Below are 144,179 nucleotides of genomic sequence, written 5' to 3'. Positions count from 1 at the left end.
AAGTAGGGGTCCAATCTATGCACGTCAGCTCCCATTACAGTCAGTGAGAATTCATGGGGCTTGATAGTTTGGTGGAATCTGATCTAGGCTTGTTCCCTAAGTTGCTAGTCTCAAAAGGTTTGCTCAGACTGGTCTTATATGGCTCAAGAAATGGGGATTCTACCATTTCCCTTGTGGGGGGACACTGTCTTTCAGTCTGTCCTTCAGCAAACACGTTTGCTTCCCACTGTTACTTATAATTATACATCCCTGGACCGTGTTCAAAAATTATTATTTTCAGTCTGATGTTTACACCCTTCAAAAAATTGTGGGAAGTGTTTGTAGACAAAGATACATAATGTATTACTTTTCTATTTAAAAAAAGGGGGGGGTGTCTTTCAGAGTTCATTTTAAAAGTCTCCGTGGCCACAACTTCATAGGCATGAAATGAGTAAGTGATGGAGGGGAAAAAGCAAGATTTATACTGAGAAAGTGTAGCAAGCTCCCCGTTTGATATAGTGGAGAGGAAGAGAAGCTCCCACCCACCCACTCTCCCTCTTCTGGAAACTGTAGCCCAGAGCTCCTCTTTTTTAAAAAAAAAAAAAAAAAAAAAACAGATGCCTAGCCTCCTGTCCTCTCTGCTTCCTCCACCCAGACCACTTCTCCGGATACTCTTCCTTTGTGATTGAGAAACATGTGTACCATTTTATGGCAGGTCAGTATTTGACTCTCCAGCCAGCCTAAACTGCTTCACTTCAGGGTACCACATTCAAAATCCAAACTATCCAGTCTGACCAGCTCAGGCAGCCTGAAGGCACCTTCCATGCCTCTCATTCTTTCTGTTCAAGTCTGGTGGCAAAATCTAAGTGAACAAAACAAAAGTCAGGACAAAGCAAACTTCCGCACCCTCCTTCTGGGTTCACAGGTTCTCTACAATCAGTTGGTGTCAGTTTCCCAAAAACTTCTCTCACTCCAGATTTCCTCATTCAGTCATCTGGATGTCTCCCAGGAACCTTACTAAAGATACCAATCACAGCTCCTTACTCCTTTTTACTGTCCTCTTATTAAGAGGTTTCAGAGTAGCAGCCGCATTAGTTTGTATCCGCAAAAAGAAAAGGAATACTTGTGGCACCTTGTCTCTAAGGTGCCACAAATACTCCTTTTCTTATTAAGAGAGAGAGTAGCTATTTTTTAATATCCTTTCCCAGCCCTCAATACAGGGGTAGCCTTCATGTCCCAGTAGTTTCCTGGACTACAATTCCCAGCATTCTCTGGTGCTGTACTGAAAGTAGGAACTCAGTAAAGCTGAACCATCCTGGAAGGGTCAGTACACCCTGTTACTGGACCATTAAATTTACAGCGGTGACAGAGCACAGATACTAAAGCAGTTCAAGTATTGCCAAACAATGTTTGTAAATGTTTGCTTAAATACTGAACCACTATCATGTCCATGTAGTCCTTATTGTTTGCTGTTCATAAACATTCAGGTGAACAGCTTTTGGTTCATGTGAATGTTTGAGGAATAGCTCTTCTCTGTACAAATATCCATATTTGCATATAAACAAGGATGTTCATGCTCGAACAAGGGTATCTGTAATTCATTATTCCATTTAAAAAGTCAGTCATCCAACCAGAAGGCAAATATGTAGCCAGGTGAACAGTCACACACCACAAATAGTCAGACTGACCATATTGTACACATAGGCTGGAAACTTCCAAACTATACAGTGAGTAGTAATTTATAGATTTGTAGAAACCAGTTGCAGTCTGTGAATACTTCACAAACAGAAAAAGGGTTAAATTGCCAATGCATAATTTTTATTGGGTCAACTTCTGTTACAACAATCTGTAACACACACCTGCCTGCTAACCTTTAACAGCCCACTTCAAGCCCTTTTGCATAACAATCTAACCCTTATTGCCCATTCCATCTCAAGTGACCTCCATCAAGGTGTCACCCCTTATGGGTAACTATCTGTCCCAACTTGTAGTTAGCTCAGACACACTGCTTCCTTCCCCAGTCCTGAAGAAGAGCTCTGTTTAGCTCAAAAGATTATATCTTCCCCCAACAGAAGTTTGCCCAATCACAGGCACTGGCTTTCATTTTTGAAGGTGGGTGCTTTTGAAGAAGTGTATGTGTTTGCGGGGAGGGGAGAAAAGACTCTGCCAGTTTTGGGAGAGGCTATTTTCAGCATATTTATACACTTCATATTCTAGTTATTGAGTATGTGTTTATCATTGGTATAATTACTATTTTAGTAACGATTACATTGTTATGAACTACCTAATTACTGTGATGTTGCACTCCATATGATTTATGAAAATATGCTTACGAATGTGAATATGATGTAACTGGAATATGTTTTATGCAAAAGGTCTCTTGTAAGGTATCATTACAAAGCTTATAATCTACTGAGTGTGTTCATCCTATTTGTATGCATGTATCATTCTTGTATCTGAAGCTAGAAATATGAAGTATAACTCTGAGGTCCTATTGTAATTATGCAAAGTGTGGGCCACTAATGGTGGTTTAGAATTTTGAGGGTCCCATTCACTAGGACAATTGGTTGTAAATGGCTCTGTTTACTTGCAAACCTTCCTATGTACATGTGGGCCAGCCCAGGAAGAATGGAGGCTGGGGTCTCCCAGGACATGTGATCATTTCACCTGATACTGGAATCCATCCTAAATCTGGTACTTTTCCATTTAGAAGGAGGGGTGGGAACCCAGAGAGACAAAAGATTCCCACCTTGAGCCAAAGCTGTAAAAAGGGGTGGAGCAGGACAGAGGGGGAGGCCAGTCATGAGAACACTCCTGCTTTCCATCTGAGATGTCTGCTGGAACTAACCAGGTCTGTACCAGGGGAAAGAATTGGGCCCAGACTAGGAAGAGGTCTAGTCTGTGAAAGAAGCTTATTGGAACATCTCAGAGGGTGAGATTTTTCCTGTAATCAGTTTCTTAATGTTAGAAACACACTTAGACTTGCGTGTTTTTGCTTTATTTTGCTTGGTGACTTACTTTGTTCCATCTGTTATTACTTGAAACCACTTAAATCCTACTTTTTATACTTAATAAAATCCCTTTTGTTTATTAGTAAACCCAGAGTAAGTGATTAATACCTGGGGGAGCAAACAGCTGTGCATATCTCTCTATCAATGTTATAGAGGGTGGACAATTTATGAGTTTACCCTGTATAAGCTTTATACAGAGTAAAACTGATTTATTTGGGGTTTGGATCCCAATGGAAGCTGGGTGCTGGAGGCAGGAAACCTGCTGAGCTGTTTTCGGTTAAAGTCTGCGGCTTTGGGGGCGTGGACCAGACCTGGGTCTGAGCTGCAGCAGGCTAGCGTGTCTGGCTCAACAAGGCAAGGTTCTGGAGTCCCAAACTGGTAGGGAAAATGGGCTCAGAGGTAATTCCAGCACATCAGGTGATGGTCACAGAGACCCCCTAGGGACTGAACCCATCACAATTACATTATCATGAATTACAGTATATTAAAATAATTGCAATCACGTATGAGCTGTCTTCACTAACCTCTGAGTTTAAAGACATTACATCTTACGGTAGCTTTTTTGAGAGTTTTATCCAGAATCTTCTTTAAATCTAGTTCCCTGGTATGGTCTGGATGCACATTAAGGATAGCTACATTATTCAGTTCTATCTGTCCCATTGATGACTGGAGATATTTTTTAAGTCTTCTGAAGCTGGAGAATGAGTGTTCCACATGGATGATGCAGGCATAATGAGAGGGATTCTTATAAATTTGCAGTACTCTGGAACCATAGTGCTTCCAGGGTACTGCAAATGACTACAACATCTTTCTTGAAGGGTAACCGCTAAATTAGACCGCATTATTTTGTATGTATAGTTGGGATTATATTTTGCCACGTCCATTACTTTTAAATTTAACATTGAATTTCATCGGCCATTTTGTTGCCAACTCACCCAGTTTTGTGAGGTCCCTTTAAAACTCTTTGCGGTCAGCTTTGGACTTAACTAGCTTCAGTAATTTTGTATCGTCTGCAAATTTTGCATTGTCTGCAAATTTTGCCACCTCACTGTTTACCCCTTTTTCCAGGTCATTTATGAATATGTTGAATAGGACTGGTCCCAGTACAGACCACTGGGGGACATCACTGTTTACCTCTCTCCATTCTGAAAATGGACCGTTTAGTCCAACCCTTTCTTTCCTATCTTTTAACTGGAGTGCCTGGCAATGCTTTCAGGATCATCTAATGATCTTTAAATTAATTTAATGACAAGCCTTGTTATCCTGACTCTGTTTATAAATAAACTTCCTGCCCCAAGGGCAGAAGCTGGGAGCAGCACAGAATTTATCACATTCTACACTCCGAGCTCCTTCTGGGGAGGGCATGCACTGTGAGGACACCTCCGGTATGAAACTCGGGGGGTGAGACAAGAACCACTATGGCTCATGGGTGCAGAGCACCCACAGAGTCAGCCAGGTGTAGCGAGTTATATGGGCCTATGGTGCCAGGGCTTCAGCAATATTCAGGGCCCGGGGTCCCAGCTCCACCAATGCTTAGGTCTGGGTCTCTTCCCCCGGCCCCACCTGCCGCCGCTGCGCGCCTCCCCCCCTGCCCCAGAGTGTCCCTGCCTCAAGCGGGCGGCTGCCCTCTGCAGCTCCATGCTGTGCTACGCTCTGCTGGTTCCCGGCATCAACTTCTGCCACAGGGTCCTAGTGCCCCCTAGCCACTAGTGCCAGGGCAGGCTGATCCTGCCCTTGGGTTTCTGCCTCTGACCCTTCCCTTTTCCAGCAGGACCCTCCACCAGCACAGGTGCCCCCCAGCCCAACCCCCCACCACAGTGAGGCTACAGTGAGGGGCAGCAGCAGGAAGAGGAGGCGCACATGTGATGGCAGCCCCCCCCGCCTCGTGCACCCACCACAGGGGAAGCAAGGGGGCTTCCTGGACCAGAGAGGGGCCCTAGAAGTGACAGTTGTGCAAGGTGAGTGTGCTGCCGGTGGGGGGGAGAGGAGGGCCCCTCCCCTGGAGCTCACTGCTGCCCATGGGGAGAGGCCTGGGGGGAGTCCTGTTCTCTGGCCCCAACCCTGGGGCAGCCTGCCTTCACCCAAAACTCCTCATCCCTGGACCACCCCAGAGCCCGCATTCCCAGCCAGAGCCCTCACCCCTCTGCACCCTGACCCTCAGCCCCAGCCCTAAGCCTGCTCCTGAACCATTCATCCCTGCCCCTCCACACCCCAAACCCCTCATCCCCAGTCCACGCCCTCATCCCCCTGCACCTTAACCCTCTGCCCCAGCCCTGAGCCCCCTCCTGCATCATGAACCCCTCATAGTCAGCCACAGCCCTCACTCCTGAACCTCAATCCTCTGAGCCCCTCCCACACCCCAAACCCCTCATCACCAGTCCCACCCCAGAGCCTTCACATTTTGACATTATTTTAAAAATATATATCTGCTTACAAGGCGCGTGGGGGTGGGATTTGGACGTGTTCTGGGCACCACCAAAAATTATACAATCCTGCCGCCCCTGGAGTCAGTGCCCTTGGGTCCAATAAAAGATAAGGTAATATTTATCTTGTTTCTCTCATCCTGGGACCAACATGGCTACAAATGAATAATTTGACCATCTCTAATTGCTATGTTTGTCAATATCTTTCACCTTCTGAACCATTATTTTAACTTCCTTTCTTTAAATATAGGTAAATTATTAGATTACTGGGGTAATACATAAAGATGTCCTGATTCATTTTCTCAAAGTAAAAAAATGCCCTCAGACAAGATGGCTTGGCATTGCAAAACATAACAGCAGGTCTTTGGGAAAGGTCAAATAAAAATATCAGCAGACTAATTGACCTACACAGGATCTCCTATCTTCTAGATCTTCCCTTGTAAGCTCTTTGAGGCAGGGACTGTCTTTTTGTTCTCTGTTTGTACAGCACCTAGCACAACAAAGTCCTCGTTCAAAACAGGGTCTTCTAGGTGCTATAATAAAACAATTAATAATAATAATCCTTAGTGAAGGAGCTTAGAGAAGGGAGATATTCCTCTCTTTATTTTAGGAAGATAGGAGTTGTGACACCATGTCCAACATTTGCTGTAAAGAAACCATTACCTTTCAGATGCTCTGAGGAAGGCAAAAGCATAGAGAATGTACCTATTCAGATGTGCAGTTCTATGGCGGAAGGTACTTCTTCCCAGCCAACTCCTGAATGCTAAACACTTTATGGCCTGAAATATTAGGTATTATTTCTAGGGTTGTGTATAAATTGCAGTTAACTCACACGATTAACTCAAAAAAATTAATCACAATTAAAAAAATTTATCACACGGTTAAACAATAGAATACCAATTAAAATTTATTAAATATTTGGATGTTTTTCTACATTTTCAAATATATTGTTTTCTATTACAACACCACATACAAACTGTACAGTGCTCACTTTATATTATTTTTTATTACAAATATTTGCACTATAAAAATGATAAACAAAAGAAACAGTATTTTCCAATTCCCCTCATACAAGTACTGTAGTGTACAAGTACTCTCTTTATCGTGAAAGTGTAGCTTACAAATTTAGATTTTTTGTTTTTGTTACGTAACTGCACTCAAAAACAAAACAATGTAAAACAAGACCACTTAGGCCTACTTCTTGTTCAGCCAATCGCTAAGACAAACAAGTTTGTTTACATTTATGGGAGATACTGCTGCCTGCTTCTTATCTACAATGTCACCGAAAGTGAGAACAGGTGTTCGCATGGCGCTCTTATAGCCCGCGTTGCAAGGTATTTATGTTCCAGATATGCTAAACAATCGTATGCCCCTTCATGCTTTGGCCACCATTCCAGAGGACGTGCTTCCATGCTGATGATGCTCGTTAAAAAAACAATGCGTTAATTAAATTTGTGACGTAACTCCTTGAGAGGAGAATTGTATGTCTCCTGTTCTGTTTTACCCGCATTCTGCCATATGTTTCATGTTATAGCAGTCTCAGAGGATGATCCATCATATGGTGGTTTTAAGAACACTTTCAAAGCAGATACAATAGCTACAGCTCTTGACCCAAGGTTTAAGAATCTGAAATGCCATCCAAAACCTGAGAGGGTTGAGCTGTGGAGAATGCTTTCAGAAGTCTTAAAAGAGCAACGCTCAGATGCAGAAACTACAGAACCCGAACTACCAGAAAAGAAAATCAACCTTCTGCTGGTGGCATCTGACTCAGATAATGAAAATGAACATGCGTCGGTCCACTCTACTTTGGATCGTTATCAAGCAGAACCAGTCGTCAGCATGGACACGTCCTCTGGAATGATGATTGAAACATGAAGGGACATATGAATCTTTAGCACATCTGGCATGTAAATATCTTGCAACGCTGGCTACAACAGTGCCTTGCGAACGCCTCTTCTCACTTTCAGGTGACATTGTAAACAAGAAGCGGGCAGCATTATCTCCTGCAAATTGTAACCAAACTTGTTTGTCTGAGCAGTTGGCTGAACAAGAAGTAAGACTGAGTGGACTTGTAGGCTCTAAAGTTTTACATTTTATTTTTGAATGCAGTTATTTTTGTACATAATTCTACATTTGTAAGTTCAACTTTTGTGATAAAGAGATTGCACTGCAGTACTTATATTAGATGAACTGAAAAATACTATTTTTTTTTACAGTGCAAATATTTGTAATAAAAATAAAGTGAGTGCAGTACAATTTATATTGAGTTCAATTACAACACAAAATACATTTGAAAATGTAGAAAACATCCAAAAATATTTATTTAAATGGTATTCTATTATTTAACAGCGCGATTAATCATGATTAATTTTTTAATTGTGTAATTAATAGCGATTAATGTTTTAATCACTTCACAGCCCTAATTATTTCCCTTGTATCTTTCTTTTTTCATGGCTATAAATATTATATGTTGATAGGTGAAAGGGGGAAGAAATGGCACTCAGGGCATAGCCCATTGTAATGCCCACACACACACAACATATCGCTGAAAGAATGGCGCTATGCTTGTGCCTCCCCCAAGCTCTATTGTAGATTGTTGAGGGGCATGTCTGTGTGTGGTGGACCATGTCAGGAAGGGGTGTGACTAGTATGATCCTGCACTCCAGCTGTTTTCTACTTCCTGTGGCCCACAGGGCGGGGGGGGGGGGCATGGGAAGTTGAGTGTAAACTGCAGCAACTCTGGAGCTGCTCTGACTTATACCAGGGGTTGAGCAGGACCCAGAAATGGGTGATTGAAATGTGGCTTAAAGCCACCTTTCCTTCCATCACCTAACCCACCTGTTCCTGTGCTGAACAAAGACAAATGGGCCCTTTGTCTCAACTTCTGGCCCCAACAACTCCAGAGATTGCCGATATATTTAATCAAGTACTGTGTTTTGGTTTGTTTGTTTTAAATGTATTGCCTTTCACTCTCGTTCTTTTACTGTGGGAAGGAGTTAAGAAAGAAGTGCCTGACACTGTTTTTCACTCTCTTTCATAATCTTGGCTATTTTAGTCAAGTCTCTTACCAAGTTAAATAATCCCAATCTTCGTAGTCTCTCATTGTAAATACTGCCATTCTCAAACTATATTTGTTTCCCTTCATTGCACCCTTTCAGTATTTCAATTAGCTTAATTCTCTGTTTTAAGACAATGTAATATTCTGTTCTTGATTAGATTATTACATACACTTTTTTGTTTTGTGTTCAACCAATGGATTAACAAGATATGTCTAGATATGTTGTCCTTGCCCTCAGGGACACACAAATGCTGTAACTGTGACCAGATCTAAGGGGGGGGGGGAGGGGAGAGACTAAAAGGTCCTTCTTCCCTCATTACCCTTATGCAGGACTACTCACAGACCAGCCTCAATCTGGCTCTTACCTTGTAAACTCCTTTATGAAAGGAGCAATCTGTTTTTAATATTCATCTTTAAATGCCATGCACAGCTGTGGTGCTGCAGCAATAAATAATAATAATGAAAACAATTATTGCAGGTCTGGATGGCTCAGGGGACTGATCATGTGACAAGGAACATTTCACTTCTGGGTCATCGGTTTGAATCCAGCCCCGCTTGATACAGACTGAAAATTATTACCATTTGATTGTTTAGGGACCTGTGTGGGAAATGAGTATGTTTCTCAATGCAGTATTTAATGGATGGGGGGTGTCAACAATATTAAGCATCCGCACCAAATTTGGCACTCATTAACACAGCTGTTGACACTCACCACTGAAAGGCTAAAGTGTGAATGGTGTGGAAACGCTACACTAGAAAATTAGATCGGCCCAGTTACATTGCTCAGGGGTGTGAAAAATCCACACCCTGAGTATCAGAGTTAAGGCAGCCTAAGTCCCCCCCCCCACACAAGTAGACAGCAGTAGGTCAGCAGAAGAATTCTTCCGTTAGCCTAGTTACCACCTCTCGGGGAGGTGGATTTACTACAGTGTTGGGAGAGCCCCTTGAGTTGCTGTAGTAAGTGTCTACACTGAAGTTCTACAGCATTGCAACTGCAGCTGTGCCACTGTAGCATTTTAAGTGTAGACATAGCCTCCTCCTCTCCCTTGTGTGTGCATGGCGGGGCTTGAGGGGGTAGGGAAGGATCATCCAGTGTAAGTTAAACACACACTGGTGAAACAATGAAAGGGAGCTGTCTGTGCTGTACCTGTCTTGTGGGTAAACAGAATCTTTCATTCCCTGGGCATTTCAATCAGGCATCTTTTCATAAGAACGACAACAAGTCAGGGAGAGGTGGAAGTGTTTTTCAGGGCAAGATTCTGCTACTGTTACTCACACTGAAAATGGTTCCATTGATTTCAATGGGGCTATTCACAGAGTAAAGAACTACTCAGTATGAGTGAGGGTGGCAGAATCTGCCCATTCATTTACAGATAGTAGGGCAGAAACTTCTGAACAGTACAGGCTGCAGCTTCTGGTCCACATGGACGTGACAGAGGCAGAGAGGCTGCTCTGAAGAAGAGAATTTGACCATAAAATTCACTAGAATTCAGCCATAGAAACTGACTTGGCCAATCAGAATGAGTGGGATTAGAGTGACTGCCAGAACTCTAAAACAAGGAGCCAAACTGAGGGTGACGTCAAACCAGAACAACAGGCTGTCAGAACACTTTTTTTCCAACACATTCAATTATATTTCTAGTCTTTTATTGTTTTAAGAAGTCTGGCGATGCTGCGGTGTTTTGATAACACCATTCTCTAATGTTCAGTTCACAATATATTATGCAGATAACAATAGGCTAGCTTGACTTGGTCTACACACCTGTACGGACGAAGGGATGAAGGAAGAACGCCTTCACTCCCGCTTACATCAGGGTCTGAGCTACCCAGACTTTGGTCCAGGTACATAGTGGAAGTGGTGTACACAATGCTCGCCTACTCAAGAGTGGAGAATTATTTCCATCTCCCACCACACCATCTAGCACAGCTGAGCTAGTATACGGGGTTGTAATTTGCTGCTGGTATAAGCCAGCAGTCCCACGCACATACACCCTCCCCCAGGGCAAGGGAGAAGCAGGGACAGAACTGTGCCTCATTGAGGTGTCTCTAGGGAATAATGTCCCACCAGGCCATTCCTGGTGTGGTACGGCTCATTCAATATCCCTTCCTCAAGGCAGAGTGAGGGCACAACCAATCCCCATATGAATTAGCTACAGCTAATACTGTTTTATGAGAGCTTCAATCTTTATGCAATCCCCCTCACAAACAATTGCACACAGTCCCCTTCCAGGTTTCCCTTCTCCAGCTGTCTGGCTCTCGCCACATGACTCTTGCAACAGCTGAAGCTATTGGCATGCAGGGCCCTTCCCCAGGGCCTTTAGGTATGTCTGTACTGCATCTGAGAGCAAGCCTCCCAGCTTGGGTCCACCGACTTGAGCTAGCTGTGCTCGCAGTAGTGCTCAAAAAATAGCTGTGTAGCCATCGGGGCTGAGTCCATGAATCCTGGGGGTGAGGAGAGCTGCAACATCAAAGCAATGTCTGCATTGCTACTTTTAGTTCACTAGCACGAGCCGCACGAGCCCCACGACCCTGAGTCTGTGGATGCATGCTGGGAGGCTCTCTCACAGATGTAGTCTAGGCATACGCTTATTGGGCAGACAGGGAGACCACACTCTAGATTCTTCCGAAGTTTTCCACTGGACAACAGTGCCACCCAGAGGATTCAGGGGGCCTGGGGCAAAGCAATTTCGGAGGCCCCTTCCGTAAAAAAAGGTTAGTTTTGCCGCCCCAAGCAGCGAAGAAAAAAAGAAGAAAAACCCAAATCGTGCTGCCGAAGAAAGAAGAGGACAGGAGGACCCGCCGCCAAATTGCCGCAGAAGACTGAAGCGGAGCGATTGAGCTGCCTCCGAAGTGCCACCGACGAGGAAGAGAGGGACTGAAAGACCTGACGCCGAAATTGCCCCCACCCTGTCTGCGGGGCCTGGAGCAAATTGCCCCACTTTTCCCCACCCACTCCCTGGGCGGCCCTGCTGGACAAACCTTCTAGAAGCCTTGCCCTCTTCCAAACCTCTTCTGTTATGGGAAAGTGAGGTATTCATATCCAGTATTGTCAACCCCAAATGTTCAAAAATCATGAGGTTGGATTAAAAATAAGGATTTTTTATTTTAATATTGGGTTCTTTTTGCCCTTTGGTTTCTGAGTCTTTCAGGTGCACTCAGGTCACATTTTCAAGCATTCCTCCACAATCGTAAGAGCTAGAAAGTGTTTGTTTGTTTCCCCCACCTAAATGAAAGCTGAGATTCTCACCTATCCATACACCAGGAGCCAGAGCTTCAGAAAGAACACCAAATATTGTAAGACTTGAGATAAAATCTTCAGGATTAGCAACACTCTGAATCCCTTGTGACTGCCCCTCTTCATATTTCTTGCTGTGAACTATATCTGCACTGGTACCTATTGGAACTACAACCCCCCAAATGCCTGGGTTCTGGGCTGAAATAATACCAGGATAGCGCTGCATCTGGGGTCTACCCTTAAAAGTCCATCACATCCCATTGCAGGTTTTTAATACATCACTTGTAATTCTGTGGAGCTGGACAAGAGTTACAAAGGAAACAATGAAAAATAATAAACAGAAATGGCAAAGTCAGCAACCGCTAGATCCCAGTATAAGTGCTGTATTGAGACATAAGGAAGCTAAGAAGAGGAATCTTGATGCATCATAGACAATATTGTAGCATTAAGTTGTAGAACATAGAAAGCCTTTAAGATGAGACTCAGAATGAAGAAAGAAATGAAAAGTGAAAGGGGAAGGGACATATTTGCAAAGAGAAGGAGCCAGAGGAGAAAGCTTGATGTTAGAAACAGCATGGGATGAACAAATTGTGCTAAAATTGAGAATTTTTGAATAAAGGAACCAGGCGGGTGGCTAGGGAATGAAGAAGAAGGAAAAGTACTTTGAGCAGTAGGAATAAAAATAAGGTGAGAATAGTAGGAAAGCAAGAGGGAACCTTTGGAGACAGAACAGCTGGGAGACATAAGTAATAGATCAAAGTGAAAAATCAGTCATGCTGCATGGTTTTGAACAGATTGAAGGGGGCAACTAGAAAAATGGTGTGGGGGGGGGAAGGTAGGGGTATAGACAATGTTGTAAGAGTTGAGACACAAAACAAGAAGTGCATGAAAGATGGCACTGATAGAACTGAAGGTGGTAATTTTGGTGGGAAATTATCAAATCATGCAGATATCTTTTGAGCATTTGAGAGACCAGGGTTAAGAAAAAAGAACATAATTAGTTTTAAAGAGACTATGTACTCTTGGTGGTGGCAACTGAAATTATAAGAATATAATAAATAGTGAGAAAGGAGAGGAGAGAAGATGAATAGTGAGAATTGGAGGGGAAGGAAAGGATTGCTGTTTTCCTAATTATTACTTTAAAGTAGTTGGCTTTCATAAACAAAGGAGATAAGGAAGGTACAAATAGAATTATTGATGAGTAGTGACCAGACAAGAAAGGAGAAACACAGCTGGGTGTCATCAGCATACAACTATTGCAGGTCAGAAGCAAAAGTGTTGCCAAAAGCGCAAGTATAAAAATAAAATAGAGCCAAGAACAAAACCCTGAGGAACATCCACTGAGAGGAAAAGGATCATCCTCTCAAGACGCCTTGAAGGATCAGCTAGAGAAGCCGGATAAAAATTGAAAAAAATATGAAAAAGCATAGGTGCCAAGGTGAGGAAGGAAAAGGAAATGATCCAAAGATAAATCATGAAGAAAGAAGACAAGGGAGAAACTTTTGGATTTGCTCATTTTAAAAAGTTTAGTTTTTACTTTTGTTTTTTGGGGGTTTTTTGTTTTGTTTTGTTTTGTGAGACCTATCATGGTAAAATGACACAAGATAAAAATGGTTTGGAAAGGTTCAAGAGCAAAATGCACATATGCACTATGAGTCAGTTTTTAATTACATGATCACATACTATCTTTTCTACCTGGTCCCTGCCTCGTTTATTACATTCTTGGGGCTACTGTAAGTTATGTTTGAGACCCCTCTGTGTTCCTAATGGCTCCCAGAATCTGACAGATACGGGGGGGTGGGGGTGTATAACAAGGTGCAGAACAGACCAATGGCAATCAGGGGCAAAGTTACAGAGAAGAAAAATAAACACTATCCCTTGCTAGAACAGTATCCGTGTACAGGAGGTTCCATGAGTTCTAGGAGGTAGAAGCAGACAAATAGCTCAGCTGCAGTGGGACTGGATCAAGGGAAGATTTAAAGAATAGAGAAAATGAAAGTGCTGAGTTAATGGGGACAGCAAGAGTTTTATATGGGAAGAATGAGGGAAGGACAGGGTTCGTGATGAAGGCCACAGATGACTGTAATACAAAGACTTCTGTCTGTCCTGGTTTGTAGGATGGAACGAAAGTTTAAGAAGCAACTTTAAACTGTCTCTATAAAAACAGTTGATTCCATTTCCCGTGATGATGGAGAGTGTGGAGTCAATTAAGGAATGCACAGAAGGAAAGGAATTAGTGCTGGGAAGAAGAATAGGTGAGGTCCAGGTGAGACTGAAAGTGTAAGAGAGAAAAGGCAAACTGATTAGATATCCTAGGAAGAGTTACAATAATGTTAGTTATGCACTTTGTACATTAGCACAGCATTACCTGAACAATTCCTGCAGAACTGAGAAAATACCAGGTTTTAGAATAACTGACCTACATAATAAGGCATTGTACACATATCCAGGGTTCTGATGGCAACATGCTTGCATAAATTCCTCCTGCTGTTTTAAGTGAATAAACTATACTTGGCTTTCTGTCCTGAACTGTTGTGTAGTGTTGCTGGACACTGTTAAGGAACCACCAGGTTTCACTTGAGAAGTGGTTGCACTTCAGTGGTGAGTGAATTCATGTACTGGAGCACTTGCTGGCTTTCCATGAAACCTTATTTCAGCCTCTTTGTATGTGTTGATACATTTGTAATTACAAGCTATTTTTTCCACAGGACCCCCTTCATTGTTTTGTGCACAGAATGACCAATGCTTACTGAGTGGGCAGCTATTCTATATTTCTTTGTATCCTCACCATTCAGTTTTATCTACCGACACTAGCCAAACCCTGCACTCAGTACAGAGTTATTAGCTTCCTCATGGGCTTTTCTATGGTGCTCTTGGCATAGCTCAGTTCTTTGCAAACATGAAGTTTATCTGCATAACACTCTAGTAAAGTGGCATTATTATCCCCATTTTATACTGAGATTTTAATTGAGGCACAAAGATCAAAGCCAAAATTGTAAACAATGTCAACTAATTTTGAGCGTTGTTTGAGAAGCCCTGGGCCTCTGATTTTTCAGAGTACTTTACATTTTACAGCACTTTATACATTCAGAGCAGGGCTCCTGTTGGCCCCCTGCCTCACTCGTTATACACCTTCCAACTTCTACAACAAAGGAGGAAGGAGTCCTGAAGACAACAGCCTATTTCACTGCCCCTCTTATTCCCTCCCCACTCCTGCATCTGTCTCCTGCCCCAGTCCTTCCCCCAAGTTCTTGTTCCAGTCCTCAGTTGCTGCTCTTTCTTCTACCCCCTCTGCTCCTTTCTCCAGTCCTGTTCCTAGCCTCTTTCCCCTAGACTCCTACACCTTCGTCCTACTGCTCTGCATTTCTTCCTCCTTTCCCTCCCCTACTCTATTCCTCACTCCTGTGCTCTCACTCCTCCACACTGCCTAGATGCCAGCAGGAGGAGCCCTGACAGCACAGAAGAGACAGAATCTCCCTGCTTTCATTTGGCCCTGGCACTGCACGGTCTCCTGGCCATTAGGAGGAGCAAGTGCAGGGAAAGTCCAGTTTCCCCTGCAGCCCTTGGCTGGAGCATGCTCAGTCACTTTGTGGGGATGGCACAGAGGCAGTCTGATTACAGGTCGGAGCTGGTGACATGTGAGGGATCGGAGCATGCCCAGTGTAGGTGGAACCTCGAGAATTTATCTGCCAAATCCTAACCAGCCTCTGAGCATATGCCAACTACGTTTTTTCAAAGGTTTAAAAATTCACCCAAATGTAGGTGAATTTTTTATGGGGACAGTAAAAGGCACATCACTGACTACAGGGAAATACCCTTGCCATCTTTCTAATCCTTGAGCCAAAGCATGCAGGCCTTATAGCTTCTCAACTAAATGTTGTAAGAATTTGTTTTTAACCAGGGGAGAACTTTCATTTTTCCCTAACTTAGTTCTCTGTCTGGAACATTTAACTGATGCTTCCCAAAAAAATTCAACCTGAGGCAGACCATCGGCGTGGAAAAATTCATCCCAAATGGTTAAAATTCAGTGAAATTATAAGTAACTAAAGACAGTGTATTCTAAAGAGATGCATTGGGCAATGTTAACTGTAGGCAACCCTATCAGCTTTGTCTATAATGATGCAATTTGTTGTACAACTCAAACAACTGAAAGATGGCAACCCTATATTTCTCGTGGAAGGATGAGGCGTTAACTTGTAGGCAGTTTTGCTAATTATATTTTATTCTCACAAAGCAGTTTTTGCAACAAAAAATTACAGAGACGTGCCTGTATATTCAAAAAGAGAGAGAATGTTCCACAAAAAGGGGAAAGGAATCACTCCAAAATAAGCATATGATCACTACCAATCATCTCTTCTCCACATATGTTTTACTCGCAGAAAAAGTGGTAAAGTTCAAAGCTCTCTTGTGGGTTTTGGATGTGTGTGTTTTTTTGTTTGTTTGTATGTTTTTTTAAACTTGCATAAGCTGCATTTCCTCAGCAGATCATCCTGGCTCTTACGGACCTTGGCAGCATTATAGGGGTCACATTTTCACATGGATGAACTGCTCTTGAATGATTTTTCCGAAGTATGAAGTAAGGACATTCTTCCCTTCAAAGCAGCCATGCATGTCCTTTTTGCCCCTCCAGCTGTTTTTTAAAATTCATTAGACACTTTATATGTTGTGTTCATCACCAAGGGATAGTGTAAGAAGAACTCCCCCATTAATATTAATTTTCCTTGCAATGAAGTATTTCACTCATGGTTTTTTTTGCTTGTTTGTTTGTTTGGAAGGATTCCCCTTTAAAATCCAAGTGCAAGAGGTATAGGATTTTCTTCACAGCAATAGTTCTAATTTTTGGATGTCTGGGATGAAGGGGAGAGTGACAGTTCTGATTTATCTTCTGTTAACCCTTTAGAGATCCATAGTGTTGCCCTTGTCAGAGTTGCCATGAGAGTACCCGTTTAGCACACAGCAACGTCTCATGCCCTGGAAATCGCAGAAGAGACATTAGCAAGGGTCACTAAGCAGGAGGCACTCCTGCCACCATTTCTTACAAATCCAAGTGGTTGTTGTAAACTACGCATCTCCTAGTATAATTGTGTGGTAGGGTGAACCCACAATGGCTTGTTAAGGCCATGATTCAGCAGAGCTTTAATTTTAAGCACATGCTTTGTTGAAGAGGGTTGAGATTAAAGTTAAGCACATGGTGAAGTGCTGTGCTGAGATGACGCTTGAGTGTTGCCTGATCATTTTATGTGATTAAAATATGGATGCTTTGCTAGGGCCTGCTGCAGAGACTGTGATCCTTGAAAGTGCTCTCTTATTTCCCCCTTTAGATTTGTATTTTCAGCAAGTTCACTGAAGGGGATTAACTACCACATTGCAATGAATTTTGTTTCTTTGTTTTCTAGACTGGCTAATAGGATTATGTTTACTATATCCTGAAATTCAGATTCAAATACAGGAGCAGTCAACCCTTTGTCATGGCCAGTGTACAGGCCGGGTTTTTTGTGTAGGTCTGTAGAATGTATTAACTTGTAATCAATTCAGTCATTCTCTGCAATGATAAATATACCTATAAGGATCCAAAAGTCTAAGTCTTATTAAGATAGATGAGACAGAGTACTCTATGAGAGAGACTTGCATGCAATGACAATAATACATTAACACAATATTTCTATCATATACTCAGTATTCTAATGGTCTATTCTACTGCAGGGAATGAAGTGGAGAAAAACTAGTTTTATCAGCTCTATTCAACTTTTAATCCTGTGTGTGTGCACATACATACATGGACTAAGATTTACCATTTACAAATAGGATGCAACTATAGTTAATTTAAGAGATTTTTTTTTTTTACTTGCTAAACAGGCTTCACATTCAAAAGTTTTTTTTCTCTAAGTGTATTTTCACTCAGGCTAATTATTAACTAATGAGTCTGCCAAGCACAACAGCCAACAGTTACATTTTTATAGTTAAAGTTACATAGATATGGCACACCTATAAATGTGTATATATGAATATGTGTTATATATACCCACACCAAACAGCATAAAAACATTGTCAATATCTCTCTTACATCCCACAAAGTGTTAAAATAAAATTAAGATTGCAAAGTCAAGGACACAAGTGTTAGGAAGTGTCATAATCAAGGTATCCCATAAAAATTTAAATTCGTTCCCTTTTGCAGCTGCATTATGATACAGTCTTTAATTATATATGATCTCATACTATTTCACTCCCGCCCCCTCCAAACACACACACAGAATAAGCCCTGCCTCGGTCAGTGAATGGGTAGATTTTCCAATATTTCATCTTATCCTCCACATTCAATGTGTGGGCCTAGGTTTTATTTAACATCCACCATCCAAACCCAGCACTGAATACAAAACTGATTTCCACCTTGGCATTTCCATAATGCTCTCAGAGTATTTGAGTGCTTCACAAACAGCAATCAGTCTTCATACCACCAATCTGAGATTAGGTGGTGGTATCCCCATTTTACAGCTGGGGAAATGGAGGCACAGAGATTTAAGGCCCAAAGTTGTCGAAGGGTTCACTGATTTTGGGTGCCAAATTTGAGATGCCCAGGACCTGATTTTTTTTTTTTTTTTTAATACTTAGAATTTCTATAGAAGCACATATGAACTCTGTGGCATAGGCAGGGATAGAATGCAATTCTCCAGGGTGCCATTCTGCTCCTTTGAATACGAGAACAATCTTTGTGCTCTTGGAATGAATTAGGATTCTGTAGTGAAGAAGGCGGTTATCTGCTGGACCCCTGTCTAATTTGTGGAAGCAGTTGGAAGGTAGGTGGTGAACACAAGATAGGGAACTGCTGGAAGACAGTCTATCTTGTGCACTGAATGAGGCAGAGGTCCTGTGGGGAAAAAAATGGCATGTGATCATGTCAAAGGCTGTATCGTAATGCATATGCACAAGGGGGCTGAATTAAGGTTGCATGGGCAACCTGAATAGTGACATTCCCTAACTTTCCAATGCTTGACTTTGTATCCTTAGTGTTCTTGTAAAGTAATTTCCTATTTTCTTATATAAAACTGAAAAAAACCCTACCACGTGGAACCATATTGACTCCCACATGGTTCATCAGCAGGTTTGGGCTACTTAGAGCCACAGCAGATCTCTACCACTTGAGTAATGGAGTAACTGATAGTGGTAGGAGGCTGTTATCCTCTGTGTGGACCAGCCACTAAAGAGGCGTTAGGGGGCTTATTCCTTCACCCACTCACTTCCCTGGTCCTTCTCGCATGAACAGAGAGCAACAATACCCGAAGTCCAAAGGTGCAAACAATTCGATGTTTATTGGGGTGAACTTCCAGCAAGCATGATTCCAGTTTCCTTCCTTAGTATCCTCCTTCCCAGCTCTGACACCACAGAGCCTCACACCTGTGTCCCTGTTCCCATTCCTGCCCTTAGCCAAACATGATTCCAACTTCTTTACTCCCATTCCCTGTTCCCATTTCCCCCTTTAGCAAAACATGATTCCAATTTTCTTACCCCCATTCCCTGTTCCCATCTCACACACCCACATGCCCACCCGCACCCACACCCAGTCACTTCCTCATTGACTACAGATTATATAGTAAAACTTGAGTTCTGCTTAGCTATACCTTAACCAATCATTTTCCTGAAATTTAACTAACCAATCCTAACATATTGTAACATGATTATGTAACCAATTATATCCCACCACCTCAATTAGTTTACACCCAGCAAAATTAATTATACAGCAGACAGGAACAATCACAGAACCAGACAGATTATACAGACAAACAACAGCAAAGTGGGAACTATAATGACAAAACAATGCAGAAGTGAGGATTTCACATCCCAGCTATTGATAAGTGACTTTTTGCCAGACAGGATGCTATCAAACTAAGTTTCCTTTTACATTTTCTAGGCACTTCCCTTTCTCTGGAGGTGATAGGAATACAATCCTGTCCTGATAGTGCCTAACAACCCAATAGCACCTTATTTCAATGTGACTAGTTTGGAATGTGAGGAGGTGACCGGTCGCTTCCCAGCTTATGGCTGCCTCTGCTGCTTAGCCAAAGGCCTTAGCCTAAGAACAGGGCCTCAGACTGTCACAGTAAGAGAAGGCCCTTACACCAGCAGACAGTGATTTTGATTCTTTCTTTTATACCTCTATCACTAGCCAAGTGATAAGAATACACCTAAATTCTTAGAGTATAGGCCTTTACAGACAGGCCTGAATATCTATATCCTAACAAGAGGGTTGAGACATACGCTTTGCTAGTGTGTGTCACAGCTAGTTGGCAGTTATATAGACTGACCTGGACCACTTGGTAGGTGGACTCATATGAAAAATATGGTGTCATAGGCTAGGCCTGCCCTGTAGTGTCCCCTGCTGAGTCAGTGTGATGCTGTAAGTACACTCTACTTCAGTTTTCCTTCTCAAGAAGCCAATAATTCCACCTCAGTCACTCTTGATGCTTGATTCAATAATACCCTCCTTAAGGCTTGTTTATTACAAGACCCCTACAAAAGGGCCAGAACAAAAAGTCCCAATAAGAAAAGACCAAGAGTGACAGCAGACACTATGTACAGACCTATTAAACAGGGTGGACCAGCTGTTCCAAATATTTTGTTACTATCAAGCCCGTCAGCTCAACACTGTAGTGGATTGGAGGTGCTCTAATCCAGCCAAAAACGCTGGGTCTTTACTGAAGAAGAAAATTGCAGCAATATAAACAATGGGTAAACTACCATGGATTTAAAACAAAAAACAAACAAAAAAAAACACACACAGCAGACACTTCTGAAATTTACACATTCTTCAACCTATGGATTTGGGATAAGACTAGAGAGAAAATTCATTCTCTTCTCTCAGTGACACCCAGTGCAAATAATCCAGATCTTAACCCAAATCACAAGCCAGAGAGTTTCAAAGATTGGGGAGGGCTGTGGAATACACACAGTGGGCCAGCTACTCAGTAAAGAGACTTTTCTAACTTAGTTTTGATCTCTAAATAACTTTAACTGGCCCATTCTCCCCTGATACCAGTACTTTCAAGTCAGGAATTATGTTTCTCAACTTTTTAGAATGCCTGTTTTATACTAAAAGCTAATTTTAATAGAACCTATGCCATCTGGTAAGCTAGGAAACAAAACAAAAAAACAAATTTATAATCAAGCTTTGCAGACAGCTTTCCGAACAAAAAAAAGTGTCCACATATTTCATGCTCAGAAAGGGATGTGGATAGACAAATTACCCCAAGAGAACGGGGTTTGATCTGGAGAAGAGGACCAGCAACCTTAGTCTGTAGTACAATAAAATTAAAATTTCTTTCAGATACTGTTTCAATGATACCTCACACCAGTCAGGTTTAAAAATAGAGAGAGATTACATGGGGATTCATGTTGGAGAAACTGTGGTGAAAGAGGAGATTTTATGTGCGTATGTTTGGTAGACCTGTCCAGTCATTAGAGACTATTGGGAAATCCGTAACCAAATATCACAAATTGTTGGATATTTATTACCAAACGCTCCTTTGGTAATCCTCCTGGGGCTTCCTAGTGGCAGTGGTCACACAAAAAGAAAATAAAGAATGAATCCGCTAGTAGCAGCTCAGCAATTGGTAGCCTCTCATTGGAAAAAAGAAAGAGCCCAACCACTGAGGAATAGTTCCCCAAAAACATTGTGGTTATGGAAAATACATACACCCAGCACAATAGATAGAGGACAGATGTAACAAAATATCTGAGTTTCTCTTGTATTCATTCAGTGCCCAGACGAAGTACATTCACCTCCCCTCTTCCCCCCTCCCCCAAAAAACCCAACACACCTGTCCAGTTTTCTGGAATATTAACATTTGATAGGCATACCTGGTCTTTTATGTGTTGTCATAAATATAAAGGGAAGGGTAAACCCCTTTGAAATCCCTCCTGGCCAGGGGAAAGCTCCTCTCACCTGTAAAGGGTTAAGAAGCTAAAGGTAACCTCGCTGGCACCTGACCAAAATGACCAATGAGGAGACAAGATACTTTCAAAAGCTGGGAGGAGGAGAGAAACAAAGGGTCTGTGTGTCTGTCTATATGCTGGTTTCTGCCGGGGATAGACCAGGAATGGAGTCTTAGAACTTTTAGTAAGTAATCTAGCTAGGTATGTGTTAAATTATGATTTCTTTAAATGGCTGAGAAAAGAATTGTGCTGAATAGAATAACTATTTCTGTCTGTGTATTTTTTTTTGTAACTTAAGGTTTTGCCTAGAGGGGTTCTCTATGTTTTTGAATCTAATTACCCTGTAAGATATCTACCATCCTGATTTTACAGGGGGGATTTCTTTATTTCTGTTTACTTCTATTTTTATTAAAAGTCTTCTTGTAAGAAACTGAATGCTTTTTCATTGTTCTCAGATCCAAGGGTTTGGGTCTGTGGTCACCTATGCAAATTGGTGAGGCTTTTTATCCAACATTTCCGAGGAAAGGGGGGGTGCAAGTGTTGGGAGGATTGTTCATTGTTCTTAAGATCTAAGGGTCTGGGTCTGTAGTCACCTAGGCAAATTGGTGAGGCTTTTTACCAAACCTTGTCCAGGAAGTGGGGTGCAAGGTTTTGGGAAGTATTTTGGGGGGAAGGACGCGTCCAAACAGCTCTTCCCCAGTAACCAGTATTAGTTTGGTGGTGGTAGCGGCCAATCCAAGGACAAAGGGTGGAATATTTTGTACCTTGGGGAAGTTTTGACCTAAGCTGGTAAAGATAAGCTTAGGAGGTTTTTCATGCAGGTCCCCACATCTGTACCCTAGAGTTCAGAGTGGGGGAGGAACCTTGACATGTGTATACAGAGATTTCACACAATTTAATAAAATCACTAGAAATGACACAGGTGTTGTAATGATGCTCACTCCGTAATATGGTAACACCCTGTTAAATAGAAAGATCTGATGATGAGATTCCTATATAACTGCTCTTAAAACAAAACTAACTGTTGTAATTATTGTTTTGTTTCCGATATTTGCAGGGCAAGGATTTGTAAAATTGTTAGTTTCCTAAATAAATAGCTTAAAACCAACACAAACAAAACAAATCAAGAAGTCCCAGCTAAACAAAAGGTACTTCTGGCTTTCAGGTTCCTCTGATGCCTGCCTGCTAAGCTCTATTCTTAGTCGTCTCAGCATTCTCACTCTTTAAGTCTCTCCTCATGGCAGGAGCCTCAGCTCTCTTCTGGAGCTGGATAATTCCAGAAATTATTATCCCTCTCCCTACCAAGAACCCTGAGCTCTCTTGCTGGAGCTGGCTAGTAATTTACCTCCCTCAAGGAATTTGGGGGAGATGATTGGGAGATGTCCAGGTAATCTCCACGCCGGATTTTAGCATTGAGAGGAAAGAAAACGAAGTAAGAAAGGATACAGCCATGGATAGGAGGAAGGGCAGTGTAGATACCAGTCTAATAGGTTATACTGGCTGTAGAATGACCGTGCCTAATAGGGTACAGAATGTGAGTGAGGCCAAACAGCAAAAATTAAGATGTTTGTACACCAATGCGAGGAACCTAGGTAACAAAATGGAGGAACTAGAGCTACTGGTGCAGGAAGTAAAACTAGATATTATAGGGATAACAGAAACATGGTGGAATAGTAGTCATGACTGGACTACAGGTATTGAGGGGTATGTGCTGTTTAGGAAAGACTGAAATAAAGGTAAAGGTGGTGGAGTAGCATTGTATATCAATGATGAGGTAGAATGTAAAGAAATAAGAAGCAATGAAATGGATATGGCTGTGTCCGTCTGGGCAAAAATTACATTGGGGAAGAAAACTATTAGCGCCTCCCCTGGGATAGTGCTTGGGGTGTGTTATAGACCGCTGAGATCTAATTTGGATATGGATAGAGCCCTTTTTACTGTTTTTAATAAAGTAAATGCTAATGGAAAATGTGTGATCATGGGAGACTTTAACTTCCCAGATATAGACTGGAGGACGAGTGCTAGTAATAATAATAGGGCTCAGATTTTCCTAGATGCGATAGCTGATGGATTCCTTCACCAAGTAGTTGCTGAACCGACAAGAGGGGATGCCATTTTAGATTTGGTTTTGGTAAATAGTGAGGACATCATAGAAGAAATGGTTATAGGGGATAGTCTTGGCTCAAGTGATCATGAGCTAATTCAGTTCAAACTGAATGGAAGGATTAACAAAAATAAATCTGCAACTAGGGTTTTTGATTTCAAAAGGGCTGACTTTCAAAAATTAAGGAAATTAGTTAGGGAAGTGGATTGGATTGAAGAATTTATAGATCTAAAGGTAGAGGAGGCCTGGGATTATTTTAAATCAAGGCTGCAGAAGCTATCAGAAGCCTGCATCCCAAGAAAGGGGAAAAAATTCATAGGCAGGAGTTGTAGACCAAGCTGGATGAGCAAGCATCTCAGAAAGGTGATTAAGAAAAAGCAGAAAGCATACAGGGAGTGGAAGAAGGGAGGGATTAGCAAGGAAAGCTACCTTATTGAGGTCAGAACATGTAGGGATAACAGGATAAAAGTCAAGTAGAGTTGGACCTTGAAAAGGGAATTAAAACCAATAGTAAAAGGTTCTATAGTCATATAAATAAGAAGAAAACAAAGAAAGAAGAAGTGGGACCGCTAAACACTGAGGATGGAGTGGAGGTCAAGGATAATCTAGGCATGGCCCAATATCTAAACAAATACTTTGCCTCAGTCTTTAATAAGACTAAAGAGGATCTTAGGGATAATGGTAGCATGACAAATGGGAATGAGGATATGGAGGTAGACATTACCATATTTGAGGTAGAAGCGAAACTCAAACAGCTTAATGGGACCAAATCGGGGGGCCCAGATAATCTCCATCCAAGAATATTAAAGGAATTGGCACATGAAATTGCAAGCCCATTAGCAAGAATTTTTAATGACTCTGTAAACTCAGGGGTTGTACCATATGATTGGAGAATTGCTAACATAGTTTCTATTTTTAAGAAAGGGAAAAAACGTGATCCAGGTAATTATAGGCCTGTTAGTTTGACATCCGTAGTATGCAAGGTCTTGGAAAAAAATTTGAAGGAGAAGGTAGTTAAGGACATTGAAGTCAATGGTAAATGGGACAAAATACAACATGGTTTTACAAAAGGTAGATCGTGCCAAACCAACCTGATCTCCTTCTTTGAGAAAGTAACAGATTTTTTAGACAAAGGAAACGCAGTGGATCTAATTTACCTAGATTTTAGTAAGGCGTTTGATACCATGCCACATGGGGAATTATTAGTTAAATTGGATAAGATGGGGATCAGTAGGAAAATTGAAAGGTGGATAAGGAACTGGTTAAAGGGGAGACTACAAGGGGTCCTACTGAAAGGTGAACTGTCAGGCTGGAGGGAGGTTACCAGTGGAGTTCCTCAAGGATTGGTTTTGGGACCAATCTTATTTAATCTTTTTATTACTGACCTTGGCACAAAAAGTGGGAGTGTGCTAATAAAGTTTGCGGATGATACAAAGCTGGGAGGTATTGCCAATTTAGAGAAGAACAGGGATATCCTACAGGAGGATCTGGATGACCTTGTAAACTGGAGTAATAGTAATAGGATGAAATTTAATAGTGAGAAGTGTAAGGTCATGCATTTAGGGATTAATAACAAGAATTTTAGTTATAAGCTAGGGACGCATCAATTAGAAGTAACGGAGGAGGAAAAGGACCTCGGAGTATTGGTTGATCATAGGATGACTATGAGCTGCCAATGTGATGTGGCCATGAAAAAAGCTAATGCAGTCTTGGGATGCATCAGGAGAGGTATTTCCGGTAGGGATAAGGAGGTTTTAATACCGTTATACAAGGCACTGGTGAGACCTCACCTGGAATACCGTGTGCAGTTCTGGTCTCCCATGTTTAAGAAGGATGAATTCAAACTGGAAAAGGTACAGAGAAGGGCTACTAGGATGATCCGAGGAATGGGAAACTTGTCTTATGAAAGGAGACTCAAGGAGCTTGGCTTGTTTAGCCTAACTAAAAGAAGGTTGAGGGGGAGATATGATTGCTCTCTATAAATATATCAGAGGGATTATTTAAGCTCAGTACCAATGTGGACACAAGAACAAATGGATATAAACTGGCCGCCAGGAAATTTAGAATAGAAATTAGATAAAGGTTTCTAACCATCAGAGGAGTGAAGTTTTGGAATAGCCTTCCAAGGGAAGCAGTGGGGGCAAAAGATCTATCTGGCTTTAAGATTAAACTCGATAAGTTTATGGAGGAGATGGTATGATGGGATAAGATAGTTTTGATAATTAAATATTCATGGTAAATAGGCCCAATGGCCTGTGATGGGATATTAGATGGGGTGGGATCCGAGTTACCCAGGAAAGAATTTTCTGTAGTATCTGGCTGATGAATCTTGCCCATATGCTCAGGGTTTAGCTGATCGCCATATTTGGGGTCGGGAAGGAATTTTCCTCCAGGGCAGATTGGAAGAGGCCCTGGAGGTTTTTCGCCTTCCTCTGTAGCATGGGGCACGGGTCACTTGCTGGAGGATTCTCTGCTCCTTGAAGTCTTTAAACTACGGTTTGAGGACTTCAATAGCACAGATATAGGTGTGAGGTTTTTTGCAGGAGTGGTGGGTGAAATTCTGTGGCCTGCGTTGTGCAGGAGGTCAGACTAGATGATCATAATGGTCCCTTCTGACTTAAATATCTATGAATCTATGAAACTGGCCCCACTTAATCCTCAAGTTCAGAGGGTTTGGAAACCTTCTCCTGCTGGGTTTAGATCCCAGCTAACTCAAGGCCCTGCAGGGGCCCTCTTACTCCTTTCAGCATCTGCAAACAGCTGACCTGTTGTGAAGTCAAAGGCAGCATTTGTGCATTTATTATAGGAATTTATTAATCTATTTTCTGACAGCAGAGAAATATAGAGACTGAGGAATCCTGGGTCCAATTTCCAGGTTACTTAGGGGAGTGTACTGTAGTGATCATTCCTTATTGGCTGGGTAAGAGGACAGCCCTGCCCCACCCTTTCTGCATGGCTCCAGGTTGCAGTCCCATAAAGATACAGTACCAGGATCCCCTCTAAATACTACTTCTTCCTGGGACCCCTTTCCTTTCTCCCCGGGTCTCCTAAGTCTTTGTGAATCAGATCACCCCAAACTCGTAAAGGGCTATGCCAGGTGGCAGGGTAGATTGATAAGTAGGGGCAGACTACACCATCACATGTGCATTTTAACAACCAGAAGCACAGTCATACATCTAGGAATAAAAATGGAGATCACATTTATAATATTGCGGACTTTGAAAAGGACTTAGGGGTTGTGGTAGAAAACCAAATGAACATGACCTCAGAGTGCAATGCTGTAGCTGAGAGGGTGAATGCAAATTTTGGATGTATAAGCAAGGGAATATGAAATAGGAGTAGGAAGGCGGTATTGCCTCTCTATACAGCATTAGTGAAACCATTACTGGAATATTGTGTCCTGTGGGCCGCAGAGCTGCAGGGGAAGAGGGGAGCACCTGAGCTATGACTCAGCAACTTTTAAACAGAAATGTGGAAAAAATTATTACCATCTGACCCGTTTTTGACCACCCTGGCCACCTTTTCTACTCTCTTGCCAGTCAAGAGATGTAATTTGCCAGAGTTTTTTGCTGCACGCGCGTACGGCTGCACATTCAGTGAGCTAGTAACTAGTGGTGCCACACACCAGGGCTGGGAGCATGCTGCAGCCAGCACCCATGGCCTGCTCTGTGTGCATGGCATGCAGTGACACACCCTCACCTACCAGCTGCCAAAACAGTGATGGCGCCTCTTAGAGCTGGGAACAAGACAGGAAGCAGGGCAGACCCATCGCCCGAGGGTGAGGCTTGCCTGCAGGTAGGGTAAGGTAAGAAGTGGGGTGGGGGAGGCAGTGGCTCCTGGGAGGAGATGATAGGAGGTCTCCCTCTAGGGCTGAGGCTCCTGAGAGGGGTTGGGGCATGGAGGCTTATTGGCCTGTGGGGGAGGGGTGGTCAGGCTCTACGGGGGGTGCCTGAGAGGAGGAAGAAGAGTCAAGTGGGAGGGTTGAATGGCAGGGGATGCACCACTTTAAATGATGCTCTGCAGCTGCTGTTGTGTCCAGTTCTGGTGTCTACAATTCAAAAAGTATGGTGACCCATCAGAAGGCGTTCAGACTAGAAACAGTTAACAGATTTTTACAAGGATACTTCATCATTGGAACAACTTACCCAGAGACCTGGTAGATCCTTCATCATTTGAAGTCTTTAAGTCAAGACAGGATCTCTTTCTAAGAGATACGCTCTTGCTCAAAAAGAAGTTATGGGCTTGATGCAGAAAATATAAGCCAGGGTTCTTCGGCCTGTGTTGTGCAAGTCAGACTAAATGATCATAATGGTCATTCCTGGCCTTAAAATCTATGCATTTATTATAGGAATTTATTAATCTATTTTCTGACAGCAGAGAAATGTGGAGACTGAGGAATCCTGGGTTCAATTTCCAGGTTACTTAGGGGAGTGTACTGTAGTGATTATAGATCCTTCTACCCCGTGCCTCTAGCCTGCCTCTGTCCCCCATGCTCCTAGACAAACCCACACCTTACCTCCTCACTTATATCCCCCCACACTCCGTCAGTGCCCATCTAGCCCCCCTAATCCCTGCTCCTGTCCCCACTCCTCTGTTTTCTCTGCACCGTCTGGCTGCTGCAAACCAGTCTTCTTCTGTACCCATTTCTCCATTTCTTAACACTTTGCATTCCATTGTAGATGCTGTTGCTGCCACCACCACCACCTCCTTCTCACGCATGCTGCCTGAGCACCCCCAGAGGAGTATTAAGACCACAGGTGACACAGTCTGTCTACTCTCAGTTCCTGAGTCCAGCACCACTTTGGCCTCTGGCAATTATAGGGGAAGTCCAGCTGAGCCTCTGCAGCCCTAGCATGGAGCATGCTCAGTTGCCCCATAATGATAGTGCATACAAAGGGCGGTAACATGTAGGAGTTTTGAGGAGGCAGAGCATGCTCAGTGCAGATGGAGTCTTCAGAGAATTTAGTTGCAATACTCTAACAAGTCTCTACTGAGCATGTGCAAACTCAGATTTTTCAGAGGCTTATAACTTGACTAAATTGACGTGAATATTCACTGTAACAGCAAGACACATCTGTGACATGAGAGCAAGCTCCCTTTCAAATTTCAAGCCCCATCTCCAAAGCACAGAGTTGCTAGAGCTTCTCAAAGCAAAGGTTGCTCACATTTTTTTAAGTGGCAAAACAATATATTTTTCTCCTTAACCTAAAATGTCTAAAATGTTTTTGCTGAAACTTTCCAAAATAATTCAGCTGAAGGCAAGATACCTAGCATGGAAAATTTCAGCTCAAACAGCTAAATTTTGGCAAAGTTATAAGCAACAGAAAACAGGGTCTTATAATGGAAAGTGTGGGGAAATCTTAACTGTAAATAGCACTACCAACTCCTGTAATGCATTATTTGAATGTCAGAACAAAAGATATAATATAAAAATGAATTAGACTTTAAAAAAAATTGGTTAAAGAAAAATGGCTCAATTCTGCCCATATAAAGAGCCAGCGAATCTCATTTACTTCAGTGAGTTACACAATTATAAATGACCTGAAGTTTCTTAAGCTGTTTTCGAAGTTTTGCCTTCTTTGGCTATCTGCCTATGAGAATCTACCTTAATGGAACAGTTTCCCTGGTCCATTGTTTCCTGAAATCAAAGAATGCCAATAGGCAAGTATAATTAGCCTCATTGCTAGGTATTTGGAACAAACAGTGGGAGATACAAAAGTTACAATGAAATCTATGAGCCCAGATCAGGATAGGAAACAATGAACCACTACAAAGATTAAAATAAATAGAAAAATTGAAATGCAGAGGCAGGTAATAATATTTGTAAATATAACTCAGTGTTTTTCAAACTTAGTAATGTTTCTGGTTTGTTTTGAAAGAGGATGTATGATGTTTTGTCCTGGTTCATATTTTATACAAACTCGTTCACCAATATCTACCAATAGTTACCATATGGCTTTAAGATGGCATGTGCTTTTATTATTAATTAACTTTTAAAAACCTGAACAGACTTGTCCCTACCTCAGCAGAAGGTCCTGTGTCCAGAGCTATCAGTAGTTCATTATCAGTTTTTAAATTATGTGTGAGTTTTAGGCAGTGACTGTTCTTCTAGTTGGAGATAACACTCAGAAAGCTTCATCTATCCCAGAACATTGTGAACTAAGATTATAGTTGGTATTGGAGTGCATTCAGTGAAATAAAATTCTATATCTTTGTCCTTTAGCCCCAATAAAATGTTTAATTTAATGAAGGTCTGCAGAGGAACAAGAAGATACTAACAAAGCATATTTTGTAATGTTGATAGCTATACACTGTGACAGATATTATGACTGCCTGCAGTATCTTTGGGGGAACATATTGCATTAAGTTTATGAATGGTCTGTATGTCATTGTGGGCCAGAGATTGTATGCAACTTCAGGGGGCAAGGGTTACCACAACTCATCCAGGAATTAAAAACAGCTGGGAAGGGGTGGGAGGGTGCTTAAGGCTAGTTGTGGATGCATACACTGGTTCAAACTGGGTTTCCTAGAGTTCATCAGACAAAGAAAGGGGTTTTGGTATGAAAAGATTGAGTTTAAACTGACTCAGGGCCTTCATTCTGATCCAGCAAATGGACAGGACCTTCTGGTGTGGGGGGAGATAACCCTTGTGAAAGGGCTGGAGAGATTTTGGCTCACTAGAGCCATCTAAGACGATGGGTGACCTCTCATAAGCTTTTAGCATAGAAACTTTTTTTTTGTCTTCGTGTTTTAAATGTTTTCTGTGTAATGCTTTTACATAAATATTTTTTTGAGAAGTCTGATTGATAACTGGCATGCACTGTTGTAACCCTTGGAGAAAGATTAACCACTAGTGCTGGTCAGACCTGCTAGGGAAATCGCAGTGAGGTATAGGGGGATTGCAAGTCAAAACCGCCCAGTCTGGAGGGAGAAAGGTGCAGGTGTCCACCTGAGAGAGGTGATGGTTGGAAACCTGAAATCTTACGTGGATGCCTTCAAGAAAGACCAGGAAGGGGGACAAAGGTGCTCTTAACCCTGAAACTGTGACATATGCCGATCAAATGGACCATGGTTTGGTTGCAAGAAAGATCTGGATAACTGTGGAATATTTATTTTTTCTTGGTGATATGCCCACATTTCAAATCTAATCATTCTGAGACATCAGGAAAGATTTGAACCCTATTGCTGGGTTATTTCCTTGTTAGAAGAGTGGACATACGAGGGATAGCTCAGTGGTTTGAGCATTGGCCTGCTAAACCCAGGGTTGTGAGTTCAATCTCTGAGGGGGGGAAAAAAATTGGGAATTGTGCCTACTTTGAGCAGGGGGTTGGACCAGATGATCTCCTGAGGTCCCTTCCAACTCTGATATTCTGTGATTCTAATTTGATGTATATAATGCTGGTCCTAGTGGTGATTTTGTCATTGACTTCAATGAGACCAAGATTTGGCCCATAATTCCTGTGATAATTTTAGATAAAAATAGCAAAGTTTATACACACACACAGCACCACTTTCAGAACTCCAAACAAATCAGCTCTGAATTAAAATTCTCAGTCAGACTACAGCTAAACTTTGTGTTCTAGCTCCTTCCCAAACACAGTTAATGAACCCTCCTAAGTACTGTACCCAGTTTGCCAACCCAAATCCCCCCTCCTCCTGCCAAGAGTCACTCAGACACACTGATCTGAAGTCTGTGGGCCACATTCAGTTCTGAACATCTGCTCTGGGGTTACATTACATCTAACTTAGAACCCCAGGACAGTGTAACTTATCTGTAGTTTCAGGAATTTAAAGAAGTTGCAGATCTTAGCATAAATCTTTATGGCTGGTGGTAATTTTGTATAACGTACCCAGTCTACACAGTCTCCTCCAGGAATTAGTCAGTGTGAAAAAGAGAGAAAGATAGATAACTTAAAAACTGTATGAGGGCAATCTGTTGGGATTGATTGTGGGTGTCAGATATGACTGATAGATACTCTTTATTATTTGGCTTTGCAGAAATAATGAGTTATGCCGTTGCTTCCTTTGTGTAACCTGCTGGCCATTTCCTAGCTATTGTTTGGATGAACGGACAGCGTAATATGGCAATGTCACAAAATGCTGGGAACCACTGCCAATGGGAGCTGTGGGGGTGGTGCCTGCAGATGGGGTAACACAGAGCCACCTGGCCGCACCTCCACAAAGGAGCCGGAGAGGGGTCATGCTGCTGCTTCCGGGAGCCACCTGAGGTAAGCACCGCCTGGAGCCTGCATCCCCTCCCGTGCCCCAACCCCCTGCCCCAGCCCTGATCCCCCTCCTGCCCTCCAAACCCCTTGGTCCCAGCCTGGAGCACCCTCCTGCACCCCAAATCCCTCATCCCCAGCCCCAACCCAGAGTCCATACCTCCAGCTGGAGCCCTCACCTCCCCCCTGCCCCAGCCCAGAGCCCCATCCTATACCCTGAACCACTCATATCTGGCCCCATCCCAGAGGCCATATCCCCTCCCACAACCCTGCCCGAGCCCAGAACCCCCTCCCATACTCTGAACCCCTTGGCTCCAACCCCCAGCACCCTCCTGCACCCCAAACCTGTCATCCCTGGCCCCACCCTGGAGCCTGCACCCCAAGCTGGAGCCCTCACTCCTTCCCGCATCCCAACCCCCTGAACCAGCCGGTGAAAATGAGCAAGTGAGTGAGGGTGGGGCGAGCGAGCGACAGAGGGGAGATGGAGTGAGCAGGGGTGGGATACAGGGGTGGGCAGAGGCGGGGCTTCAAGATGGGTGGGGCAAGGGTGTTCAGTTTTGCGCAAGTAGAATGTTGGCAAACCTACTTCCTGCTTGTTTTCCCAATGGAATAACCCAATATAGTCATACAGTAAACATCCCAATAACCAGGTCAACATAAAATATTCGTAAAATTACAGATCAGCTCCATAGCTGTCACACAGGGCATTCCGTTTATACCAGTGGAAGGCTCTTTTGGAAATAGATATGGATACAATAGGCCTGGTTCACTAATTGGTTACTCCAATTTTATGCTGGTATGATTCCACTGAACTGGATTAATACAGTGGTGAATCAAGTTCCAGTTTGCATTTCTACATGTAAATGGATGTCTTCATAAATATAGATTTATACCTACGCATAGATGCCTATAGCAAAATAGATCAAATAACTTTCAATAAAATCAAATAACTTTCTCATATTTATAAGAAGAGGAATATATCATAGAAACCAGAATTATTGAAAGATATTTTAGAAAACAGGAGAAACAGATACTTAAGATTACCTGCTTCCAACATTTCATATTTTATATATATATTGTGCACAAAGTTGTGTATTAAATTTATATGTACTATATGCAAATGATCTGCCCTGGAAGAAATATTTTGGATCTGAGTGTCTTCAGATTTTTTGAAGGACTTTGACTTCCTTCAGTTATCTGTCTTGCTTTCATAAACCCTGATCCTGCAGTGACACTGTCATGCATGTGAGTATTCAATAGGACTATTCACATGCATGTTATGGAATCAGGGCCACAGGGTGAATAAAGGAGAAATGAATAAACTACCAGGGTGAATAAAGGAGAAACGAGAAGTGGCAGAGCCCATACAATTAACCATTGTGCAACCAAACACAAGTTCTGCTGTGATGATGGTGGAGCGGAGTGGGGCGGGGCGGGGTGGGGGAATACAGTGAAGCTGTGCACACATAATTTATTATAAGACAAAACACAATCCTTCAATCTGCAGAAGGTTCTTGACTCCCATCATTTGTAAGCAGGCATTCTAAAAGCCCAGTCCTGTGTGCAACAGGACCAGATAGATTCAAACTTTTACCAAATGCTTACATTTAAATGTTACAAAAAGACTAGTTTCCATTTGAACATCTAGAAGATACTACAGAATATGTTATATACTTTTGAAAGCTTTTACTTCACAGATGTTTCTTCTGACTGCTGTTGCTTTAGCCAGAGATACCATCTAGATATCTTAGCAACAGAGGGAGACGACTTAGTGTATTGCACAAGAATTTAAACAAAATTTATATAGCTGCTGACTAACATAATATACCCTTATTGCTGTGAGGGGATTTTAAATTGTTTTCTAATTTCCTTTTCCTTGGCAAGGTGAGATCATTCCTCCCATTCTCAGCACTCCCACAAAGAGTCCTAATCCTTTGACTCCCCCTGGTTGCCAGTAGGCCTCATATTGACCATGATTAGACAGGTCATGATCAGGTTACTGAATAACCTGTCACTATCTCTGCCTTGTTAGACTAGAAAAGTCATTACTACAGCAATATAACCTTTCTTGTGAGCTCTGAACATGCCACTTCCACAGTTGTTTAGCTGCTATCAATCTAGACACAGGGAGTCTGACTCTTTGACCCAAGTGGTGGTGTCTAGTTCTGTTATCTGTGATTCCAGGGCATGAGAGGCCAGATATAGCAGGACTTGAAAAATTTCACTCACCTACTTCTCGGTGGTAAGTAGCAAGTTTTCCATGGCCAGGGGTCCTAAGTAATTGCTCCAAAATTTAAGCTTGCATTTAAAAGCATAGTGTCTAAGCCTTGAGTGCAAAAATAACCTTCCAACTGTGAACTTAAGCAGTAGTGTCTACCTGCGCCTGTAAGCAGGCATTTCCATTGTTTCTGCTTGCTGCATATAGCATTCCCAGGCAACAGCAGAATGAAATTAAGAAACCTCTGGTCAGTGTCCCTCTGCTGTTGAGAACTGTATAGACATTCATTAAAAAGACAAGACTCATGTCAACTTTGCTAGGCTGCTTCTTGGGAAAGCTCTGAGTAGCAGCAGAGAGGCATGTGGACCAAGTGGGAATAGTGGAGAAGAGCTCCAAAATGTGTGATGGTGGGAGGGACAGAGTTACTGATGCTCCCCCTGAAAGAGTCAGGAGGCTGTAAGAAGCATTCAGAGAGGGTTGTGGAACCTCAAATTTATCATGTGATACAAAAGCTGGAGGCCCATATTTGGGTGCCTATCTCCCACTGAGGATCTGGGCTGGAGCCTCTAAGCAATGTTCAGGGATAACACCCTCATCTGCATTTCTCCCCAGCACGTTGCTCCTGGACCCCGCTGGTGTCTCAGCTGTCCCATCTGTAAAATGGGGGTAATACTTTTTGCTTTACAGGGTTGTTGTGGGGATTTATTAATATCTGTGAAACATTTGCAGATCTTCTGAAATTCATTATAATAATGAAGGAAGTTAATGCCTATCCTTTCTCTCTCTCTCAGTGCAAAGCTCTCCTTCCTAAGCCATTTAAGTGGTGGCTGGCTTACACATAAAGACAGAACAGGTGGTTGCCCAGGACAACAAATTGTTTAGCGATTCTTTAGAGGTTTGCGATTTGGGTCTGGACATTTTCCTGTTTACTTAACACAGGGAGGAAGAGCTAGAAAGGGTGCAGATTGGACTTGGATCCTATTATTTTTCAAGGGTTTCAGACCTTCATCTCAATTTAATTATCTCGCACTCACTTTATCATTACTGGAGAGGTTTAAAAAAAAAACACTAATGCTGCAGCAGGTTAGAGGAAAAGCTCATTAGATTTCACATCTTTTGATTGTTATTATTTGTGTTATGATTATGTTAAAAAGCTCATCGTGATTACAACCAAAGGATTTATTCCGTATAACTACTTCATACTCAAGTCAGTAAACGATATACCATATTAATATGGAAAATGAATGTAAATGTATAGCGATTGAGATCAGGGTGATTACTAACATGCAAAGTCATTTATCTTTATTGTTACCTTGAACGTCTTCCCGATTTTGTTGGCTCACCTCTTTATTGTCAAATCCTAGGCTGAGAGCTTTCCAGGGCAGATATCGTTTTTATTTTACTTGTTTACACAGAGTGTATATGTGACACACTGGAGTCCTAATCCCTGATTGTGTTCCTCAGGCGCTAACATAAAATAAATAGTAAATGGTCATCATTTCGTTTCTGATCTTGGGCTAGAAGATGCATCCGATGAAGTGAGCTGTAGCTCAGGAAAGCATATGCTCAAATAAATTTGTTAGTCTCTCAGGTTCCCCGAGTCCTCCTTTTCTCTTCACTCAGCCAGTGTGTTGTGTGCATAAATAGCTACATCAGTGGCGCTATACTGATTTACACGGGCTGAGGAGCTGGCTTCTTGATCACAAGTTATTCCTCTAATTACTTCCTAACTATATACATCTATCTCCCTGTCTCTTGGAGGCGGTGGGAGGGAGGAGTAATACATTAATGAAAGTTCAGAGAGAGGCTGGAGGGTGCGATTATAAAAGTGATTTACTTGTATAAACGTAACGAAAAAAAGAGATCCCATTGAAACCCCCACAGCGTGGAAAAACGTGTAATGGGGAGGTGAGAAAACTAGCTCTGGAAGGGGAGGTGATGAGAGGTGTCTCTGTGTGTGAGGTTATTCCGTACTCTGGTGGTGACAGCCGTGTCCTCTGTAATGAAGCACCGTGTCCTCTGTAATGAAAAGCACCGGAGAAATGCCATGCTCGGACACAAACTCATTGGCAGAAGCGGCTGGCCCCAAGGGATGTTGTCTGACGGGTGATTTCCATACTGCGCCTCCCTCCAGGCGACTCGCCGGCTCGAACCTCGCAGGGGAACTTTGGAACCGGCTCTTTCTCCGTGTAAACGCGGCCGAGCGCCGCGTGCTCCAGCCGCAGGAAGGGCTGGGCAGCAGCTAACAAGCAACTTTTCCCTGGGCTGAGCCGAGCCCCGCCCCGCCCTGCCAGGGGTGGGTGGTGTTTGCCCCCCTCCTCCCCCTTGTCCCTTTAAGGGCCTGGGTAAACTTTTTCCTGCTGGCTCCAGGCGGCCCCGTCACATCCGCTGGCCCGAGCCCCGTGGGGAAGTTTCTTGGCGCTTGTTCCCAGCCCAAACTCTTGGGTCCCGCCGCTGAGCGCCCCCCGGGCTCTGGCGGGGGCAGCGGTGGGGCGCCGGGGTGCGAGATGAAGCCGGGGCGTGGGGAAGCCGGAGCCGCCCTCCTCCTCCTCGTCCCCCTCCCCCTCCCCCTCCCTGGCTGCTGCAGCCCCGCGGCCAGGCAGCTGCTCTCTCCTGCCTGAGCCGCCGAGCGTCCCGCTGCCGCCGGGATGGGCACGCTGCCCGCGGCTCCCTGCCTCCTGCTGCTCCTGGCTGGCGCTGCCGGGCTGGGCCGGCCTCGCTTCTCCTTCCCCCTGCGGGTGTCTCCGCCGGCCGCCCCGGGGAACGGCTCCGGGAGCAGCCGCCAGCTGGCCCCCCTCGGCGAGGCGGACGGCTTGGCCTTAGCCTCGGAGCCCGGGGCCGCCGTCAGCTTCTTGGCCATGGTGGAGAATCTGCAGGGAGACTCCGGCCGGGGCTACTACCTGGAGATGCTGATCGGGACCCCGCCGCAGAAGGTGAGACTCCCCGGGGCAAGCGACTTGCCTTCCAACGGGGCTGCAGCCCCCGCCTGCTACCCCCGCGCCTGCCGGCTGCCCCCCTCCCCCAGCGTGCAGGGCGCTGCGCCCCGCGGGCGCGTCAAGGAAGAAAGGTTCTTGGGTGGGGGCAGGTCGGGGGGCGTTAGACGTCTTTCGCCGGTCTTCCCATGCTGGCCAGCTACCCCCGGGGAGAAGTTTTCCTGAGTTTCCTCCTCCCCGGAGCAACGTTTTCCTCCAGCTCCCCTGGGAATGAGACCGGGCTCAGCTGGGCTGCCACGGGTGCAGGGGACGGTGGACCCCAGAGACCCTTCTCATGTAGTTTGGAGGACTAGAGAGGTCCGTCCCTTTGATTGCTTGTGGAGAGGAGGAAAAGTCACTCCTGGCTTCGTCGTCTTTTTCTTTTTTTGATAACATTGGAAGACCTTAAATGTCATCAGCGTGTTGGTGAGTTAGACGTGACTGTTACACATGTGAGCGATGACGGCAAGTGTTGAAGGACTGGATTGACTTCCCCACCCCCTTGTTGCCTTTTAATTGCAGTATTGTTAGGTGGCGAAAAATAGAAAAACGAAAAGATAGTGTATTGCCCTCCTGCTAAGTACAGTTATACCGCTTGCAACTTTTCTTCAAGGCAGCATTTCCATTCATTGGCACTTTGCATGAAAAACGAATGTCCTCAGGCACAGTAATTTTAAGGAAATCCTGCAGGGCCGGTCTCTTTATTTCTAACTGTTTGATGTCAATTTGATTTGAAACAAGTTTCTCTGTCAGTCAAAAATATTGTATTTAACATACCTTATCTTATTTGCGAAGTCAGCCTTGAGGTGTGATGGAGTAGGCTGACTGCCAGACGCTCCTGATCCCCCACATAGAGATTACTCAACTACTCTTACTAAATTAAGTACTACAGTAAAGCAAAGTTTTAAAACATCTTACATTTTATTTAAAATGTAGCCTCTATACTGCTAATAGTTAAAGAATGCACTTCCTGTGGTTGGAATTATTCCTCCTTCTTGCCCCCTCCCCTTACAAATTCTTTCAAAAGTGTTGAAAACTTGGTTGTTCTTTCATTTGTGTCATGTGAAGCCTTGGTGGATTGTTGGTGGGGATGACTTGTCAGCTGAGAAGGATTAATTCTCTAAAAGCCCTTGGGGCTTTGTGTCATTTTTTTTTCCCCTCAAGTTTAGTACTCCCACTCTTTTAATGAGATTTAAGTGAATGAAGCGACCCTATGTAGGTGAAAATGTTTTATTTTATTTTTTATTCTGACTTCTTACCATAGTGAAAAGTTAGTCAGTCATATAGATACTTAGTAAAAAGGAAAAGTTCAGCTAATAAGCCCTCTCTGGGCTTGTGTATAATAATTTTTTCTGCTTTGATAGAAGAAGAGGATTGGCCTAATTGCCATTCTGACTAATTGAAATGTATTACCGTAGGTCATAAAGCAGGTACATGGATTCAGACAGAGTTGGATAGTTTTATGATAAATACATGTTATGGGGGCTACTTAGATCTGATGCATCAGATCTATCACTTGATTGCCCCTGGGTTCAAGAAGAATTTTTTCCTCGATATTGAATGCTGCTTAGGGTATGGGGGAGTGTGTTTTCCACTACTCTATGGAATGTCCAATACTGTCTTCTGTGAGATTCAAGATATCAGACTTGATCATATCAATAATCTGATCCTGTGTGCCTTAAACTACAACACAACTGTATGTAGAAAAAGGTAAATAAACAGAATATGAATATCTCTGACCTATACACTTTTAGTGGTTCTGAAATAAGAAGAAAAACAAAATTATGGAGATTCATGTAGATCTTCAGGAATAATATTATTAAGAAAGATGTTCCTTATTTCAATTATATGCCCCAAGTCCTTACCCATAAGTGATATTACTTTACTTGTAATACACTTAATAGTTAATGTAAAATTTAAAATAAACTTGGTCATCATTTTACATCTGAAATTGGGTTTAAAGTTTAACTCACTGTAAACTGAATTTTCTCAGAGTAAAACATTGAAACATGATCCCATTGATGTTTATAAGTAAAGTCATGGATATGCTTAAATGTTTGCAGGATCAAGACTTAAAAAAAAAGTTTCAACTGAACAAGTGAGGTGCTTTACACACCTTCTCTGCTTGACTCTGAAATGGCAAACATATATCTGATGCAAGTGTACCTCACAGTGAAGCGTATAAACTGATAAGCAACTAAAAGGTAGTATATCTCGTCCTCTTTCAGCCTCTCTGAAAGATGATGATTTATAGCACAGTATCCCAAAAATATTAGGACTCCAATTTAGCTGCCAATCCACCCTCATTCTATTACCAATAGATTCAAGTGCACATACGTTCTTTGAGAATTATTTGAAAGCTAAAAATGTCATGGTGTTTTGAGGAATGTTATTATATACGTCTTTTATTTCATGGAGTTGTCCTGTTTCTGATGAATGGTGTACTTTATGGCTGCCTGCTATTCCAAATCTGAAGATTATAATATGAGTTGGTAAGAAGGCATTGATTGCATTAGTCTAATTTTTTATTTCTTTAAATAATCTGGAAATAGATTAAATGCCTTTACTCAATATTGTATTATTTTTGCAAGCCTCAAAATGGAAGCTATAAGCACTTTGATAAGTGGAATGAAAAATTGTCTAGTTTTATTTGTTTTCCATGTATTTTTACTAAAGCGTTGTCTACTTTGCTCCTTCCTACAGTTTTTGACAAACAAACAAGAGACAGAAGCCTAACTTTAAAAAAAAAAAAAAAACCTACATTTTCCCCAGATTCCTTTTGTGAGTCTATCTTGATCGTTCTTAACATTTGCAGAGTAGCACTTTCCTCAGATTACACCCATCTTGTTATCCTCTCATGCTATTGTGTTCCCAAATTGTGCCTATATTGAGACTACACAAATATTTTCCTTGTAACTTTAATGCAAAAGGGTGGGTGGAGGAACTATGTACCTCTGAGTAGTCAGCATGATGCAGCTGAGTTTTGATCAGTTGCCACTGAAACCGTGGCGGAACTTGAATTTTATTCTAGTGACCAAACATCTGTTTTATGCACTCGTTCAGTTTAATTATTAATGCGAAACATGAAAGCAGCTTTTGTAATGGCAGTTTGTTCTGCTCAGAGGGTAAGCAAAAATCTGACCTATAACTGGCATTTAGAAAGTTGTATTAAGGATAAAGTGGTTATTGGAACTAACTGTCTTCATTGCAAACCATGAATTCCAATTTCCATAAGATTAACTGGAGACAGTCCCTCTATCACTGTCCAACTACAAAAAAACCGAGGAATATGTATTAAATACCTTAACTATGTGTTGCGCACTTAAAATTTGTGGCTTGATGTTTCAAAGGTTATAAATTCTGACAGTTCTGGATTCAGTTCCGGGTGTGGTGATGGGAGAGTAATTGCTGCCAGTGAGGAGTGACAAGAGGGGCTGAAGACTTGTGGTGATAGGATAGGACAGAAAAAGGGAGGCCAATTGGGTAAACGCCAGTTGAACTAGGGTAGTATAGCAGATTATTACAGGCTAAATCAGTGGGCAGTGGTGGTAGGGAAGGGAAATAAGGGATAGAACTAGGCTTTGAATGAGTGGGTGAAAACTGGAAGGAAAACCTAGGATGGAATCAGCAGAGTAAGGAATGTTTTTTTAAAAACCATACACCCACAGGAGCATGGCCGCTGGGGACAGGTGATGCTATGTAAACCTGCTATACTACCTTTGACATAAAACCTTAAATAGTCATGGACCTGACAAGTTGTGTGCCAAGGTAGATTAAAAAGTACTATATGTTGCATCAACACATAGGAAGTATTTTTCTGGAAAGCATCTTCTACTCTGTGGGCTTGTCTAGACATGTTAGCCAATACATTAAAATTAACATGATTTTAAACAAGACTTTGGACCTGCTATGGATAAAGCAAGTCTGTGACACCCCATACCCCATGTTCACCACTTTTATACGGTTCTGATATATTTTCTACAAAGTATGCCTTGTGAGGTATTGTTTGAACACTCATGATCTGCTGAACATCATTGTCCTGTTATGATGTGTGTAACAACACTGCATGTGAAACTATGAGATTTTACTGCATAATATTACTAAAATGTGCTATGGTTTTGGGAAGTGCGGAGAATTGCCCCTCAGGGACAACACAAAAGACTGAGCACAGGTGCCGAGAAACTATTAACTGCTTAATTGGGCATTCACCAGCAGGAGGGAAGGAATAAACAGAGTATTTACAATTCCTCTGAAGGATGGTTTGCAGAGCACATATGCAGTGGAAGTGTCTACCCTGCGATCCAGCAAGGATTTTTCCAGTACAAAGAGTTGGGGTATAAGAGAGGTGGAGAGAGGAGAAGGGCCCTGTCCACCTCACCTCTCCTCTCCTTGCCACAACTTTTCTGTCTGCTTATGACATCAACGAATATCTAAGGGCACTGAATCAGGGGGAGGGAGGTCCCAGGCTGAAAGGAAATCCAGCCTGTGAACTGATGACTGTGAATTGCCTGCAACATCTGGTGGGTGAGAGAGCTGTTTGCTTCAAATCTTACTTACTTTGGTAAAGTTTAAGAATTAGATTACAGTTCTATCTTTTATTTATTTTGTAACCAATTCTGACTTTTATGCCTTATCACTTATAATCACTTAAAATCTATCTTTCTGTAGTTAATAAACTTGTTCTATTGTTTTATCAAAACCAGTGTGTGTGTTTGGGGAATCTCTACTCAGGTTAACAAAGGCTGGTGCATAATCATTTCCTTTGATGGAATGATGAACTATTAATGAGCTTGTGCTGGCCAGAACTCTACTGAAGAGTGCAAGACACACATTTCTGAGGGGCAAGGCTTGGGACTGGAGTTATGTGGGTGTCACCCTGTATATAATTTGTGGGTGGCTGGGCATAGCATTCATGTATCCATCAGAGTGATTTTTACATGCTGGTGGCTATGAGTGAACAGAGCCTGTAGAAGTTGCTGTTCACCACCAAAGCAGTGTAAAAGACCTCTCTGGCTGTAGGATTAACATAAGAATGGCCAAGGATTAAGGGGACACAGCAGTCCAGTGGCCCAGATTGCATCCTGGGAAATGTCACAAAGTCACATTTGAAAATGTGTTAGCTGGTCATGGTCAAGCCTAGGTACTCTTCTAGCAGGAAGCTGAGTACAGTAACACATCTATATTTCAATATTTGCTAATAGGAGTCAAAATTTCTTTTTATCTTTTCTCTGTTGCTGTGAAGTGTGACTTTATTCATAGTTAGAGTGAATTTGAGAGGGAAATGGCTCCCAGCCCCTTTTCTGCATGGATTTTGGTTTGGGTTCAGGTTTTGTAAGAGCACAAGATAATATTCAGCAGTTCCATCCTGTAATTTGTAAGCATCATATTCATCTTAAGAAGAAAAGTGGTTTTTCTGCCAGACACAGCATTTCTACAACTTTGTCTAACCTCTCACTGCTTTTCCGACTTAGCTTTTGTAATGTAAAGAAGCATGTGTTTCAGATGGTTTTGTTTACTTTAGAAATATACCCTACTAAAATCAAAAAAGGTATTATCTTTTTATAGTCTGTTCTGTGTGCAAATTTGAGTAATGCTATCTGAGGAATTGAAGGAAGAAAAAAAACAACTGCTTTAAAGCAAAGTACCATGCAGTGGCGGTGTAGCCATTTTGGTCCCAGGATATTAGAGAGACAAGGTAGGTGAATGTTTCAGAGTAACAGCCGTGTTAGTCTGTATTCGCAAAAAGAAAAGGAGTACTTGTGGCACCTTAGAGACTAACCAATTTATTTGAGCATGAGCTTTCGTGAGCTACAGCTCACTTCATCGGATAGGTGAAGTAATATCTTCAGGTCACTGAGGAAGAGCTCTGTGTAAGCTCGTCTGTCTCATCAACAAAAGTTGGTCCAATAAAAGATATTACCTCACCCACCTTGTCTCTCTCATAAAGCAGAGTAGTTTAGTTACCTCAAGGAGAAAAGTGGGTTTGACTTAATGTCGCTGTCTTTACTTTCCAAACTGGGAAGAAGCTTTAAAATAACAGCATAGACAGAGTGCGTGCTCGCTCACTCTCTCACTCACTCGCTTTCTGTGTCTTGATTCTACAATGACACCTAGGACCATGGTCTCTGAGAGCCTCTCAAGAGAACTAAAAACATAATAGTCCAGTGGTCTAACTTCCTTTGCCCAAGGCAGTTTGGATTGTCATGGTTTCCTTCTCTCCCCTCCCCCATTATTGCTTCCCTCTTTCTTTCTTTTTGCCTTGACCTGCTTCTCCTCCTTTTTATTTTTTTTTCTTCTTTTCTTATTGGCGTCTTATTTTCTGGAAAAATAAACCATGTATTGGGGAACAAACTGTTCTTCCTGCTCTGTAGCTTTCCTCCTGAGATGCAGATTTTTGGTTTCCAGTTTAACAAGAAGATCTAGGAAGGTTCCATGTTCATACAGTACACAAACGCCCCACTTACATTATGAAGAAATTGTGCATGGGAGAGAGGGGATTTCCACAAAAGGTAACTTTAAAAGGTTGGATGAAAAATTTCCTATTAACTGAAAAAAATTATAGTGCATCAAATACAATTAATGTGTCATAATTAAAAGGCTCTGTTTTAAAGGGGTACTGTCAAGATGATTACACTTGAGAATTATTTCTCCTTACCTATGTTTCATAATAAATTATGAAGAATAAATTAGACTTTTAAAAATTATTACTTTCCTTCTAAGTCTGTACTTAATTCAGTTTGTGACTACTGCAATTAAACTGCTAGTAAAACAGAACATAACCAGCTGTGTCTCTCTTTCATGCGTTAGCACAAACTGCTGTTATGTATGGCTTGTATGTGTTCAAAAAAGTTTAAATCACATAAAACAATGAAGTTGATACTGATTTGTTTAAACTAAAAAGATAATCATATTACAATCATATTTAGTAACCTTCCCTTTTTAATAATACACAAATGAACCCATATTTGGGGCTAAACTACTTGACATCACTTTTGTTCATTATGATATGGACTATCAGACTTCCTTTTTTTTTTTTTAACAAAAAAAGGACACTTTTTTATCCTAAGTAATTTTAGTTTCTTATAAGTTACCAAACTGGTAACAGAACATACATGTAAGTTTGGACATTGTAAATAATTACAGATCAGCACAAAGTGGGATTGGTACTGCATCCCTTACACAAAGCTCCCACTGATTTCTGGAGAGGTTACTAGGGAGCAAGGGATCTAGAATTGGGCTGAGTAGGTCGCAGTATTGCCCAAGCCAAACATTCAAAGCAGATATTGGTTTTAAAATGTTAGAGAGCGTGTGTGTGTGTGTGTGTGTGTTTGAGCTGTTACTCAAGTCACATGTACAAAATTTTTCTCCACAAGCCTGAGGGCTAGAAATCTTGTTTGTTTTTTATTTAAATGAAAGCTGAAAATCAAACGGCATTGATCTGGGAGCTGGAGCTTTAAGCAAACATCAAATATCACAAGGCTTGCAATGAAATTGTGAGATAGTGTTCCAACTTTCTAATCACACAAAACTGAACACCCCTGGCCCTTCTCCAAGGCCATGCTTCCCACTCACTCCATTTTCCCCCCTCCCTCCGTTTCTCACTCTTCCCCCACTCTCACTCACATTCACCGGGCTGGGGCAGGAGCTTGGGGTGTGGGAGAGGGTGAGGGCTCCGGCTGCGTGTGTGGACTTGGGGGTGGGACTAGAAATGAGGGGTTCAGGGTGCAGGAGGGGGTTGGAGTGCGGGCCAGCACATCCCTTGGCCCGCGCTGGTTCCCGCTGTCCCCATTGGCCTGGAGCGGCAAATCGTGGCCAGTGGGAGCTGCGATTGGCCGAACCTCTGGACTCAGCAGGTAAACAAACGAGCCTGGCCTGCCAGGTGGCTTACCCTGGCGGCTGTGGGCCAAAGGTTGCCGATCCCTGCTTTACTCTCTTGAACAGTCCCATGGGCTTAAAATAGGTAAGTTGTGTAGGCTCAAAAAGTGGCTGCCAAAGCTACAATGGCATTTATGATTACACCTCAAAAAAACAGGCAGAGAGTGTAGCAAGGGCTCAGGCTTTTATGTTGTTAGATTATTTTATTTTTTATTATCACTGAGTTATCTAATTCATTGTTGTCTACCATGTTAGAGGGCTTTCCCTCAACCCTCCCACTTCTCTGGTTCTTGTCACACAGACAGCAAGCAGCAAAAGACCAGAAGTCTGAAGTGCAGACAATGCGATGTTTATTGGGGTTAGTTTCCAAGCAAGCATATTCCAAAGCCCTTCAAACCAGTTGGGCTTATCCCTATATGACAATAGTGTGTTCCCCAGTGTCGTCCTCCTCCCCCGCCTTCCCAGTTCTGGCACCTCCGAGCATTTACCCCGTGTACCCTTCCCAGCTCTGACGCCACAGAGCCTTGCCTGTGTCCCTGTTCCCCATTCCTGCTCCCCCCTTAGCAAGCATGATTCCAATTTCCCCTTCCACTTCCTGTTTGACCCCAGTTTATATAGTAATATTCTTAGTTATACCTTAACCAATCATTTTACTGAAATTTAACTAACCAGTCCTAACACATTGTAACATAATTCTCTAACCAATTATATCCCACTACCCTAATTAACTTACACCTAGCAAAATTAATTCTACAGCAGACAGAAATAATTAGAGAACCAGACAGATTAACAACAGAAAAGTGGGGGCCATAAAGATAAAACAGTACAGAAATGAGGGTTTCACAACCACAAGCATTGATAAGTGATTTCTTGCCAGACAAAATGCTATCAAACTAGGTTTTCTTTAACCATCTTAAGATCTATTTCTTTAGCTGGTGGTGACGGGCACTATCAGGATAGGATTGTCTTCCTAAGAGCCCAGCACCACCTTATTTCAATGTGACTGGTTTGGCATGTGAGGATGAGCCAAAGGCCTTAGCCTAAGAACAAGGCCTCAGACTATCCTAGTGAGAAGGCCCATACGCAGGTGGACTTGTGATTTTTGATTCTTTGTTTTATACCTCCATAACTAGCTAAGTGATAAAAATACACCTAAGTTCTTAAAGTATAGGCCTTTACAGCAGTGTTTTCCCCAGGAATTGAAATACGGGGGAGAGGGGTTGGATTATTCAGGGTGGGATGAGGGCCGACGAGGGTTGAGACTGTGAGGGCAAAGGTGGTCTGTATGGCACCATAGTTGAAACTGAAAAATGTTTAATGACCATTTTATTAGATTTAACTCATGTTTTAAAATCATCACAAAAATTAAAGTTGGCTACTCAATCCTGCTACAAAGCACTACATCTACATCTGCCTTGGTTTCTTATAATTTTGCACTCTTCAGTTGGGTTGAACCACTAGTGATGAGAAAGAAGTTGAAGTTAAATTTTCATTCGTTCATCGTGTGCTGTTCCACTCTGTGTTCAAATTCTCTATTCTGTTCTGATCGCATACCAGCCCTATTGCTGGTAGTGCCTCGCTCCATTCAGCTGTAGGTGTTTTATAAGACAGGCATCTGTAAAAGCTATGTGGAGGTTGAGTAGAATCCAGAAATCACTATTGTAGATTTGTAAGAATCAAGTCGATGTATTTTTTTCAGCTGGCTTAACAAGCACTTCTTGTCCTCTTCACTTAGAATCAATATAAGTACCTTCATTAGTCAACTTCTGGAAGAAGCAAGGATTTCAGTCCAGTACATTTTCAATGGATATCTCTGATCCAAGGGTAGCGTCTATTGCTGGACAAAGATCTACTACTGTTGTAGCAGATGCCTGGATGACCGTGTTTAACGACCCAAGTGGTTTCAACAATAGACATACAAGAGAGAGAATCGTGATGGTCTTCTCTGAACTTAGTAACAAAAGTAGTCCACCAGCCTCACTACTTAGATCTGTCCTATCTTGGTGGATACTTTCCCAAGCCAGTAATAACGGTTGCAGTAATTTTAAGACCACAGCCAGGAATCGCTCATGAGATAGTGCATGTTTTCCCAGGTTGGACTAATTTGAACTTCAATCCCAGTGTATCTTCTATTTGTTTCCAAGACGTTCAGTCCTTTTGGACTCTTGCTGCGGGGGGGAAAAAGTATAAAAAAGCCATTAAAAGTGTGGCTTTTTAATGTCTCTTTAAGATTCTGCAGCTTGTACTTGTACTATTGCTAGCTGGAGTAGATGGCCTCTGTAGTGTGAATAGGAGAGATTAGGTTTCCACTTTTCTCTGAGCAAAACTTGCACTCCACTATGTCTTCCAGAGAAGTTTGTAACTCCATTAAATGCACAAGCAGCCATCTGTTTGGGGTTCAATTTACAAGCATTTAACTCTTCTTAGATGTCACAATGCAGCTGATGTGTCTTCCAGAACCTGAACATCTAGAATGCATCTACTAGCCTACCACGGACATCAAGATAACATATGCAATGACTTAATACTTGACGCATATTTGCATTGGTGCTTCATCAGCCATGTATGCACATATTTTGAATATGGTGAGAGAGTTCTTCACTTTTTCAGCAGTTGCACCACATGCTTCTAGAGAGTCAGCTGAGCTTTTTCAGAAAGATAGCGAGCATTTGCCAGTCTTGTTCAAAACCAGAGTCCACTTCCAGATTAACAAGTGCCAATGCACTTACCATACACTACTGGAGGCCAATATTATCTCTTACTTAAATAGAAAGTATGATGCCACAGCCATGTTGAGTCACATAAACTGAGTTTTGTCTCCAGCATTCTTAACAGCCTCATTAAGTTCTTCTAAAATTGATTTTGAGAGTGACTGGCTTATAGGGCTTTCTGCATGTTGATGCAGTCCAGAGGCATGGTGTTTTGCAGCCTTTTCATATAGGTTGTCAGTATTGGCTTAGCTGATCAGACTGGCAGACCAAGCTCCTCCACTTTTACAATATAAATCCATGATATGCCCACATCTTAAATACTGCATACAGTTCTGGTCACCACATCTCAGAAAGATATATTGGGATTGGAAAGGGTACAGAGAAGGGCAACAAAAATGATTAGGGGTATGGAACAGATTCCATACGAGGAGAGATTAAAAAGGCTAGGACTTTTCAGCTTGGAAAAGAGACGACTAAGAGGGGATATGATAGAGGCTTATAAAATCTTGACTGGTGTGGGGAAAATGAATAAGGAAGTGTCATTTATCCCTTCACTTAACACAAGAACCAGGGGTCACCAAATGCAATTACTAGGCAGTAAGTTTAAAACAAACAAAAGGAAGTATTTCTTCACACAATGCACAGTCACCCATGGAACTTTTTGCCAGGGATGTTGTGAAGGCCAAAATTATAACAGGGTTCAAAAAAGAACTAGATAGGTTCATGGAGGTTAGGTCTATCAATTGCTATTAGCCAGGATGGGCAGGTATGCAACACCATGCTCTGAGTGTCCCTAGCCTCTATTCGCCAGAAGCTGAGAGTGGACAACAGGGGAGGGATCACTCGATGATTCCCTGTTCTGTTCATTTCCTCTGAAGCACCTGGAATAGTCACTGTCAGAAGACAGGATACTGGGATAGATGGAGCATTGGTCTGACACCATATGGCCATTCTTACATAAAAATAATTGCAATAAAAAAGTTTAGTACAGAAATCCCCAAGGTAATGACCTCTTGAGATAGCGACGATGTGAGATAATGACCTTGGCAAATAATGCATTTTAAAAATCTTGGCCTACTAGGAAATGTATTTATATAAGTATCCCAGTCACAAATCTAACATAGTCCAGTGCTCTGACCGTTGTTGTCTGTCGTGCCACCGTTCACTCTACCGCTCCATCCCCAATGGCCCTGCAGTGTCACCTTCTGCTGCGACCTGCCACTGTGACCCCTGCGAGTCAGTGTCTCAAGGTTCCACCCAGCTCTCGGGGTGCGGGGGGACGGGATGGGACAGGAACCTTGCTGCTCATGCAGGCTGGGCCATCTCTTCCACAGAAACACTGTCCCACAGCAGGTCTAAGCACTTAAATCTGATTATCAGTGATTTCAGCTCTAGTGGTCACTTACAAAGCCTAATCAGCTCTCTCTCTCTAAACAGAAGAGAGGGGCTGGTCAAATAGTGCCTGTGACTCTTATGCAGAGCCCACACCACTAAGCAAAACACCTGTGCCCCACCCTCTCTCTCTCTCTCTTTTCAGTAGGATTTGGCATCCAAACCTCTTGCTTAGGGAGTGCAGTTCAGTTGAGGGTGACCAGGGCTTAATTTGTAACAAAAAGGTGCCAGGGCTCAAGCAAGTTTGTTACTTTCATAACTGATGTGACAAGCCCAGAGGTCCCAGGGCTAGGAACTGTCCAGCCTAGAGGTGCTGGGACTCAACCCTGGCAAGCCCTTCACAAATTATGCACTGAGGGAGACCCCCTCATTCAGGCAGGCTAAGTACAGTTCTGCTGCCCTTTACTCCTACAATAAGGATAACAACATTTCATAACCCCCACATTTAATACTTTAGTGATTTGTAACCCAACTCCAGCCAAAATTGATCACTTGGGTAACACAGCTCTGTCTGCCGGATACCTAGGCTGAGTAGGTGTGTTCATGTAAATACAGTCTGGTCCTGAAGCCTTTCCACTCATCCCTGGCTCATCACCAGCTGTCAGGGGAGAGCACATTCAGACCTTGCTTATAAATAAATAATTTGAAACTATTAGGTATGCAAAACAAATGTGCCGACATTGTCATAAATAACAGCTGTATGAGGAAGCTAGCCTTTGTTCAGACTTTTCAAACCTATTCTGCTTTCTCAGGTACAAGTATTTTATCATATACTGTATATGCTTTTAAAGTGTGTATTAATGTTTCAATTTCAATTCGAACTTCCAACCAATGACTAAACTGGCAACACTGGATGTAACTGGGGAAGAGGGAGTGTTGGGGAAATTCAGGGGGGATGTACTCCTGAAGGGGTCTAGGGAAATCCATGCTTTACAGGTAGGCCTCAATATCTATGTTCTAACATACCCTATACCTTCTCCCACTGCGATCACTGAGGGCACTACACAGAACTATGGCTACAAAGTTTGCAAATGTAGACAGGGCCTAATTTAAGGCTGTGAGTTTCTGGTAATTTCTAGTGACTCTAGTGTTGAGTTAAAAGGGATAATTTTAAACTGTTGATCCCCAAGTAATTTTATTTTAAAAATTGCCAAAAATGCTCAGTTCAGTGAAATGAGAAGTGGTAGGCCAGCTCTTCCCAACTGTTTCTCTTACTGTCAATTCAGAAAAGACCAAAATTAAAACATAGAATTATTGATACAGGCTATTCCTGAGACTGTCTCAGGAATTGCAATTCCCCTAGTTAGGCCTGGTCTATGCTATGAGTTTGTCGGCTTTAGCAGCGTTAAATCGAATTAACCCTGCACCCATCCACACAACGAAGCCATTTTTTCGACATAAAGGGCTCTGAAAACTGATTTTCTGTACTCCTCCCCAATGAGGGGATTAGCACTGAAATCAACATCGCCATTTCGAATTAGGGTTCGTGTGGATGCAATTTGAAGGTATTGGCCTCCGGGAGCTATCCCACAGTGCACCACTGTGACCCTTCTGGACAGCACTCTGCACTCGGATGTACTTACCAAGTACACAGAAAAAGCCCCAGGAACTTTTCAATCTCATTTCCCGTTTGGCCAGGCAAGCTCATCAGCACAGGTGACCATGCAGTCCCAGAATCGCAAAAGAGCTCCAGCATGGACCGAATGGGAGGTACTGGATCTGATCGCTGTATGGGGAGTCGAATCCGTGCTATCAGAACTACGTTCCAAAAGATGAAAGGCCAAAACATTTCAAAAAATCTCTGAGGCCATGAGGGACAGAGGCTACAGCAGGGACGCAACACAGTGCTGCGTGAAACTTAAGAAGCTCAGACAAGCGTACCAGAAAACCAAAGAATCAAACGGATGCGCTGGTCAGATAAGGTGGCGAAAAGAAACGCATGTGCGATGAAATGCTCTCTGAGCTCATGCAGTCATCCAGCACCGACAGCAGAATCTGTGGAGGGACACAATGCAGAGTACAGGAAAGTGGCTGATGAACGTGAGGAGAGGTGGCGGCGGCAGGAAGATCAGAGGAGGCATGAGGCAACGCTGAGGGTACTGCAGGATCAAACGGACATGCTCTGGCATCTGGTGGAGGTTCATTAATGGCAGCAGGATCACAGACTACCACTGCAGCCCCTGTTTAACCGCCCTCCCTCCTCCCCAAGTTCCATAGCCTCCTCACCCAGATGCCCAAGAACGCGTGGGGGGAGGCTCCGGGTACCCAACCACTCCACCCCTGTGGACAGCCCAAGCCACAGAAGGCTGGCATTCAATAAGTGTTAAAGTGGCCTTCTCCTTCCCTCTGACCCTCCTCCCAAACCCCACCTGGGCTACCTTGTGAGTTATCTCCCTATTTTTGTAATCAATTAATAAAGAATACATGTTTTTTAAATGATAGTGACTTTATTTCCTTTGCAAGCAAGCTGTGATCAAAGCGGGGAGGGCGGGTGGCTTACAGGGAATTTAGAGGCAACCAAGGGGGCAGGTTTTCATCAAGGAGAAACAAACAGAAGTATCACACAGTACCCTGGCCAGTCATGAAACTGGTTTTCAACACTTCTCTGCACACCCCTTCCTGCTGTGCTCTTCTAACCGCCCTGGTGTCTGGCTGTGTGTATTCAGCAGCCAGGCGATTTGCCTCAACCTCCCACCCCGCCATAAACGTCTTCCCCCTTACTCTCACAGAGATTGTGGAGCACTCAGCAAGCAGCAATAACAATGGGAATATTGGTTTTGCTGAGGTCTGATCGTGTCAGTAAACTGCGCCAGTGACCCTTTAAACGTCCAAATGCATGCTCTACCACCACTCTTCCACAGCATGAGCCTGCCCCAATAACTACACGATCTCCAAATTGCCAGGGACCACGGTTTTAGAGAAATCTATGTTCATGTCCTCATCACTGCGCTGCTGTCACCTCCTCGCCTGGTTTTTCAGGTGCTGGTTCCGCATGATAGTGCGGGAGGTGTTTACAATGGTCATAATTGCTACAGTGAGCTGAACGGGCTCCATGCTTGCCGTGCTATGGCGTCTGCTCGAGCAATCCAGGGAAAAGGGCGCAAAATGATTGTCTGCTGTTGCTGTTGACATTTACCCATAACCACCCGCAACAAATGTTTGGCCCCATCAGGCATTGAGAGCTCAGCCCAGAATTCCAATGGGCAGCGGGGACTGCGGGACACAGTGCACCGCTCGGAATGTCGACACTTGCCACGGTACTGTGGACACACACCGCCGAATTAATGTGCTTAATGTGGACGCATGCACTCGACTTTGTACAGTCTGTTCCCAAAAATAGACTTATGTAAAATCGGAGTACTTTCGTAGTGTAGACATGGCCTAAGTCACAGTTGTTCTTTTACATATGTTAGGGGAGATGCTATCATCAAAACCAAGCAAAATAATCACAATTATTAACCAATGCTATTTTATTAATGAAAAAAATTTATTAAACAAAACAACACAGATGACAGAATACAAATGATAAGATGGCTATTTCCATTACAATCTCTTCTATATATGTTTCTGTGGAAAGCTAACAGACATTACACTCTGAGAATGGACTGCCTCCTTGGTGTTCTTCGTTTGGCAAGTTAAGACCAAAGTTACTGTTTCCAAATACTATTGTGAATTCAATTTTAGTATCTTATTAGATGTATGTATGGGCAAAACAATTTGTTTAAGGGCAAGAGGATCTTGTTGCTTGTTAGTAAATAATCAGACTGTTCATAATTGGGCAAAGTAAATATTTAAATTAGTTATTTAGAAGTAGCCATTTAAAGATTTTTGTCTTGAGAAGGGTCAATTACAAAGATGAAGAATATTTAAATTCCGCTATTTCTCTTTAAGAAGATGTATTCCTGGAGACAGGAACTGAATGGTCTAATCACTTGATGATTAACAGGAGGAACTGTTAGTATTTTAAGTTACAGTAGCATTTCAGTATCCCGGTAAAATCATGATATGAGTTTAAATCTAATTCCTGTGCAGTGTCTTATTAGTTAACTTTCTATTACCAATCCATGTTGAAGTTTTGGAGTGACTTTCCTTGGGTAAATTTCTTCTCCCTCCTCCTACCCGCCCCCCCAATCTGTCTGTGGCAGATTGCTTGTAGAGATGGACAGTAATTGTGAAGTGTTTGCTGCCTAATCAGGGTAGTGAAGGGTGTATGTGTGAGGTGTGCTCGCTTCAGAGTTATATATAAAATATTCTTTTTCTCTTATTTCCATGGAATTAGGCAAATGCACCTTTCAGGCTTGTTTAGATTCAAAGCTAGTTGCTGTTGCTCTTTCATTGGCTTCATGGCTTTGGGGATGGCTGAGGTGATACCTTCAGCTCCTGAATATGCAGTCTTCCTAATGAATATGCAATATTTCTTTAATTACCTTTTGTTCTTGTGGTGGGAAAACCTCAGATAACATTTAACGTTAGTATTAATTCTTTCTATCCATTTATTTATTTATTTATTAAGTGCATTCTCTGAGATCTATTCAGTTCCTTCAGGGTTTAATAGGAGTTGAAATTCTGTTTCAAATGAGTCGAAAAACTTCTGTTCTTTCTATACAAGTCAGCTCTTAAAATCTTTTTTTTTTAATTTAAATTCTTGAAGTTTAAATTCTCATAAAAGACCTGCCCTAGCCCTATCTTTAACCAGTCTTTGGAGAGGTTGTGTTTGTCCTCATGATTTAGGTGAGGGATTGATTCCGCATTACCAGATACTAATTTCCCTATTAATATTCTTATATGAATAACCTGTTTAGAATCAAATTATCTTGCCATATTTGTACATAAATCATTTTACTGTTTACACAGCAATCATATTAGGAGCTTTGCATTTCGCGAACATATTTGCAAGTATGCATTTCACAAAGGTTTTTGCTATTTCAATGTTTAAGAAACAAACAAAAGATTGAAAACACTTCCAACTAGGCACCTTTCCAACAGGCTCTTCTGCATGAAGTTTTTTAGGTTAATTATAAATTTCATTTCAGCTAGGATATTTCTAGACTTCTTTGTGTAGATTTACTTAGACCAGTGGTTCCCAAACTTGTTCCGCCACTTATGCAGGGAAAGCCCCTGGCGGGCCGGTTTGTTTATACATAAAACACAAAAACTAACTTTGTATGTGTCCTGTAAAGCATCATATAAAGGAAAATAATACACAATGTTAAAGCAAAATCGAAGTTATAAAGCTGGCTTCCAGAGTCTGTATAAACATACTTGGAGATAATAAATATTTTGACTCTAAAGCCATGTTCACCTTCCCTGATATTTGCTTGTCCTTGGGAGATAAGGTAGAAGCCTCTTAAAATTGCTTTGGTCAGCTTCAATATTTCATATAATTAAACAAAAATGCATGCATGTGAGGAACTTTTCTCCAACTACCATACATATGAAAGTAATGATAAATATACCATAAGCTTCAGTAAAGGCACTCGCAAGTTTAATGACCTAATATTAAAAATAATATTGTTAATATAATTTTTGCATCTGTATTGAGACCTATCCCCTACAGTAGTATCTAAAAGCTGGTCCCAGTGGCATTCTGCTTGTAATCAGTTTTCTTGTAAATGCTGTAGTGTAGTGAGCAGAATGCCAGTGCTTCAGTTCCTAAATTCTCCCTAAAGGAGACTAAGTAGAAATTTTAATTGTATTTAACAAGATGGGGGGGATTTTAAGTTTTTTCATAACTTTCATGGGGCATTTGTGTTTTTGTTTTTAACTCTTTTATTTTTATATTATTTATATATAATATATAATCTTGTGTTCTGTGAGTTCAAAGAAAGTTTTTCTATATGTTTTCTACGTACACTACAGACCTCAGTTAATTAAATAAATCAATGCAAGATTTTGAGAACTGCTTCTGAGATTAAAATTCTATTCCTTGAGCACCCTGGTTATTAAGGGACAGTAACTGGCCTACAACATGCAGACATGCATTGCTGATCATGTTGGGAAAACTTGGCTAGTGTCCTTGTGCATGCAGGTCGTACAGATTTCAGAGTAACAGCCGTGTTAGTCTGTATTTGCAAACAGAAAAGGAGTTCTTGTGGCACCCTAGAGACTAACCAATTTATTTGAGCATAAGCTTTCGTGAGCTACAGTGAGCTGTAGCTCACGAAAGCTTATGCTCAAATAAATTGGTTAGTCTCTAAATTGCTAGGTCGTACAGAGTAACTTTTCTAAGACATGAGGCTGGCCTTTTGCGCTGAAGAGCAGGAACAAGCTCGGATTAGAACATCATAATTTTAAAGAAATACCACTTCCATTAATAGACGTAGAATGTGGCTTACCCAGGGCATTTTGTTTCAATATAATTAGCTCGTGTTTTCAAAATCCACTATCTTAAAATAATTGCTAGCAGCCTAATGCTCGTGAGCAGCCCTACAAACCAGGGAATTATGTACACAGTGGAATGTGGCAGAGATTTGGGGCTTTGATTCGGTCAGTGCTTAAACATATCTTTAACTTTGAAACCAGCAGGACTCCTCACATGCGTGAATTTTAAGCATGTGCATGTTTGCAGGATCAGGGTCTTTGAGAAGCTAGAGAGAGGACTCGACTCACAAAGACTTATGTTTTGAAAAATGGTGTGTGTGTGTGGTTAACTTCAAAAGTGCCTCTAAAAATAAAATGTTCAGTTTAGGAAGAATGGCTGGAAATGACCTGGAGAACCTGTAGGTACCCAAGACTATCAGCAGAGGCCTCTTACACCAAATCACATCTTTTAAAAATTTGTTAATATTTTTTTAAAAATCTGGTACAAGGAGGAATTAAATGAAGTTGCTAAACTTCACACTGCTTTAAAATAAATAAGGAATAGCTTGTGTTCAGCAATGAAGCATGTTCATGTATCGTGGATGGGATATGCAATAAATCTAAATACTGAGAATAAATATCAGTCTGAAAAATGACACCACAAGAAATGGCACAAGTGTGTGTAGGGGAAATGTTCAGAAATTGGCAGAAGGGAAAGCACAGTAACAAATACTGGATATTTTGTTACCATGAGTGGCTGATTATTATTATATTTAAACTGTAGTAGCCTTTTATTATTGTCAAAATGATAATATATTTAAAGCATTTCCCATATCTCTCTTCTAAATGACTGTTCATCATTCCCACAGTCCGATGTTCATATTTCTGTTGCCAGTATGGTTTAATAAGTTTCAGTAGCTCATTTTTGGTATTTTAAAAAATGCGAATCTAACCTACAGAAAGCACAATCCAGCAGATTGACTAGTCCATATAACGCTCATCCTCTTGTAACCACAAAGGAAAGAGACTAGTGCTTTGTAGGGAGGGAAGGCACTTTGGCCCAAGTCCTACAATGTGCTTCACAGGGGCAGATCTATGCATTGGACAGAGCCTTACTGTTTTCAATGGGGCCTGTGCAGGTGAAAGGGGCCACGATTAGGGTAATACTTTACAAAGTGAAATCTTGGCCCTATTGAAGTCAGTGAGATGTACGATGGTTGAGAAAATACTGTGGAAGTACTACAGAGGAACTTTTTTCAGAGTAGCAGCTGTGTTAGTCTGTATCCGCAAAAAGAAAAGGAGTACTTGTGGCATCTTAGAGACTAACAAATTTATTTGAGCATAAGCTTTCGTGAGTTACAGCTCACTTCATTGGATGCATGCAGTAGAAAATACAGTGGGGAGATTTTATATACACAGAGAACATGAAACAATGGGTGTTACCATACACACTGTAATGAGAGAGATCAGGTAAGGTGAGCTATTACTAGTGGGGGTGGGGGACCTTTTGTAGTGATAGGTATGGTTTTTTCCCCTCCCCCCGCCCTCCTGCTGTAATAGCTCACTTTACCTGATCACTCTCGTTACAGTGTGTATGGTAACACCCATTGTTTCATGTTCTCTGTGTATATAAAATCTCCCCACTGTATTTTCCACTACATGCATCCGGTGAAGTGAGTTGTAGCTCTCGAAAGCTTATGCTCAAATAAATTTTAGTCTCTAAGGTGCCATAAGTACTCCTTTCCTTATAGAGGAACTTGTTTCTGAGTTCTTTTCTGTTTCGCTGCAATAGAACCTTAATTTGTGTTTTAATCACCTGCTAATAAACAAACAGTAGTAGCTCAGTAAAGAGCTAGAAGTAAGTAGGGTTGCCAGGTGTCCAGTTTTCGACTGGAACGCCCGCTCGAAAAGGGATCCTGGCAGCTGACCAGGCCATTAAAAGTCTGGTCGGCGACATAGTGGGGCTAAGGCAGGCTCCCTGCCTGCCCTGGCTCCACATGGCTCCTGGAAGCAGCTAGCATTTCCCTCCGGCTTCCAGGCGGAGGCGTGGCCATGGGGGCGCTGCCCCTGTCCCAAGCGCTGGCTCTGCAGCTCCCATTGGCCAGGAATCACAGCCAATGAGAGCTGTGGGGGCAGTGCCTGTGGACGGGGGTGGTGCCTGTGGAAGGGGGCAGCATGCAGAGCTGCCAGGCCGCCCCCCCACCTAGGAGCCAGTGGGAAATGCCGGCCACTTCCGGGAGCCGCCTGAAGTAAGCACCACCTGGAGCCCACACCCCGAACCCTCTCCTGCACCCCAACCCTCTGCCCCATCCAGGAGCTCCTCCCAGAGCCCGCACCCCATCCTGCACTCCAAACCCCTCAGCCCCAGATCCGCCCCGGAGCCAACACCCACAGCTGGAGTCCTCACCCCTGCACTCTGAACCGCTCATTTCTGGCCCCACCCCAGAGCTCACACCCCCAGCCCAGTGCCTGTATCCCCTCCCACACTCTATTCCCCTGCCCCAGCCCCCTCCCACACTCCGAACCCCTAATTTCTGGCCCCACCCTGGAGACCTCACCCCCTCCCACACCAACTTCCTCCCTTCGCTCATTTTCACCAGGCGGGGCAGGGAGTGCAAGCGATGCAGGGAGTGGGGGATGGAGTGAGCCTGGTGGGGGGGGGACAGGGCAGAGGTGTTCGGTTTTCTGCAATCAGAACGTTGGCAACCCCAGCTAGAAGAAGTGCTGGGGGGAGGTCTCATGTTAAGCCAGTACTCTTTACAAAATATTCTACAGAGCATGTACTAACACTAAAATCATTTTGCAGTTGTCTGTGTGTTTGTCTATTGTGTTATCCTTGACATTTTCATTTGCTTACTCACTGACTTGCAAAATTTGTTCATCTGCATATCTCTCAACAGCCTAACCAAACAATGTGACACACTGGTAAAATGTGTGGCACTGCCCATGTAACAAAATATGTTGAGAAATGATTAAGTTTTCACATCTCCATTTTGTCTTGTACGCCTTTTTTCTTTTTCACATGGATTGCCAGTTCTCTCACGCTAGCTTCATTTTTAAACCTTCCTTTTAAAAATGAAGCTAGGGTGAGAGGACTGGCAATGTTTAGATGTCTTTCTTCCCGACTCCCACTCCCACCCGATCAGCCTGGGGACTCTCCCAGTTTACCTTAATGAAACGGCATGCTGTCCCCTCTCCCTTTGATAGCCATTGTAAAAGAGCTTTCGCTGTTGGGCCGGCTATTTACATGGAGACTTTAGCCAGTGCTGCAGAATTAGTTGGGTAGAGCTGGGTGGGCCACTTATTCAGAATCAGAGCAGCTGTATAACAGCCAGTCAGAAACAGCTGAGAACCATTCTATGGGTTCTTCTGCAGGGTACAACAGAATAATTTATGACTGTGTAACTGCAATCTGGGAACTGCCCAGAAATGATGGCAAACCTGGGAATTCTTTTGTCACCTGTGGAGTTCCACAACAGGATCTCAGTCATTTGTAGAGATTAGCAAAGTTGGACGGTATTTTGTTCCAGGCTCACTTGAAAAGCATTAGCTGTAAATGTATAGTCTATGTGCAAAAAAGTGGAGCCATGTTTCTGATTGCTGTGCACAACACTGGGATCCTATACACTTAGGCATTCTTCCAAATATTTATTTCTTTAAATTAAAGTGAATCTTCAAAAGGAACAGGTGGGAAAAAATCTATAGTGAAGCTCAGTCTTTTGTTTTGAGAAATCTGTCTGTAAATGTTATCATCTCATTCCAGATAGAGGAAAAACTGTAACTGTTTTTAAAAAAGCCCACATTTAAGAATTATTTTCAGAAATGAAATTGTAAAAGAACACAACTAGCAAAATCAGTGCCAATAAATAACACACAACTGTGGACAAATATACTATATAGTAGTAAGATTGCATTTTCTGTCTTGTTTGATGGTTGCAAGCAATTCTTACCAGATGGGCTGATGAAGTAATTAGGAATCATTGTGTTAAATGAGGCAGTATTTAAATTGGCTGCTAATTTTCCTATCTATTAAGCAGCTTTTCTTTTTTTTTTTTAAAAAGTGTTATCCAAACGATTTCTGGCTGCTAATCACTAACTACAAACCTAACTGTTTTCCCTCATTTAATGTATTGTTTAGAAAATTACTTCTAGTCAGGTTGATTACAGATGTGTAAAACAAAATAAGAGATGAATTAATGCTACATGTTTGGGTTTTTTCAATTATGGTAGACTTTTAGTGTCTCATGAGACTTGCATGTGTCAGAGTGTACTACTTTACTAACTAAGCTTCTCACTTGTGCAAGCATTGGAGTTTCTATACATATTAAGGGAATAGTCCCTAAAGGTGGGGAGCAGCCCCTTGAATAAGCGTATTGTATGGGCACACTCTAGCAAGAGAGTAGGACTATAAATCGTATTTGAAGCAGGAGAAGTAGGAAGCGTGAGAGCAAGGGAGGACAAGTTTTGAGCAGTGTGTGACTGTAACAACTCCTGAATGGTTCTTTGTATCTTCACTGGGGTGAGGGGGTAGGTTCTTAAATTGAGGTAAAAGCCTAGTGAAGACCAGACAGTTCATAGTTTTTCCATAATTTAGCAGGTCAAGTTAAGTGTTTCAACTCAACCTGCTAACTCAGGTGAAAACTACAAAATGCCTTGTCGTCACTAGGATTTTACCTTGAGGTAAGAATTTACCTACCAAGCTCCCTTCCCCACCAACACCTCAGTAAAGACAAGGCCACAAGAAATTGAACGTGTGACCTTTCGATCTAAAAGTATAAACCTCTGCCGCTGCAACTAAAAGGATCAGGTCCACTAGTTTGAAGGCAGTAGCAGACTTAAAACAAACAAAAAAAACTATTTGCACAGTCCAGTCTTCAGAATCAAAGATCAGCTGTGGTTTCATATGGATTATACAACAAATAGCATCGAAAGCAGCAGCGGGGTCTATGAGAGTGGAGTGCAGGTCCTGGGACTTGACCAGGAAAAGGTTGTGTTAAATGTTGGTGGGAGCAGTTTCAGAGAAGTGGAGAGGGCACGGTAACCTGTCACTAGTTTGCATCAGAACTGTACTGTGATTAGTTTGTGCTGAGAACTCCAGTGAGGGGTGCCAGGTGGTAGAAAGTGGGGAATGACCAGGTTTCCCCCATCTAAAACCAGCAAGAGATCACTAATAACTCTGACTAGTGTGGGCTCAAGTCTAAAAGAAAGCCAGGACCCAAGCAGGTAGCAGATCTATGGGAGGGTTCCAGTGCATCTGAACTTGAATGATCGCTGCCTTCTCATTTGCCTTTTCAAGAACATACGAAATGTTGAGAGACTCAGTGTCAAGGTTCCTCCCCCACTCTGAACTCTAGGGTACAGATGTGGGGACCTGCATGAAAAATCTCCTAAGCTTATCTTTACCAGCTTAGGTCAAAACTTCCCCAAGGTACAAAATATTACATCCGTTATCCTTGGACTGGCCGCTACCACCACCAAACTAATACTGGTTACTGGGGAAGAGCTGTTTGGACATGTCCTTCCCCCCAAAATACTTCCCAAAACCTTGCACCCCACTTCCTGGACAAGGTTTGGTAAAAAGCCTCACCAATTTGCCTAGGTGACTACAGACCCAGACCCTTGGATCTTAAGAACAATGAACAATCCTCCCAACACTTGCACCCCCCCCTTTCCTGGGAAATGTTGGATAAAAAGCCTCACCAATTTGCATAGGTGACCACAGACCCAAACCCTTGGATCTGAGAACAATGAAAAAGCATTCAGTGTTTTACAAGAAGACTTTTAATAAAAAATAGAAGTAAATAGAAATAAAGAAATCCCCCCTGTAAAATCAGGATGGTAGATATCTTACAGGGTAATTAGATTCAACAACATAGAGAACCCCTCTAGGCAAAACCTTAAGTTACAAAAAAGATACACAGACAGAAATAGTTATTCTATTCAGCACAATTCTTTTCTCAGCCATTTAAAGAAATCATAATCTAACACATACCTAGCTAGATTACTTACTAAAAGTTCTAAGGCTCTATCCCTGGCAGAAACCAGCATACAGACAGACACAGGCCCTTTGTTTCTCTCCCTCCTCCCAGCTTTTGAAAGTATCTTGTCTCCTCATTGGTCATTTTGGTCAGGTGCCAGCGAGGTTACCTTTAGCTTCTTAACCCTTTACAGGTGAGAGGAGCTTTCCCCTGGCCAGGAGGGATTTCAAAGGGGTTTACCCTTCCCTTTATATTTATGACACTCAGTGATTGGCAGGATACGGTTTCCTGAAGGGCTGGCTGATGTCTGCACGTTTGAGTATTTAGCTCCCATGCTTGGGCATTATCAGTACTTCACTTAACTATCAATAATGATACTATAGGAACACCACATGTTCTAGCAAATAAGTGGGACAGAGATCAGAACCAAAGATGACTGAGGTGTTGCCAGATGGAAAAAGACAACAAATCAATAGTCAAATGTTTTGTAGCTTCTAAAACTGATATTAATCAATGGAGAGGGTTTTTTAAAAAACAAAAACTCCTAAAGGCACTCTGGTAAGTCTGTCACAACCCTGGTCAAGCTTCCCAGAATACTCACCCGGCTGCTGGTTTTGTACCCGCATGCTGGGACTTTGTGCCTGTAAGCTCCCCTTGGTCACTGGGTAAACTGGCATTTCTGGCACACTTCCTGTCTGGTACCCCTTCTGGAAGTGGGACTCCATGGCCTACCTGCCTGGGCCCCCAGGACCACTGCCTACCTCTGCAAGACCCCAGTAGCTTATGCATACACATTTCCGAGAGCTCCCTCTCATGGGCATTCTGGTTTACTGTTTAATCATTCTGGGACACTTTATCGTTAAAGGAAATAGACACACTTTGCAAAGGAGTTTCTAAAAAAATCGCTGGTTTTACTTCAGACAGCACAAGAGATACAGCTCCAGGTAAAATATAAACACTGTAGGCCATTCCCTGACTTGGTTTCCTCATCACTCTTGAATGTTCTTTGGAATTAGGGTCAGTATTCTTTCAAGGTTCCAAGTCCCCTGTGTTGGACTGTACTCCTCCAGCTCATGGCTTCTCCTCCAGAACGTATGGAGTCTTTCTCTGTGACTCCAGCAGTCAATGTCCTTCAGCTCCATCTGATCAAAGAGGTTTCCTCTTGCTCAAGCAACCTGCCCCATTGAGTCCCTCTGTGAGTACTTCATCAATTTCTCCACCTCTGTATGCTAGTGGGGATAACTGGCTTTTTTGTTCACCTTCTGGGGGAATTCCATCGCCTCTTCCTGCAGACAAGCTGGGTCAAACTGGTTTTTGTAGGCTTTAGCCATCTTTTAGGCTTTAGCTAAAGCCATTTTGTAGGCTTTAGCTATTGTTCAAAGGTACTCCCATTTGAATGGGAGCTATTCAGGTTAATGACTTGGGATTGTCCCAGATCTGGGAGACATATGATACCAGCTCTGAAAGCAGATGGTTGATTCCGCATATGCTGAAACACACTAAATGGCACAGCAACTTCATAAAATGAGCCAGAATTCATAAGTAGTGAATAGCTTCCCCAAATCATTACATCTTTTGTTTTAAATTGAAGTAGAGCAATATACAGAAAACTCTGCTTGATGTTGGATCAAAACCCAAATACTGGGAGATTTGGGGAATCCTTTAAATGATGTATTGGCAGGGATTTTAACTCCCTAATAGACATTTTGCCTGGGTTTAATATCTTGGCCAATTCAGAACAAATATAGATTGTGCCATATAAATGTATAGCCTTCCTCCTCACTATGTCATAACATGTTTAGCATATGGGATTTTAAATACATTTATGGCTTTGTTTTATTTCTCTTTACTAGCACAACTTGATGGCATTTTATATTATTGTGTCTTCAGCAAAAGAGCTACAAAGAATAGTGTGTAAAATGTCATGTTCAAATTTGGCATGGCAAAGAAAAATGTCACTACCTTGTCTGCTTTTTGGATTAGATGCTCTTAGTGTAATCCTCATCGTGGTCAACCCAACATGAATCGGACCAGTGGTGAATTAGCCACTGGGCCAATGGGGCCCCAGCCAATTGGAGGGCCCCAGAAAAATGGGCACCCGCATTCCCCGGAAGGAGTGCTGGGAGGGTGGAGTGGGGCAAGCTCCCACGCCCCGGCAGGAGTGCTGGGCAGGGGAACTGGGGACTGCAAATGGAAGGGGTGGGGAGGGACCCCCAGTTGATCTGGCCCAAGGCCCCACAAAACCTTAATCCACCTCTGCATAGGGACTTAAATCCAACAAAATAACACTCAAGTGTCCCTATAGATCATAGAATCATAGAATATCAGGGTTGGAAGGGACCCCAGAAGGTCATCTAGTCCAACCCCCTGCTCAAAGCAGGACCAATTCCCAGTTAAATCATCCCAGCCAGGGCTTTGTCAAGCCTGACCTTAAAAACCTCTAAGGAAGGAGATTCTACCACCTCCCTAGGTAACGCATTCCAGTGTTTCACCACCCTCTTAGTGAAAAAGTTTTTCCTAATATCCAATCTAAACCTCCCCCACTGCAACTTGAATGTTCATTGCATGTCTTACAGTTCTATTAAAGGTGACCTACAAAGGAAAAAGTAGCTTCTACCTTCTTATATATATATATGAAATTGAAGTTAGAAACAGCAATTAAAAAAAACCCTTTCAGGCTTTCCTTTATACATCAAATAGGAGCAAACAATCATGTCTTTTTTTTTTTTTCTTAAATAATGCTTTGCACTTTAGCAGTCTTGCTAACTTATAATCTTTTGTTTGTGTTTCTGTTCAGTTGTGTTACTATGCTCTTGGATTTCTCAATAAATTCCTCTGACACTTCATGACAAAACATGGTGGTTGTTGGATACCCGCACATAAGTAACAATGATAACTCTAGCTTTCAGTGTGAACGGCAAGCTGCTTCTGTTATATTGGCAATGTACAGTGCAATGTAAAGTAGGCTTCAATATTTGGCAATGCAGAAAGGATTTTCTTCATGATGAGATGTGAAGGAGCTGTAAGGAACTGCAGACCTAAAAAAGAAAACTCAGTAATTTACACCCATCCCAAAATGTTCCACTACTCACTGGATCTATTGTGAAGTCTACAATATCCGTGTTTGTATTAGCTGTCTGTGTCTAGTTATGCATAAATATATAGATGCAGAATGAGTTTGAATAGCAATTTGTCATGTGAATGCTGGTTATACTAGAGTGGGCTTGCGACTTTTTTGTGTTCTACTACTGTTCTTTGTATTTTATGGGGGATTTTTTTTTCTTTGTTTAAGAACCAGACAGAGTGAATCCTGTACTGCTCAGTGAAGTAGGCAGTAAAATTGCCTTTTATTCAGGGATTCATGAATTGTGTGGTGCTGCCTTTCTGGGGTTTTAAAGTATCTTTCATATATGAGCTTTTGTGATTTTTGATTTTTAAATTAAACTCTTCCTCCATGTATGGTGCCATGCGTTTTACTGATGTCAAGACAACACATACACATATAATATTACTTCACTCAAGGATCACAAATTGTTTGAGAAACACTAATTAATTTGAAGTCTTGCATCTAGAGCTGGACATAATTTTTCAACTGAAATGTTTTTTTTCAACAAAAAATGCAGGTTTGGTGAGACCAAAACATTTTGTGAATTTGTGTCAGTTACACCAAATTGTTTCAGGGTTTTTTTTTTTAAAAAAAAAAAAACCTTTTTAAAATTTAATTTCAACACATTTGAAATGAAATGTTTAAATTGTTTTATTTCAGATTTACTCTTTGTTTTGAAATTGTTTATTATATCTATAAATGTAAAAATGCTTGGAATCCAAATGAAATGTTTCATTTCAGGTTGAACAAAATGTTTTGTTTCAAAATAAATTTATTTTTTCAATTTTGGGGGGAATTGCCACTGAACCAATCCATTATTTACCCAGTTCTATATGCAGGACCCCCCCCCCCCCCCGAGGTAAAATGTGTTGTTTCTAACGGGCTTAGTCACTATAGCCATTTCTTTCTGGAAAGAATACTCATTTCTACTGTAAAGAAAAATAGTATAAAATTGTTGTTCTCTCTAGATAAATTGTAAAACGTTATTCCAAGCCATTGGTTAAATGAAGGATACAGTTTGTCAGATCATTATTTTATTGCCAGTCATACATAATGTTTTTCTTAACGCCTCAGCTCTGGGAATCAAGTGAATATGAGTATTTCAGCTTTCATTTTTTAGGGAAAAAGTAAGTTTCTAGCTCTTGTGGTTACAGAATAAAGCTTGAAAACATAATCTAAATGTACCCCAAAGTCTGAGAAACCAGAAGGCAAGTAAAAAGTATCCAAAAGCTATTATTTTAACTTACCTGTGATTTTTTTGAATGCTTTTGGTGTTGATAGCAATGAGGATAAGTTATTCTGTCAACAAGTGAGCAGTTCAGAACATTGTGCCATAGACTGATGGTCAGTTATTTTATCTCTACTTATCTGTTCAATCCCATATCATTTATTAACTAGGTAAACTAAAGTTACCCAAGAAAGTGAGAATGGAAACATTTTTATTTTTTAAATATGCTTCTTGGACTTGCCAGTGACTGCCCAATAAAAGTTAACTGAGGTGCACTCCCAATGCAAGTTTGAAAGTGACAAATCGTAAGGTCATTTAATGATGGTGTTCTTGAAAGGTTGACTTTGGAGAATTTCTGATTTTGGAACATTTCTACTCAATGTTGCTAAAACGATCATTTCAGGATGAACTGTGAACTAAAATATCTTGACCCAAACTCTACCTTTTATTTATTTATTTTTTAATCTATGTCCTAATGCTCCTGCTTCCCCCATATTTTATCCTTGTTTCTTCACTTCCTCTCCCACTTCTAACCTGGGACTTTTCTTTCCCATTCCCCGATCTCTCTCGGCTGCTCGTGCTATAGATATTTGAAATCTGTGTTTTATTTATCTCATCTTTTGAGTAAGAGGAAACGTTCATCTCCCCTTAGTTCTGCTACCAACGAGTCCTGGGGCAAAAACTCCATAAATTCTAACATATCTGATATTTTAATTGCGCTACATTGGGAATCCTTTCCCCCCCTCCAACTACCGCCTCCGTTTACATCGATTATACAATGGCCACATTTTCAAGCCCAGGCTATTAACATATGCCCTTGATCTCTTCCAGCCAATCCTTTATCCCTATCTTTATCCCTCCAGCCAATCCTGACAACACTTATACATGTGCTTAACTTTAAGCATGCATATAGTTCCACTGACTACTTGTGTGCCTAAAGTTAAATGTGTCTGTCCACAGGATCAGGTACTACATAAACTCAAGAGTAACCCTAAGTGTTTATATCTCTTCCCCTTTTTAACACTTTTTTTCCCAAGGTTTAGCAGGAGCCAAGGAGTAAAATGAAATTCAAATGCAGAAGAGCTTCATAGGTGGAGCCAGGCTGCAAGATCCTAGTCCAGTGGTTCTCAAACTGTGGGTCGGGACCCCAAAGTGGATTGCAACCCCATTTTAATGGAGTCTCCAGGGCTGGCGTTAGACTTGCTGTGGGCCAAAGCCCAAGTTTCCCCCCTCCTCCCTCCATCACCTCGGGCTCAAGCTTTAGTCCCCGCTCCTGTGGTCATGTAGTAATTTTTGTTGTCGGAAAGGGGTCGTTGCGCAAGGAAGTTTGAGAACCTAGTCTGTTTCCCCTGTAGTCAGCTCCAATTGCAGATGTACTTTTCAAGTGAACTGGGTGCAAACAGTGATTGCAGCTGTTTATAGCTCTTTGTTCAGTAGTTAGTACCTTATTCAAGGTGTCTCTCTACAGGCAACAGGCTGCCTAGAACTATACATAATGGCAGGTTTCAGAGTAACAGCCGTGTTAGTCTGTATTCGCAAAAAGAAAAGGAGTACTTGTGGCACCTTAGAGACTAACCAATTTATTTGAGCATAAGCTTTCGTGAGTTACAGCATACTAACAATTCAGAATGAATTTGATCCTTAAAAGCTATTTGTGGAAAGCATTGAATGTATCTCCTTCTTGAATTATTGTTTCAGTGCTCTACTGCTGTTCCCTCTCCCCTTCCTTTGTAGACATGTGGATTCGTCAAAGCATTTTACTGTAGTGGGCTAATTTGATGAAAGGTCACAACAATATATCTTCCCTTACGGTGATTTTTGCATAAATGTTTGAGTTTATTCTCCACAAGAATATTCATCTCCGTTTATAAATTTAAGATTGTACTTATGTTTTCATCTAAGTTTAAATTTAATATGAAAACAAAACCCCCTTTCTTTTCTGGTTTTGCAGTTAAATATTCTGGTTGACACTGGAAGCAGTAATTTTGCAGTCGCAGCTGCCCCAAACCCTGATGTAACATTGTACTTCAATACAAAGGAGTAAGTATCTTTATAAAACTCTTTGAATAGGATTGAATGTCCTGGGTGCTGGACTGTATATGGAAAAGACAATGCAAAGCAGGTGGATGGGCTTCTATTGCAGTTGATTGCTGAATGTGGTGTATGTCTCTTGTTTTTAGCACGAGTGTCTACCACCTTTCCTCATGCTGAGTATCTCCTTACTCTACAACTGGTTCCACAGATTTCAGTGAAGCTACTTGCGGCATGAGGTGTTTGTTTGTTTTTTTTTTTTTTTAATCTGACCCTAAATTACTTGTACAATACCACATGCTCTAGAATCCAGGCACCAAATACAAGATCAAGATAAGCTTCAAGATTAATTGAAATGGCCTCAGGCCTTGTCATCTCAGGGTTTGGCTGTTTTCACCATTTTTTCTTCTTAATTTAAACTATTTTAGGTAGGTTTCTGCAAAAAGATGCAACTATATCTAGGTTTGCCAGAATTTCACTTTTACTTTTTTTATCATTTTGACTGATATCAATCAGACATGCCAAACCCACAAAAAAACTGCAGAAATTGGGCTTGTTTTTGGCTTAATTGGCTTGTGAGTTGCTTGTTGGCTAGTTTTTTGGCTTGTAGCTTTTTTTTTTTTTTTTTTTTTAAGGCTCCCAGCAAGCAGAGGTAAGGGGAGGAGGAAGAGAGTCGGGGTGCCAAGGGGCCCACCACAGTCCCAGACTGCACATTGGGGGCATCTAATCACATAGAGAGTTGGAGTTCTTAGGGATTGGCTTGTTTTGGCCTTGTTGTAAAATGGGATTAATTTGGGATTAGCTTGATTTTTGGTTTATTGTTAAAGTTGGTGTGCTTATTTACCGCGTGAAAGTTGGCAACTGTGATATCAATGTTTATTTTTAAGCATTTTTAAAATTTTTATTTTTAATTTTAATAGTTGTGAAAACTTATGCATTGTAATTTGTATTATATTTAAATTTTCACAGTTGTGGGACCTTATGGGGGTGGTTAGAGAATTATTTAATGACAGTAGACATCGAGATTCAAAAAGTAAAAGCTTTATAACCATTAAAATGTGACTTGTCAACGTTGTGTCAAAATATACAGTGTAAATGTCTTTAAATCAAAGCCTGTTCTGAAGCAGCATTTTTCTTACTCTGTCTTTCTGTAAATTTTGATTTATCATCTAACAATATTTCCTCTTCAGTGCTCTCCCTGTCATTCTTAATATTGGAGTCCTTGTATGCCAACTGAAGAACCCCTGTTCAGTAATGGTTTTAAGGAGGATATAAATGTTATGGGGAAGATATCACCTGATTGCTTCCTGAGTAAAGCTGTGCAAATAACATATTTTCGCTTTGCTGGCAAATCAGAAAAACTAGGCAAAAAAAATCATTGTGGGTCAAACCAAACATTTCACTTGGATTTAGAGCATTTTTAATGTCTTAAAATGTATTAAATTTGAAGGAAGTTTCTAAATCAGAAGCTGTTTTGAATTAAAAATAATCAAAATGTTTTGTTTTAAAATGTCTAAAGGAAAGTCTTCTACTGTTTGGGAATTATTTTTTGTTTTTTCTACATGAACAAGTCAGCAAAGCTGACATGAATGTCTGCAAAATGTTTAAATGTCGCTCGATCTGCATTTTTTGGCCGAAAAAGTTTTGACTGAAAAATTTCAGCTCTATTCTTGCTTTGTGAATGAGGGGAAATCCTCATTCTCCCTCCTCCCCCCACAGTAAGCTTTCAGAAGCTAAGCAGGACGGCCAATTCCAGCCCTCCTGTGAGAGCCATGAGGTGGGGGTTGTGGGAGGCATTGATTAGTATCGTAAGGCTCAAAGGGTGGGAGCAGAGGAGGAAGGGAGGAAGTAGGACCTACCCCCTCCATGGGGGCTGGGGAGCAGTGGTAGAATGGGGAAGGAGGTTTTCCTCTTACCCTACACCCTCCGGGTTTGTTGATCCCCAATCCTCCAGTAAACCATGCTCTTTCTTGCCTCTGCCCCAGAAGGCCTTAAAACAGCCCCAGTCCTGCAAACATCCAGAGGCTCACAAGAGGAGAGCCTAATTCCCATATCCCTCCTAGACTGTGTAGCAAACGATCCCCTATCTTGAGGACCTGCAGAGAGTGGAGTCTCCCTTTTTGTATAGACTGTAGGATGTCAGAAGCTTAGGGACTCGTTTCACAGGCTGGTAGGTGAGGACTGGGTTATGAGGAGACTTCATGGCCAACAGACCCGGGGGGAGGAGGGGATCCTTCCTTGCCCTCCTTCTCTTCCCCAGGGACTTCTTAGTATCTGTAGGGACAGGTCTTATCTCTAGGATTTAGGACCATTTTAAAACAAATCTACCACCCACCCAACACCATCCTAAGAATTGCCATACAAAACACTTGAAGGTTGTAATTACACGTCGGTGTTTTGTGTATGTTATCTTTGAAAAACACTGGCAGAAAAAATGGACATTGAAATCCAGGGCTAAGGTTGCTCTTTGCTGTGCTTGTAATGAGTTTCACTAAAAGAACCACAACTGTGACTCACTCCTGGGAGATAGTTAACAAAAGGTAGGTGACACTGAGGGAATACAGAGAGGAACAAAAACATTCAACAAATCCTAACTAAACATATGTCATAAATATAAAGGGAAGGGTAAACCCCTTTGAAATCCCTCCTGGCCAGGGGAAAGCTCCTCTCACCTGTAAAGGGTTAAGAAGCTAAAGGTAACCTCGCTGGCACCTGACCAAAATGACCAATGAGGAGACAAGATACTTTCAAAAGCTGGGAGGAGGGAGAGAAACAAAGGGTCTGTCTGTCTGTCTATATGCTGGTTTCTGCCGGGGATAGACCAGGAATGGAGTCTTAGAACTTTTAGTAAGTAATCTAGCTAGGTATGTGTTAGATTATGATTTCTTTAAATGGCTGAGAAAAGAATTGTGCTGAATAGAATAACTATTTCTGTCTGTGTATCTTTTTTGTAACTTAAGGTTTTGTCTAGAGGGGTTCTCTATGTTTTTGAATCTAATTACCCTGTAAGATATCTACCATCCTGATTTTACAGGGGGGATTTCTTCATTTCTATTTACTTCTATTTTTATTAAAAGTCTTCTTGTAAGAAACTGAATGCTTTTTCATTGTTCTCAGATCCAAGGGTTTGGGTCTGTGGTCACCTATGCAAATTGGTGAGGCTTTTTATCCAACATTTCCCAGGAAAGGGGGGGTGCAAGTGTTGGGAGGATTGTTCATTGTTCTTAAGATCCAAGGGTCTGGGTCTGTAGTCACCTAGGCAAATTGGTGAGGCTTTTTACCAAACCTTGTCCAGGAAGTGGGGTGCAAGGTTTTGGGAAGTATTTTGGGGGGAAGGACGCGTCCAAACAGCTCTTCCCCAGTAACCAGTATTAGTTTGGTGGTGGTAGCGGTCAGTCCAAGGACAACGGGTGGAATATTTTGTACCTTGGGGAAGTTTTGACCTAAGCTGGTAAAGATAAGCTTAGGAGGTTTTTCATGCAGGTCCCCACATCTGTACCCTAGAGTTCAGAGTGGGGGAGGAACCTTGACAACATAATATAAGACTTTGTAGCACAAGCATTTTGAACATATGAACATGGATAGATCGCACGTTTCTAATTCCAAACACTTCTTTAAAGCATAGACATACTGTGGGTGGAATCCTGGTCCCATTGAAGGCAAGGAGAGCTTTACAGTTGATGTCAGTGGGAGCAGGATTCCACCCCATTGCAGTTTACAGAGGTTAAAGATGGGGGCCTATTTGTATTGCTCTAAAACAAAATAAAAAAAATTTCAAATCCCTCCTCCCCGTCAATTATATCTCATGCAATTTCAATTCCATTAAACAACAGCAGTACACGCTGGGGATTATGAGGTGCTCTGACAGTCTTTCATTTGAAAAGTTAATAGTTCAACTACTCTTAGTTTAGTATGTAAATTATCATCCATAAGGATCTGTTTCAGTAATCCTAAAGTGGGATAGTGAGAATGTTCTCTGGTAATGGATGGAAACCACTTGAACCTTTTGCAAGTGAATTGTCAAGAAAAAAGTTCTTAACATTCTTTTTCTCATGCTGTTCAAAAAATACTTGTTGGTGAATGTAGCTTGCTACTTTTCCACAAAGGATTTACTTGAACTGTTGTGTGGGGTGTTTAATATATTTCAGATATCATGTTGAGTCTTCAATTAGACTAATCCTTTAAAAAAAAATAAAGTTACTTTTTTCAAATTGTTTGGTCATGAAAATCCGTCTAGTTTTCTTCTCTAAAACCTTTTAACTTATCAGTTTTGTTAGCTAAGCATTAGAACTGATCTGAAACGTCTACTGGGGCATGCATGTTCTTGATCATCCCTTGGACTTGGGAGGTAAATCTAACTTCCCAGTCGAACATATCTAAAAATTGAGAGCCAGGAGTATCCATAAATGGAGTCTACAGCCAGAAGGGACCACTGGGATCATCTAGTTGGACATCCTGCATGATAGGGGCCATAGGACTTCCCTGAAAGCATTCCTGTTTGAACTAGCATATATCTTTTGGAAAAACATGATTTTAAAATGGTCAGTGATGGAGAATCCACCACAACCTTTGGTAATTTTTTCCAATGGCTAATTGTCCTCCCTGTTTGGGCAAAAGAAAAGGAAAAAAAATTGTGCTTTATTTCTAGCTTGTTTTAGCTATATCTAATTGACATCATGCTAAAAATATACATAAGGACAAGCAGAAGTAAGTCACATTGCCTTACAGTATTCCTGTATGGTTTTAATGACATATGCACCGAAGAACTGAGTCCAAATAGAATACCCAACTTTGCCTTCTTGGCTAAATATTTAGTAGTTTAAACCATGGAAGAGATTTATGAGGAGTTTTATTGTTTTGGTTTGGTGGCTTTTGTGTGTTTTGTTGTTTTTGGTTTTTTTGGTGGGGGGTTGGTTGTTTTTGTTTGTTTTTGTTTTTGTTTTGGTTTTTGCCTTAGAGGAAGAATTGGCAACAAGGGAAATGATTGAAGGTCTGCTTGGCATTTTGATGTTTTTGTAATTGGGGGGTGGGGAGGGGGGTGGGAGAAGAGACAGAAACAACTTTTCATTAAAATAGTTCAATCCATTGATTCTCTCATTCTTTGCTATTGTTTGAGTGTCTTTAGACATTGACTTGGATCTGTGGAGACTGTAGGGGATTTACAGGAAAATATGAAGCAAACTTTCTCTTTGCCTAGTTTTACTGGCTTGTGGGGTCTGGGTGTGGCATTTTTGAGTGGCGAGTGGGGATTATGAAAGAATTCCATGTACTGATCATAGACAAGTTGGGTGCTAGGTTTTCCTCATATTGCTCTGCCAGTGAATCTTCTCCTGAACTGATCTGCTTTCAAGGAAGACATGTACTGGGTTATGTTTTATTTAATACTGAAGATGGGTACACAACTAGCACTCAAATGAGACCACAGCTTATTTCCATTTTTGACTGAGGTCAAACTTGAAGTGTTTTTTGTTTTTATTAAACTGATTCTTCTTGGGTTTTTTTTTTCTCTGCATGTGTTTTTTAAATATTACAGTAGCATGTACGTTATGCTAGGCACACTCCAAGTACAGAAGAGGTTAGTCTAAGGCCCAAATCCTGTAACATCTGAGCAGACTGCAGTGCCCATGTGGCTCTGGGTGTAACCGTTTACCGAGGTGTGCAGGATTGGGGACTAAGAAAAGACTTCCAAATGGTTTAGCTTTTAATATACTTTTTCTGTTTTGTTAGCAACATAAAACAGTAAATTCTGAAATAATTTCAGTCACTTCCCCAGTTACTCATTTCCCTCCCCTCTTCCCTCCCCCAGATCGAGTCATTGCCCCCTCCCTCACAAATCATCAACACAAAAAAAAATGCCCATCAACTGCAGGCGCTGGTGTCAGTGGTGCTCCTGAAGTGCATGCCCTGCTGCTTTGGCTGCCTCCTCGGCTTGTGCCTTCTGCCTCCTAGAAAGAGCCTGGAGGCTCCTATAGGCTGCATCACAGGGAGACACTGTGGGGGCTTCAGTCCCATGTGCTGGCAGGGAGAACACTAGTGGCCCTACAATCCCCATAGTTGCTTTACATGGAAGCAAGTCAGGGCCCTTTATTTGTCCCGGAAGTTCCGGTGCACTCCTTTCAGGGAGTGCTGGAGCCTCTTGTATTTTCTAATCATGGTCAATGTGGTTTGTGTAGGATTCTTTTTGTGTTAGTTTAAAATACTGGGACCATGAACTAGAACAACTTACTAGAAGTCAAAGCATTCTTGGATCAGTCAGATGAAAATATTGGCTGACTCTAGTCATGCAGTCCAGAGCAGATGTAGTAAGTGTATATACATGCCATAGAATAAAACTACCTCCGCCAGGGTGTCATCAGATCCCAGGATGCTGCTGGGTTGTCACTCTCCTAATAAAGGAGGGAAAGTGAATTATAGAATAAGGGTTAGATGCTCTCAATGTTGCTAGCCACATGTATTCAGAAATCAGAAGTATGATTTTTCTACTCTTCTTCCCATCCCCCTTCCCCTCCTCCCCCTAAAAAAGGGGGCTTAAAAACAGTGACCATTTATAAATGATTTTTTTTTTTTTGCCTTCAGGTATTTTTCAGCTTTTTATATGGAAGCCTTCACCCCTAATTTGTGTGTGATCATTTCAAGCTTCAAATTCAACCTTTAAATGCATTCACGCAAGGAGATCTCACTTCTTGCTAAGAAGAGAAGGACTCTCTCTTCTTAATCCTTCCTGTCCTCTGGTGTTTTGGAAAGCTGTAATTTTTCACACTTTTTTTTGCCCCCTTCTTTATCCGCCCAGCCCCTGCCCCACCAATTCACGCTCTCCCATACTCTGTTGTCCCACACAAGCCCCCCCCAAATTTACCTGCCCCCTTTTTTCTCTCCCTTTCCACAGCCCCTTCAGATTCCTTCATAAATATTGCCAATTATTCAGACCCAATTTTGATTTTATACAATTGTTTTAATATTACAATACTGCTTTGAGACTTCATTTGGGATCAGGTCAGAGGTGAAAGTAAGCCGGTAAGCCCCGGGCTGGATCGGCTTCCCCAGGTGCAATTTAAAGCGCCTGCGGCTCCCAGCAGCAGCTGGAGCCCCCGGCCCTTTAAATTGCCTCCAGAGCCCTGCTGCCGGAGCCCTGGGGTAGTGGCGGCGGGGCTGGGGTGGCGATTTAAAGGGCCTGGGGCGGTAGCGGCGGCCGAGCTCTGGACCCTTTAAATCGTCCCCGGAGATCCGCCGCTGCTTCCCCAGGACTCCGGCAGGCTCCGGGGACGATTTAAAGGGCCCGGGGTGGTAGCGGCGGTCGGAGCTCCATCCCCGGAGCCCTGGGGAAGCGGCGGAATCCGGGGACGATCTGGCTGCCGCTACCACCCAGGACCCTTTTAAACCACTGCCAGAGCCCCTGGCTGCCACTGTTACCCCAGGGAGGGGGGAAGGAGGCACTTGCCGGTACAGGGTGGGCCGGGGCTGGCTCTGACCTCCCTCAGCCCCGCCCCTTCCGCCTGAGGCCCTGCCCCTTCTGGGGACCAGAGCCGACCCCAGCCCAGCCCTGTACCGATAAGTCCCTAAACTTACTTTCACCCCTGGATCAGGTGCCCCATTGTGCTAGGTGCAGTACAAATGGTATACACAATCACGTTAACACAACTGTAGCAGTGACAAGTTAAAGGTGGTATGACTGCTTCTGAAATTTAAGGAAAGCGGATGCTCAGCTGGTTCTGGGACATGTTTAGTGACTGAGGTACACACCTGGCAGGAAGTTCATGAAGATGTGCTATTAGAAGCAGGTATTTTCAAAATTTGTAGGGGAGCGTGCTGGATAAAACTGCAATTAAAGAAGAATATCTCTAATTCAGATGCATGAAGGAAGTGATCTTTTTTCCCTAATGGAGAAGAGAAGAATAGACTCTGTAGCCAGACTTTCTAAAGAAATCCATAAGTGCATTAGAAAAGAAGTGCCATTAAGATAAGAGAAAAGTACAGTTTCAGTATGTACTGTACTAAAGGTAACACTAGGAAAGTGGCATTGAAGAAGTGCCCCTAGGAGTGGTGCATTAGTTCACCTTTTTTTTTTTTCTTTTTGAGGATTATGGACTCTTACGGACCTTTAACCCTAACCCTAACCTCTTTAATGGTTAGACAGCCCTTAATTTTAGGGAATCTGTGAATGGAGTTTAGGTTTTTTTCTTTTCCCCTACCACTAGGCATAAGGGCTTCAAATTTAAGTGAAAATTTTTAAGTTGAAAACTGCAGTTTGGCTGCTTTATAGTCCAACAAAATAGCCAGGGGTCCCCTGTGCAGGGGTGGATGGAGGGTAGTATTTATTTGAGACTATAATTTGGTCTTTTGTTCATGGGCCAGAAGTTTAGGTATGCAAGAAAGCTGACACTCTGCTTCTTGAGAGTGCTTGCCTTTCCCCCTTTTTGGACTGGAGGTTGAGCTCCAAAGAAAGCTTTTGCATCCTTCTCTTCAACGAGGGCTGTGGGAATCGCATGCAGACCAGGCTGGGGTTTCTTAAGGAGTTTTCCACTGAGCATGAAAGGAGTTCTCCTTTCTAGGGAATGTCATGATTATATGGAAAAACTGGGAGCCTCCTATGCAATCTTGGATGCTCATGCAGTCCCTTATACACCACACTCCTTGCTACTGACCTAATAAGTTTCATGTGTTTTTTCCCTGGCTCTGCTGAGCTTACGGAAGGCCCTGTTACAGAGTAAGTTCACAGGAAAGGAAGCAAGTGAGTTGACCAGCTTCCACTTGCCTCTTGGGAGGGGGAAAAAATCTGGAATCCTTGTAACAAAAATATTCACAACTATGTTGGTTCTCAAGGAAAAAAAGTGCTGAGGTATGTTAATGTGATAACCATTTTGGTGGGGTTTTCCCCCCAATTTTTGGGGGGAAAGGTATCAGGTTATGAATTCAAAATTTTCCTGTCCTTGGAGGTTGGACCATTTTTATTTATATATAATAATTTAAAAAACCATGTAAAGTAAACTATTCAACTTCACTGTGATTTGCGAAGATACAATGCACAATTTTGGAAGAGGCTGCTGTGTTGTGTTGCATAGGCTCGCTGCACTCTTCCTCAAGATTCCCATGAACGCTGGAGGTTAGGGGAATTTTGCTTGGTTTTGGATTTTGATGCAAAAAATTTTCATCCAGCACATCTTCATATTTAATTGAATATAAATGTGTGCTGAGAACCAAATACAGATGGTTCAACAAGCACAGCTTGTCTTTAATGTATATTCACTGCTATATATTTAAATTATACATTATAATACTATTTTACGTATTTACACATATTTAGTCATCACTATAAAACTCACTAACTTACAGGCTCCCAGCAAAGGTGGTTCTTACTCTGTGATGGTAAAGACGTATTGAACTAAACTAAGCCCTGTCATTTGGCACTAAAACACTGATTGCCAGGAAATTGGACCAAAAGTCAATCGCAAGAAATTCAAGTTTCATTGCTCTCCTGTAATGTTAAAAAAAAAAAAAAAATCATTGTGAAGTTCATGAAATGATGGTTACGTTCTTGTTAGAAACAGAGCCTTCAAAAAATAAAATCCTAAGTACTCTGTCAAGGCTCCTAAATATGACTTACGCTTTTAGCTTTTAAAGAATGGCTTTTGGCATGTCTGTCTGAAAATAAAGCACTAGGCTATGGCAATTCCATTTTCTGATACCAGCCCTGCACACATGTGCTTGGTGGGGCCCTGAGTCTGCTCTCATTGAAGTCAAGGGCAAAACTCCCACTGACTTTAGTGGTGTAGAATCAAGTCCTGAATGTTAGCATTCAGAATGCTGTATTCAGACTTTCTTCAGGAAGTAGGACCGTACCAACCTCATCTTACCTCACTTTATCTGTCTCCTTGTCAATCTCCAAACCCAATAACATAAAACATTTCTAGTTTCCAAAACCCTGCGTGGATTTGCCCCTTCCTTCCTTCCTTTCGGAACTCCTTCTGCCCTTCTCTTTGACTTGCTGTTCCTAAACTTCTGTTGCCCCAAGTCTATACAGAACTTTTCTCCCTCCTCCTGTAAGTCAATGAGTCACTATTAAATCTGTCTCCTTCCTTGAATTACAATTAAGACTTTCTGAAATGCATATAACTTATGTTCTGTTGCTATGTAACTAGGAATTACATTCCTATTTACCCAAAATGGAATTTTTAATAACGTTAATTAAGTGTCTGTCTAAAACTATTAAATTAGCTTGGCATTTCAGTTTTGAACACAGAGCTATTCAGTTTCCTGTAAATTGAATGTTTGCAGTGGTGGTGTAGCTGTGTTGGTCCCAGGATATTAGAGAGACAAGGTGAGTGAGGTAATATCTTTTATTGGACCAACTTCTGTTGGTGAGAGACACGAGCTTTCAAGCTTACACAGAGCTCTTCCTCAGGTCTGGGAAACTAACCTGAAAGCTTGTCTCTCTCTCTCACCAACAGAAGTTGGTCCAATAAAAGATATTACCTCACCCACCTTCTCACTGAATGCACTATTATTTATTTCTATAGTGGTACTGGTGCAACCAGAATCCGGGTCCTATTGTACAGTGTCTAGTACAATCCCCGATTAAAAAGCCATCTCAAATCCTGAAGAGTTTAATCACTGAAGGGGTTAAATACCAAAATAGGGGGTCAATTTCTCTTTCCATTCTCTACCCTGACAATCCTCCTGGAGTATATGTGATTTGTTTTCCAGAAGTCACTTTAAATTATTCCTACTCATGAAAAAAAAAAGTTAAACAGTATTTGCATGATAAAGGAGCAGTTCATTTATTTTATAGCATCTCTTCTGTCTCCCACCCCGTTGTATAGGTCAAGTACATATAAGTCACAAGGCACTGATGTCGCTGTTCGGTATACTCAAGGAAGTTGGACTGGAGTGCTTGGCACTGATGTCATTACTATTCCAAAGGGAATCAATGGCACTTACACTGTCAACATTGCTACCATTCTGGACTCAGAGAATTTCTTTTTACCGGGGATTAAATGGCATGGAATCCTTGGACTTGCTTATGATGCCTTAGCCAAGGTAAGGCTCCCCCCCCACCCCACCTTTCATGATTAAAATAAAGCAAAAAATAAAAACAGGGTAATGAAGGGAGGTGCTTTCAAATGTCATGGAGCATTCCCCTAAAGGCTTTAGACTCCTTGTCCTTCGCCCCCCCCCCCCCGCCTTCTCCCCACAAGCCCTTAGCAAAATTGTCAAGGCTTCCTGCCAGTTACGCCATGTCCGCTGGGAGCCTATCAGGTTTGGCAGATCCCAGCAAACCTAAATGGAGCTAAAAGAAAAGGAGTACTTGTAGCATCTTGCGAATGCAGACTAACATGGCTGCTACTCTGAAACCTAAATGGAGCTGTTACCCCCAATGAGGATTTAGGCTTGTCTGGGGGCTGATGACCCAGTTTTTGCTCATTTGGCCTGAACAATCTTCTAGTAGTGGAAGGTTTGGCTGTTGAACATACTACAGCACCCGGGTAAGTAACGTCTGGTAGGAGGCCACACATCTCCTAATATATATAAGGCTAGGACATGGAGCGTTCTTGGTGAATCTCTTTATGCTTGCTTGGAAGCTGATGCATGTTCTAGGCAAAGCCCCATGTTGCTGATTTTATTTCAAACAAACAAAAACCAAACATACATTGAGATTTGGAGTATGTATATCTGTAATGTAAGAGAGGAAAAAAACGTGCATAGGGTATTATTTTTATAAACCACACAAAGCCCTACTATTAAAAAGCCAGGAAATTTGGAGGAAAAAGGTTAAATTTACAATAACTCTAGAGATCTGGAGATGAAAATCAGACTACCCAAACTACCTTAACTCTACATTCATTGTGCTGCCCTGAGAAATCCAGAAACTCAAACTTGCCCACTTATAACGTAAAATGTGTTATCAGTTGCCACCAGAACTGGAATTCTTTACACGTAATTGGATGGCAATTACATTGAGTTGAACCTTCCTTACTGTAATGCGCTGTCACTGAGGGTAGCAGGGAGGGAAGGGAGCTCTTTTTCAAATTGCTGATTAGGCAAATAACATACTTAAGGGTTTTGCTCTCTTTTTATTAAGGCATTGGTTTTGTGAAGTTCTAAGGGTGCTCACCTCACAGGATCAGGCCCTAGTGTTCTGTGTGCTGAACAAATACCCAAGTGTTATGAAATGCAGAGCTGATATATCTCAATATAAACCTGCTCAGCTTAACTGCTTTTATAGAAAGTGTAAAGGCTAGCGTGAGGGCACAGTATCACTCTAGACATGTAGTGTATGACAGCAATTATTAAACCAATAGTTAATTGTGGTAGGTGCATTTTGATATTCCACCCATTCCAAAGGAAGGAAGGTAAGATTTAGAAACTGAAGATTAGCGTTCAAATCTGAACTGCTGGATGATTGAGCTCTAAAATGCTGCCATTTGATCGTGGAAAAGTGGCAGGGAAAACTGATTCCTGATTCTTCTGCTGACCCACAATGCAATATATGGCAAATCCTTCTGCAGAAATTGAGTGCCCTTCAGTGCTTTTAGCAGTGAAATGCGTAGGCTTTGTCAGGAGCCAATACTGCAATCAATGAGTACACTGTTGTCTTCTGGATGCATGTATCAATGGCCAAGAATAAAAATGTGTGTGAGAAATATCTAAAGACAGGGAAATGACAAAAGTTTGTCTGTTCTGTTTTCCTTTTAATTAATTATTTAAATCTGGAGTGTTTGTTCATCGATCAGTTGTCAGAAATTCATCTTCGTCCACTGAAGGGGAATTTTGTGATTGATTCGCTTGTTTCTACAAAACCTATTTAAAATTATTCTTAAAGCAGTTTATCATCTGAGCGAATAATCCTGCATTTATCTGCTTTTTTCTTCCTTTTTTTTTTTTCCCCTCAACATACTCTAGCCGTCAAGTTCTGTGGGGACATTCTTTGATTCCCTTGTGAGTCAAGCGGAGATTCCCAACGTTTTCTCCCTGCAGATGTGTGGAGCTGGAAGGCCTGTTTCTGGAAGTGGTACCAACGGAGGTAGTCTTGTGGGTATCTGTCAGTCTGAAAGGGAAAAATCATTCAAACTAATCATTCTCTCGCTTTCCAGAGTTAATAAACATAAGAAATCTATTTTAATTTACAGAGTTTAAAGTGCCTCTTTATTCTTTCCACCTTTTATCCATTTTTACTTAAATATGCTCCACTAATTACCTTTTGGGTTTTTTTCTTTTGGTGTTTTTTGAGCCAACTGCTACATTTCATATTGAATTTTGTCTTTTTAATTAGAAACTTGTAAGAAAGAAGCACTGTCCCTTAACTTTTTGACTTGAGGCCAGATTCACCACCTTTGCTCACACTGAGTTGTCCCGTACTCTGCAAGTAACATAATTTAAATTAATAGGAACACTCGGAATAAAGTAGTACTTGATGTGAATAAAGCTGGCAGAATCTGGTCCCTACTCCTTGCAAATTTTTGCTACAGTTATTTTTGACAAATGTGTAAGTTAATACACTTGAGAAATGTATATGACAAAGAGCAAATTCTGATCTTATTGTACATAAGAATGGCCATACAAGTCATCTAGCCCAATATTCTGTCTTCTGACAGTGGCCTGTGCCAGAGCCTTTAGAAGGAATGAAGAGAACAGGATAATTTTGTGTGATCTGTCATTTAATCCCAGCATCTGGCAGTTGAAGATCTAGGGACACACAGAGCTTGGGGTTGTGTCCCTGGCTATCTTGGCTAATACCATCAATGGACCTATCCTCCATGAACTTATCTAATTCTTTTTTGAACCCAGTTATCCTTTTGGCCTTCACAACATCCCTTGGCAATGAGTTCCACTCACCCACCAGCATGAACTGTCATTCTAGTATATTTTGTACCCCTTTATCCATCAACTTCATGAAAAAACTTGTGCAGATACAGACAGACATTATCTTCCTTTCCAAAAGTGGAAACCCATTATTACCGTGTCCCATGGATTATCTTTATTCGACCAAGTTTCTGCAATGCCTATTATATCAATATCCTCACTTCATGCCAGGCACTCATCTTTCTTCATCTTAGTATTTAGTCTTAGTATTTCGTCTTCTAGCATTTGTATATAAGCACTTGTATATTTTGTCAATAGTCAGTTGTTTGCCTCCATGTGTTTATATTTTAACTGGATTCTTTTATGTGTGACTGTTCCTCACTAGCTACTACCTGCACTTTACCGATTTTATTTCCTATTCTTTGTGTTAGACTATAGAGTTCCCCCTTTAATAAATTCATCCCTAAGGGATGTCTCTGCCCAAACCACATGCTCCTCTGCACCTATTGGCTTTCCCCCAGCCCTTAGTTTAAAAAAAAAAAAATCCTTTACAACCTTTTCAATTTTACATGCCAGCAGTCTAGTCCCATTTTGGTTTAGGTGGAGTTCATCTTTCCTGTATAGGCTCCTCCTTTCCTCAAAGGTTCCTAATAAACCTAAAACCTGCCTCCCTACACCATCATCTCATCCACACATTGAGACCTGTAGTTCTGCCTATTTGCATGTGGAACTGGAAGCATTTCAGAGAATGCTACCATGGAGGTCAGTAAGACCAAGAAATGGCCTTAAATTAAAACTAACTAACTTTAGTGTATCAAAGGTACAATTAACAGAAATGGAAATGCTACCAGGAACTAATAATGGTAGCATTGACTCAACTGCCATATTGCATTTCTCTTAAGTGCATCTAAAAATTGCATTATTAGGCTATATTAACTCTTTTGTACTCTTAAGTGAATTTTTCATGTGAAGGCTAAATGTTCTTTCCCATTCTTGTGTGTTGCCTAGATTCAGCCTTGGCAGTATCATTAAAAACCCTGTTTAATTTTAACTCAAGAAGGGAACGCCCATAAGGAAATCAATTTGAAGTTGGCAGGCATTGCGGGCACTTAGGACACTTCAAGAGGAGGTCCTAAATAGGACTTTGACTTGTTAACTATAGCAAGTGCCCTCTGGCATCTTGACGTTTGAAATACTTGAAACATATCCTTTTATCCAATTGTGTTCAACAACTGAATTTTTGCAGATGGAGCTCAGTAAAATGTATTTGCCCTGTGTAATCACAGTTTTCTTAGTTTTTATGCAAGTACGTGGGGGAGTTTGCATTACTCTGAAACTTACGATTTTGTCTCTTCAGATCATGGGTGGAATTGAACCAAGTTTGTACAAGGGTGATATCTGGTACACACCTATAAAGGAGGAGTGGTATTACCAGATTGAAATTCTCAAACTGGAGGTTGGAGGCCAGAACCTTAACCTGGACTGCAGAGAGGTATTTGCAATGAGAATACTGTTTGTCTATAGGTTTAAAAAAACAAAACAAAAAACACCACCCTAACTATTTTTTAAGCAAAGAGTCCATTCATTTGGTTTAAAACAAAAAGTGAAGCAATCCGAGTTAAACTCTGAAATGTACTGCCCTTCTATATGGAAGTATGTTGCAGCCCTCTTTACAAGATTTAAAAGTTGGTGACAACCCGTGAAAAAGAACAAACTTTGTACATCTTAAACAATACGATGTGTTTGTATATATGCCAAACACATGAAAAGGAAAATGTTTCAAACAGCACTGTCGCAGGGTGGCTGGCCCAAGGTTACTGAAATAGGTCCAGCGCCTCTGTGCCAGAACATCTGCTCCCAGTTGAGCCAATTAAGAGGGCAGGGCTGCCTTTGGGCTATAAAGGGTCTGAGGGAATTCAGTGATGGTGCAGCGGTCCTTACCCATATGCAAAGTATGCAGCTGCCCCAAATTTCCTGGTGCCCTGTGCAGCTGCATGCTGCTCCAGCCCCCGCTCCGCCTCTTCCCCATGGCCCCGCCCCTGAGGACTGCAGCAGGGCTAGGCCTGCACTCACCAGCGGTGGGAAGTGCAGCGACCTTGACCCAGCTGCGCTGCTGGTGAGTGCTGGGGGGTGCTTCCCCCCTGTCCTCCAAGCCAGCCCTGCCCATCCCCTCCCACATGGAGGCCTGGGCACCCCCTCTCCCCCCACACCCCATGCGGGAGCTGCGTATGGCCCCAGAACAGCTAGGGACGGCCCTGAGTGAGGGTAAAACTAGAAGGGGACCTGCAGAGTGAAGCTGCAGGGAGAGGGGGTCTCCTGTAGTGGTCCCTGATGAAGGAATTTGGGGCTGGGTAAGAAGACTTAGCTGAAAGTTTTGTTTTTCCTTTGGGAGAAGGCAAGCTAGGCCCTAGCATCTTCTCTATCGGCTCTGACAGTGGGAAGAGACTATGCCCAGTGTAATGCTAGGTGCAAGATTTTGTTTTTGTGTTGGTTTTTTTGGAACTCGTGTTTTAACAAATAAACCGGGCCCCAAGAAGGGCTCTGAGCGGATGAGCAAGACTGTGTGCAGTTTTGTTTAAGGAGCCCTGAACAAAGTGAAAAGGAGGCAGAGCATTGCAGAGGCACCGCTGGCCACAAGGGGTGCTCGGCTGCAGCCACTGTGTAACAAGCACCTTGAAATGGTACTGGTGAGAAGTGGGTTGCCATTGCTTCTGTAGCCTTTTGGTATGAGTCCTTCACAAAAAAAATTGCCACTTAAATCTTTAGTTTTATCACTGAAGTTAAATATTTTTGCAGGTACTGTTGCTGCTATTATTTTCTGTCATTTTTAGAATGCCCAGGCCATGCTAGTCACTGTACAGAAGTCTGAAGACATAGTCCCTGCCACGATCAAAGCAGACCCCTAATTAAAGTTTAGGAGCTAAACAGTAGACAAAGGTCAGAGTAGTTATAAGGTTAGCTAGCTCGTTAGTCCTTCTGAATTTGCATAGATGCACAATGATTACCCTGGGAGGATGAATTGTGATCCACTGGACTTACCCTTCAGTATTTGCTAATGAATTAGGAAATAGAGCATTTTTGTAAAACTTACAGTCACAAGAGACAACAGTCCTCCTTTCCTCTCTGGAAAATCTAATCTCTTTTCTTCAATCCTGGCAAGCTGTCTAGTATTCTGTTGCAGTTACGGTCTTGATCCTTCGGGGTGAGGATTTGGGGGAGCGAAGTGCTGAGTTGCCAGCATAGCTGCCGCATCTGGTGGATTGTTGTCTGTGATCCAGTAAGGTTAATCTAAGGCGAGCAGGCTTTGCATACTGGTGGGTCTAAACACACTGTGACTAGCATAGAAAGCATTGAGCTGTTAGGTTGTGAGTAATATTGCTTTCTTTGCACCTTCACATGTATTTCTGTCAGTGGATGGCCATCATGACTGTGTTTGCTATAAACTGCTTCCAAGTGCAGCTCTGAGATGCTAGTTGGTGGTGACAGGAGTAACTGAAAATAATAAACATGACTGCTGTGCTTATCATTTGTGTTCACTAGCTTGTGGGGTTTGTTTGTTTGTGTGTTAGTTAAACATACATGTCTTGACCACAACCTCCTCCCTCAATTCCCTTTCCCTCTGCTCCATAGAAGCATTTCTGCACACATGCTGAATGAACACTAAATGGTTTGATATAATGCTTAAACTCTCCGCATTTCTTTTAGCAGTGCTCAGCAATCTGCAGGACCAAGCACTACCAAAAGAAAACCAAAGTATCTTTTGGTTTTAACCAGATTTGAGTTTCATCAGTGCATTTCAGAACTTCATTAAAAATATTCCATGTAATTGATATTCATTAAACTTAAGGATTTAAAATTGTGGTGTTACTTCTGTAATTTAAGAGTGTAAACTAATTAAAGACTCTGTTTCCTTGTTTGTTTTTTTTAAATTGTGCCATAAACATCCAACTCCTAAATAATGTTGCATATATTGGTTCAATTGATAGAAAAAGAAGTTCAAAGAAAAACCCCTACCATTTCCGCATGTTTCTATCATTAACAATAGTCACTAACAGGTATTTTGTAAAAGGCATGCCTTGTTAATGTTTATGTATTCATATACTGTACTTTATGCTTGAGAAGCTTCTTAATTTACTGGATTTTTGTATATGAGAAGAGAAACATGTCAATTTTGCAAGCATGGATTATAATGTGATAAGACTTGAATTCATCATTCTGGTTCAGTGGTTCCTTGTGCACTTCTGCTTTTTTTTTTTTTTTGTCTACTACAGAAACAGAGGTAAAAAGTAGGTGAAGTGTTTGTTTGACATTTGTATTGTTGATGGTGACTCGTATGATAAGCACTGCTACTGAAAAAGAACAGTCTAGTCATTGTTATGAAGCAACTGACGACACCATTTAACTCTCATACGGTATATTAACTGCGCTCCTTCCCTCTTGTTCTCGTAGTATAATGCGGACAAAGCAATAGTAGACAGTGGCACCACTCTCCTCCGCCTGCCCCAGAAAGTCTTCAATGCCGTGGTCGAAGCAATTGTGCACACATCATTGGTAAGCTGATCTTGTAAAACCTGCCTTGTTCCTGGAAGGAAAACCTGCATGTGGATATTTTCGGGTGTTGTCTAGCACTAGAGTTCATGAGTTCTCAATCTGGGGGGTCCCGAACTCATGTGTCTGGAGGTTGCGATCACCCCGCCCACGTTGCTAAATGGGCAATGGCTCTGGGTAGGGTCGGGTTCCAGTGTGGAAAAAGGAGTCCTAATATGGAAAAGGTTGAGAACTATTGCAGTGGCATAATGCTTGTTCTGATGCACTGAAGAACCATTAATGTGATTCCCTGCTTCTCAAATTCAGTGCACTTGGGTCTGACAATTAGTTTCACTGATTCAAAAGTAAATGTTCATGAAACATAAAGGGCTGATTCTGCGAGCACTTCCTGTCAGGCATAATGCCTACTGTCATTAGAGTCTCGTGGACTTCAATGAGACTATTCATATCTATAAAGCTACTTATGGGCCTGATTCTGCCACCATTATGTTTAGAAGCATCTTGCTCTGGAACCAGTCCTACTGAAATCAGAACTGTTCATGGAGGGGGAGTCAGAGTATCAGATTCTGACTCACATGAGTAATGTTAGCAGGATCGTGTTTAGCATCCAATATATTTCAGTAGCTGTACTTTCTACTGCAACACAGTGCTGTAGTACCACTTTCAACATGTTTCGCTCGTGGAAGGCACTGTTTCATTGAAATATGACATTTGCTTAGATTAACATTCTGTTAAAAAGTGGTGGTGGGAGGGGGATTCTTAAATTTGGCTAAAATCCTTTATTTTAATGACCTGCATGGTCCATTTATGTGGTATAAAGCCATGCCTCCCAAAATATATTGGTTTGGCATATAAAAATAAGGCAGACAAGTGTAATGTGAGAAACTATTATTCTTGAAATCAAAGCAAGCATTCAAAACCGTATAGTCTTGCCCTGTCCAGGCCTAATGCCAGCACACAGTATTTTTCAGATTGCAAGGTCTATCTTCGTAGAGAAGGTTGAGAGAGAAAAGAAGTATTTTCTTTCTAGATTATTTTTGAGTAGTTCAGACCAAAGGCTGAGACCTTCAAAGTGCTGAGCACTCTGTCCTGGGCCAGCCAACCACTTGGCATGTGCTTAACTTCAAGCACACAAGTAGTCCATTGACTTCAGTGGGGACAACTCCCATGATTAAGTGCTTGGCTAGCCCAGGAACAGTGCTCGCCACCTTGCCATACTGAAGCCCTTAACACAGAGCAGCCTGTTCAGTGCTGGATAGCCCACGGGCAACTTTGATCTTTCAGAGTCCTTTGTGGAAATAAGCAGATCACCATCTCAAAACATTTCTCCAGACACTGCTGTTAGGATGATGTCACCCATTCTTTGTAAAATAAGTGAACCCCACACACCATGTGGGAGGAGTACTATGGCATCAGTTGAGCAGACCTTGTCCTAAAGGGACCAAGGTCAGTTCAGTAGTTAAGATGTTCACCTCAGACTTTAGAAATCCAGGCTGAATTCCCTGCTCTGCATGTGACCTTGAGTAAGTCACTTAATCTTTATGTGCCTCAGTTCCCCATGTGTGAAACAGGGATAATAACACTTCTCTACCTCAGTGATGACGTGAGGCTAAATTAAAGGTTGTGAGGTGCTCAGATACTATAGTAATGGGGGTTATACAAGAATGATAGACAGGTATTGCATTAGGAAATGTTGAAGTCTAAATGATTGATGACTGTGCTCTGACTTCCAAACGGTAGGGGGTTTTTTATTCACATATTTATTTTAAGACTTTAGAGAAAGTTTTAAGCCATGTTTGCAAACACATGTCACCACTGGAATTTTCTATATAATTAATTTCTGGGTATATGGCTTCAATTTGTTATGAGAGTCTATTTTGGTGAATACGCATAAATAAACCATGTAAGAGGAAGTTGGGTTTAGCTTTTTTGTTCGCCTACACAGAATGTTTGGTGTGATGGTGTTTCGTACTGTGTGGTGTGTGCTGTTTCATAAGGAAACAGGAACAGGCACAAAGTACTGCACAGGATTCAGGAAGTGTGTTTGTCTTGTCTGGCATCATGTCAACATTTATGTGCTTCAGGGAGTAGAACAAGATGTTTGTCTTGGGCGGAGAAGCTCTGCAAGGGTTTATTGTTTGCTTGGTTAATACCATGGCTGTAGTAAGAAACGCTGTTCATCAATTTTATTTCAAAAGCATGTCAAGTTGTATGAGGGGTGAGGCAGGAAAAGGGACTAAAGGCCTGATCAAAAGTCTGCTGAAGTCAGTGGAAAGGTTCCCTTTGATTTCAAAGGGCTTTGGATAAGACCCTAAATTCATAGCTTGGAAATCGCATGAAGACAATAGTGTATCTCTGGAAAAGGGAGGAGGTTCTTGACTTTGTTAGATTGTTTGGGTTTAAAATGTACCTACTTCTTTGTATCTATGCTCAGCTCCAGATGTACATGAAAGTTCGGGGAATGGGTGGAGAAGGAGTAACGGCTAGTTACTACTTTTCCTGTTTGTTAATGTTGCAGTAATTGCTCAGGGAGCTTATGAGTTTGACCATCCTGCCTACATATTTACTGCAGCTAGTTAAATAGTTTCTAACTATTCTGTCCCTGCTGCCAAGACTAAATTAGTGTTTTGATCCACAGACCTAATAGAGATGTTGATGTCCCACAGTCCTTCCAAAATCCTACCACTAGGCATATTTATGTGCGTTTATGCCACAATAAGGTTTTTTAATAAACTGTCTTAACACTAATCAGTTTGATGCATTAGAACAGCCTGAAGGGTTGACATGACCTCACTGATGGCTTATAATGGACACAAGCTTCATACGTTTTATCACAGAAGACGACAAACACCTCCACTGGACTTGTCCACCCTTGAGCTCCCCTAGTTAAGGGAGAAGAAAGCATGCCTGAATATTAAAGAGATTAAAATTATTGTTATATGCATCTATTAGAGGATATGTAACGTGTGTGTCACATTTTTTTCCATAGATCCAAACATTCTCCTCTGGATTCTGGACTGGTTCCCAGCTTGCATGCTGGGATAAAACCAAAACACCATTTTCCTTATTTCCTAAACTTTCTATCTACCTGAGAGATGAAAACTCTAGCAGATCATTTCGGATCACTATCCTACCACAGGTTTGAACTTGTCTTATTTGGATTTGATCAGCCACACTACAGTCTAAAGAAGAAAAGGAGGAGTTGTGGCACCTTAGAGACTAACCAATTTATTTGAGCATAAGCTTTCGTGAGCTACAGCTCACTTCATTGGATGCAGTCAGTGGAAAATACATTGGGGAGATTTATATACACAGAGAACATGAAACAATGGGTGTTACCATACATGCATCCGATGAAGCGAGCTGTAGCTCACGAAAGCTTATGCTCAAATAAATTTGTTAGTCTAGAAGGTGCCACAAGTACTCCTTTTCTTTTTGTGAATACAGACTAACACGGCTGCTACTCTGACTACAGTCTAATAATTCCTTACAGCAACAGAGAAGTAAACTTTATGATGACATAGTTCTTTCATCTTTGCATTCAGCTTGCCTTCTCATCCCATTTGTATAAAGCTATTTTGGTGATGCACAGATAATCAATCCCAGTCATTTATTTAACTATCATTGGAGTTCCTACTTACAAAAAATGTTTTTAATGGTTGTCTGAACAGGACTACTTCTAGATCTGCTGAACGTTTCTGATGAAATTTGAAAGCTAAATTTTAAAAGGGAAAAATTTCAATGACACTTTGCAAAAACATCCCCATTTTTTCGCTAACTGTGGAGCAGAAGGGGGAGTTTTCAAATTGTCAGGAAAAATTCCAAGAATGCTTTTGTACTCTTTTCTCCCATGACAGTGTGAGGCACTTCTTCCTGAAAATGGCACTCTTGGCAAAGGACCTTATTGTCCCTTTGCCAATTTCCCAGTTTGTTTTTATTGTCATTATAGCCTAGATACAGTATGTACTGTCCGTTTTTTAAAATATAATGTGCCACTTCTGCTTTAATCATAAACCAATATAATTCCTGATCGCCTTTTCAGCGTTGGTGGCAATATGAACTAAACATCAATTAACATCAGTTTTACACCCTCTTACCTTGGCTGAAACATATAGGTAAACTTTACATGAAATAGAGAAAAGGCTTGATGTAAGCTTTTTCTGTATTGACCATGTAGCTTGACAGTCTTTCATCCCCTGAGTGAGAAACAAGGGTGTGAAACTGACTTTAGTTTATTCATGTAGAGGCTTGAAGCTGACATGAATGCTCTCTGGATCCCCTGCATCCAGATAATCCTTTTGAATATTTCTGTAATTTGAGTGCATATCCATCCCCCCCGGCGCACACACACACACAATAGAAAATGTAAAAAGTTCACTTAGATGAAAGTGAAGGTGACTTTTAAGAGTCAGCTCATTAAAAGTCCAAATTTAACCAGTGTTCCTAGTTCTTAACTCCACTGACACTCTGCCCAGTTTTAAGTATCTTACAACACTCATCTTACTCTAATTCATTCATTTCTTATGAACTCCTGAGTGCTCAAAATTAGAAATCAAAAGCTCTGGAGAACACTCCAGATTAAGAGCCGTGTTATTGCATGCATCCACAGTTATGGACTAATGTCATTATCTTCTAAATACTGTGGATTACTGCTACTTATTTTATTTATTTATTTAAATGAACAGCTTTATATTCAACCCATCCTTGGGATTGGACAGAATTTAGAATGCTACCGGTTTGGCATCTCTTCGTCCACCAGTGCCCTGGTTATTGGTGCTACAGTTATGGAGGGCTTCTATGTTATCTTTGACAGGGCTCAGAAGAGAGTGGGCTTTGCAGTTAGTCCATGCGCAGGTAAGAGAAACATTCCCCATGGGAAATATCTGCCATTTTCAAAACTGGAGCTTTATCAACTGCTCTGTCAACAAGGACAATCATTTTACAAGTTTGCAATTTGCAGATAAGTAGAAGCTGATGCGAATTTTCCACCATTGCCAGTAAAGATGAGATCATAGTAATAAGCCAGCACAGCTTGTAAAAGAGTAAAAATTGTGACTTTCTGACCTTTCACTAGTATCTGAAAACATTAAGGTTGGAAAAGGTGTATATAATTTATTAAAGACTTTTACAGGCTTTTGATGGTCCTAAGCAAATGGTTAAGGAAATGTTGTTACCAAGGGGTACAGAGTAAACTCTTGTCACTCATCTCTTAACTAGTTTTTAGGGAAACATAGGAGAGTGCATCAGTAATTCCCCTTGTGGGGTGCCAGAGCATGGGCTCCATCACAAGCCTAAATGCTCACATTGCTATTTTTAGCCCCACCGTGTGAGCCTGAGTCAAATGACCCAGGCTCTGAGACTTGCTGCCATGGGTCTTTTGTAGCTGTGTAGACATACCTGAAGTGAGCCTAGCCAGCTGACTTAGTTTAGAGCAGCTTCTAAGATGGTGGGCAGGGAGCCAAATGAGCCATAACTGGCTACCTAACAGGTTCCTCTCTCTCTGTGCCCTGTCGTTGTCATAAATCCATGAAATGTGGGTACTTCATACAGTTCTGAGAATCTTACTTCAAAGAAAAGGGATTACACTTGCTGAATAAGAATAGAATCTGTATTTATATTAGCTAGGATATAAACTGATCACCAGCTGGTGCCGGGAAGAATTCCTCTCTCAACCAACCTCCTCAGCATTGTGGTATAGTAACATTTGTCCATGTTTATTATGAGAACTTGCTTTCTTCATGTGATGTAAGCCACTGTCTAAAACAGGCTATTCTGCAGATGTGGCAATTCCCACATACATGTGAAAGTTGATACATGGCCAAATACACTAGTTACTCTGAATTCACTTCTTGACAGCTTCCATATTATGGATATACAAGAGGTCTGGTAAACGAATTTTTCATCAGAAAACCATGAGTATGCATGGTAAACAGTCAGCATGGTGTAAAGAGATTAATCAGCATAACTGGCTTCCCACAGGGGCCAAACCATGACTTCCATAGCAACTGTATTACTGTATTTTAGTGGGACTCTTAAGCCTATTCACCGGCTTAAAATAAACTGAATTACTGATTACGTTTCCTCACTTTTGAGAGCTTGTTGAATACATAGTTTCTTGTCCCTGGTTATATAATGAAACAGGGTTGGTGGTTTATGATAGAACATTGACCTGCACTTTGAATTTGCTGGGTTTTATGGCCTTTTAAATAGGGATTAAAAATATAATTAGCAAAAATTAAGAACTGGACCAAAACCATTCACTGAACTGAACCCCAAACTTCTTTTGAGGTTTGACTTGGTAAAGTAAGAACTAGCTTATCTCTGGGAACCTTTCTTGCTTGCTCAACCCTTCAAGTTCTCCAAGATGTGCCAGTCAAACATCCCCTATCAGGCATGCACCACACTGCTGTGAGGGAACTAACTGCTGGCTGGATCCCATGTGCTTTAAGCCTCTGGACCTCAGAGTCTAGGCACTGCCCCATCTTGGAGACCCTAGGCACTCTCCTGGGGGTGCTGATCTTCCTGAAAGCATAGATCCTGTGGTCCAGTTGCTAGTTCCTGGGAGTAGGGCTGACTCCTCAGACTCTCACGCCCCATCCCCCCCATATCTTAAACACACCCCCTCTCAGAATTCCAGTAGTGTGGGTGCTTTGGGGGGGTCACAGGTTAACAAAAAACACAAATACAGACTGCACAGGATTCTAACACCATTGCTCTTTAAGTGCACAATAAATACACAGATCTGTAGAAAAATAATAAACTCTACACGCATTTCCCTGCCTCAGTTTCCTCACCACTCTGGAGGAGAGAATTCACAAGTTGTACAGACAGATTCCCCAAATCTTCATACCCTTCTTTCTCACTTACCCCTTCAGTTTCTCCAGTACTTGCCTTGCTTGTCTGGGAGAGAGCTGAAGTTTGAGGAGGGTCTGATAGAGGGCTAGGGGAAAGCTGTCAGTTTATTGCAGGAAGAGAAGAAATCCAAACTCTTACTAGTTCAGATAAGCCTTTGAACATTTGAGCTTAATTTAAGGAAAGCTTCAAAACAAGTTTCTTTCATTGCAAATTTCAAATCTGCCTCAATGTTATTTAAAGGAGTATACTGAAGTAGAATTTGTGAAAAGTTCTCAGGTGATAGGCTGGGGAGAGTAGTCCAGATTCTAAAGATCCAGTTTATTTTAAAACTGTTGGAAAAATTCATAACAAAAACCAGCTTTTGGGGGGATGGAGGGAAGAGGAGGAAGGTTCATAAACTGTGGCTGCCTCATTAGAGCTATTGCAGCCTGTCATTGTCTCTGCAAAATAAAAACAAAGGATTTTGGATCAGGCTCTAAATTCTCACTCAGGAATAGATGTTCAGATCATATGATTTTTTTTTAATGTTGTTTTTTTGCTTATTAAGCAATGCAGCTCTCATTAACCATAACTTCTACATGTAGTAAGATTCTGCCTTTAAATTTTTTTGTACTAAATTATAAGAATGTAAGATTGTCTCATGAATGAATTATGGAAGAAATATACTGAGTGTTATCCGTATAAGAGATAAAAGTATAAAATAGCAGTATTTAAAAAAATTAAAATAACTAGTTTGACCATATTGCTGATTGATCATTTTCTAACCTAAATCTGTCAAAGCATTTTCTGAGGGATTCTCATGGCCAAACACAGAAAGCAGATATACAATGGTCATATTTACAGTCATTAAACTTTTATCTAAAGTAATTATCAGACACCGCCAACATTTAAAAATACAAACCACTGAAATGTGTGCTGAAATTTGCTTGGTCTCACTATAAACCTTTCAAATTATGCATGCATGTATGTTTAAAAAGGAGCACCACCCCAGAAGTGAAATTCTTGCCCTATTGAAAGCAATGGCAAAACATACACTGATATAAATTTTGTTGGAATTTTAAGTTGTATCATGGGCACCTATGATGGAATCCTGGCTCCATTTTATACCCTAACATAGCTAAAGTGCAACAGTGGTCATAATTGTTGGTTCATATTAAAAAAAAAACTTTTAATAAATTAGACAGATTTCCCTATTTTATTCAGTTGTATTTTGGTGGGATGTTTTTATGCTCCTGTCAGCTGCTCTGACAACCATTTTTGGTTGCCTTTTTGTTACTCTCAAAACAAATTGAGAGATTATGGACTGTATATATTTAAAGGCTACCTGCAAAGCAGTAAAATTGTGTCCCTTTTTTGCTGTGTTAAAATAGAATATTTTGTCTTATTTTTGTCTTATTTTTGTATTAGTAGTAGCGTCAGGTGTGATTTACATTGGTTTTGCTGGAAGACTCCATGGGTGATTGGTGAAATATGGGGAATGACACATCACCCCTAGAAATTAGTTGACAGGGAAAGTGTTTATTATGTAGAAGTAGTAAGAAGGGATAGAAAAGCACTGTTGTTTGTCATACAGTGTAAACCCTAACACATTAACCTGATGTCTTTACCACAACTGTTCCCTGGTTTTTCCAAAAATGTAGATAAAGCATAATTCTTATCCAAAAACTGTGTGAAGAGCACAGCGCTGATGCAGTTATTCCAAATATCTAAAATACAGAACTATTTGAATTTGCTACTGTTGTAGTTTATTTTAAATCTTGCTAAGAAAAGTCATCTCTTCCCATCCTTCAGCATTAGCTGTTTAGATAATGTTTCTCTTTTTGTAATTTCTCAGAAGTTGGTGGCTCTCCAGTATCTGAGATTGAAGGCCCTTTCACCACATCAGATATAGCAAGCAACTGTGTCGCCAAGATAACCTTCCATGAACCGATGTTGTGGATTATCTCTTATGCTCTCATGAGTTTATGCGGAATCATCCTCCTTGTCTTGATAATCTTTCTGCTTCTTCCACCTCGCTGTCAGCATTGCTTCACTGACAATGATGTAGTCAATGACGAGTCATCGTTAGTGCGTCATCGATGGAAATGAGGAACTTGATCAAAGTCAAAGAACCTTGGATTCTCTTAACACAATTAAGGATAAAGTTTCCAACCATGGAGAGAAAGCCAAGGCCATCTTCCATATACATTAATCTCAAATCACTGTTCTACTGCTGGATACTCTGCAGGCATATTGCATCATAACTTTTACGCTTTATTTTCTAACACTGATTCTGACCAAAACATTATAACCTTACTCAAGTGCTACCTTACTGGTTCTGCTCCTCAATAGCACAGCTGAACCTTTAAGATCTCAGTAGTGCTTTTAAAAACAAAAACAACCAAAAAAACCCAACATTGTGATGTTCTTCCATCAGATGCACAATGTTACTCATCCCTTTCTCACAAGAAGAAAAGAACTGTCAAGTTTCTAATCTTAATCAAGCCTTGAATATAGAAAGAAAAAAGAACCATAAGTTTTATTGATTTTTCTTATTAATCACATTAAAGAAATACTATTTTCTGTTTACAGCAATTCATTTTCAAACAGTGCTCACAGCGCGGGGGAGAGGGAAAGGTGAGTCTTGTGCAGCAGATGGAAGAAAGTCAGGTCAAGCAGAAATTTTATTTTATTTTCCAAGAAAATAAACTGCTGACATTTGAATGGGTCTCCCTTTGTAGGCCATCCTTCCTAAATAGATTGAAGACGGAAAATGGGAAACCAAAACTACTCAGCTTTAGTGTAAAACAAGACTACCTCTGTTAATTTATAAGGATACTTACTCTTGGTAAGTGTGGCGCACATAAAACTGCTCTTAAACCACTAGAAATCTCTTACCACAAGATGCATTTTCTTGACTCCCAAATAGTTATTGCTTAATCCTCCTTTTATAAAATAGTTTTTCACTTAAACACGTTAAGGTATGTCAGCTTAGCTCTGGCATGTCCATCTTGGTGAAAAATATATTGACGCTGAGCGGTGGGAACGCTAGGTAAGAGACTGAAAAGTACTGGTCCAGTAATCCTAAAAATTATATTAAAAATAAAAAACCACTCTGGACCAGATTATTATCTCAGTTGTACAAGCATAAATCTGGAGTTTAACGGAGATCAAAATATGACCCTTTCTTCAAATATTGATGAGTATTTTCTTATAGCTAGTAAGCCAGTGTTGCAGTAGCTCAACCTTGCTTTTCTTCGTAAAGTTCTTGCTCAGTCAGTGGGGTGGCGGGGGGAGGGAAGGGAGGGAGGAACAGTGCTAGGCTTAGAAATTCAATTATAGTTACACTTTTTAAACACGACCTACATTTTGTCCCCTGGCTAAAAGTGCCTCTTACGGTGTTTTATTATAGTTTCAGATTGCTGGGTTGTCTGAGGAAATAGCTGGAGTTTGTTTATACATCTGAAAATGCTTTTCTTGGAACTAGGAGTAGGAAATTTCTGCATAGGTCTTGTTTTGGTTTTTTTTCTTCTTCTGGCCTTATAAAAAATCTATACTAAGAAATGTAAAAATCTGCATAGCAAGAATGAGAAAAATGTGTTAGAATTAGGCTTATTTTCATAGATTTTTATCCCGATGATATTTCTCACTATAAATCCACACAACTTCCCTTTTATTATTGTTAAAAATAGACTTTTTTTTTCCTTTCTCAGTTCTAATATGAAGATGACTGAAATCATGCTAAGAAAGCACCATCTTTGTTTCCTCATGTGAGCTGGGTGACTTGAGTTTTTTTCTTTCACATATCATGTCATTTCTGTTCCATAGTGCACTTTCAGATTAAGTTTGGATTTTTCTTTTCTTGCAGAAAAGGAGAATAAAATGCAATGCACCTGATTTTCTGAAGTCCTGAGCTCCCACCACTCCTATTGACTTCACATGGCACTGGGGTGCTCAGAACTTTTGAAAATGTGGCCCTGAGTTTCTTTATAATTGAAGGTTCATACCATTGAAACAAATTTGCATTAGGAGCATTGAGTTGAAACATAAAAAGAAAGTTCCTTTTTGAGTTTTAACGAAAGTTTTTGCTTTGGAAAGAATGGTGTTTCTAGTTCTTTAATCCAATTCCATTCAGTCCTCCTGAGTTTGGCTTGGCACATAGGAATGTGACTGAAAATAATCTTTTTGGTTTTTGTTAAGGAAATACGTTTAATACTCTTGTCATATTTTGTTTTAAATTAAAATATTTTTGACTTTTTGTACAGAATCTGGATTAATAGTACAGGGGAGAATGGAACCATCTTTATTACTTTTGAAGGGGAAAAACTGCATACCCTTGAAATATTTTCACTTTAGCTTTCTGATAACTGAAGAAGATCTTAAGCAAATTATTGGACAAAATTATTGGTATACTTTGTATTGACAAGTTAGTTCTCTCCAGAGTAGTTCAATAAAGTATTTTTAATGTACTGTATTTCATATAAAAGCCCTTCTGTTTGTTTCATTTTAAATGTCATCAGTCAAGATATTTTAATAGAAATACTTGAATTACGTAAGCAATAATCCAGTAACAGAAATTAAATAGGCGGTAATACAGTGTGAGTTTTCACGGCATCCCTTGCCACTAAAAATCTGGCTTATGTTAAAGTGCTGTTAGTTACATCCGCTAGCCGAACAAACTTTCTCAGCTACTAAATTGATACTCACCATGGCAGATATTCAGGTGGGTATTGTTTTGTTGCTCTGGCAACAGGAAAAACAATGGGAACTCTTACAGGTTTCAATTGTTAGCCAGCAGCACATTACGAAAATAATGCACTTGAGCGTTTTTCTATGAAAGATGAAGCTCAATGATAAACTAAAATCTTATGAAGTGTTTCTTATTCAGGAGGATTTTTTTTCCAGTTTTGAAATAGTGCTATAAGGTATCTGATACTCCTGTTGATTTATTTCAGGGATATTCATAGATTTTTAAACCATGCCTTCAAAAACAAGGTTATAGGGGAAAATAGGTATTGATTTTCAAGACAGTTTGTCACTTTTAAAAAAATAAACAAATGTACCCCAAATGAAGGGGTAATAGACCAATATATCCCAATGCTAATATAACCATAGTAGTTTCTGATGCAATGCAGTCCCAATTTTAACATTAAATTTATTTACCAGGCAATTGTGGAAAAGTCATAGTTCATTGCACAGAGCTTCTTTAATCATTAATAAAATTTAGCTGTTTCCTAATTAATTTGATGTGCCATTGATTTCACTTCATGCTGGAATTCAAGCTGCAGCAAGGGAAAACAAAAATTCTGTCTTTACTGTTCTGTTGCTCCAAGTTCAATTTCAGGGATCTTATTTTGGGCTAACTTGCTCAACTCAGACAGTGACAAGAACAGATAAATATGATTTTGAAAGTATTTTTTTTATATATTGTAATGAAGTTGAGCTGACTGCTAATGTTAATTAAATAGCCTACACTTAGCATCCTTCTGCTATAGATCTTGAACTTACTTAAATCACACTGATTTATCAGTCATTAACATTCCAGTTCTGAGCTTTGCCTTTGTGTAGATTAATAGATAGTAAATCACAGACTCCTCAGAACTAAGAATCTGTATGTCTTTTTAAGAAAGAAACACTAACTTCTTAACAATATTCTTATCTTTATTAGTTGAAAGCCAGTAATTGAGTAGAATCCTAAGGTGTTTTCTTTATAAGAGTGGAAGTCTTCCTTGGTATTGATTGCAGGGTACATTGTTTTGGTAGTAGGTAGTTTGTGTTGTCTGTGTGTGAAAATCCCTGGTGCACCTATCCCAATAGCATAGCAATTCTACGTAGGATTTGCTAAATACAAGAGACTAGATTCTATGGCTCAGAGGTCATCCAGAATGATTGTTCCATTGAAGTGATTTTTGATTTCTTTAATGGTCCCAATACGAGTCTTCCAATTCTGACATCAGCTTTGCCAGCATGAAGAAGCTTGGAAAGGTAACCTGTAGAAATGAGTGTGAAAGTAAATGAAATATGTGTAAATCAGAAAAGTAAGCTGCCCATAATTTGTAATTGTTTCTATTGTAAAACAGTTTAAAATCTACAGAATTGGCATTCTTTACATGAATTTCAGGTACAATTTGCCAAAATATTACAAATGATTATAGATTACTTTATGCCTCCTATAGGTTCAAGTTAAGTCAGACTCTACTCCTGGACTGTTGCAGACGCTGGTTTTATAACCATTGACATTCTTGCTGCTGTTTGACTATCATAAGCGAGTTAGGTTGTATCCCATTATCATCCTCCCATCTCTTGAGCTTCTCAGAGTAACTTCCTTCATATCTAGGCTAGGCTCGTAATGGTCCCAGGTCTTACTACTGCCTAATGGCTCTTAGGTGACATAATTCACTGCTCTGAAATTAACTGATGGTCTCAGCTCGGCTTATATAGGAAAGGGAGCCATATTGCAAAAACCTCTGTTGCAACTGGCGCTGACAGGCAGAGAGGCTAAGGATTCGTTGAAATGGATTAGTTTTGTAAAATAGTATGCGAAGAGACTGTACTCTGCACCTACTAAAAGACTGATCACAGCTGAAGCATGTTTGTTGGCAGGGCAGAATAGAAAAGCTTGCGTTGCTGCTTCTCTGGCTTTACCTCTGCTGTGGCTACTTAGATCTTAGTTCACAGTCTGGCACCTTCTGTGAGAATTCACTTGTAGGTATGCTTTCAAAAATAAGACTATCCTAAAGAACCTCTCTCATGTTCTTCACGTCAGAGTGGATGCATAATTCTCATTAACAAGTGTAATGATTCCAGACTGGAATCTCAAAGCACCCACTACATAGTTTTTCCCGCATTCTGATTGCGGATAACCTTGTTTTTCTGCATTGCTGATAGTGTATTTGCAGGCAAATGAAACTAGGTTCTTATATATATTTTAAATATATTAAATATTCATTACTACTTGCATAGCTTCACAAATATTTAAGCTTTTTTTTCTTTTCATTGTTAATTCAGCATGGTTGGCTCTCTAGTGTTAGGCAGACAGTTTATATTGCGACAAAAAATGCAGATAGGATACTTTTTCAGCCAACAAAAGCTTTAAATATAGAAAGTAACTAACTTTTCAAATGAACATAACTTTCAATTAAATGTTTCATGTCTTATTTAAAATTAAGTGATTGTCATCAGAATTTAACTGTGTATTTGACTCTAGTTTGTACATTATGAGCAAAATAGGGAGAGAAACTGCTGACACAACTTATTCTTTCCCTTTTGGAATAAAACTGAACTGGTGACCAAAGAATTAAATTATGGCTGTGATCACACCAATTAATAATGGTAACTAAAAATAATGTTTCTAAACTTTTAGTGTCAAAATATTATCTACATGTATATCTTCTCTCTCGCCACTTGGGAAATGCTGGGGGGGGGGGAGGGAACGGGGATAGAGGGAAGAAATTCTAAAGGAGGTGACATGAGGGAATAATTGTAGGAAAGTCAGCAGTAAGTCAGGACCAGCCCTTAAGCCAGCATTTCTCAAACATGGCCACCAGGGGCTTTTCTTGCAGCCACAGCCTCCTGGGGAGGTGAGGGGGGAAGCAGTGGCCCCTCCTCTGGGGCTGCCAGGAGGGGTTGGGCCTTGCCCCACTTTGGAGCCACAAATATCAGAGGAGCAGACAGCTGGTGTGAGTTCCCTATCAACAGTCAAAACATGTTACTCTAATGCAGGGGTGGCCAACCTGAGCCTGAGAAGGAGCCAGAATTTACCAATGAACATTGCCAAAGAGCCACAGTAATATGTCAGCAGCCCCCCATCAGCTCCCCGCTCCCAGCGCCTCCTGCCCGCCAGCAACCCCGCCTATCAGCACCTCCTCCTCCCTCCCCGCACCTCCTGATCAGCTGTCTCTTGGTGTGCAGGAGGCTCGGGAGGGGGAGAGAGAGGAGCGAGGGCATGGCATGCTGAGAAAGGGGTGGAGTGGGGGCAGGGCCCACGGCAGAGCCAGGGGTTGAGCCGTGAGCACCCCCGGCACATTGGAAAGTTGGCGCCTGTAGCTCCAGCCCCGGAGTCGGTGCCTGTACCAGGAGCCGCATATTAACTCTGAAGAGCCGCACGTGGCTCCGGAGCCACGGCTTGGCCACCCCTGCTCTAATGCCTCATCTGAAGCGTGCATTACTGGCCAAAAGAGCGTGAGTGTGAGTGACTCTAAGAATCTGAGTTCTGAAATATCTCTCATCTGGAAGGGAAAACATAAATGAGAAAATCATTTTAAGTTGCCTTGTTTTTTTAAGAGAAAATCATGTATCGACTTCTAAAACTCTAACACTGAATACATTTAGTTCCACATGATACACCAGACGGAAATTTCACTTAAAGAAATAATTCCATTTACTGGAGAAATTTCTCCACCTGAGAACTCAATTTTATTTGAATAGTTCAGAGCTGAATGTTAACTAAACGAAGATGGGGCCAAAATCTTTAGAAAGGGGGATGCTACATTTATAAAGCCAGTCTTCAGCTGCTGTGCAATGTTATTCCCAATTACTGCTAAGCATCATTTCTGGATTTTCTAAAGGTTGGTATTTTTGTACAAGTTCCACTGTTCTTCGATCTGCACTATATAAAAATTTTAAATTTCTGCTTGTTTAAATAAATGAATAATTGTTCTAACTTGTTCAGTGTATCTTTTAAATCATGTTGTATTTCACTTCCTGGTCACTAGTGTTCAGTATCCAACCATATTGTTCCCAATGCAATGAAATTCAGGATACCTTTGACCAAATGTAAGATTCTCAACAGTAACCCCTCAATATGGCTTCAGCTCTAAAGTAAGAGTAGAACTTGTCTATAAGTGATTGAAAGTTAAAACCTGCAGAAGGCTGACTGCTGTATGTGAGAGTGAGATTTTCACATTCATACTTAGAAATGAATTATTTTTGCTTCATCTTTCCCTCAAGAGTATTCCCCATTGGACAGAGATCAGACATGGAAAATTTTAGCCCAGTAAGTGAAACTTTTGGATCATTTAGAAATACAGATGGAAAATAGTTATACTAGTAACACTTTGGCTACTTTAACTATAGCTATATCTAATGCTCTGGCTATAAGATAAAAAGGGACACAAACTTCAAGGTACTATTGGTAATACTATATCTTTTTAGGTATCTACTTTCTTTTGGTGTCATACATAGAGATCTAGAAATATTAAATTCACTCTGCCTATTGGATTCTCTCTCACAAGGTGGCACTCCTGTGACATCTCTCAGATGTGCTTCTTTGAGACTTTCTTCACAACTGATAGAGTTCAATAAAATCAAAACAGTTTACAAGTTGTTTCCTTTTAAAAAAATCCATATACATAAATAATCATGCCAGTGGTTCTTAAACTTTTGTACTGGTGACCCCTTTCACATAGCAAGCCTCTGAGTGTGACACCCCTCCCCCCCTTATAAATTAAAAACACTTTTTTTGTCTATTTAACACCGTTATAAATGCTGGCGGCAAAGCAGGGTTTGGGGTGGAGGCTGACAGCTTGTGACTCCCCAATCTAATAACCTCACCACCCCATGAAGGGTCCCAACCCCCAGTTTGAGAACCCCTGTCTTATGCCATAATGATGGTCTGATTCTTTTTGTTGATTAATCAGCATTCTGTTTTTTAAAATCCTTTATTTCTAAGCTGCCAGGTGGCCTTTTTTATGTATTTGTACAAAATATGTTGCTAGTCAATGGATACCGGGATTATTTGGTGAAACAAGATACATTTTTATATTCTAAAATGGAACAGTATTTTCAATTTACCCAATACTTTTGCATATATATTTCAGTTGATTGTTGCCTTTTCCTGTTCAATGAAGCCTGGCTGTAACACATCCCTGTTTCCAACTTTTTGGTAACAGGTCAGATGAGAGTTCTTTCCTGTGCTTGACTTTCTCCTACACGTCTAAAACTTCCACTGCTTCAGAGTACAGCCCATGAGATGCCCATCTGTACTCCTGAAAGTTTTCTCTAGGACTATATATAAACTTTGTCCTAAACAATACAAATATCCACAATTGGATTTGTTTGGTTTAACAAAACCATTTTTGCCCCTTTAAAAGGAGAGTAAGCGTGCGTACCACTTGCAGACAAAACGCTTGTTAAATTTGAGTATAAGGTTAAGAATAAAAATTCCTACAAAGAATACTGTATTTAGCACAAACCCTATTCAAAGCCAGGATGTTCAGAGTTAAGGTTAAATATATAATACCCCAAATATCTGAAAGTATGAAAGTTCACGGTTAAAGTACCCAAACTAATTTGTCACTGCTCCCTCAACAATTGCTTACCTGTTTTGTTTTTTTTAAGTGGCTTTGCAAGATGTCCGTTTCTTGAAGAAACGTTTCTGAGAATTATAAGAACTCCTCTACCTAAAGGCTTAAATTTTGAACAGCCATGGAATTTGTACAGCTAGCAAATGAAATGGAATAGTGAACTGGGCTCCACAGACCTTCGTCTATAACTGGTTTCATGTCCTCATTGATGTCAGATCTGTGTCTAATGGCACTTGCATTTTTGGTAGTTGGAATCGTTGGGCCCTATCCTAAGAGGTGCCAAATTCCTTCAATACCACACAAGACTCAGCATTTAAAAGGGGAACAGAGAATAATTGCCTTAATATGTTGTTTGTCAAACCAGGAATTTGTGTAAAGCAGTTTTTTTCCTATGGAACATATATAATTGTAAAGAAGGCTAGAGTTGTCAGCTCTAGCAAATGTATGACTAAGAGGATGATGATACGGTGTTCATGGTCATTGATAATATGAAACTTTGTAATGGATACATAAGGTAGCATGATTTTCTCAGAACATTCCTGCAGGGACAGTTAAATTAGTTTGGGGAACTTAGCTGTGAATGTTCCTACTTTTCAATGTTTGAATTTCTTAAGTAAAGCCTTAAATCTGACTTCCATCTTTTTTAATTTTTGGGGTGGGGGTTGGTTTGGTTTGTTGGGGTTTTTTTTGGGTGGGGGAGCGTTTCTTTGGGATTGTGTGTTGCTACCTACAATGTTCTGCAGGGATTTTTAATCCTCAAATTACTGATAACTCCTTCAGTTCACTCCTACACTCTATTTCACCAATTAAACTCATTCCTACCATTCTTCCCCATTCAGTCCTGCAAGTCCAACCCATCTCCACCCATTTTGCCCATCTCTACTCCTATGCCTCTACTGATTCAAGCTTGTAATGTCAGTTTTAATGTCCTTTTATCTGGAAGAGGTGAAATCTAATTTTCTCATGCGCAGTGTGACTCTGGGCTAATAGTATGTGCCAAACCTCCACCCCTCAGGTTAAAGAATGCTAAGCATAAACCAAAACCATAAATTGTACACCACCAACCCATTGGATTCCAGTCTCACTGGCTGTTCTAGCTCATCATTTGAAAGTGCTTATTTTATTGCTCAGCATTCTTTCTCTGTTACTTATTTAATTCCTGTGTTTTTTGTATTTTGTTTAAGCCTTCTGCTTTTCAGTGAAGCTAATCTAATATTCTCAAAGTCTGGCTTGTGTCCCAAACCTTTTCTTCCAGGTTTCATGGAGGACGTCAAGTGTCACCAGAGAGTCTATTTCATTATTTTTGTTTTGAAGTAGACATAGGCCTTGATCCTGCAAGTTACTGCTAATAGAACTCCATGAGATTGCAAGAGTCCATCCACCTGCATGGAAAAACAAGGAGTCCTTGTGGTACCTTAGAGACTAACAAATTTATTTGGGCATAAGCTTTTGAGGGCTAGAACCCACTTCATCAGACGCATGGAGTGAAAAATACAGTAGGCAGGGTGCGTGGGGGTGTGTGTGTGTGTAGAGAAAGGAAAAAAAAATGAGAACATGAAAAGATGGGAGTTGCCTTACCAACTCACAGAACCATGACCTTCCTGGTGTTATAAAAATACTGACATTGAGTCATTCTTAAACATATCTCTGCTCTGCCATGATTGTAGGCTGTTTGCCAGAGCGCCTTTTGTGTGTGTGTGTGTGTGTGTGTGTGTGTGTAGATTTTCTATGTCCTGCATCACCATAGAGCTGAGCACCTCACAAACATTCATGGCCAAGATTTTTCAAAACAGGTGCTAAGTGTTAAACTGTACAATCCATAATTAGGTACCTAAGAAAGTCGCATGGTATTTCCAAAGTGCTGAGCACTGGACATTTCTTATTAACTAATTAATTTACCGCCAATGGTATTATAAAGTTAGGGGGAAGTATCCCCATTTTATAGCTGTGGAACTGAGGCACACAGGATATCCAGTCCCTTCACTTTTGGAAAGTGTTACCCATAGAGATTCAGTGACTTGCTAAAGGCCATGCAGGAAGCATATTGCAAAGCAGAGAATCTTGCCCAGTTGTTCTGAGTCTTAATTCAGTGTCTTGGCCACAGACTGGAGAAAAGAAACTGCCACTTGTCAAGTTTTAAACTGTTTTAGATTCAAAGCCATTCTAATTCTCTCTTACAGCGAGCTAAAAACTTTTAATAGGGAGGACTACATCTCCCAGCCCCCTTCCCTCTTATTTGCTGTCCTGCAACATCCCTGTGGCAACTGCAGCAATTGTTTACTTTAAAAAGTAATAGCAGCTCAGCTCCTTCTCTCAGCTTTACTCACACACTCTCTCTCTCTCTTCTCCTTTAATTGCATTTGCTTTTCTGACATCTGGTATCCTTCACACCCAGCCACGTTTTCCACCTGTCTTGTCTCCTGGCATCTGCTTCCTTACTGCCTGAACCTGTTTGGATATCCTGGCTATGCTGCCCAGGTAGTTCATGGCTCCTGGACATTCCTTTTCACCTACCAGCTCGAGTCATGTTGACAAGGAATGGTAATGGCTGCAGTGGCTGGCTAATTCCTGGGGGGGGGGACTGCAATATCCCAGCAAGGAAGGGAGTGGCTCCCTCTCTGTTGGCAGGAGCATCCTCACAGCGCACTCCCCTACTGTTGGGGGGAAGAGAGTGAACACTGCAAATCTTTCTATGTTTTTTAATCTTGGGGCTCCCTGAAATGGCATAGGGTGTGGGGGGGGGCACAGAAGCTGATCCTGGCAAGGTAGAGGAAGTCTTGCTGCCACTCTCCCTGGAGGAGGGATTAGAAATATTGTCACTGATCTGCCTCAATGTGTAAGGTGAATATGTTGGAATTTTTATGGGGGGGAGGGTGGCAAGGGAAACAAGATGAATCATAGATAGGGGGCCGGGGGTTGGATCATTTCATCAAAATTTGCCATGACAAAGTTCTAAATTTTGCTACCCTATTAATTATTTATTCCTTGTTCCTTGCACTACCCTAGAGCAGGCTTCCCCTCGCTCTTCTGTGTAGGCTGATTGATTACTAGGGCTGGTTGAAATCATTTTTATCTTTAAACAAAAAATACCTTTTTGAATTATACAGAAAAAAATTGGTAAACTTTCCTGATATTTTCATATTTTTGATTAAACAACTCTAAAAATTTGTATTTAAATCAGTTGGAATAATTTTGAATAGCTTCGTCAATTCACTGATTTTTTGTTTTGTTTTTTTGTTTGGCACAAAAGATTTCCCCTCTTCTTTATAAGAACGTAAGAATGGCCCTAGTGAGTCAGACCAAAGGTCCATCTAGCCCAGTATCATAGACTTTAAGGTCAGAAGGGACCATTATGATCATCTAGTCTGACCTCCTGCACAACGCAGGCCATGGAATCTCACCCACCAACTCCTGTAACAAACCCCTAACTTATGTCTGAGCTATTGAAGTCCTCAAATCGTGGTTTAAAGACTTCAAGGTGCAGAGAATCCTCCAACAAGTGATCCTTGCCCCACACTGCAGAGGAAGGTAAAAAAACCCCAGGGCCTCTGTGTGATGAAGTGGGACTCTTCTTAATGTTTCCTCTGAATAGTATGGGGGTGCCTCAGTTTCCCCTAGGCAGTTCTTAAGTATCTAGGTGGTGGGGTAAGGGTGTATGATCATTGCAGAGCCCTAGAGGGCCGCTGTGTGCAGGAGTCTGGACACAGAGAATGGCCGACACCCTGTTTCCTGGCAACTGATGGCCTGGGCCCTTTCCCAGGTGAGAGCTAAAGGGTTGGAGAACAAAGGAATCAGGTGACCACCTGGCCCGGGAAAGGAACAAAGCCCAGAGGAGGAGGGGCTGGAGGGAGTTTCAGTTTGGGGCTGGCTGGGACATGGAGTGAAGTGCAGACGTGGTTGTCTGGCTCACTGCCCCCCAAAATGGACCCAGCTGAGGGGTCCCGTTCTCTGCACCTGCAAGCTCTGTTTTAGACCATGTTCCTGTCGTCTAATAAACCTTCTGTTTTACTGGCTGGCTGAGAGTCACGTCTGACTGCGGAGTTGGGGTGCAGGACCCTCTGGCTTCCCCAGGAGCCCCACCTGAGTGGACTCGCTGGGGGGAAGCGCACGGAGGGGCAGAGGATGCTGAATGCTCCGAGGTCAGACCCAGGAAGGTGGAAGCTGTGTGAGCTGTGTGTCCTGAAGACAGGCTGCTCACAGAAAGGCGACTACCCCAGAGTCCTGACTGGCTTCATGGGGAGCAGTTCCAGAGCATCGCCCAGGGACTCCGTGACACTCTGCCAATCTGCTCTGGAGGAAAATTCCTTCCCGATCCTAAATAGGGTGATCAGCTAAACCCTGAGCATGTGGGCAAGACTCACCAGCCAGACACCCAGGAAAGAATTCTCTGTAGTAACTCAGATCCCACCCCATCTAACATCTCATAAGGCCATTGGGCATATCTACCACCAGTAGTCAAAGATCAATTAATTGCCAAAATTAGGCTATCCCATCATATCATCTCCTCCATCACCCCTTCAAGCTTAGTCTTGAAGCCAAATATGTCTTTTGCCCCCACTGCTTCTCTTGGAAGGATGTTCCAGAACTTCACTCCTCTGATAGTTAGGGTATGTCTACACTACGAAATTAGGTCGAATTTATAGAAGTCGGTTTTTTTGAAATCGGTTTTATATATTCGAGTGTGTGTGTCCCCACAGAAAATGCTCTAAGTGCATTAAGTGCATTAACTCGGCGGAGCGCTTCCACAGTACCGAGGCAAGCGTCGACTTCTGGAGCGTTGCACTGTGGGTAGCTATCCCACAGTTCCCGCAGTCTCCGCTGCCCATTGGAATTCTGGGTTGATATCCCAATGCCTGATGGGGCTAAAACATTGTCGCAGGTGGTTCTGGGTACATATCGTCAGGACCCCGTTCCCACCCTCCCTCCCCCCGTGAAAGCAAGGGCAGACAATCATTTCGCGCCTTTTTTGTCTGCTGCCAGCCAAAGATGTAAAGGATAGATGGAGTGGGTCAGAACAAGAAATAGACCAGATTTGTTTTGTACTCATTTTCCTCCTCCCCTGTCTAGATCACACTGCAGTCAGTCACAGAGAAGGCGCAGCGAGGTTAATCTAGCCATGTATCAATCAGAGGCCAGGCTAACCTCCTTGTTCCAATAACAACGATAACTTTGGTGCACCATTTCTTATTGGAACCCTCCGTGCAGTCCTGCCTGAAATACTCCTTGATGTACAGGCACACCCTTTGTTGATTTTAGCTCCCTGAAGCCAACCCTGTAAGCCGTGTCGTCAGTCGCCCCTCCCTCCGTCAGAGCAACGGCAGACAATCGTTCCGCGCCTTCTTTCTGTGCGGACGCCATACCAAGGCAAGCATGGAGGCCGCTGAGCTCATTTTGGCAATTAGGAGCACATCAACCACCACACGCATTATCCAGCAGTATATGCAGCACCAGAACATGGCAACGCGATACCGGGCGAGGAGGCGACGTCAGCGCGGTCCCGTGAGTAATCAGGACATGGACACAGATTTCTCTGAAAGCATGGGCCCTGCCAATGCATGCATCATGGTGCTAATGGGGCAGGTTCATGCTGTGGAACGCCGATTCTGGGCTCGGGAAACAAGCACAGACTGGTGGGACCGCATAGTGTTGCAGGTCTGGGACGATTCCCAGTGGCTGCGAAACTTTTGCATGCGTAACGGCACTTTCATGGAACTTTGTGACTTGCTTTCCCCTGCCCTGAAGCGCATGAATACCAGGATGAGAGCAGCCCTCACAGTTGAGAAGCGAGTGGCAATAGCCCTGTGGAAGCTTGCAACGCCAGACAGCTACCGGTCAGTTGGGAATCAATTTGGAGTGGGCAAATCTACTGTGGGGGCTGCTGTGATGCAAGTAGCTCACGCAATCAAAGATCTGCTGATATCAAGGGTAGTGACCCTGGGAAATGTGCAGGTCATAGTGGATGGCTTTGCTGCAATGGGATTCCCTAACTGTGGTGGGGCTATAGACGGAACCCATATCCCTATCTTGGCACCGGAGCACCAAGCCGGCGAGTACATAAACCGCAAGGGGTACTTTTCGATAGTGCTGCAAGCTCTGGTGGATCACAAGGGACGTTTCACCAACATCAACGTGGGATGGCCGGGAAAGGTGCATGACGCTCGCATCTTCAGGAACTCTGGTCTGTTTCAAAAGCTGCAGGAAGGGACTTTCTTCCCAGACCAGAAAATAACTGTTGGGGATGTTGAAATGCCTGTATGTATCCTTGGGGACCCAGCCTACCCCTTAATGCCATGGCTCATGAAGCCGTACACAGGCAGCCTGGACAGTGGTCAGGAGCTGTTCAACTACAGGCTGAGCAAGTGCAGAATGGTGGTAGAATGTGCATTTGGACGTTTAAAGGCGCGCTGGCGCAGTTCGCTGAGGTCTAAGCGAGTCAGTAAAACCAATATTCCCACTGTTATTACTGCTTGCTGTGTGCTCCACAATATCTGTGAGAGTAAGGGGGAGACGTTTATGGCGGGGTGGGAGATTGAGGCAAATCGCCTGGCTGCTGGTTACGCGCAGCCAGACACCAGGGCGGTTAGAAGAGCTCAGGAGGGCGCGGTACGCATCAGAGAAGCTTTGAAAACCAGTTTCATGACTGGCCAGGCTACAGTGTGAAAGTTCTGTTTGTTTCTCCTTGATGAAACCCCCCGCCCCTTGGTTCACTCTACTTCCCTGTAAGCTAACCACCCTCCCCTCCTCCCTTTAATCACCGCTTGCAGAGGCAATAAAGTCATTGCTGCTTCACAGTCATGCATTCGTTATTCATTCATCACACAAATAGGGAGATGACTACCAAGGTATCCCAGGAGGGGTGGTGGAGGAGGGAAGGAAAATGCCACACAGCACTTTAAGCACAGCACTTTAAAAGTTTACAACTTTAAAATTTATTGAATGACAGCCTTCTTTTTTTGAGGCAATCCTCTGTTGTGGAGTGGCTGGTTGGCCGGAGGCCCCCCCACCGCGTTCTTGGGCGTCTGGGTGTGGAGGCTATGGAACTTGGGGAGGAGGGCGGTTGGTTACAGAGGGGCAGCAGTGGCAGTCTGTGCTCCAGCTGCCTTTGCTGCAGCTCAACCATACACTGGAGCATTCTGGTTTGGTCCTGCAGCAGCCTCAGCATTGAATCCTGCCTCCTCTCATCACGCTGCCGCCACATTTGAGCTTCAGCCCTGTCTTCAGCCAGCCACTTACTCTCTTCAGCCCTCCACCTCTCCTCCCGGTCATTTTGTGCTTTCCTGCACTCTGACATTATTTGCCTCCACGCATTCGTCTGTGCTCTGTCAGTGTGGGAGGACAGCATTAGCTCGGAGAACATTTCATCTCGAGTGCGTTTTTTTTTCTTTCTAAGCTTCACTAGCCTCTGGGAAGGAGAAGATCCTGTGATCATTGAAACACATCCAGCTGGTGGAGAAAAAAAAAGGGACAGCGGTATTTAAAAAGACACATTTTATAAAACAGTCGCTACACTCTTTCAGGGTAAACCTTGCTGTTAACATTACATACATAGCACATGTGCTTTCGTTACAAGGTCGCATTTTGCCTCCTCCCACCGCGTGACTACCCCCTCAACCTTCCCCCCTCCCTGTGGCTAACAGCGGGGAACATTTCTGTTCAGCCACAGGCAAACAGCCCAGCAGGAATGGGCTATACTGAGTGTCCCTGAAGAAAAGCACCCTATTTCAACCAGGTGACCATGAATTATATCTCACTCTCCTGAGGATAACACAGAGAGAGAAAGAACGGATTTTGGTTGAATGCCAGCAAACATACACTGCAATGCTTTGTTCTACAGTGATTCCCGAGTATGTGTTAGTGGCCTGGAGTGATAAAGTGTCCTACCATGAAGGACGAAATAAGGCTGCCCTCCCCAGAAACCTTTTGCAAAGGCTTTAGGACTACATCTAGGAGAACCGCAAATGCCAGGGCAAAGTAATCCTTTCACATGCTTGCTTTTAAACCATGTATAGCATTTTAAAAGGTACACTCACCAGAGGTCCCTTCTCCGCCTGCTGGGTCCAGGAGGCAGCCTTGGGTGGGTTCGGGGGGTACTGGCTCCAGGTCTAGGGTGAGAAACAGTTCCTGGCTGTCGGGAAAACCGGTTTCTCCGCTTGCTTGCTGTGAGCTATCTACAACCTCCTCCTCCTCATCATCTTCTTCGTCCCCAAAACCTGCTTCTGTATTGCCTCCATCTCCATTGAAGGAGTCAAACAACACGGCTGGGGTAGTGGTGGCTGAACCCCCTAAAATGGCATGCAGCTCATCATAGAAGCGGCATGTTTGGGGCTCTGACCCAGAGCGGCTGTTCGCCTCTCTGGTTTTCTGGTAGGCTTGCCTCAGCTCCTTCAGTTTCACGCGGCACTGCTTCGGGTCCCTGTTATGGCCTCTGTCCTTCATGCCCTGGGAGATTTTCACAAAGGTTTTGGCATTTCGAAAACTGGAACGGAGTTCTGATAGCACGGATTCCTCTCCCCAAACAGCGATCAGATCCCGTACCTCCCGTTCGGTCCATGCTGGAGCTCTTTTGCGATTCTGGGACTCCATCATGGTCACCTGTGCTGATGAGCTCTGCATGGTCACCTGCAGCTTGCCACGCTGGCCAAACAGGAAATGAGATTCAAAAGTTCGCGGTTCTTTTCCTGTCTACCTGGCCAGTGCATCTGAGTTGAGAGTGCTGTCCAGAGCGGTCAGAATGGAGCACTCTGGGATAGCTCCCGGAGGCCAATACCATCGAATTGTGTCCACAGTACCCCAAATTCGAGCTGGGAACGTCGATTTAAGCGCTAATCCACTTGTCAGGGGTGGAGTAAGGAAATCGATTTTAAGAGCCCTTTAAGTCGAAATAAAGGGCTTCACTGTGTGGACGGGTGCAGGTTTAAATCGATTTAACGTTGCTAAATTCGACCTAAAGTCCTAGTGTAGACCAGGGCTCAGAAACCTTCGTCTAATTTCAAGTCTAAACTTCCTATGGCCAGTTTATATCCATTTGTTCTTGTGTCCACATTGGTACATCATCCGACAGTTTCCAGTACCAGGTGTCCCAGAGACAATGAACAGAACAGGTAATTATCAAGTGATCCATTCCCTGTCTCTCATTCCCAGCTTCTCGCAAACAGAGGCTAGGGACACCATTCCTGCTCATCCTGGCTAATAGCCTTTGATGGACCTATCCTCCGTGAATTTGTCTAGTTCTTTTTTGAACCCTGTTATGGTCTTGGCCTTCACAATATTCTCTGGCAAGGAGTTCCACAGGTTGACTGTGTATTGTGTAAAGAAATACTTCCTTTTATTTGTTTTAAACCTGCTGTCTATTAATTTCATTGGGTGACCCCTCATTCTTGTGTTATGAGAAGTAGTAAACAACACTTCCTTATCTACTTTCTCTACACCAGTCATGATTTTATAGACCTCAATCATATCTCCCCTTATCTGTCTCTTTTCCAAGCTAAAAAGTCCCAGTCTTATTAATCTCTCCTCATATGGAAGCTATTCCATACCCCTAATCATTTTTGTTGCCCTTTTCTGAACCTTTTCCAATTCCAACCTTTTTTGAGATGGGGCGACCACATCTGCACACAGTATTCAAGATGTGGGCATACCATGGATTTATATAGTGGCAACATGGATATTTTCTGTCCTATCCTATCTTAATTATTCCCAGCATTCTGTTAGCTTTTTTGACTGCCGCTGCATATTGAGTGGATGTTTTCAGAGAACTATCCCTAATGACTCCAAGATCTTTCTTTAGTGATAACACTAACACAATCCAAGCTGAGGTTGATGGTGGGGTGGAAATTGTTGAAATCCAGGTGGAATTCTTCAAGGGCCTTCTTCCCATGGTGGGGAAGAGGTGAACCTTCTTCAAGGACCTTCTTCCCAAGGTGGGGGGGGAGGTAATATCTTCTATTGGACCAACTTGTGGGGGTGAGACCCAAGCTTCTGATCTCTTCTTGAGATCAGGGCAGACCAGAGAGCATTTCCTGCAGGAAGGGGGGGATGTGTGTGTGTAAAAAAGCATAGCAGCGTTCCCCCCAACCCCGTCCCGGCCTTCGGATACACCTGAGCCCTGACTCTTGCTGCGGCTGAACAGCTGCGCGACGCTAGACAGCCTTTCAGCTTGAGCAAGGACCAAAAAGCGAGTCGTGCCCGCGCTTTTCCCGGCTGTGAAAGGCCGGACCCAGCCTCGTCCTTGCCTTTGCGCTGAAACCGAAAGCGCTGTGAGGGGAGACCCGTGAGGGCCGCGCTGCACGGAGGGGGGCGGGCTCCCATCGCTGCTGCTTCGCCCCACAGCCCAGCCCCCAGGGTGTGCCGGCGGACTTCGGCACCGCGATTGCCCAGCGGCCGCTCCCCGGGGGCAGCGCCGCCTCCTAGCTCCAGCCGGTCCCTGGCGGGGGCGGGAAGCTCCGCTCCCAGCCTCCCCCGAGCGCCGCCCAGCGGTCACGGTGTGCGCCTTATTCCCCTGCCCGCCCGGGTGCAGCGAGGTTTGCGCTCTCCCCAGCCCGGGGCGCGGCGGGGCTCTTGCCGGAGCAGGTGCGGGGGGGCCGGCGGGGGCGCCGCGGAGGAGCCCCGCTGCCCGGGAAGATGCGGCTGGGCTGGAGCAGTGAGTAGGCGCCGCGCACCGGCGGGAGCGGGAGCCGGCGGGCCGCCCCCCTGCCCTGGGGCCGGGCTGGAGGCTGCGGGGAAGGGGCGGCGGGCGCTGGCCCTGGCCCTGGCCCTGGCCCTGCCGCCGGCTTCCTTCCCGTGGGGGCTGGCGGGCAGGTCCCCTTTCCCCGCAGGGGTGTCGCGCTGGCCGCCGGGGCTCGGGGCTCAGCCTCCCACTTCCCTCGGGCCGGGCGGGTGTGCTTGGCAGCCCGCCACTGGCTGGCCCCGGCCCCGGCCCCGCAGCCCTCGCTCTCCCCGGCCCTCCAACAGCAGAGCAAGTCTGACTGCTGCTGCTTCCTGAGGTTTGTCCCCCCGATCGTTTCCGGGAGGCGCTTGGGACATTAGAGGTGTTGGGGCTTCTCGTCCCCTCTCCCATCCCTGCCTCTCTTGGCACTTCTCCTGGGCTTCTACCCTCTTCCCCAGCCACACTGGCACGGGCTGGGACCTGCTCTCTGCCTCGTCTGGCTACCTGTACACTTCCACGTTTGACTGGCTAGTACAGCCGCCCTTTGGCCCATGCACAGCGGTGTGTCAACGCTAGTGCGCGTACTCCCCACGAATGCTTGCACCTCTGTAAAATGTAGTGCACCACAGGTAGGTAACTACCCCAGCGTGCTCTTCCCCGTTGTCTGGCTCACTGCCTTGTGGATCATTGGCACAGTGTTCTGTGGGAAACTAGCGATTTGCCCAGGGGTTTTGGGGAGCTAGGGATCACGTTCGCACCATGCCAATTTCTACACCCCATAATGCTTTCCACATCCCATAATTTCTGCACTTAAAAAAAACAAACAAACAAACAACCCCTCCCACTGTCCCTTATGTCTCCACCATCTTGCTCACAGACCTGGATCTTGCAAGAGCTCAGCACAGTGTTCAGGAGTGTTGCTGATACAGGACATAGGATTCTCCTGTGTTTGCAGAGTTCAGAGGGATGGTGATGATGGGGAGAAGTTCTGTCACAATAACTGGATGCTGATGGATGTAGCCCCCACACCCCAAAAAATAAAAAAGCCAGGTTGCCGCTGGCATTCACAGAGCAGCTCCACTCAACAATCATTGTATCCGGGCTCAAGAAATGAGCACTGATTGGTGGAATACATCATAATGCACAGTTGGGATGACTAGCGGGGGTTGTAGAACTTTTGAGTTCAAAAGGCTGCGTTCCTGGATCTGTGTGCTGAACTTGCACCAGACAGACAGTCCACGGACCCCAGAATGCGAGCCGCATTGAGAAGCGAGTGGCAGTCGTGCTGTGGAAGCTTGCAACACCAGATTGCTTTCAGTCAGTGGCATCTGGAATTGGAAAAATCACAGAGGGGGCCATTGTTGTCTAAGTGTGTAGGGCTGTTAAATATCTCCTGCTACACAGGACTGTGACTCCTGGTAAAGTACAAGAAGTAGTAGATGGATTCATATCAGTGCGGTTCCAGAACTCAGGTGGGGTGATAGCATACACATCCCTCTTCTGGCTTTAACCCACTTTGCCACCAAGTATATCAACAGAAAGGGATATTTTTTTTCATGGTTATATAACCACTAGTGAATCACTGGTGATCTGTCACTGATATCAAGGTAGACTGGTTAGGGAAGGTGCATGATGTTTGCATGTTTAAAAACATGTGATTTTAAAAAAAAAACTGCAAGAAGGGACATTTTCCCCAACGGGCAGATTACCACAGGTGATATTGAAATGCCGATATTGATCCTGGAGCGATACGGCCTGCCCCTTGCTCCTCTGGCTCATGAATTTGTACACTGGTCACCTTGGCAGCATCAAGGAAAGATTCAATTACCATCTCAACAGGTGCAGTTGAACATGCTTTTGGTAGATTGAATGGACACTAGCATGGCTTATTTAGGAGACTGGATCTCAGAGAGGAGAAATATCCTCCTACTTATACCTGCATGGTGTGTAATACATTATAGCTGTGAGGCAAAGGGTAAAAGCTGCCATCAGGATGAAGGGTTGGAAGGGACAGGCTGTCTGCTGAATTTGAACAGCAAGAGGCAAGGGCCAGTGGAACAGCCAACTGTAGAGCTACGTAGCTGAGGGAGATCTTAAAAGGCCGGTTTATCAGTCAGCCACAGTGGTGGTGTCTAATGTTGTTATTACATAACGTCCCTTGGGTGTTCTTACTATGGGTGGGGCTTTGCTTCCTGCTATTCACTGTAATTCCTGGTATAAACTAATAAAGATACTGAGTCTCCAAAAAATAGAACTTCATTATGTGCAAAGAAGCAGAGAACAAAGTTAAAGTGCAAACAAACAAACACTAAGTTTAAAAAATCTTTTACCAACTTGTGACTTTGAAATCCCAAGTGAAAACAGAGGTAGGGCAGGGAACATTTATGTCCATGTATCTGAAACCTGCAACTGTGGCTACATATACGCTGCCCTGTGGTTTTCACAGGTACCAGTGTATGTGTGGCTATTGTTCTCCTTGTTCAGTGTGGAGTGATAGGCATAAGGATGTACACCATGGTGCCCGGTGGCGTGGGAGTGTAGTGAGCAACGACTAGTTTTAAACAAGGAGGAAGGGTGCGGGAAGGAGAGAGAGATGAGCACACACTGGAAAAATTAACAAGCTTGCAGCTATGTAAGTAAACTACAAGAATGTGATAACAGAGTCCTTCATCTATTAACGAATTAGGTCTTCTGCTCTTTTGTATCTTTCTTAGGCACCAATACACTTGGACTAATTTATTTGCTCTTTCAGCACCAAGTCTATTGCAGAACTGGACCAAACCAATAATTAAAAATAATAATAATCCCCCCAACTGAACAATAAGAAACACTTGCCTGATGCTCAACTGGGTGGACAGGACTGCAGAGCCTTTGCTATTTTTTTAAAGTTCTAAAATCAATTCTTTTTTCTGTGATTTTTAGTTCTAAAAATTTTAACCATTTTGATGCAAAAAACTGTGACCCAACATCCTTCACAAATATAGGCTTGTGGTAGAAACCTGGATCTTTAACTTTTACATTCCATCAGAAACTTTCACCTTTTTTCTGGCTTGACCTTTGTATTTTGGCTCAGTAACGGGTTCACTGAATCATTTTCAGTTTGGTCCTTGTGTTGTTCCATTTCTTAGTTAATTACATCAGACCGAATTTCCACTGAGACTAGAGTGATTTGAAATCTATTGAGTCTGTCTGTGTAGGTCTCACTTCCATGGGCTCTGTAGACTCCCTCCAGCTCAACAGCTTCAGACTTGCAAGGCTCATGTTAGTACCCTACAAAAAGATGTGTAGACTGTGCTTTGAGGTTGCGACTTTGGCTTTGAAGCCTATGGAGGGCTCCTTTCTGAGGCACAACTTTAAAGCACAGTCTGCACAGCTATTTTAGATCACTATTCCAAGTCTGTCGACCTGGACTAGGAGGCTCACTTCTGCAGCTGTGTAGACATACCCTCTAAGTTTGCTTTTTAGTGCTATGTGAAAAATGTGCTTTTTTTTAAATCTATGACCTTATCATATATATGCAAATTCCAACATTATTTATGGTAGCTGGATGCAGCTATGGAGAGAGAAACTTTTTGAGACTTCTACCATATGTCTTGGAGAAACTGGGACATTAAGTCCCCTTTTTTCAACCAAAATGAATCTGATGGGGGTTACAGAAGAACTTTTGAATGCATTTTAGAACTGTTAGGTATTCCTACTTCCTCAATGAGGTTCAAATACTGTGGTGAACACTCATATATCAGAAGCTAAGGATGAATCCACCTGAGACCTTCACTCATCTTTTTCATTTTACTTTTATTGCCAAAGCCAATGGCAAACACTTCCTCGGGATATTTCTCTTTGGATGGTATCTTCAGCAGCTTGGACACAGTATTCTCCTTTTTTCTATTTAGAAATAAACTCAGTAGTATTCATTGGGATTGCAGTTTTCTAAGAATGGCTGCTTATAGCTGTTGTAGGGTCATTTTTCATGTTTCATCATCTTTCCTTAATATCAACGCTGATCCATTTAGTTCTTCCTTTACTGTTTCCTCTGTTTCCATTGGAGTACTTAACTCTGCAGTGAAGATATAGCCTTAACTTGCATTATTTAAAGTTACGTCTCTTGAGCTAGGTTAACTTGAGTGAATGGGGACCCACTTTGGACTTGTCTTCACTGCAGTTAACTCAACATAGAACTTGTGTTATGCCTAACATGTGTCCCTCATCCACACAGACAAACTCTGAACTTGAATGTGGTGGTGCTTTTAACCCTTGTTGGCTGTCCCGTTGGAGGGTATAGGCTAACTCTTGAGTTAGCACAACTCATCAGCTGCTAATTTGTGTCCACGCTACAGAGTGGTCTTATCTCCCTTCAAATGCTGCTAGTCCTCCAGCACTTTCCCACAATTCCTCCCATGTGCCCAGGAAATATAGAAAAGTCCTCCCACAATTCACTGGGAAAGAATTCCTGGAGCAATTCAGCTAACTGCAACACTAAAAACCCTGGGATATACCCCCAGAAGTCTTAGGCTATGTCGTTACTGACAAAAATGGTATGTTTTTACCACAGGATAACTAACAAATATGTTAGCTATACTGCTGTAAAATCCCAGTGGAGATAAGGCACTACTTTTATTTAAAAGTAAACTAGGTGAGGTCAACTACAGACAGTAATGTAGTGTTGGCCTCACCTAGGTATCTCGCGATAAACAATAAAAGTGCTTTGCCTGTACTTAGGATTTTACAGTGGGATAACTGTTGTCTGTTATCTAGCGTAAACAAACAACTAAACAAAAACCCCCACCATCATGCACACCTTTGTGTTAGTGAAGACAAAAGTGTAATGCCACACGAGGGAGTGTTGTGCCTGTGTGCACAAATTAGCTCAAATGTTACATGTTACTTTGCTGTGTTGCTGCTCCCACTAGGGCTAGGCTAGCTCAAGAGTAATACTCAAGCATAAGAAACTTGAATTAATTTTTCAATGGAGAAAAACTAACTGTGGGTCTGTCAGTTGACATTTGTCTGGAGGAGTATACCCAAGGCTAAGTGCATCAATTATTTCTTTAAAATGCTTATTTTGTACTTCATTGAAGGTAATGCGTAAAGGAAGGTTGCAAGTTTGGCTTTTTTGTTTGCTTTTTAACCAAGTGGAAAACTTTGCTTTTCAGATTATGATATTAAAAATAAACACTGATCGACCCTTGCCTTTCTTTGGATGCTGAAAATGAACAAAAGACTTCTCTTGAATCAAGCTAATGTTAAAAAGCTATAAGCGTGGAACAAGGGTCTTAACAGAACAGCGTGGATATTTTTTATGATCCTGAAAATCTCTCACATGATCACCAAACTCATCAAAGTTCTGCTCTTTCACTTTAACAATTATATTCAGTGTCACATTTGATCTGCAAAAGGTGAACGAAACTGAGTTTCTGCACTGTTTTGAGGGTGACTACAAATCCTGTCTAGCTTGCTGCTTAGCAACTCTTGACATTGTTCACATTTTACTTTAAAAGAATCCTCTGTTTTCATTACTTAACTCCGTTCAATTGTTTGTTTTGTACCACTCCCTTCAGCTTCAGACCTGCTGAATCATATAAATTGTACACTAGGGTTTAGCAATCAGTGAATGCTAAATAGAGCTAGCTAAAATGTACTAAAACTTGACTCAATTTTTCAATGCAATTTTTTATTGGAAATGTCAAATTTTGACCAAAAATATGTAATTTTTGACATATTTTGCAAAAATTACATCCTGTTTTCAACTAGCTCTAATACAAAGCACTTGTTTGCAATATCTAATTACCTCCATTTCTAGCATAGACCATGAGCAGCTTAACTCAGTTGTTAAAAACCCATATAAATTGGATAGTAATTAGAGCTGGTAAAAAAAAATTTCCAGCAAAATCTTTTTCCATCAGAAAATACCATTTTGTTGCAATCTAAACTCTCCTCAGCAATGTGTCAATTTTGATGAAATTTCATTTAAAAAAAATCAAAATTAAGCATTCTGATATGGTCAAAATGTTCTGTTTTGACTTCTGTGGACTGGGACATTTCAATTTCCCATTTTGAAGTGACTTTGTCTCCAATTTTTATTTTACATTCTAAATTATAATATAAAAAGTCAAAATGGATACAAAATATTTTGATTTTATTGAAGTGCAGTGTTTCACCTGACCCAAAATTGATTTTTATTTTACTTTTTTTATTTTTTTACAAATTCTATTTTGCGGAAAATTTAGAAATTTCCACTGTGGCCAGATGACTATAGTAAAGTAGTGAGAAACACGTATGTTAGCCCCAGGCTAAACAAATCCCTGTTACCATAGTAACCAAATGGCTGTTGCTCCAGGTTAATCTAGACACCTGGGGCCAATTAAGGGTCTTCCAGAAAGCAGTGGAGACAGGTTGATTGGGACACATGAAGTCAATCAAGGGCTGGCTGGAACTAGTTAAAAGCCTCCCAGTTAGTCAGTTAGAGGCATGTGTCAGGATTTGTAGGAGGAAGCCGCACTGCTGGAGAAACTGGGCAGGAAAAACCCTATCAGGCACAAGGAAGGAGGCCCTGAGGTAAGGGTGAAGTAGATGTTGAGGAAATGGGGGCTGCTGTGGGGAATTGGCCCAGGGAATTGTACTCGTTCTGTTTCAAAAGGTCAGCTACCAATAGCTGCAACTATTCGGGTCCCGGAGTAGAGGGCAGGCCCAGGCTTCCTCCTTCTTTCTCCCCAACTCTCCCTGATTAATCACAGAGACTGTGAGACAACAGAGACTGCGAGGGAGGGTTGCTTCTTCCCACCTTCCTTGCTGGCTTATGATGAAAATGGCTCGGAGTGTGTGACCCTTGACTCTAGAGAGAGAAGGGCCACATGGAGGGTCACAGTGAGCCTCTTAGGCTAGCGTAATCTGCCTGGAAGCACGGGATCCACTGGGACAAGGTCGGAGCTTTGTCACACCACGTAGCAAATCAGAATGAAAAAAATTCAGCATTTCAGAATTTGACATGAAACAGAAATGTTGGTTCCTGTACAGCCCTAGTGCTAACGTTTTTAAACAGCACTTAAATAAATCATGTTAACTTACGTCATTTTAAACTCAACCCACCTACCCCTCCAGCATAGACTGGACCTAGCATGCTGGGATTGTGCTAAAGCACAGGGAATTTGTGAACTTCTTGCTCAGGAATTTGATTTGGGAACCACCCATATATCCCATATTTATTCCTGGGAAAGGAAACTTTAAAAATAAACAGGAGAATCTCCAAATTTGATGTTCATCCTCACTTTCTTGTCTGAAGTGCTGAGTATTGTAAAAAAAGCCGCCATGTTTTCCCTGCCCCTTCCCCATCTTCCAGCCCCCCTAAAAGGCTGCATTTCAGTGATGGTTGAAGTAGTTCCTTAATTAACACAGTGTACATACTCACAATGTGAAGCACTTGGGTCATTTTGTGGTGAAAGATTCAATAGAAATGTGATATTTTATTAACATGGGGGTAGGGTGTATGACCCATCTCCAGGTCAGGGTATAAATTTTTATTTCTGGAGAAGGGGAAGCCAAGTGTCTGGTACAATGTGACTGTAATTATCAGCTTCACTCACAAAAACATAGCGGATACACACCTGTCTCCTTGCCCATATAGACACTACTATAGCTTCTACAATTGTGATGGAAATTATAGTATAAGTGAGAGAGGTTGGACTAGTGGCTGTTGTCACTCCACATCTCTGTGCAGGCTTCTGGGCCTCCAGATGTGTGCAAATCTAGATTTCACAACTCCATCCTCAATCTGAACCCCAATTCCATTTACATATCTGCCTATTCAGGCCTAGTTTAGTCTTCTCCTGTATTTCAAAGAGGATATGAAGAGCCCCCTGTGAGCTATCTGTAGGGTAGGTTTTTTAACTGCCACCTATCACCGTAGCATCTGGGTGCTGCCAATCTAAAATAGATAGGAATAGCCAAGTCTCTAGATGATTTCAGGGAATCTCTGGCATGTCTCCTTTTCAGGGTCAAACCTCTGCTTGGGGATAGAGTGGGTCTTTTTGTTGTTAATTGTGTTTTAAGACTTTTTTTTTTTTTTTTAGGGGTGGAAGGGGTTGTCATTGTTGAATGCCATGCTAACTAACTCTGTCTGCAGCCCCACCGAAGATCTCAAATGGTGTGGAATGTCTGTGCATAAGGACTGAATTTCCCGCTCTCAAAGTAGTGTATTTGTGTAACAGCACCATAGAAGATGCTATATTTTTAGTAGCCCTGTGTAGACTTCTTATCACATGCTGCCTTTTTTCTCATTAAATAATGGATTTGTTGTTTCTTATCAGACCTTGCGAAGTTATCAGGACTTCTGTTAGCATCAGTGTGTGCTTGGTATTTGGGATACCTGTTTGCAGATATCATACCTGAAGATTCGATGTCATCAGCTATTGAAAATATTCAGAGAATTGGAGAGAAACCAGTACTTAAGGGTATGTGGTCACATGACTTTTTTTTCTGCTAATATATTATAAGTGAAGCACAGTGTTTTGTAATTTAACCTGCAAATGAGTTGTTAGTTAATGAATGATTGGTTATGTGGTGTTCTCCTAAGAATGAATGAGCAGATTGTATAATAAGTAGGGCTATCGATTAATCACAGTTAACTCATGTGATTAACTCAAAATAACTGTGATTTAAAAAAAATCATGATTAATCACAGTTTTGATCTCACTCTTAAACGATAGAATACCAATTGAAATTTATTAAATATTTTTGGATGTTTTCTACATTTGCAAATATATTTCAGTTACAACACAGAATACAAAGTGTACAGTGCTCACTTTATATTATTATATTACAAATATTTTCACTGGAGAAATGATAAAAGAAATAGTATTTTTCAGTTCACCTCATACAAGTACTGTAATGCAATCTTTCTATTGTGAAAGTAGAACTTACAAATGTAGATTTGTTTTGTGATATAACTGCACTCAAAAACAAAACAATGTAAAACTTCAGAGCCTACAAGTACACTCAGTCCTACTTCTTGTTCTTGTTTGAAATGCCTTTCAAAATCTGAGAGGGATGAGGTGTGGAGTATGCTTTCAGAAGACTTAAAAGAGCGACACTTCAATGCAGAAACTACGGAACGCAAACCACCAAAAAAGAAAATCAACATTTTGCTGGTGGCATCTGACTCAGATGATGAAAATGAACATGCTTTGGTCTTCACTGCTTTGGATCGTTATCAAGCAGAACCCATAATCAGCATGGACGTATGTGCCCTAGAACAGTGGTTGGAGCATGAAAGGACATATGAATCTTCAGCGCATCTGGCGCATAAATATCTTGCAACACTGGCTACAACAGCGCCATGCGAACATCTGTTCTCACTTTCAGGTGACGTGAACAAGAAGCGAGCCTCAATATCCCTGCAAATTGTAACCAAGCTTGTTTATCTGAGCAATTGTCTACGTTTATAGTACGCTAGAACACTGGTCAAAAGATCATCTCAGAGGACTGCTGGACCCATTCTCCCCAATCAAATTCCTCTTTGCTCTCTACCCTCATTTGGCAAGCAGGTGCCAATTTCAAACCCATATAAATCTATGGTATTTTTGATATGATGTTTGTAGGTTGACAAGGTTTGCCTTTGTAAGTACTTGTGTGACCTTTCTCTGATATATTGAAATTAATTGGTCATTTTGGTATATGAATGGTGTTTTCATAGTTCTCAAACAAAGCATGTTCTGCTTTCTTATTCACTACAGCCCCACCCCCCAAAAGACAGAAATGTGACCATTGGTCTCCATGCTCACCTGGAAGCTATGCTTATCGATTACTCAGTGGTGGTGGCAAGGAAAAGTTGGCCAAGATTTGTTTTGAAGATGAGTTGTAAGTACCAGTCTACTTCGAGTCTAAGCAAGGGCTACCTGGAGTAGTAGGGGCATTTTGGTTTAGCAACAGACTAAACTTTTTTATAAAGAGACATTTCTTGGATTAACGCCAACTACATAATACAAAACCACCAATCTTGGGGTTTTCAACTTTCAATACTATTTACCATGTTACGCTCCTTACGTCCCTCAAGCAAGACACCACCATTTCAGCTCTCCTCTGTAAAGTATAGGTGTGATTCTAGGATAGGCACACAGCAAATGAAGCACGGTTGGAAATCCAGAGGTGGGATTCATTTAGATGTTGTGGTTTTTAATTTTAATTATTATAAACCTCTTAAATTTTGTTACATCTGATCCATATGTTTTCTCCCTTTGGGATAGATCATTGCTTTCTTCATCATTGGGTCGAAATGCTGTTTTCATTGAATTCAGCGCCAAAATTTTCACTGACTTTACTGAGGCAAAAATTTGACTCTGTCCTTATTTCTGTGTATCTGACACACCCCTGAAATTTTAATTTCTCTCTCTTCTGACTACATGATTGGCTTCATTGTGTCAACTCTTAGATATCTTATAACTTTAAACCCTGAATAATTCTGTTCCATCTGTGTGGAGAATGCCGCGTGCCCCCCCCCCTTTTTTTTTTTAAAGCCCATTACCAACATTAAACTCCACCTAATTTTCTCTCTGTTCCATTGCATCTTTCCAGTGTCCCTCGCTGTATGTATTCTGAAAGTATACTTAGGTTGTTTCTTTGATACTTTAGATTTTTTCCTTTTAGTCTACTTTGTCATTTTGTTTTCTCTGTGCTTGTGTCACTAAAGTAATCTTTCTGTTCTATCTCTAACTTTTTTTTTTAACCTTGCATCTTGGCTTTTCTCTTTTGTTCATATAAACTGCTTTGGGCCAAGATTTTCAAAAGTGACTAATGATTGTGGGTGCCTCAGATTTCAGATGCACAACTTGAAACACTATAAAAGGGCCTAATTTTCAGAGGTTGGATGCTCAGTGCATTCTGAAAATCAGGCCTCTTTACAGTGTCTCAATTTAGGCACTCAAAAACTGAGGCCCTTAAAATCACTAGTCACTTTTGAAAATCTTGGTGTGGAGCTGTTGTGAAGATACACTGGCCTATTCTATAAATCTGTGTGGAATGGTGCCACAAAACGAATTATTTTTTCTTTGGCATTGTTTTTACTCTGCTTGCGTTGCACTTGTACAGGTTACAGTTTTGAACTAGACTCATTATGGGTTCTCTGGAGGAGACGCGCCATAGATATTTAAGATATGGCTCCATTGCTTTCAGTAGACTCCTCAATTAAATGATTAAGCTAAAAACAAGAATAACAGGAATGACTTTGCCTAGGTAAATATCACCACCCTTCTCAAGTACAGTTCCTGACTGATGATGTATTTATTTCAATTTCAGGCTCATAAGTGAACAGAAGGGTAATGTTGGAAGAGGTATAAACATTGCCATTGTGAATTGTAAGTAAGAGAGGAATGTTATGGGGACAATGGTAGTACACTAAGAAAAAAGATTGCATCTCAGACATGCAAAATCAAACAGTCTTCCTTCTATATTTTTAAACTACCACTTCCTCTCTGTTGGACACTTATGAAAGTAGAGTAACCAAGAACAATCATTGTTTGTCACTCCCAGTCACTTTTAGTGTGACCTTGCAATATATGAATGACTGAACCGAGAATCATTTGGATTCAAACTTTCCTCTCTTACGCTCCCTCTCTGCCCCTTCCAGCAAGCTTTTACCTTCTAAACGAAAGGCAATTCCTGAAATATGAGTGATCGATACACTTCTTAAAATTGGGTAAAGAATGTTGATCTGAAAAGATGTATAGAAAGGACTACTGCAGATAGTGTAATGAGTTACTATTCTAGATAATAATATCTAACTTTTATACAGAGCTTTACATCTGTGGATCTCAAAGCGCTTTACACATGAGTTCAGTATTATCCCCATTTTACAGATAGGGAACCTGAGGCATAGAGTGGTAAAATTTCTGCCCTTGGCCTGTCTGGTGACTTTGGGCAAGTACCAGAAACAGAACTCAGGTCTCCTGAGTCCCAGTCCAGTGCTCTATATGCTAGGCCACAGTGATATTAGTCTCTGGTTTAAATCCTTAATTTAGTCTCTAGTCATAATGAGTTTTGGCTGCTCTCCGTGTATGTCATTGTAACATCATCTTGTGCCCTCAAGTTTTTTGCACTCCCCTCTGTCCCTCCCGCTTATGGGTGTAAAGGTACATGCAGTCCATCTATGGTACTGCCCCAGAGGAAAACCACAGCCTTCTCCGTGGCAGTAGTACAGAGACTGCCATTCACATCTCTTTCACCGCCTTAGAGGAGTTCTGTTTCCTTACACAGCAGCAGCTTGTAACTTTCTAGTTTATCAGATTCAAATTCCTCTTCGCTTTAACAAAAAGAAGCACCTGAAGAAAAAAAAATCTTAGAATAGTGGGGAAACAAAAAAGAAATAAGCTTGTTAAATTTTCAGTGGATGAGAATGGACAACCATGAAAAATTGTCCAAGTGGCCCTGGATTTTAAATTAGAGAGAGTAAATTTACTTTGCATGTCACGTAAAAGAAATTTCTCAGTTCTCTAATGACTAGGATGAGGTGCAATATATTTAATAGTGGCCTCTCCTGTGAGGAATAAGAGCCCTGAGTCTGGAAAAGAAGCTCAGATGTAGTGTGGTGTTTGCTTTGATGCAAAAATGTTGCAATATTTAAAAAAAAAATTGTTCTGTTTGCCCACCCACTTGGAAGGTAAATAGCTACACAAAGAACCAAGTTGTGTACATTGGTGTGGCTCCATTGACATCAGAGATATCCTGTTTATATCAGCTGAGGAGCTGGTCCAAAATTTTCATTTCCTTGTCACCAAACTTACCTTGTATTTTTATTTTCTATTAAAAAAAAAATCATAAAGGATTTAGTGGCCACAGTAGACAACCAACTGAACATGAGTTCTTCGTGTGAGACTGTTACTAAGAGGGTGATCATGATCTTTGAACGTATAAGTAGAGGAATATCAAGTAGGAGTAGGGAGGTGCTATTACCTCTGTATGTGGCATTAGTGAGACCATTACTGGAATATTGTGTCTAGCTCTGGGGTCTACACTTCAAGAAAATGCTTAAAAATTGGAAAGGGTTCAGTAAAGAGCAGCAAAACTTTAATAATGAGAAACTACAGAAACTGAACCTAATTAGTTTATCCAAGAAAAGATTAAGAGGTGATGTGATCGTGGTCTCCAAGTACCTATGTGGGGAAGAGATTTCTGATAGTAGACAGCAGTTTAATCTAGCAGAAAAAGGCATAACAAAATCCAGTGATTGGAAACTGGCCAAATTCAGACTAGAAATAAGGTGAAAATTTTAAACTGAGACAGTAATTAACCATTGGAACAACTTACTAACTAATATAGTGAATTCTCTTGAAGTCTTTACATCAAAACTAAATCTCTTTCCGAAGGATATGCTACAACTTAAACAGACATTATGGGTTTGATGTTGAAATGATTAGGTGGGGTCCTATGGCCTGTGTTATGCAGGAGGTCAGACCAGATAATCACAGTGGTCCTTTCGGGCCTTAGAATGTGTGAAAATATTTCATAATAGAATATCTTCTATCCTTCCACTGAGAGGTAGTTTCTGGCTAAATAAATATTCACATGTACTCCTTAATTATCTTGCTTCCTTTATTCACTGGTTCAGATAGAAAAGTGGCCATATCTAACACTGCAATACAGTAAAACATCCTCTGCATATTTTCTAATTAATTAAACCTCTCCACTACAGACTGTATCAACACTTTTTTTTGTAGTATCACTTTAATATGTTAATTCACATGGCTGTCCCCTTTCTATTCTGAATGACCAGTTTTTGTTGTTAAGGAAGAGAAAATTATAAACCAAGATTAACAACACAGGAAGAAAAAGCAATATTCCACATACAAGCACAGTAAAATCCAGCATCCTCAGTTTGGTGTGATCTCTGGTCTCTGCTCAAGAGAGGCCCAGGTCTGGAATGTTATTTCTCCAGTTCTGGACTCTGCCTCCTGAATCGTGGAAAATAACTTTTACAGAGTCCTGTGGTTTTAAGATATTTCCCCCTCCACCATGATCCTGCCAAGAAGGAGAGCCAAGATGAGCCAGAAAGGGAGCAGCAATTGTTAGATCTTCCCACTGAGTGGCAGCACACAGTGCTCCAGAGGAAAGCACCCTCCTCTACAGGGAAGTGTATATTGTTTCATGTTCTCTGTGTATATAAATCTCCCCACTGTATTTTCCACTGAATGCATCCGATGAAGTGAGCTGTAGCTCACGAAAGCTCATGCTCAAATAAATTTGTTAGTCTCTAAGGTGCCACAAGTCCTCCTTTTCTTTTTGGGGATAAAGACTAACACGGCTGCTACTCTGAAACCTGTCATTATGCAAGGCACTGAATTTAGCTGTAGAGAGTAGAAATCTATCAACTTCATGAAAAAACTCGTACAGATACAGACAGACATCATTTTCCTTTCCAAATGCAAACAGATGGACATCATACCAAAAGGACTGAAGGTAAAAAATCCATTACAATCTACATACCACACAGATTTCAGAGTAACAGCCGTGTTAGTCTGTATTCGCAAAAAGAAAAGGAGTACTTGTGGCACCTTAGAGACTAACCAATTTATTAGAGCATAAGCTTTCGTGAGCTACAGCTCACTTCCTCAGATGCATATCATGGAAACTGCAGCAGGCTTTATATATACACAGAGAATATGAAACAATACCTCCTCCCACCCCACTGTCCTGCTGGTAATAGCTTATCTAAAGTGATCATCAGGTGGGCCATTTCCAGCACAAATCCAGGTTTTCTCACCCTCCACCCCCCCCACACAAATTCACTCTCCTGCTGGTGATAGCCCATCCAAAGTGACAACTCTTTACACAATGTGCATGACAATCAAGTCAACCCATAACTATTTCACATTTGGGGACAATGTATACCTTCAAATCAGCGGCACTGCTATGGGTACCCACATGGCCCCACAGTATGCCAACGTTTTTATGGCTGACTTAGAACAACGCTTCCTCAGCTCTCGTCCCCTAATGCCCCTACTCTGCTTGCGCTACATTGATGACACCTTCATCATCTGGACCCATAGAAAAGAAGCCCTTGTGGAATTCCACCATGATTTCAACAATTTCCATCCCCCATCCACCTCAGCCTGGATCAGTCCACACAAGAGATGCACTTCCTGGACACTACGGTGCTAATAAGCGATGGTCACATAAACACCACCCTATACCGGAAACGGAAACCTACTGACCGCTATGCCTACCTACATGCCTCCAGCTTTCGTCCAGACCACACCACACGATCCATTGTCTACAGCCAAGCTCTACGATACAACCGCATTTGCTCCAACCCCTCAGACAGAGACAATCACCTACAAGATCTCTATCGAGCGTTCTTACAACTACAATACCTACCTGTTGAAGTGAAGAAACAGATTGATGGAGCCAGAAGAGTACCCAGAATTTACCTACTACAGGACAGGCCTAACAAAGAAAATAACAGAACGCCACTAGCCATCACCTTCAGCCCCCAACTAAAACCTCTCCAACACATCATCAAGGATCTACAACCTATCCTGAAGGATGACCCATCACTCACAGATCTTGGAAGACAGGCCAGTCCTTGCTTACAGACAGCCCCCCAACCTGAAGCAAATACTCACCAACAACCACACAACAGAACCACTAACCCAGGAACCTATCCTTGCAACAAAGCCTGTTGCCAACTGTGTCCACATATCTATTCAGGGGACACCGTCATAGGGCCTAATCATATCAGCCACACTATCAGAGGCTCGTTCACCTGCACATCTACCAATGTGATATATGCCATCATGTGCCAGCAATGCCCCTCTGCCATGTACATTGGCCAAACTGGACAGTCTCTACGTAAAAGAACAAATGAACACAAATCAGACATCAAGAATTATAACATTCAAAAACCAGTCGGAGAACACGTCAATCTCTTTGGTCACGCGATTTCAGACCTAAAAGTGGCAATTCTTCAACAAAAAAACTTCAAAAACAGACTCCAACGAGAGACTGCTGAATTGGAATTAATTTGCAAACTGGATACAATTAACTTAGGCTTGAATAAAGACTGGGAGTGGATGTGTCATTACACAAAGTAAAACTATTTTCCCTTGTTTATTTCCCTCTTCCCCCCTCCCCCACGCTGTTCCTCAGATGTTCTTGTCAACTGCTGGAAATGGCCCACCTTGATTATCACTACAAAAAGACCCCCCACCCCCGCTCTCCTGCTGGTAGTAGCTCACTTTACCTGGTCACTCTCGTTACAGTGTGTATGGTAACACCCATTGTTTCATGTTCTCTGTGTATATAAATCTCCCCACTGTATTTTCCACAGTATGCATCCGATGAAGTGAGTTGTAGCTCACGAAAGCTTATGCTCAAATAAATTGGTTAGTCTCTAAGGTGCCACAAGTACTCCTGTTCTTTTTGTATATCTTATGTAACTGATCAATGCCTGACTCCATTTGGCATTTGAAAGCATAACATGAAAATTGGTTACTGGATTTGCAGTTTTCCTACTCGCAAAAAAGATGTTTCATGCATTTGTCAAAGAATTTTGAAGTCTTGAGAATTACCTCCAGTTTTACATCTGTTTCATGAACTCAAAAATAGGCCCACTTGGACAACAATGAAATTAATTATGATTATTGACCAAGATTTTCTCAAATGAGTAGTGAGTCTGGGAGCCTAACTTGAGCCACTGTAAAGAGGCCCGATTTTTTGGAAAGTGCTGAGCAGCTGTCCACTGAAAATTAGGGCTATTGAAATTGTCTCAAGTTGGGCATCCAAAATCAAGAGCCACTTGAAAACCTTAGCCGTTGTTCCCAACTCTAGTTAGGAATTAGTAGAAAGTGTATATGCAAGCACCAAAGCTTATAATACAATTCACTCATTCTTTTAAACATAAACTAAAAGAGTAAAGCCAATTCCATTATTTGAAAGAATCTGGGCAGAAATCTTTTATGTCATGCTACAGTTTTGGTGTTCAGTTGCAGGATAGCTTTAACAGATCACTTCTGTGTACCATTGGTGGGCAGGAATTAATGCTGTCAAGGAGAATCACTATGGTCATATATGTATACACCAGATTAATTTTTTAACTTAGAAGGAAATCTGGAACTAATGAAAACTAAAAATAAGTGTATCTATTATTTTATATTACTATAGTTTCAAGTTATCAGAGGGTAGCCGTGTTAGTCTGTATCCACAAAAACAACGAGGAGTCCGATGGCACCTTAAAGACTAACAGATTTATTTTAAATAAATAAAACAAATAAATCTGTTAGTCTTTAAGGTGCCCCTGGATTCCGTGTTGTTTTTATTTTTAGTTGTAACCATTGTGTTTACTTTCCCTTTACATATCCCCTTCCTTCCCTGTATTTAAAGTGTATCATTTCTTTATTGCAGATAAAACAGGAAAAGTTATATCTACAGAGTTTTTTGACATGTGGGAAGGAGGTAAGAGCCAAAGGTTACCAAATAAAAGTGGCAGAGGGTCTCTTGTAGACACTTTTCCATACAGAAGACATTTGGACTAAAAGTTTTTTCTTTTTCAATTAAATATTTGATAGTTGCTAAAGATCTCCAAGAATGATCAGTAATTAATCTAAAACAGATGGCAAAACAGATTTATCTCTGCTCATCTGGAGTACAGTTTAATACTAAAAAAAAAAACTAAATTGTGTCAGGCCTTTATTTCTAGATTGCTGTGCTGTAGGCAATCAGACTAGATGATCACGATGGTCCCTTCTGATCTTAAAGTCTATGAGTCTAATCTGTCTCCTCCTACTTACTCCAGAGCTCCTGAGAGGTGCTGATTATTCTGTATGCTCACTGTCTTCTGTGGGAGTTGAATGCACTCAGTACCTTTCAGGATTGGGCCCTCTGCCTGGTTATGGGGGAATTATCTGGCTAGAGAAAAATAACTTCTGTTTTTTGGAGAAGCAAAGCTGAAAAGTAGCAATAAACTGAGTATAAGGTGTTTTGTGCATCGGCATGGGGGTAATGAATAATCATTTGTTGTATCGACAGACTTCTCGGGACCCATGACTACTTTCATTAAAAATGCACCTCAAGGGTCACTTCTCTTGATGGTGACCCATGATGACGGAAGCAGCAGGTAAGCAAGAAAGTGCGTACCAGCCCAGTGCTAGAATAATAAATGGCTTGCAACTCAGGGTGGTAACCTTCTGAGAAGCAAAAGTTGTTACAGCTTGAGCTATGATCAGGTTTAATCACTTACCTCCTTCTCTCAGTCATTCGTTGCTGTCCCATTCAACACTTACCCATTTAACGCGGCCTGAACGTCTCAAAAAACACTGAGATTACATGAAATTTGTTCAAACAGTAAAATGTACAAAAGAGAGAGAATCCCTAATAACATAGAATTCTTCTCTCTGCTCCCCTGTGCAAACTCATTGTCTTTTATTAACATCAGTGGAGTTGCACAGGTGTAAGTGGACATAGAATTTGGTTCCATGAATTTTATGGCATATTACTGGACACTTCTCCAGTAGAAGATACAGGAAGGCTTTAAACATTATTCATTAATAGGAAATCAGAAATTACACCATAAAATATCAAGACTATATCCTTTCTTACGTAACTTATTTTTTGAAAGTTCTGAATTTCAAAGTCTCCAGTGTAAACTTTTTCAACTCTTCTACTAGATTGAAGGATGGTGCAAAAAAAGCAATAGCAGAGCTTGGCAGTAAAGAAATATGGAACTTGAAGTTCAGGTCAAGCTGGGCCTTTATAGCTGCCAAAGGTTTCAACCTACCAGATAACATTCAAAAAGAAAAGGTAGGGTTTATTTTGTTTTCTGTTTTGTTTCTTAAAACTATAATTTTCATAAACCCATCACAACCTTGTGTTTGTGACTTCTTTCTGGAAACAAGTTTCCAAAAGTGACTAGTCATGTAGGATGTCTCAATTTTTGAAAGCCCAACTTTTGAGACACCTTTAAGGAGGTCTGAATTTCAGAGGGTAGGCGCTCAGCATTTTCTGAAAATCAGGACCCTTTAAGAGTCTCAGGATGGACACCCAGGCAGGAAGAGGTCCAAAATCGCAAGTCATTTTTGAAAATCTTGGCTTCTTCAGACTTGACGAAAATTTAACAGGAATCATTTCTGTATCAGAACTTCTCCTCATAGCAGTGGTATTTTAATTTATATGCTCCATACAGTCATCTTTCTGTGATGCAAGGAGGGGGAAAGAAATTGATATGCTTGGCCCAGCTCAGTTTCCACAGATTTCTCTAACTATTCTATTTTCTGAAGATCTATGGAATTATCCCTAGTTTCACATCTTTTCCAGAATGTTGTTGGGTGTTACTTACTGAAACCAATTACCTACAGGAAAGACTTCAACATCATTGTCCTATACTGTGAGGTCTTCTGGGCAATAAGGGGTTTGGATTATAACATTTTGAGGAATGATTATATAATAGATAATGGGGTGAGGAGGTGCCAGTTTAAGATGAGCAAAATATGAAGTGTATCTGATGATTTCCAACCCCCTGTCTCCATATCTTTTCCCTCTTGGTACACAGGGAAGCATGAAGTTTTCCAGGATGACAGTCTATAAACAATAAACGGAAGGGGGTTTTTTTGTTTTTTTTTTTTAACCAGATCAACCATTCTGAGAATAGCAAGAACAGATATAACGGCTGGCCAGCTGAAATCCAGATAGAAGGTTGTATCCCAGTAAACCTGATCTGATCTTACATTTTGCTAATAAAGTCATATAAATTATTTTTATATGTGGTTGCAGTTATAAAATCGATAAGCATCTAAACAGCTGCTATAAACTAATAAAGTAATATATACAGTTTTAACCACTTGTCCTTCAGAGGTGGTGTTCTGCAATTGGTCTGAAAGCAAATACCTGTTTTAATGACAAGTGCAGAGGATAAAATCCATTTTCTGGTCTGTAAGTATGATGGTATGGTAGATCTGCCAGGATTATCAAAATGGTACTGTATTGTCACTGTGAATGGCAAGTCTAATTTTTTACAGGGTGCTTTCTGCTCTAGGTGTTAGGAGGAAACAAGATATAAAACCAAGTTCTATTTCTTCTATCACAGAATTCCTAGCAGTGGAACAGATTACTCTGATGCAGTGAATTAGTAATTCTTTATCTCCTAAGAAAAGTTTGAATTGCCATTACTTTTAATGTACTGATAATTAACCTATTCTAGCTGCGAGTCACTTATAAGAATTCTGTGCTGATGATCTACACCCTTAAATTTTATGGGTTTGCTCCTTCACCCCACCCCCCTTTAACTTACTGAAAAAAACTGTTCAAAGTAACGTCATACAAAAATCACTGTTCAGTCACTGTTGTGTGTGTTGGTTCTCTTCCATTTCCTTTGTTTGGATGTTGCCTGTTTAGACTGTAAGCTCCTCAGGTCAGACATATTATCGTTATATTTGTCTGTAAACTACCTAGCAGACTGTTGGCACTACAAACCCCTTAGTAAATTCAGATCAGATCCAGTGTAACACCTGCTGAATGTGGCCTCATTCCTATAATTTATGTAATGAAGTTTTCATCTAGCTATAATGAGGCTGGCTCATACTGTAAGGTAGATTTACTGACATTTGTGGGCTGCTTAGGAAATGTCTGCACTGCAATTAAAAACCCACGGCTGGCCCATGGCAGCTGGCTTGGGTTCATGGGGCTCAGGTGAAAGGGCTGTTTAAATGCAGTTGTATCACCTTTGGGGTTTAGAGAGCATGGCCCCTTTAAATCTTTTTGTCCTGAGGAGGAGGAAGTGGTGATTTGGCAGGAGGGAGCAAAGAGAGAGGGAGACTGACAGGGGGTGTGTGTCTGGAGCTCCAATGGCTACAGCTATTAGGTCTCACAGAGTGAAGCAGCTGAGAACCCACCTGATGCCTGGAAGGCACAGAGCGGCCAATCGGGGACACCCCAGGACGAGCACTGTGTCAGGGAGGAATCACCTGAAAAGGACAAACCGGAGCTAGACCCAGTGTTGCTGCTGCCCAGAGCTGTATGGGGCCATGCGCTGTGTTCCCTCTAAGGTGCGCAGCCGCACACAAGCCCATCTAGGGCGGCGCAGCAGCTGTGCAGGGACGCACACTGGTGAGCGGGGAGAATGTGGAGGGTGGGGGCAGTGGGGTGAGGTGATGAGGGTTTGGGGGAGCTTGGGGCATGCAGCTCGGGGGGGCAGGGGATGGGGAGAGAGAGAGAGATGCCTCTCTGCTCTGGCCCCACCCTCAGGGCTGCACCAGGGACAAGAGATGTGACCCAGGGTGCCTGGGGCAGCCGTCTCTGGAAATGCCAAGGTCAGGGCAGGCTGCACAAGGTAGAGCAGATACTCCCAAGACTGGCGGGTAACACTGAAGTTAAACTCCCCAGCCAGTCTCACACTGTGCTTCTGATCCCCCACACTGGTTATCAAGAAGCAAAAAAGAAATCACACAGCCCCCTTATTGCATTCCAGTTCTCTGGCTCCCAATCAGTACCTAGGTCCTGTAAAGTGAGAAGTTATTTAAAAAACTCTGTTCACATATACAAAATGTTCTTCTGACCCCAAAGGGTCACCCACATCACCAGGTCAGTATAGGTTTGGATCTTACCCAAAGTACCATGCTGCCAGCCAATCCTTTAGTGTCTAAAATTAAAGGATTATAAAGAAAAAAAAAAGAGAGTTGTTAAATGGTAAAACAGTCACACACATACAAAGACTTCAAAATCCACATATCAGGTTCCTAGCAGTCTTGGTGAATTTGCTGGCTTGAAAGTCCGTCTGGAACACATCCACAGCTTGGTTACTCCAGAGGTAAGAAGCAGGACTGAAGACAAAATGGATAAGATGCAGCTGCCTTTTATAGTCTTTTGCCATGCGGCTTGTGCTTGTGCTTCCTTTTGTTCCAAACACAAGCTGCCAAGCACATGATCTGGAAGCCTTCGAGTTCTGTCCATAGGCATGCCCCTGCAAGCCTTGCTGAGTCATAAGGTGTAGCCCTTGACCTTTTCAATGGGTTCATTATACAGTTGATGTCCTTAATGGGCCATCAAGCAGGCTAGGCAGTTCTGATGCCAAACTGTCTGAGGGTGTCACTGTCACCCAGAAGCATAGCACAAGTTTGAAATACAGACATACATACACATCTATAACTCATAATACAAATGTGATACAAACATATAAACAAGATTATCATAGTTGGCAAACTAACATTTTTGCAGATACTTTACATGGCATATCTGGCACAACTCATTGCAATTTTGCAATATTGATATTAATAAGATCCTAAAGTGTCCCCAGGAGAGATGTGCTTCTTCCCTGGCTCCAGCTCCAGCCAGGGCTGTGGCGGTAAAAAGAGAGACACATCTCATCCCCGGCCTGTGACAGGGACAAGAGATGGCTCTCTACCCCAGCTCCAGCTGGGGAGAGACGCTTGTCTCTCTCTCTATCTCCCTCTCTCTCTCTCACACACAGTGTGTCCGTGTGTGTGTGTGTCTCTCTCTCTCTCTCTCACACACACACATACACTCACCTCCCAACACATACTTGTAGTGTTGTTGTTTCTACTTCATACTTCCTGCAATGCACGTATATTCTGTGTAATTTTATTCTTTCAAAGTGCTATTTTATTTTTTTGACTGGTCTATGCATTTCATAATTTTTATTTCTCTTATGCTTAAATTTAATTTTTTGAGTAGTGAGTTCTAAAATGCCTAACCTCTCCTGGCTGAAGTAATTATCCCTATGGTAACTTTTTAAAAATATATTCTATCTAGGTTTTTTGTTTCTACTCGTGGCGCACATCTGCACATTACCTTGATATTGGTGCACATAACAAAATTCAATCCGCATATGGGTGGAAAAAATTGGAGGGAACGTTGGCCATGAGTACCTGGGCTTGTGACTTTGCATTGGGAATAAGGAGGGAGGCTGTAGCTGGCCACGCTGGGAGGTTATCGCTCTGTGTGGCTTTGCAGAGAGCAGCAGAAGAGGGCACCAGACAGGTTTGTTGGGGAAAGTTTTCTATTGCCGAAGACGACCAGGAGCACCCAAGACTCACCACTGGACTGGAACTTTGCCCAGGATTCCTGAACTCTGAGTGTAGACATATTGCTCAGTGTCTGCCCTTTCAGACTGTGCTACCACTGGGCCTGTGGGACCTTGGGTTCAATGTAACCCTGTTTTATCTCTCCCCTTATCTCCACCCCCTGTTGTTTTTTCTCCTTTCGTCCTTCTGTAAATCAATATTTCCCTTTCCTATATTTATTGTACTTTCGGGGCAGGGGGTGCGTACGTGTATGTTCACTCTGGGGGGTTTGGAACTGGTGCTGCTGGGGTAGAAGGGACTTTGCCTGCTGCATTCCTGTACGCGCCGTCTCTTGGCCAGAGCTGCCTGCAGAGCAGACTCCATCTTGGCCATGAGGGCACTGAAGTTACACGGCATAGATGTTCGAGCACGGGATCTGGGGCCTTGCAAGGCAGGAAGGTCCCAGAGCTCAGGCTGTAGCCTGAGCCCAAATGTGTACATAGCAGAGGAACAGCCCATTAGTCTGAGCCCCATGAGCCTGGGTCAGCTGACACGAGCCAGCCATGGGTGTTTAATTGCTGTGTAAACAGACCATTAGCAGTGGACATGTCTTCATGACTGCTCTTCTAAGCACATTGGATGATGTACCGAGAGAGTGGGAAGTTGATCAAACTGGTTTTGTCTTTAATGTGAGCTTGTGATGGACGCTGTTTTCTGAAGCTATGGAGATGCAGCAGCCGCCAATGTTCTGGAGGAGATTTGGGGACCGTGTAATGCAATGGCGCCAGCAGCTTTGTGCTGCTGTGCAAGTACAAAGCAGCCAGAAAGCTGCTTTGCACTTGCACAGCCGGGACCCTGGGCCAGGAGCGGAGCTGGATGGCACTCCCTCCCCACCCCACATGTGGCCCCAGCCGTGGCCCCAGCCATGTCCCCCTGATTTTTCCTCCTCACCCCTGTAGGGGCACGCCCCACAGATTGGGAACCTCTGCCTTAGAGACATGGGCAGTTAGGTGGGAATTACAACAATCCTTTCTACCTGTGAACTGCACCAAGTTCAGCTTGGATGCAACTCAGAATTGGACCAGTGTTGTTCCTTCAGGCTTGTACCTCATGGAAGTAGGATAGAACAAATCCCAGAGGGCTGGGTTGGTGTAGGTATAGAGTTTATGTAACCTTGATCAAGGACTTTCAACCTCACTTTATTGAAGGAAAGTGCTAGTGTTTGGAGGAAGAAACTGGCCCTCAGGACAACATCACTGGACTTGGATGGGGAAGAGAGGAAAGAACTGGACATTACCAAGAGAAGAGTGAAAGAGGAAAATTTGAGGAACAGTCAAGAGCCAGGATCACTGAAAATTCAGTTTTCCTTCTATACGAGGAGATCTTTAAAGTATCCAGGGGTAGCTGTGTTAGTCTGTATCCACAAAAACAACAAGGACTCCTTGTTTTAGAGTTTAAGTTGTATTACTGCTTTCTACAGCTAGGAGACGGTAGGAACTCACTAATTTCTACTCTTACACACAAAATGGTGTTCTCTTCTCCATTTAGCAAAAATCTCATAGCAAAGCATTGTAGAGATTTTTGTAAAATGCACTACAGAACCTTTACTATTATATGGTGTTATATGGCATTGGTGCTCTGTGGTGGTGGAGCCCTCTTTGGTAGGAGGGTGTCCAAGGTACAGGGACTGGAGTGGAGAGGAGTACAGATATGTGCATGCGGACTCCTGGAGGGTAACAAAAAATCCCTAAGCTCATCTAAAGATTGCCCCATCTTGTAAATTAAAACAAAAGTTTTTGTTTTTGTTTGTTTTTAATTTAAGCACTTACCACTAGAGATGTTCAGTCTGGTGTTTCAAACACTGCCACATTTTATTTACATTTAACTTATGCACGGTAGATCTTGCACAAGTTGGACTAATGATGGCATGTTACTGAATTGGCAGATAAGTGAAAATACTTAAAACCAATAGTAAATGCATCATAAAATGTATTTTGTTCTTTTAACAAGTGTATTCTAGTTTTAAATATTTATCATACTTCATAGTGGACTAGGTAGCTAATCTTATTTCCTTGTTTTCCCATTTGCAGTATTACGGAGCAGATTCAAATGTCAAGTTGACTGTTCTAAATCATAACTCACTTTTAATGTCATCAGTTTATTTAAAAACTCATAGTACATGTGACTTGGTTTATTATATTTAAAAGCAAAACTGCAAACCAGAAGGCAGCAAAATATTTCCAATCTATGTTGGGTTTTTTTGATAACTATTTTCTCTCAAGAGTGTTTGTAAATGTACATGCAGCACTGATTGGGTGTGTGTGTTGATATAAATTGGAAAGAATAAATACCTGCTAACGTAATACTATAGTTTTACTTATAGCTAGTAAACAAGTAGTTTTATCTACAACTTGCTCCATCTCAATTGTTTCTTGCACCTTACTGGTGGCAGGCTTTAGTTTTTCTCTTTAATTGCCCTGATTAGTTTAGAGGGATAATTATATTTTAGAATAGATTTATAACATGCTTGATTTAACCGTGGAACTGCTTCCATTTTTTTAATGTATGTATATGTAATGCATGTCTATAAAGTGTCAAACCATTTATTCCTTTAGAAATACAGTACATTGTTCTGTAAAACAGGACAATATTTTAAGCAGCAGGACCTATGTTTAGTTTTTTGTATAGGTAGGTGGCACTTAGAATGAGCATACTATGCCTCCTTGGTGAGCTCGAGCATCCCATCAGTGCAGTAAGTGGCAAGGTTTGGCTCTGTATCATCTAGGAGATTACCTTGTTTACTGGAAGTAATATAGAGCCTGCTCCTGATTCCACTAACAGCAAGTGAGAGCAAGGCTGATCCCTCCTTAGGACCTTGATTCAGCTAATCATTTAACGACCCGTTTAAGTGCTTAGCTGAGCTTTGGGCCTAACTAACTAGTAGTGTTCATGTAGTGCATTCTTCTATGAATGTTAATAAAAATGTATTGTTCAATTTGCATGGCTTGACCTTATATGATTCAGCTGGTAAAGAGATTATCAGGCCCACTAGAGCAGTGGTTCTCAACCAGGGGCACATGTAGCCCTCGGGCTATGCAGAGGTCTTCCAGGGAGCACATCTAGATATTTGTCTAGTTTTACAACAGGCTACATAAAAAGCACTCGTGAAGTCAGTGCAAACTAAAATTTCATACAATGACTTGTTTTATATTGCTCTATATACTATACACTGAAACGTAAGAACAATATATTCCAATTGGTTTATTTTATAATTAAATGGTAAAAATGAGAAAGTAAGCCATTTGTCAGTACTAGTGTGCTGTGCCACTTTTATGTCTGATTTTGTAAACAAGTAGTTTTTAAATGAGGTGAAACTTGGGTTTACGCAAGACAAATCAGACTCCTGGAAGGGGTCCAGTTATTGGGAAAAGGTTGAGAGCCACTGCTCTAGATCAATGGCTTGTACTATATCTACCAGAGTTATATCAGACATGAACTTTTTGCTAGCTACTTAGTACTCATTAGTAGCTATAATGGGCCTGATCCTTGGCAGATATAAATCAGCATAGCTCCACTAACTTCAATGAAGCACTACTGATTTACACTAGGTGAGTATCAACTCTCCATAGGTGATATCTGTACTGCCACAAGTACATAACCTCCCTTCCGCAGGCTACATTGCCCATAAAGCTGTAGAGGCAGCATCCTGACTACATCCTTTTGGGTTCTCACATGGCTACAGCTGAAGGCATTAAGACAACATCCAGGTAAATCACGTTATGAGGAACTCCTCTCAGCTTGATTTTGGTGCTTATCTGGAGCAAGGAATGCTGTTTAGAGAGGTATTTCAACACAAGCCATTATCTACAGGGCCCTGTAGCACATAAGAGTGAAGTGCCTCAGTTAGCCTCTCACTCTCCAAGGTAAAAACGCTAACTTGCTGGTCTTGCTTCACCTTCTGTCACAAGAAGCAGTGGCTTAAGTATATCACGGCTCACTCTTGACCATTTCAGTAGAATTTAGCAACTGTCCTTGCACCCTATCCCCTTTTGTAGTAACACAGTGTAGAGAGAGATGGCACAAATGACCCATTAAAAATATTGAATCTGCTGCAACTGATTTTCCTATTTAACTGTATTGTGTAAGAGCATAAAATGCATTTCACAATCTTGATATAGCTATTAATACTTTTTTATTCTTATGGCTCTATTGCAGGACCTTCAGATGGGGAGATATCAGAACAATTAGATATCAGTGCTGCATAAAACAATATTTTACACTGATCAATAACTAATTCTCTGGGTCCTGAATGTGACCTCATGTATTTGATGCTACCAATCTCAAAGTAGAAAGTTTTATTGCGCTATTAAAAGAAAAAAAAATACAGGAAAGGAAAAACATTTAATAACCAAAGGGCACACCCTGATACCCTTACTTATAGCTTACACACTCTTTGCTCAGGCACAAGTCCCACTGATTTAAGTCAGATTGAAAGAATAGCAAGTGAAGCAGCACTCTCGGGTATGCATAATGCTTGTTTAGAAATGAGCAGGCAGGCTCAAAAGTTCCAGCCATTCTGACTAGCTGCAGCTGAAATGCTGAAAGAGACTAGAAATAAGGGGGTTAATGTTGGATCTCTTGTATAACATTCCAGCGAGAACAGCTTGTCCATTCCTAGAAACATTAACTTTTGGTTTCATTTCTCCACTGAAATGTAAGACAGCAAAACTGTATGTAACCCTTCTGCCCCTCAGAGTTAGCAGCAACAAGGGCAGGATTCAGTATCTAGGGGTTCCTTTTCAATAACACAAGGCAAAACCAGCTCAAGCCCCCATCCAGTGAGCTGGGACAATTACATACCACCATCCCCACCCCTCCAGGTGCCGCTAAAAGGCAATACTTCCCCTCTCGTAAGCACCGAGTCTGAGTATAGCAAAAGCCTTTTAATAAAGAAGGGAAACAATGTGGGATTAAGTGGGGAAACACTACAAACAAGATTCATAACATAAACCATGAGCAAAAGATCCACCCCCAAGTAAGTTTGGCAGTGTCCTTTTCACCTCAGGGTCTTAAGTCCAGCAACCCAAATGTCACCCCACCCACGGTTTTTGCCATTGGTCAGTGCAACCTCAAAGTTCAGAAGTTCATCTGCAGAGTTTACCTCCCAGCCTGAGTGGAAAGGGGGAGGTATGGGAGCACCTTACATGCTCTGCTGATGGGGTTGACGGCCGATTGCCACGCCTCTCTGTGGGGTTCTGCTGCAGTCTTCACCTCCAGTCGTGCCTCTCCGCCAGCCGTCGTGCTAGCCGCTCACCAATAATGTCAGCCCCACCCCCCCCCCCGCTACTTAACACAGCTCTCAGTGATTTCAGCTCTTAGTAACTTTAGCTCTTTAGAGTGGTAGCCATGTTGATCTGTATCAGCAAAAACAATGAGGAGTCCTTGTGGCACCTTAGAGACTAACAAATTTATTTGGGCATAAGCTTTCATGGGCTAAAACCCACTTCATTAGATGCATGGAGTGGAAAATACAGGAACAGGTATAAATACATGAAAAGATGGGAGTTGCCTTACCAAGTGTGAGGTCAGTCTAACGAGACAATTCAATTAAGAGTAGGATACCAAGGGAGGAAAAATAACTTTTGAAGTGGTAATGAGAGTGACCCATTTCAAACAGTTGACAAGAAGGTGTGAGTAACAGTAGGGGGAAATTAGGTTTAGGTTTTGTAATGACCCAACCACTCCGTCTTTATTCAGGCCTAATTTGGTGGTGTCCAGTTTGCAAATTAATTCCAGTTCTGCAGTTTCTACTGTCCTTGATTCACGTAACCAAGATAACAACACTTTATTACTCCTGCCCCAATAACAAAGAGACTGGGGATCCCACAGCAGCCAAAGTGACCATTTGGGCCAACAGTCCCATCATGCTAGGCAGGGTGGGTGCACTCATGCAAATGAGATCAGCCCCTGAAGTCCTTTTCCACAGCTCACCATCAGATGTCAGGGTAGAGCTCATTCTGACTCTGCTCACATGTAGTTATAAGGGATACAGTATGAGAAGGCTGTTTAACTGAGGGAGATTCACAGCAGCAGAAGAAATGGTAGAATCATTTGATTCCCCTGTATTAAATGTTTTCAGTTGCGCTGTCAACAATTCTTTTAACTTAGACAAGTATTTTTATATATATGTAAGCAGTGTCAGGATGAGCTCCACCCTGACATCTGGTGGTGAGGTGTGGCAAGTTGTGGAAAAGAACTTCAGGGGCAGATCTCATTTGCATAGGCACACCCACCACGCCTAGAATGAGACCATAGCTGCCCAAATGGTCACTTTGGCCGCTGTGGGATCCCCAGTGTCTCTGTTATTGGGGCAGGAAGAATAAATTGTTATTACCCTGATTATGGGAACTGTGCTTGGAACTGTACGTGGCCTTTTGTTACGATGGAGGGATTCACCATCATCTAAGTAGCACTCGCTAGGCAAGGGTCATGGGTTCCAAAACTGTGTGAATGGAGAGAGGCTGGGGACAAGTATTAATACTTGGTGGCATGGGCCCCTTGGTGAGGGCCTTACATGCTGATTGTACTTCCTCCTCTCTCCACTGTGGAATATCAGAGCTAATTTTGATTTCATTAGAAGTCTAGTTATAGGCTGCTGAGCTCACTTTGGGCTGACAGTGCACCAGCACTGGGGCTCCCCTACTATAAGCTGAATTCACCTAAGAGCTGAAATCACTGAGTGTTGTGTTAAGTAGTGGGGGAGCCTGAAGATATATTGTGGAGCAGTTTGCGGGGCGGCTGGTGAAGCAGTTCGACGCGGAGCAGTGTGTGGATGGCAGGAGCTGCTTGTGGGCCGTGGAGCTGAGTGAAGGAGTTCGTGGGGCGGCTGGCGGAGCGGAGCGCAGCTGAGCGAAGGAGTTCGTGGGGCGGCTGGCGGAGCGGAGCGCAGCTGAGCGAAGGAGTTCGTGGGGTGGCTGGTGGAGCGGAGCGCAGCTGAGCGAAGGAGTTCGTGGGGCGGCTGGTGGAGCGGAGTGCAGCTGCGCGAAGGAGTTTTGTGGGGCGGCTGGCGGAGCGGAGCGCCGCTATGGAGCTATGGGGCGGTCAGCTTCAGATCACGTAAGGTGCCTCTTACCCCCGTCCCATTTCCACCCAGGTTGGGAGGTAAAGCTCCGCCAATAAACTTTCGAACTCTGGGGCTGCCCTGACCAGGGACAGAGACTTTTGGGGCATTGGACTTTTGGGGTTGCTGGACTCAAGAACCAAAGGGAAAAGGGCATGCCCCAATTT

The 144,179-nt window shown here is 42.0% G+C and overlaps 2 protein-coding genes across 5 annotated transcripts; both read left to right on the top strand.

Moving 5' to 3' along the window:
- Positions 1-36,544: 36,544 nt before the first annotated feature.
- BACE2 (beta-secretase 2) lies at positions 36,545-101,607 on the top strand. The gene is made up of 9 exons (XM_084612911.1): positions 36,545-37,110; positions 67,691-67,779; positions 78,588-78,804; positions 80,668-80,796; positions 82,925-83,059; positions 86,017-86,118; positions 89,105-89,254; positions 90,801-90,969; positions 94,805-101,607. Exons 1-9 carry the CDS (start codon positions 36,826-36,828, stop codon positions 95,056-95,058), a joined length of 1,530 nt encoding a protein of 509 aa, XP_084469037.1. The 5' UTR covers positions 36,545-36,825; the 3' UTR covers positions 95,059-101,607.
- Positions 101,608-113,633: 12,026 nt separating this feature from the next.
- On the top strand, positions 113,634-138,872 carry FAM3B (FAM3 metabolism regulating signaling molecule B). Of its 4 annotated transcripts, none has more exons than XM_084617507.1 (9): positions 113,634-113,892; positions 122,202-122,345; positions 123,627-123,750; positions 125,185-125,243; positions 131,284-131,334; positions 131,908-131,995; positions 132,546-132,678; positions 133,506-133,569; positions 138,101-138,872. In XM_084617507.1, exons 1-9 carry the CDS (start codon positions 113,874-113,876, stop codon positions 138,109-138,111), a joined length of 693 nt encoding a protein of 230 aa, XP_084473633.1. In that variant the 5' UTR covers positions 113,634-113,873; the 3' UTR covers positions 138,112-138,872. The 4 variants fall into 4 exon arrangements, with proteins under 4 accessions (XP_084473633.1, XP_084473634.1, XP_084473632.1 ...); XM_084617508.1 differs by lacking the exon at positions 138,101-138,872 and adding an exon at positions 121,965-122,082 and having other exon boundaries at positions 113,636-113,892; positions 133,506-133,628; XM_084617506.1 differs by lacking the exon at positions 138,101-138,872 and having other exon boundaries at positions 113,636-113,892; positions 133,506-133,628.
- Positions 138,873-144,179: the final 5,307 nt, after the last annotated feature.

This window comes from Lepidochelys olivacea (genome assembly GCF_965140295.1).
Source record: "Lepidochelys olivacea isolate rLepOli2 genome assembly, chromosome: 1".
NCBI classification, from domain to species: Eukaryota; Metazoa; Chordata; order Testudines; family Cheloniidae; genus Lepidochelys; species Lepidochelys olivacea.
The sequence above is the reverse complement of the archived record's forward strand: the minus strand, read 5'-3'. Positions and strand labels throughout refer to the sequence as shown.

Coding starts and splice junctions, on each gene's coding strand:
- BACE2 (XM_084612911.1), top strand. CDS start 36,826: ATGGGCACGCTGCCCGCGGCTCCCTGCCTCCTGCTGCTCCTGGCTGGC. Junction 37,111..67,690: donor TCGGGACCCCGCCGCAGAAG/GTGAGACTCCCC, acceptor CTGGTTTTGCAG/TTAAATATTCTGGTTGACAC. Junction 78,805..80,667: donor CTTATGATGCCTTAGCCAAG/GTAAGGCTCCCC, acceptor AACATACTCTAG/CCGTCAAGTTCTGTGGGGAC.
- FAM3B (XM_084617506.1), top strand. Junction 125,244..131,283: donor AAACATTGCCATTGTGAATT/GTAAGTAAGAGA, acceptor TCTTTATTGCAG/ATAAAACAGGAAAAGTTATA. Junction 131,996..132,545: donor CATGATGACGGAAGCAGCAG/GTAAGCAAGAAA, acceptor CTCTTCTACTAG/ATTGAAGGATGGTGCAAAAA.